This window comes from Ranitomeya imitator, chromosome 10 (genome assembly GCF_032444005.1).
Source record: "Ranitomeya imitator isolate aRanImi1 chromosome 10, aRanImi1.pri, whole genome shotgun sequence".
Classification (NCBI taxonomy): Eukaryota; Metazoa; Chordata; class Amphibia; order Anura; family Dendrobatidae; genus Ranitomeya; species Ranitomeya imitator.
Window position 1 is genome coordinate 69,272,417 of NC_091291.1, and position 144,179 is coordinate 69,416,595.

The following is a 144,179-nucleotide window of genomic DNA, read 5'->3' on the forward strand; positions in this document are numbered from 1 at the left end:
AGGAATAGGGAATCATGTATAATATTGGATAGAAATAAAACAAACTTTGCATAAATTAATCGTAAAGGTGATGACAAATAAAAAGTTTGTAATATATGTACAGGCCTACCACTAGGAATTTCATTTCCCCATACTGGCAACATTTTTGGACCCCCTTGAGACTCCACACAGGCTCCACCTCAGTTCTGCCTCCAACTGTTCAACTTTCCAAAGTCCCACCACCAACTCTTGGCAATCTCCACTTCTGCACCATGTCCTCACCAATCACACATTAACAGTTCCTGTCGATCACAATATCACATGCATAGCTAGCTGCTTTTGTTTTGGCCAACAGATTTTTTAAGCCGCCACCACAACAAGGTAGATTCTTTTGGCAGGACCCTACTCTACTCTAGAAAAAACTGAAAAACCTATATAGAAAAAGAAATACCAAAAATAAGGAATAATCTATAAAAAATCCTGCATACCAAACATATATAATTCTCATACCTAAAAGAATTTGTATTAAAAATATATATATATAACAAACAAAAAGGAAAATGGCCCGGTGCAAACGTTTGGGCACCCTGCATGCTTAGTACCTAGTAACACCCCCTTTTGAAAGTATCACAGCTTATAAACACTTTTTGTAGCCAGACAAGTCTTTCAATTCTTGTTTGAGAGATTTTCAATTTTCATCCATTCTTCCTTAAAAAATTCTTCCAGTTCTGTGAGATTCCTGGGTCATCTTGCATGTACTGCTATTTTGATGTCTAGCCACAGATTTTCAATGATGATCAGATCAATGGACTGTGAGGGGCATTGTAAAACCTTCAGCTTGTGCATTTGGAGGTAGTCTATTGTGGATTTTGACATGTGTTCAGGATCATTATCGACTTGTAGAAACCATTTTTTCAAATTCAGCTTTTTTACAGATGGTGTTATGTTTGCATCAAGAATTTGCTAAAATGTAATTGAATTCATTCTTCCATGTACCCATGAAATGTTCTCCGTGCCATTGGCTGCAACACAACTCCAAAGGATGATTGATGTACTCCCATGCTTAATGGTCCACAAGATGTTCTTTTCCTGAAATTCTGTGCCCTTTTTTCTTCACACATACTTTTGATGAGTTGTGGCCAAAGAATTCCATTTTAACCTCATCACCTCTCCACAGCACTTATTTCCAAAATGCTTCAGGTTTGTTAAGATGTTATTTTGCATACTTCTGATGCTGAATTTTATGGTGAGGATGCATAAGAGCTTTTCTTCTAAAGACTCTTCCATTAAAGCCCTATTTGTTCAGGTGTCTCTGAACAGCAGAACAATGTAACACAACTCCAGAATTTGCTAAATCTTTCTAAAGGTCTTCTGCAGTCAATGGGGGGGGGGGGGGGGGGAGTCTGATTTTCCTCTCTGGCAATCCTACGAGCAGCTCCCACTGAAATTTTGCTTGGTCTTCCAGACTTTATCTTGACCTCCACTGTTACTGCTACCTACAATTTCTTACTTACATTTTGAGCTGAGGAAATGGCAACTTGAGACAGCTTTACCATCTTCTTATGGCCTTCTCCTGATTTGTGGCCCTTCACCATTTTCATTTTCAGAGTTCTAAGCAGCTGCTTAGATGACACCATGGCTGTTATGTTTTGGTACAAGGTTAGAGGAGGCTGGGTGTAAAGCTGGGAAATTTGCATCACCCTGCCTTTCCTAATGATGATAGCGAACAAGCCATAACCCTAGCAGGTTAACTAAGGTCTTAAACCTTGATCAAAGTAATCTGAGCATATAAATCTCCAAGGTTGCCCAAACTTTTGCAACAGCCTATTTTCCTTTTTTAAATTTGAAAATGAAAAAATGACTATATATATATATATAAGTATATATATATATATACCGTATTTTTCGGTCTATAAGACGCACGTTTCCCCCCAAAAAATGTGAAGAAAATGGGGGCGTGCGTCTTGTAGCTGGAATGCAGGCTTTACCGGCAGTGGTGTGGTGGCGGAAGAGGTTCGATGGCGGCAGATGTGCAAGGATGATGAGGCGCAGTGAGCGGTATTGCATGAGTGGGGGCCCCTTCCACAGGTGAGGTGACGCAGCGGCCCGGTATCCATGGTAAGCAGCAGAGCCGGGTGAATCATGGCTTTATCGGTGGAGGTGGCCATCTTCCTGAGGCCGCGTGTGCGCAGATGGAGTGCTCTGCTTCCCGGGGCTTCAGGAAAATGGCTGCGGGAGGCCACGCGTGTGCAGATGAAGATCGCGGCGGCCATTTTCCTGAAGCCGAGATCTAAATCTGCGAACTCGGCTTCAGGAAAATGACCGCCGCGATCTCCATCTGCGCATGTGCGGCCTCCGGCGGCCATTTTCCTGAAGCCCCGGGAAGCAGAGCATTTCATCTGCGCATGCGCGGCCTCAGGAAGATGGCCACCGCCACTGATAAAGCCATGATTCACCCGGCTCTGCTGCTTACCGGGGATACAAGGCCGCTGCGTCACCTCACCTTTGGAAGGGACCCTGCTCACGGCATACCGCTCACTGCGCCTCATCATCCCTGCACCTCTGCCACCGCACTGCTGCAACCCCGCCATGGACACAGGCCGTGGCGTCGCCCACCTAAACAGGAAGGGACCCTGCTCAGGTGCACGCCATATTGCCCCCCGCATCACCGCACCTCTGCCTACACCATGCCTCCTGTGACCCTGCTGTGCCACCGCCAGCCCTCAGTTAAGATACTGTAAATTCGGACTATAAGACGGACCCCCATCTTATAAAAAATCTTTTTTTCTGCAATTTTCACCCCAAATTTGGGGTGTGTCTTATGGTCCGGTGCATCTTATAGTCCGAAAAATACGGTACATGGCGGGCCATGTATATGGATACACCTAAATAAAATGGGAAAGGTTGGTGATATCAACTTCCTGTTTGTGGCACATTAGCATATGGGAGGGGGAAAATTTTTCAAGATGGGTGGTGACCATGGCGGCCATTTTGAAGTTGGCCATTTTGGATCAAACTTTATTTTTTCCAATGGGAAGAGTGTCATGTGACACATCAAACTTATTGAGAATTTATGTGGGACTGTGAATGCTGGAATATATCATATGATGTGGACGTGTCCAAGACTGGCTGCTTTTTGGTTGGTGGTTCTGAGTCGTGTGGAAGGCGCGTATAGATGTAAGGTTCCGAGAGATCCGGGTTTACTGGGATATGTGGATGAAATTGGAGTGGATATCATCTGCAAGATAGCAATTGCTAGGCTATTATATACGGCTCGGAAAGTGATAGCACGGAACTGGATTAAGGAGGAACCGCCTGCGAGGGGAGAATTCCTTCAATATGTAAAGCACGGTCTCAAGTTGGAAAAAGGGGTTTACAAGAGATGCGGGTAAACAGAAACGTTTGATAAAATGTGGTCTCCGTGGCTTGAATTGGGATAGAGTAGGTAAAGGGAGTGGGAAGCTAAGGGCCTTTGACTGGTGAAAATTGCTGGATGAATAGGCGGTCTTAAGTGAGTTAAGTGAACTAAAGGTTCATTAATATTTTGATAGAGAAGTTCCAATGGAGATGAGCTGTCCTTTGGGGGTTGGGTGGGTTTTGTTGGGAATGTTGGGGGTTTCTAAAATTGAAAAACTTTGTATGTAACATATTGGAATATGGAGGAAAATGTAATGTTTATTCTTAATAAAAATCTACCTAAATTTAAAAAAAAAACTTATTGAGAATTTCACAAGAAAAACAATGGTGTTTTAGCGTAACTTTATTCTTTCATGAGTTATTTACAAGTTTCTCTTTGTTTACAGCCATTGACATGTCCCAGATTTTAACACATGAGGAGCGGATAGAAATTGTGTTGATGTCTGGTGAATGCTGTACCCGGGTCTTTGCAGCAGATTTCAATGCAAGACACCCTATGCAAGAAAACTGTCACCATTTCCATGTTATTTAGGTGTATCCATATAAAAGGACCACCCAAAAAAGTTTGCCTCAGAGTCATCACTGAAAATGTACTTTTCCAATTTTTGTTTTGCCCATTCTGCAAATTCAGCGTGCCGATTTGGGTCATCCTCATTGAGATGCTGCAGCAGCTGGATTTTGTAAGGGTGCCATTTGTGTGTAGCTAATATCTGCCCAAGGGATGTTCGACTGATGCCAGATCAGCACGCTGATTTTGCAGAATGGGCAAAACAAAAATTTGAACAGGACCCTCAGTTTACACAGATCATTATGTTCAGTGATGAGGCAAAGTTTTTTGGGTGGCCCATTTATATGGATACACCTAAATAACATGGGAATGGTGACAGTTTTATTGTGTAGGTGTCTTGCATTGAAATATGCTGCAATTACCCAGGTACTGGGTTCACCAGACATCAACATAATTTCTATCCGCTCCTCACGTGTTAACCTCTGGGACATATCAATGGCTGTAAACAAAGAGAAACTTGCAAATAACTCGTGAAATAATAAAGTTACATTAAAAGCAAGCATACCATTGTTTTTCTTGTAAAATTCTCAATGAGTTTGATGTGTCACATGACACTCTTCCCATTGGAAAAAATAAAGTTGGATCCAAAATGGCCAACTTCAAAATGGCCGCCATGGTCACCACCCATCTTGAAAAGTTTTCCCCCTCCCTTATACTAATATTCGACAAACAGGAAGTTGATATCACCAACCTTTCCCATTTTATTTAGGTGTATCCATATACATGGCCATCCCTGCATATATGACGTGGTGGGATGGCTTTTATGCTATTTTTGATCAAAACCAATATTACTAAAAACTCAGTGTTATTTAGATACACTTTTTGCTTTTTCCTTATTTACAGCAGGGTTTTTGCTCATTTTTTCTCTAGTAGGTTTTATATGTTTTGTGGCCATGTGAACATGTGATTATGTGCTGCATGTGTACCAATTTAAGTCAAACTCAATTTTTGTGGTTTTTTTTCTATGTATACATATATATATATATATATATATATATATATATATATACACTGCTTAAAAAATAAAGGGAACACTTAAACAACATAATATATCTCCAAGTAAATCAAACTTCTGTGAAATCAAACTGTCCACTTAGGAAGCAACACTGTTTGACAATCAATTTCACATGCTGTTGCGCAAATGGAATAGACAACAGATGGAAATTTTTAGCAATTATCAAGACACACTCAATAAAGGGGTGGTTCTGCAGGTGGGGACCACAGACCACATCTCAGTACCAATGATTTCTGGATGATGTTTTGGTCACTTTTGAATATTGGTTGTGCTTTCACACTCATGGTAGCATGAGACGAACTCTACAACCCACACAAGTGGCTCAGGTAGTGCAGCTCATCCAGGATGGCACATCAATTCGAGCTGTGGCAAGAAGGTTTGCTGTGTCTGTCAGCATAGTGTCCAGAGGCAGGAGGCGCTTCCAAGAGACATGCCAGTACACCAGGAGATGTGGAAGGGACCGTAGGAGGGCAACAACTCAGCAGCAGGACCACTACCTCAGCCTTTGTGCAAGGAGGAACAGGAGGATCACTGCCAGAGCCCTGCAAAATGACCTCCAGCAGGCCACAAATGTGCATTTGTCTGCACAAACGATTAGAAACCGACTCCATGAGGATAGTCTGAGTGCCCGACTTCCACAGAAGGGGGTTGTGCTCACAGCCCAACACCGTGCAGGATGCTTGGCATTTGCCACAGAACACCAAGATTGGCAAATTTGCCACTGGCGCCCTGTGCTCTTCACATATTATTATTATTATTTATTTATATAGCACCATTAATTCCATGGTGCTGTACATGAGAAAGCAGGTTCACACTGAGCACATGTGACAGACGTGACGAGTCTGGAGACGCCGTGGAGAGCGATCTGCTGCCTACAACATCCTTCAGCATGACCGGTTTGGCAGTGGGTCAGTAACGGTGTGGGGTGGAATTTCTTTGGAGGGCCGCACAGCCCTCCATGTGCTCACCAGAGGTAGCCTGACTGCCATTAGGTACCGAGACAAGATCCTCAGACCCCTTGTGAGACAATATGTTGGTGCCGTCCGTTGGCCCTGAGTTTCTCCTAATGCAGGACAATGCCAGAACTCATGTGGCTGGAGTGTGTCAGCAGTTCCTGCAAGATGAAGGCATTGAAGCTATGAACTGGCCTGCTCATTCCCCAGACCTGAATCCGATTGAACACATCTGGGACATCATGTCTCGCACCTTCCACCAACGTCACGTTGCACCACAGACTGTCCAGGAGTTGGCAGATGCTTTAGTCCAGGTCTGGGAGGAGATCCCTCAGGAGACCATCCACCGCCTCATCAGGAGCATGCCCAGGCATTGTAGGGAGGTCATACAGGCACATGGAGGCCACACACACTACTGAGCATCATTTAATTGTCTGGAGGCATTTCCACTGAAGTTGGATCAGCATGTAACTTCATTTTCCTCTTTGATTTTGAGCATGATTCCAACTCCAGACCTCTGTGGGATATTAGTTGTGATTTACGTTGATCATTTTTAGGTTTTATTGTTCTCAGCACATTCCACTATGTAATGAATAAAGATTTACAACTGGACTATTTCATTCAGTGATATCTAGGATGTGAGATTTTAGTGTTCCCTTTATTTTTTTGAGCAGTGTATATATTCCCTAAATTTCAAAGGCAATGTGTCATCTTTAACTTTAAGCCTTTTAGTAATCATTTCATCTTCAACTTGCTTAAGTTTTAACAATAACAATAATTTTGATTAGGGGTGCTCAAATTCCTAAAATCCCCCATGCTGGTACAATGTCCCCAACTGGTTTAATGTCCACATCCTGGTATAATATCCCCATCCTGATACTGTATAACCAAAGATACTGGAAACATTGATAGATACTAGAAAAGACAGGAATCAATTCCTGTGGTTTTTTGGTCAACGCATTTTGATGTTTCAAACTTCTTTTCAAACTCATATTGTTTCCAGTACCTTTGATTCCTTCCACGTGGATCTGCAGCAGCTTAAGTCTCTTTCAGGTGAGCATGACAGTGCATATTCTTTTCCAAATCAGCTACCTGAATAATAATATTGTGCTTTTTGTTTCCTCCAGTTTTTTTCTTTGTCACACATTCTGGTATAATGTCATCCTTCCTAGAATAATGCCCCTGTAGTGCTATTGTTGGCGCCGCTGCATGGTGTACCCTTCTCCCTCCATGCAGGGACAACAGCTTACTCACTGCCCCAGCTCCGCTGTGTGGTTCCCTGGCATGTTCCTGCTACTTCCTGGTGTGCGCATGCTCTCATTCTCTTAAAAGGGCAGCGCGTGCATATAGTAAATGCCCTCAGCTTGTTGCTGAGAGGCATTTAGTATAATGTGTCTCAGCTTGTTACTAAGAAGCATTTAGTATAATGTGTACACCTGCCAGATGGCACCCAGCTAATTGCTGGGAGTCGTCCTAGATAAAAGACTCCCTCTCCCTTAGTGAGTCGCAAAGAAATGAGTTTAGTCATTACTGTATGTAGTTGGTGTTCTAATAGTACAGTATATCCGAAGTCCCCTGGTGCCGGTGTGGCCAGGGTCCTGAACCCAAATCCCTGTTCCCAATGTGGCCAGGGACTGAACATTGTCCTCCGGTCCCTAAACAGTGTCAGTGAAGTGACAACATGTAGCCCAGTCTGTCTCTACCATCAAGAGCTCCAGTAAAGAACTGGTAGCTGCTTAGCTACGCCCCTTCCTAGGCAGGCCCAGTCATGTGGCACAGTGTGTCAACAAATCCACATGTGCCATCGTTGGGTGTAACAGTTTGCTTGGCCATGGGACCCGCTGATAACCAGTCCTCTCTGTGCTCAGAGTTGTGTCAGCACCTGCTCTACCAGCGAGAGAGCCATATATTTTTTTTTCATCTGTTGACACTAGATGCACAATTGGAAGCCCTAAGGTCAGGAAAACCTAAAGCTTGTGCTCCCAGAATTACTCCCATCCTATCTAATCCGCCTCAGTACTATGGGGATCTGAATCCCCATTCCTGGCGCAGTGCTTGCGGCACTATAATTAGTTAATTCAGCATTTTTCCTCTGATCGGGCCAAGGTGAGATTCCTGATGTGCTGACTAGCAGGAAATACCCTGGGATGGCTCATCCCACTATGAGAAAAGGGGGCTCCTATTACCTTGGAACTGTAGGCTTTCCTGGTGGCCTTCCTTATGGTCCTAGATGAGCTGAACCAGAATCTCCTGAAAAACTTCCCTTTCCAGCTTCCAGGAACAGACCAGACAGGTGACGTGTGTGAGGATACCATCATGTTCCCAAAGACCACCTGTTCCCCAGCCTGTTGAGGCAGCCACTTGTGCAGATTTTGTGAAGGTTGACCCTCTTTCACAGGCTAAGCAGAAGTGCTTAGACTGAGTAGGAACTCAGTCGTGAGATGGGATTGCGGTATCGCCGCAGTTGGGCGGAAAATCCTGAAGGTCTTTGTCCAGTAACGCCTAAAAAACTCCTAAGTCTTGGGCCCGTGGGAGAGACTACCCTTCTTGGGAGTATTCCCTGTCCACAAATGATTGTGTCTGTATCCATGGCAAGTAGAGGTTTCGGTTTGGCAAGCCATGAAGAGTCGGCATGAGCAGATTCCCATCTGACAGCTCTAGAATCCACTGAAGGTGTTGCCAAGTGATGAACAAGCCCTACTCAGAATCAGTCAAGTCATGTCTGAATAACTTGAGTTCCAGATCAGAGCGTAATATACGGAGAAGATCACCTTCAATGTGCTGTCTGGTATTCCCATCGGTCATCCAGAGCTGTGAAGTCAAGTACCTGTTCTAGTCTTGAGACCACTTGTGGTGCTTTTTTGGGGACAGTTCAGTCCCAAGAGGTGTCTGGTCCCCATATGTCTAGGTCAGTCAGCAGTGTCGCAATCTTCTCCACCAGGTCTGCTACGTGCCGATTTGCTGTGTGCTGGTGTTTCTGAAGAAAGAGAAGTGGAGGCAAGGTTCCCACAAAGTCCCAAAGATTGTACCAATGATCTGCCCCCAGAAACCCCTCCGCCTTATAAACGTGTTGTCTTAGAGACTAGATGATGTAACAAGAGCAGGTATCTTCAGTATCTAGTAGGTCTGGTGAAAAGAACGTCAATGTGGTGGCATTTTCCAATTCTCTGCTATCCACCAACCAGGTGCAAGAACTCCAGTCGGTCCTTGAATCCTGCGGGTGGTAGCTGATCTCATCTTATGGAGAGAGCACTCCCAATACTGAGTTCCTGGTACTGCACTCACTCTGTCCTATGCTGAGGATGACTTGATGAAGAGAAGCATCATAGTCATGAAGATGGTGAGACATGTCACTTTTCTTCTAGTGGACAGGAGTTGTAGGAGTATGAAGAGGTGTCGTCTTCCAACGTCTCTGCAGAGAGTCCTTGCGGGCTTGAAGAAGAGGGGGCATAGGGGAGGGTACTGTAGCGCTATGGCCAGTGCCCCTGCATGGTGTCCCCCTCTCCTTCCATGTAGGGACCATGGCTTACTCACCATGCATGTGCTCACCCCCTGCTCTTAAAGGGACAGCACATGCATATACTAAATGCCCTCAGCTTGTTACTGAAAGGCATTTAGTATAATGTGTACACCTGCCAGATGGCTCCCAGCCCGCTAAGCAACTAGTTAAGTCATTAGGAAGTTAGTGTTCTACCAGGGCAGTTGTGATGTCTCCTGCTCCCTGTGCAGCCAGTGTCCTGAATCTGAACCCCCTGTCCCTGGCCAGTGCTTGAATGTTGTCTCCTGGTCCTATGCAGCCAGTCCTGTTCCTAGAAGTCTACTGGTTCCAGTGTGGCCAGCATCTGAATGTGGTCCCCTGGTCCTGGAGTGGCCAGTCCTGAATCTGAAGTCCCCTGATCCAGGTGCTGCCAGACCTGTTTCCAAAGTCCCCTGTACCCAGTGCAGCCAGTGCCTAAACGTTGTCACCCGGTCCTGGAGTGGCCACTCCTGTATCTGAAGTCCCCTGGTTTCAGTAAGTGTGGTCAGTCCTGTTCCTGACATCACCTGGTCCCAATGAGGCCAGTGCCTGAACATTGTCCCCAGTCCATGTGCAGCCAGTCCTTGATCTAGTATCCTAAATTGTTGTGTCTGACCATAGCTCAAAATATTTTCAGCGAACCTGTCCCTTGGTGTCAGCATCTGCAGTACTGGGATCTGCCTAGGAGTGGTACCTGTCAGCTACTTGCAGCCCAGTCTGTCTCCATCAGGCGCTCCAGTGAACACCTGGTAGCTGCTTAGCTATTCCACTTCCTAGGCAGGCCTAGTCCTGAGGCACAGTAGGTCAACAAATCCATTTGCACCACCGTTGGGAGTAACAGCCCCCATTATGGTAAAATGCCACCATCCTTGTATCATGTCCCTATTCTGGTATAATGTCCCCATTCTGTTTTAATTTCCCCCATCTTGGTATTATATACCCAATTCTAGTGTAATGTTTCCCATCCTGGCATAATTTTCCCCATGCTGGTATAATGCCCTCCTGTTGTGAATTCTGCTTTTGGGCTCCCTCCGGTGGTTGTAGGTGGTAATGCAGTTGTCTCTGGGCTGCAGTCCCGGACAGGTGTATCTGCTAATTGCAATTCTGACTGGGGTATTTAGGTTTGCAGGACTCATTAGTCCTTGCCAGTTGTCAATGTTTCTTGGGAAGTGTTGGATCTCTGTCTGGCTTCTCCTGCTTAGCTGCCAATTCAGCAAAGATAAGTGTCTGTTTCTTTTTCCATGGCACACAAGCTGTGTGCTTGTTTTTTTATTATATTCCTGCTCTGAGTGTATTAGTCTCTGGAGTTGCAGATATACGTTCCACGTCTTTAGTTAGATGGAGGAATTTTTTGTATAATCTGCTGTGGATATTTTTGGAAAGGGTTTTAATACTGACCGCACAGATCTCTGTCCTATCCTTTCCTATTTTAGCTAGACTGGCCTCTTGTGCTAAATCCTGTTTTTCTGCCTGTGTGTATCTTTCCTCTCCTACTCACAGCCAATATTTGTGGGGGGCTGCCTATCCTTTGGGGTTCTGCTCTGAGGCAAGATAGGATTCCTATTTCCATCTTTAGGGGTATTTAGTCCTCCGGCTGTGACGAGGTGTCTAGGTTGTTAGGTACATCCCACGGCTACTTCTAGTTGCGGTGTTAAGATCAGGATTTGCGGTCAGTATAGTTACCACTTACTCCAGTGAAAGTTTTCATGCTGCTCCAAGGTCACCAGATCATAACAGTACAACTGGCCATTAATGAGTTAAATGCATCTCAGAAGAAGGGAAGAAAGGTGTTGAGCCATTTTTTTCTTCAGTCTGCTTTATATTCTCTTCCCTCTTTATCTCTGGGTGGCTGAGGAGCCCTGTGCTAGCATGAATGTTCAGGAAATAGCTTCTCGTGTAGACCAGCTTGCTGCTAGGGTACAGGGTATTTCTGATTATATTATTCAGACTCCTGTTTTAGAACCGAAGATTCTTACTCCTGATTTGTTTTTTGGTGACAGGTCCAAATTTTTGAGTTTTAAAAACAACTGTAAACTGTTTTTTGCTTTGAGACCTCAATCCTCCGGTGATTCCATTCAGCGGGTTAAAATCGTCATCTCCCTGCTGCGTGGCGACCCGCAGGATTGGGCGTTTTCCCTGGAATCTGGGAATCCGGCTTTGCTTAATGCAGACTCCTTTTTTCAGGCTTTAGGATTATTATATGATGAACCTAATTCTGTGGATCAAGCTGAGAAGACCTTGTTGGCCCTGTCTCAGGGTCAAGAGGCGGCAGAATTGTATTGTCAGAAATTCAGAAAATGATCTGTGTTGACTAAATGGAATAATGATGCTTTGGCGGCTATTTTCAGAAAGGGTCTTTCTGAATCCGTTAAAGATGTTATGGTGGGGTTTCCCACGCCTTCCGGTCTGAGTGATTCTATGTCTCTGGCCATTCAGATTGACCAGCGCTTGCGGGAGCTCAGAACTGTGTGCGCTGTGGCATTGTCCTCAGAGCAGATTCCTGAGCCAATGCAGTGTGATAGGATTCTGTCTAGAATGGAACGGCAAGGATTCAGACGTCAGAATAGGTTGTGTTATTATTGTGGCGACGCTTCTCATGTCATTTCAGTCTGCCCTAAGCGGACAAAGAGGATCACTAGTTCATTTACCATCAGTACTGTACAACCTAAATTTCTGTTATCTGTGTCCTTGATCTGCTCATTGTCATCATTTTCTGTCATGGCGTTTGTGGATTCAGGTGCCGCCTTGAACTTAATGGACTTTGAGTTTTCCAGGCGTTGTGGTTTTCCCTTGCAGGCTTTGCAGAACCCTATTCCTTTAAGGGGCGTTGATGCTACACCCTTGGCTAAAAATAAGCCCCAGTTTTGGACACAGGTGACCATGCGCATGGCGCCAGCCCATCAGGAAGATTGTCGATTTCTGGTGTTGCATAATTTGCATGATGCTATCGTGCTGGGTTTTCCGTGGTTGCAGGTACATAATCCTGTGTTGGATTGGAAGTCCATGTCTGTGACTAGTTGGGGTTGTCAGGGGGTTCATAATGATGTTCCTTTGATGTCAATCTCCTCTTCTTCCTCTTCTGAAATTCCAGAGTTTTTGTCTGATTTTCAGGATGTATTCGATGAGCCCAAGTCCAGTTTCCTTCCACCGCACAGGGACTGCGATTGTGCTATTGACTTGATTCCAGGCTGTAAGTTTCCTAAGGGTCGACTTTTCAACCTGTCTGTGCCTGAACATACCGCCATGCGGAGCTATATTAAGGAGTCTTTGGAGAAAGGGCATATTCGGCCATCTTCTTCACCGTTGGGAGCGGAGTTCTTTTTTGTTGCTAAAAAAGATGGTTCTTTGAGACCCTGTATTGATTATCGCCTCTTGAATAAAATCACGGTCAAGTTTCAATACCCTTTACCTTTGCTTACCGATTTGTTTGCTAGGATTAAGGGAGCTAGTTGTTTTACGAAGATTGACCTTCGGGGGGCATATAATCTTGTTCGTATTAAACAGGGTGATGAATGGAAAACTGCGTTTAACATGCCCGAAGGCCATTTTGAATACCTTGTGATGCCATTCGGGCTCACTAATGCTCCATCTGTTTTTCAGTCCTTCATGCATGATATTTTCCAGACTTATATTGATAAGTTCTTGATTGTATATTTGGACGATATTTTGATTTTTTCCGATGATTGGGAGTCTCATGTGGAACAGGTCAGGATGGTACTTCAGATCCTTCGTGACAATGCCCTGTTTGTGAATGGGTCTAAGTGTCTCTTTGGGGTGCAGAAGGTCTCTTTTTTGGGCTTTATTTTTTCTCCCTCGTCTATAGAGATGGATCCGGTTATGGTTCAGGCCATTCATGATTGGATTCAGCCCACATCCGTGAAGAGCCTTCAGAAATTTTTGGGTTTTGCAAATTTTTATCTCCGTTTCATTGCTAATTTTTCCAGCGTGGTTAAACCCTTGACCGATTTGACGAAGGAAGGCGCTGATGTGGCGAATTGGTCCTCTGCGGCTGTCTCTGCCTTTCAGGAGCTTAAACGTCGTTTTACTTCTGCTCCGGTGTTGCGCCAACCGGATGTTTCTCTTCCGTTTCAAGTTGAGGTTGACGCTTCTGAGATTGGGGCAGGGGCCGTTTTGTCTCAGGGGGATCCTGTTGGTTCCTTAATGAAACCGTGTGCCTTCTTTTCCCGTAAGTTTTCGCCTGCTGAACGCAATTATGATGTCGGCAATTGGGAGTTGTTGGCTATGAAGTGGGCGTTTGAGGAGTGGCGACATTGGCTTGAGGGAGCTAAGCACCGTATTGTGGTCTTGACCGATCATAAGAATTTGATTTACCTCGAGTCTGCCAAACGGCTGACTCCTAGACAGGCTCGATGGTCCTTGTTTTTTTCCCGTTTTGATTTCGTGGTCTCGTACCTTCCGGGTTCTAAGAACATTAAGGCTGATGCCCTCTCTAGGAGTTTTTTGCCTGATTCTCCTGAGGGCTTAGAACCGGTCGGTATTCTGAAAGAAGGGGTGGTCCTTTCTGCCATTTCCCCTGATTTACGATGGGTTCTTAAGGAATTTCAGGCGGGTAAACCTGACCGCTGTCCTGTGGGGAAACTGTTTGTTCCTGATAGATGGACTAGTAAAGTGATTTCTGAGGTTTATTGTTCTGTGTTGGCTGGCCATCCTGGAATTTTTGGTACCAGAGATTTGGTTGGTAGGTCCTTTTGGTGGCCTTCATTGTCGCGTGATGTGCGTTTTTTGTGCTGTCCTGTGGGACTTGTGCGGGGGCCAAGCCTTGTTGTTCCCGTGCTAGTGAGTTGCTTTTGCCATTGCCGGTCCCTGAGAGGCCCTGGACGCATATTTCTATGGATTTTATTTCCGATCTTCCGGTTTCCCAGAGGATGTCGGTTATCTGGGTTGTTTGTGACCGGTTCTCTAAGATGGTTCATTTGGTGCCTTTGCCTAAATTGCCTTCCTCTTCGGATTTGGTTCCGTTGTTTTTTCAGCATGTGGTCCGTTTGCATGGTATTCTGGAGAATATTGTGTCCGACAGAGGTTCCCAGTTTGTTTCTAGATTTTGGCGGGCCTTTTGTGCTAGGCTGGGCATTGATTTGTCTTTTTCTTCTGCGTTTCATCCTCAAGCAAATGGTCAGACCGAGCGAACTAATCAGACTTTGGAGACTTATTTGAGATGCTTTGTGTCTGCTGATCAGGATGATTGGGTGGCTTTCTTGCCATTGGCTGAGTTTGCCCTTAATAATCGGGCTAGTTCGGCTACTTTGGTTTCGCCTTTCTTTTGTAATTTTGGTTTTCATCCTCGTTTTTCTTCTGGGCAGGTTGAGCCTTCTGACTGTCCTGGTGTGGATTCTGTGGTTGACAGGTTGCAGCAGATTTGGGCTCATGTGGTGGACAATTTGGTGTTGTCTCAGGAGGAGGCTCAACGTTTTGCTAACCGTCGTCGGTGTGTTGGTTCCCGGCTTCGGGTTGGGGATCTGGTCTGGTTGTCTTCCCGTCATGTTCCTATGAAGGTTTCTTCTCCCAAGTTTAAGCCTCAGTTTATTGGTCCTTATAGGATTTCTGAGATTATTAATCCGGTGTCTTTTCGACTCTTTTGTTATCCATAATGTCTTCCATAGATCTTTATTGCGGAAATATGTGGAGCCCGTTGTTCCCTCTGTTGATCCTCCGGCCCCTGTGTTGGTTGATGGGGAGTTGGAATATGTTGTTGAGAAGATTTTGGATTCCCGTTTTTCGAGGCAAAAGCTTCAGTACCTTGTCACATGGAAGGGTTATGGCCAGGAGGATAATTCTTGGGTTTTTGCCTCTGATGTCCATGCCGCTGATTTGGTTCGTGCCTTTCATCTGTCTCATCCTGATCGGCCTGGGGGCTCTGGTGAGGGTTCGGTGACCCCTCCTCAAGGATGGGGGGGGACCTGTTGTGAATTCTGCTTTTGGGCTCCCTCCGGTGGTTGTAGGTGGTAATGCAGTTGTCTCTGGGCTGCAGTCCTGGACAGGTGTATCTGCTAATTGCAATTCTGACTGAGATTTTAAGGTTTGCAGGACTCATTAGTCCTTGCCAGTTGTCAATATTTCTTGGGAAGTGTTGGATCTCTGTCTGGCTTCTCCTGCTTAGCTGCCAATTCAGCAAAGATAAGTGTCTGTTTCTTTTTCCATGGCATACAAGCTGTGTGCTTGTTTTCTGATTATATTCCTGCTCTGAGTGTATTAGTCTCTGGAGTTGCAGATATACGTTCCACGTCTTTAGTTAGATGGAGGAATTTTTTGTATAATCTGCTGTGGATATTTTTGGAAGGGTTTTAATACTGACCGCACAGAACTCTGTCCTATCCTTTCCTATTTTAGCTAGAGTGGCCTCTTGTGCTAAATCCTGTTTTTCTGCCTGTGTGTGTCTTTCCTCTCCTACTCACAGCCAATATTTGTGGGGGGCTGCCTATCCTTTGGGGTTCTGCTCTGAGGCAAGATAGTATTCCTATTTCCATCTTTAGGGGTATTTAGTCCTCCTGCTGTGACGAGGTGTCTAGGTTGTTAGGTACATCCCACAGCTACTTCTAGTTGTGGTGTTAAGATCAGGATTTGCGGTCAGTATAGTTACCACTTACTCCAGTGAAAGTTTTCATGCTGCTCCAAGGTCACCGGATCATAACACCCTCCTTCCTGGTATAATGCCCCCCATTTTGGTATAAAGTCCCTTATCCTGGGCTCCTTCCATTCTTATCCAGCATATTTTAAAAATAAGCTAATGATTATTCTCGCTTTCCTCCAATCCCATGAGGAGAAGCATCCTCTTTTGCAGCTGGCACAGGAGCCGGCAGCTGACTTTGGAATGCTGGTATGAGCATCACATGATGTCACTGACATGCGCCAACGTCATTTATTGCAGTGCAGAAACCCAGCGGGTCTCTGTACCACAATACATTTCACCTGAATGTGCATCCGAGGTTGCACATAAAGATGAAATTGGCATTGGGGGCCCCCTCCCACATAGGCCCGGTCACGGTGGCACCTTCTGTGACCACTATCATTACCCCTGCTGATGTGTGTGTAACATGCATTCTGTGTGTTTAGTAACAAGTGTGTGTAACATGCAGTATGTGTAATGTAGCATTCTGTGTTTGTGTGTTTGTGTGTGTGTGTGTGTAGCCTCCACACAAGGACTGACACTGCAGATGACAATTTGTCGACAAATGACAAGTGAACTAGCAAAATAATGCTCATACATTAGTTGACTGGATAATTTACAATAGAAAAATCATTATTCTCTACAGCACATTGCCCGTGTAAATGGGAGAAGTACTGCCAAAAACATGATATGTATGTGGACAAAATGAGCTACTGGTGATTGTTCTGCCACCATCATTCTTCAAGATCAACAATTGTAAAACCACCTGAGTATTGTAAATTTGTGCTTGTTTAATAGTCTGAAATCATCTAATGGAAATGCAACCTAAATGTTTCTGAGTGATGGTACAATATGTTAGCATTTGGGGCCCCACTTTCAGTTTATGGCCATGTCCATACTTTATCTAAAACCAGTCTCTACTACTGGTTAACATCCGTTTTACCCTAGCCAGATATGTTATAATAATAATAATAATAATAATAATAATTTTTATTTATATAGCGCCAACATATTCCGCAGCGCTTTACAAATTATAGAGGGGACTTGTACAGACAATAGACATTACAGCATAACAGAAATACAGTTCAAAACAGATACCAGGAGGAATGAGGGCCCTGCTCGCAAGCTTACAAACTATGGGGAAAAGGGGAGACACGAGAGGTGGATGGTAACAATTGCTTTAGTTATTCGGACCAGCTATAGTGTAAGGCTCAGGTGTTCATGTAAAGCTGCATGAACCAGTTAACTGCCTAAGTATGTAGCAGTACAGACACAGAGGGCTAATACTGCATAAAGTGTATGAGAACATGATGCGAGGAACCTTTTTTTTTTTTATTATAAATAGGCCACACAGGGATCGTTAGGTTAATGCATTGAGGCGGTAGGCCAGTCTGAACAAATGAGTTTTTAGGGCACGCTTAAAACTGTGGGGATTGGGGATTAATCGTATTAACCTAGGTAGTGCATTCCAAAGAATCGGCGCAGCACGTGTAAAGTCTTGGAGACGGGAGTGGGAGGTCCTGATTATTGAGGATGCTAACCTGAGGTCATTAGCGGAGCGGAGGGCACGGGTAGGGTGGTAGACTGATACCAGAGAGGAGATGTAGGGTGGTGCTGAGCCATGGAGTGCTTTGTGGATGAGGGTAGTAGTTTTGTACTGGATTCTGGAGTGGATGGGTAGCCAGTGTAATGACTGGCACAGGGTAGAGGCATCGGTGTAACGGTTGGTGAGGAATATGATCCTGGCTGCAACATTCAGGACAGATTGGAGCGGGGAGAGTTTTGCAAGAGGGAGGCCGATTAGTAGAGAGTTACAATAGTCCAGACGAGAATGAATAAGTGAAACAGTCAGAGTTTTTGCAGAGTCGAAAGTAAGAAAAGGGCGAATTCTAGAAATGTTTTTGAGATGCAGGTAAGAAGAGCGAGCCAGTGATCGGATGTAGGGGGTGAATGAAAGGTCAGAATCAAGTAGGACCCCAAGGCAACGGGCATGTTGCTTTGGAGTAATGGTGGAACCGCACACGGAGATGGCAATGTCAGGCAAAGGTAGGTTAGTAGAGGGAGAGAACACGAGGAGTTCAGTTTTTGACAGGTTTAGTTTCAGATAGAGGGAGGACATGATGTTAGAGACAGCGGTAAGACAATCACTGGTGTTTTCTAAAAAGGTCGGTGTGATATCGGGAGCAGAAGTGTATAATTGGGTGTCGTCAGCATAGAGATGGTACTGGAAACCAAATCTACTGATTGTTTGTCCAATAGGGGCAGTATACAACGAGAAGAGTAGGGGGCCTAGGACTGATCCTTGAGGAACCCCAACAGTAAGGGGAAGGTGAGAGGAGGAGGAACCAGCAAAACATACAGTGAAGGATCGGTCAGAGAGATAGGAGGAGAACCAGGAGAGAACGGTGTCCTTGAGGCCGATGGAGCGGAGCATAGTGAGGAGGAGCTGATGATCCAGTGTCGAATGCTGCAGAGAGATCCAAGAGAATTAGCATGGAGTAGTGACCATTAGATTTAGCTGTTAGTAGGTCATTAGAGACTTTAGTGAGGGCAGTTTCAGTAGAGTGTAAAGAGCGGAAGCCAGATTGAAGAGGGTCGAGAAGAGAGTTATCTGAGAGATAGCGGGTAAGACGGGAGTGGACCAGGCGTTCGAGGAGTTTAGAGATGAAGGGAAGATTAGAGACAGGTCTATAATTAGCGGCACAGTTTTGATCGAGGGATGGTTTTTTAAGTAATGGATGTATGATGGCATGCTTAAATGAGGAGGGAAAAATACCGGAAGTGAGGGAAAGGTTGAATATTTTTGTTAGGTGAGAGGTGACAGCCGGGAAAAGGGACTGGAGGAGATGTGACGGAATGGGGTCACTGGTGCAAGTGGTCGGGCGAGAAGATGCAAGGAGCCTGCTTACTTCTTCTTCTGTAACTGCTTCAAAGTCAGAAAGTGAACTAGATGCAGTGGGGGAGGGAGGACAGTGCATGGTATGAAGAGATTGGGAGATGATTTCCTGTCGAATGTGGTCAATTTTTTCTTTGAAGTAATTGGCCAGATCGTCAGCACGGAGATCCGTGGTTGGGGCCTGCTCTCTTGGGTTGAGTAGGGACTGGAACGTGTCAAAGAGACGTTTAGGGTTATTGGACAGGGAGGTGATGAGGGTGTTGAAGTAGGTTTGTTTGGAGAGGTGAAGGTCATTCAGACATTTCTAAGGCTGCATTTGTTTTAAAGAGAAAGAAAGGGGGTTCAGTAATCTGCGAGACCTAGAGAACCTGGCGAATATCGAATTTCAAAGGATTTGCTCACCTCTAGTTGAGATGACACTGTATCGCATAAAATCAAAACAGCAGTTCTTGAAACGTTATAATTCATTTATTTTTTTTGTCTGTGTTTTTTCTACTTAGGCCGGGGTCACACTTGCGTGTGCAATGCGAGAAACTCGCGCATCAATACCCGGCACTGCCGCTGGCACTCGGGACCGGAGCGTTCAGCCTCAAAGAAATACATGCAGCTGAACGCTCTGGTCCCGAGTGCTTGCTGCAGTTCCGGGTATTGATGCGAGAGACTCGCATGAGTTTCTCGCATTGCACACGCAAGTGTGACCCCGGCCTTACTCATATAATTGATCTAGGTCACCATCTTAGTGACTCAATGTGTGCTTTATTTATAATGTTGCCCAGCTCTATGAATAATAATATACACAATATTTACAAACACATGGTTTCTAGCATAAAAAATTATTTGGACTTTTGGAGGCTGGAAGAGATAAGAAACCTTGTACAGCTATCTATAATCTATTGCTTCCTCTGGGCTATCAGTCAATGGATCCTTTTTTGACCATTTTAATATGGCAGTCACAGGGTCTACAAAAAGTAGCCATATCAGAAACAATATTTATTTTCCACATATGTAAATTAAACTAATATTAACTTAATGATACAACACTTTAATTTTGCAGTATATAATTTTTTATATTAGTTAGTTTGTTAGATCTAAATGAATTGAAAATAGAGACATTTTTATTCATAATTTTGTTGCTTATATTTGCAAAGAGGCTTGGTTAGCAGCATGCCTTAGAAGGAAAGAACCCTGCAAGAATAAATGAATATATTTATAACTTTGAGACATTATTATATTCATATTTCAATATATTAAATGCGAATTTTTTTCTGCTGATTCTCATAAAATAATTCTGCCAAATCCTCATTCAACTTTTTCTTTTGTCTTTTCCTATAGTAACGCCAAATACAACTAAATAAGATGGACAATATTCCCATAGACAGAATTGAGTGCCCAAGAATGGAAAGAATTAAATCATTTGTTTTGCTCGCATAGAATAAACTTGTAGTTGAAATGCCAATTAAGAGGGTAACCATTCCAAATCCCAGCAAGCAGCTATGGCAGGAGTTTTCCATCCCACCAGTTGTAGTGCTGAGCAAATGTGGGTCCTTGGTGCTCTTTTCCATTTGTTCTTTACCAGAGGTATTGAACTCGACTTGATTTTCATCTAGTTCCACCGATATCTCTTGAGGTAAAATGGTTGACACCATTGTGTCACCTGAGAAACACAAACAGATTTAATTAAAAGAAGCAAAAACAAAAACAAACTTTATATTTTTGGGGGTAAAAAAATAATTCTAAGCAGAGAAAATAATTATGATTTACTCGAAATGTTTTGTTATTCATGAAAATATTTTTCTGCATTCACAAAAATCAACATTTCATGCGGCCTCTAATTACGGTACAAGTCCAAACTATTATAAAGTTGAATTTCTAATGTCTAATACTTCTAATGAATGAACATCACAATTTACCTTGTTATGATCTGAAGGAATGAAATTAAATGATTCACATTTCAGAAAGGGATGGAGGTAATATACTATTACCATATGCTTCACCTACTCCCTCCTGGGACTGAAGAGGTTACAGTGCTGTCGTAGATCTAGAATAGATCCTTCTTTCACATGTTTTAGTAAAATAAAGGATCAATTGAAATAAAGCCATGCTAAAAAATTAATCAGCACAGAATTTTAGACCTAAAATGAGTGGTTTTATCAAAAGTATAGCAAGCAGTCCAATAAATGAAACATCACTGGGTCCCCGACTCAAAATTTTGCTTCTCTAAGATTAGGTGGCAAAAATCTGATGATAGAATTTAGTGATGAGCGAGAACCAAAATGCTCGGGTACTCGTTACTCTAGTCAACTAAATCATAATGTTCAGGTGCTCAACCCGAGTAACAAGTATAATGGAAGTTAATGGAAAACTTGAGCATTTTTCTGCCTCCCCCCCACCCAGAAGAAAGGAGGGGGGTCTAAGAAATGCTGAAAAGGATGGAAATAGCACTGAAATGGTATGGGAACAGCATGAGGAAGTCCCCTGGAAGAATCCTAGGTCGCTGCTGGGAACAATGTTGTCAGAGAATTCCACCATTTTTAAGGACTGACAATAAAACCATCGAAACCTTCAAAAAGAACCTGAAGACCCACCTCTTCAGACAAGCCTACAACCTGCAGTAAACACCGATCGACCAAACCGCTGCATGACCAGCTCTACCCTCACCTACTGTATTCTCACCCATCCCTTGTAGATTGTGAGCCTTCACGGGCAGGGTCCTCACTCCTCCTGTACCAGTTATGACTTGTATTGTTTAAGATTATTGTACTTGTTTTTATTATGTATACCCCTCCTCACATGTAAAGCGCCATGGAATAAATGGCGCTTTAACAATAAATAATAATAATAATAATAATAAAACATACAAAACTGCAGTTAAATTGGATTTTCCTGGAGAAAATTTTAAACTACCTTATCTGGCCATGTGGTGTGTAAGATATATGATCAGACACATCCTGTTTATTTTATGAAGGAGGGATTCTGAAAGTCACACAATTTTTTTAGGGCCATCAGGCAGACTTCAGTGCTTGTATTCTCCGTCAGGCAGCCCTTACTATTGAGAGAGGGCCAGCAGTGGGCCTTCACTAATGTTAGAGGGCCAGCAGGTGGCAGCCACTATTGTCAGATGGGCATCAGATAGCCCTCACTCTAATTTTAGATGGCTAACAGCCAGCCCTCACTAATAGAGATGAGCGAATATGTTTGAAAACCGATCACCAAACATAAATTCAGCACGAATATGGCACATTGGGATTCGTGATCGGAAATACAAGCAAATTTTTATAAATTGGAAAAAATGAGGGGAAGTGGTGGGAGAACCCAGAGGAGCAGTGTTAGGGGTCAAGTTCCTGCCTCTGCACAGGGGGAATCTCGGCCCATCTCCGCTGCGGTCTTCCATTCTTCTCCGGCCGCAGTGGAACCTCCCAGCGTCTCGCTCAGTCTGACTCTGTGCTAAGAGTTACTGCTGCATTTCCTGCTTCTGCCATTGAAGCCAGTGCTGGGCAGCAGCGAGCAGGCGCTTCTGGATCTAAGTCCTAATTTTCACGTTCTGAGCATGCCCAGAATAAGATCTCTCAGTGGAGATCGAGGGTCACATGATCTGATACTGCAGCTAGGTCATTGGTCCTTCTTTGAAGGTCCTTGTAGCTGCTAGGACTAAGTACTGCCTTGCACTCTGAGCATGCCCAGGGCAAGATCTCTCAGTGGAGATCTGGGGTCACATGCTCAGGTACTGCAGCAACTCCATTGGTCCATTCTCTGAAGGTCCTAAACGTGCTGCAGCTATTTAAGGCTCGCATGGCCGCACGGCCATGCGCTAGTATTGTCTTGATATAATGTGTGTGTGTAGATGGATGTATGTCGAAGGATGAAAGCTCCTAATCATTCCCATTCCTAGTGTTGTTGACTGTTCGCGAATGATGGTAGCTATCTAGCGCCCGACTAAGCCATCAGCACGAAGCACACATTACAGCGTCTAGTTGCTGTGACCGCCAGTACGGCGCCGTGCGCTTTCTCTGTGCTTTCCTGACCCAAGCCTGGGTGGTTAGTGGCGTCCGCCAGTGCGGCACCGCACGCACTTTCGTGCCTCTAAAATAATATTATTTCTGTCTCTCTGACACCCCAGTAGCGGTGTCGAGCGCATGAGGTCTTTTATGAACTCAAATCCTGAGTCTTGGGATTGAGTTCTGAGACTCCTTGCTTGCGCTCTTGGTGCGGTACCGCGGCCCTGTGACGCAACAGGGTTCGCTTCCTTCACACAGGGTGAAGTTAACCCATGTGTGTATTCATATTGTACCGCCATATCGTCCGTCTCTACTAGCAGCAGGGTTTTCACCTGCACGGTGGACCTCGGACTGCGAACGCACCTAATACCATTACATCTTATACTTGGTGCGTTCCGCCAGTCCTAACATAATACTAGCGCCAAGGTCTGGCTAGTAAATGGCGGACGATCAGCATTTGCAGCGGTACATCCAGCAGCTGGAGGGAAGGTTGGCGGCTCTAGAGCGTTCAACCTCAGCTGTGGATGTCACTGCTGTCGCTGTTCAGGCCGCTAGCGTGGCTGCAGCTACCTTGTCCACTGCCACCCCTGTACCGACTCTATCTCGCCTCCCGCTACCAGAAAAATTTTGCTCTATACATCTCGAGCTTCTGGCCTCTCGTTTCCCTACAGAGCGGGCTAAGGTGGGGTTTATCGTGTCTCTCCTGTCGGACAGGGCGTTGCATTGGGCTACGCCGCTGTGGGAGCGTGGCGATCATGTGGTGCAGAGTGCTCCGTTATTCCTGAGCACTCTGAAACAGGTCTATTTAGGACCTCGTGTTACCCATGATACGGCGCTCCAACTGTTGGCATTTACTCAGGGCTCGTCCTTGGCCAGCCATTTTGCCGTCCACTTCCGCACCCTAGCATCTGAGCTGGAGTGGTCGGATAAAGCCCTTATTCCTATATTTTGGAGGGGGCTGGCTGACCACGTTAAGGACGCCCTGGCCACTAGGGAGATTCCCGCCACACTGGAAGAATTAATAACAGTATCCACTCGTATTGACCTCCGTTTTCACGAGCGGAGGTTAGAGCGAGCCCAGTGTAGGCAGAGGTTTCGGCTGGCTCCCACCTTCGCCAAACCTTTGGAATCTCCAGTCCAGGCTCCTGAGTCCCATGAGCCTATGGTAGTGTCACGAGCGGGATCTAAGTCCCGGACCGCTCGTGCACTCCAGGTTTGTCATGTTTGCCAACAGTCAGGACATCTTGCCACCAGATGTCTCCAGCGGTCGAGGAAACGTCAGCGTCTAGTGGTAGTAGGTGGAGGTGCACTAGACACGGCGACGTTTGCCTCCAAATTGTCCTTTAAGGGGACAATAACATTAGGCTCATCCTCCCACTCGGTAGAGCTCTGCGTGGATTCGGGGGCGGAGGGCAATTTTATGTCTTCTGCCTTCGCCCAACGTCACGCAATACCCCTGGTTATGCTACCTCAACCAGTAACGGTACGAGTGGTGAATGGGTCGACACTGCCCGCTCAGATAACACATCAGACCATCACTTTTACTCTGTCCATGTCACTATCCCATCAGGAGATTACATCTCTGCTCATCATTCCTGAGGGAATTGATGAGGTCCTGTTTGGGATACCTTGGCTACGGTACCACTCTCCTCACATCGAGTGGTCCTCAGGCAGAATTCTGGGATGGGGTGAATCTTGTGGGGGTAGGTGTCACCGAGAGTGCGTTCAGGTTGCTACTACAGAGGTACCCGCAGATCTATCCTCTCTCTCCAAGCAATATTGGTCTTATGCAGACGTGTTCTCCAAAAAGGCGGCGGAGACCCTTCCGCCCCATCGCCCCTATGACTGTCCTATTGATCTCTTGCCTGGTGCTGAGACTCCCCGCGGTCGAGTCTATCCATTATCTCTCCCGGAGACGGAGGCAATGTCTCAGTACATTCAAGAGAATCTGGCAAGAGGGTTCATCAGGAAGTCAGTGTCACCTGCTGGGGCAGGGTTCTTTTTCGTGCAGAAGAAGAGTGGGGAACTACGTCCATGCATAGACTACAGGGGTCTTAACGCTATCACCATTAAGAACAAGTATCCTTTGCCCTTGATATCTGAGCTTTTCGATAGGCTTCGGGGAGCAAGGGTGTTTACTAAACTAGATCTGCGGGGTGCTTACAACCTGATTCGCATCCGTGAGGGGGACGAATGGAAAACGGCGTTTAACACCAGAGATGGGCACTATGAGTATCTGGTGATGCCCTTCGGGCTCTGCAATGCCCCAGCCGTTTTCCAAGACTTTGTCAACGACATCTTCCAGGATATGCTTTCCACTTCAGTTGTAGTCTATCTGGAGATAGATATTCTCATCTTTTCTCCAGATATTGACTCCCACCGGAGAGATGTTGGCAGAGTCTTCGACCTCCTACGGGCAAACTCTCTTTATGCAAAGTTGGAGAAGTGTATGTTTGAGCAGGAGTCTTTACCTTTCCTGGGCTATATCATCTCCGCCCAGGGATTGGCTATGGATCCTGCCAAACTACAGGCTGTGATGGACTGGCAAGAGCCCCATTCTCTTAAGGCGGTGCAGCGCTTTATGGGGTTCATTAATTATTACCACCAGTTCATTCCCCACTTCTCAACTCTGGTAGCTCCCTTGGTAGCCCTCACCAAGAAGGGAGCGAATCCCAAATTGTGGTCGGAAGAGGTCTCCAAGGCCTTCACTTCTATAAAGTCTCATTTTGCTAGCGCTCCCATCTTACATCGTCCCGATGTGGATAAACCATTCCTAATGGAGGTGGATGCCTCATCCGTTGGTGCTGGAGCAGTCCTCTATCAAAAGGATGCTCAAGGTCGGAAGCATCCATGCTTCTTCTTCTCAAAGACCTTCACACCAGCGGAGAGAAACTACTCCATCGGGGATAGGGAGTTGCTAGCAATCAAGTTGGCCTTTTCGGAGTGGAGACATCTTCTGGAAGGTGCGCGTTTTCCCTTCCAAGTCTTCACGGACCACAAAAATTTGGTCTATTTACATACAGCCCAGCGGCTGAATTCTCGTCAGGCCAGATGGTCCTTATTCTTCTCCCAGTTCCATTTCACTCTCCATTATCTCGCCGGGGAGAAGAATATTCGTGCTGACGCTCTCTCTCGCTCCCTTGTGTCAAGTGAGGAGGAGGAAGAGGAGCCTCGGCTTATTGTCCCTTCGTAGAGTCTGAGAACCGTAGCTCCAGTGTCGCTAGAGTCAGTGCCTTCAGGCAAGACTTTTGTTCCCATCAATCTGCGACCGGAGGTTCTCTCTTGGGCTCATTCCTCCAGGGTGGGTGGACACTTTGGGACAAAAAGGACATCTGAGCTGCTGGCGAGGACGTACTGGTGGCCGCATATGCTCCGAGGTGTCAGAGATTACATTCTGGCGTGTGTCTCCTGCGCCAAAAATAAGTCTCCTCGACAACGGCCAGCTGTTTTGTTATACCCTCTGCCGGTGGCAGACAGGCCCTGGGAGATGGTCGGTATGGACTTTGTGGTGGGTTTGCCCAAGTCTCGTGGCTGTACAGTCATTTGGGTAATCACCGACCATTTTTCTAAAATGGTGCATTTGGTGCCGCTTCCTCGGCTACCTTCTGCACGGGCCTTGGCAACGTTGTTTATTAGACATATCTTCCACCTTCACGGTATGCCGGACAAAATTGTCAGTGACCGGGGTCCCCAGTTTGCGTCTCGGTTCTGGAGAGAGCTTTGTCATCTTCTCAGGATTGAGTTAAATCTCTCCTCTGCCTATCATCCCGAGACGAATGGGTTGGTAGAGAGAGCCAACCAGACCTTGGTCACATATCTGCGACATTTTGTCTCTGCTAGGCAAGATGACTGGGCATCTTTGCTATCATGGGCGGAGTTTGCTCTGAACAACGCTGTAGCCGACTCCACTGGGCAGACTCCATTCCTCCTTAACTATGGTCAGCATCCGCGGGTACCTGTGCCCATGCCCGTGTCTTCCGCCGATTCCAGGGTGGCAGACTGGGCTGTGGAGGCACGGGACATTTGGGATCGCACTCAGGATGCCATTCGGGCTTCCAAGGAGAGAATGAGGTCCTCCGCCGATGCACATCGGCGCCCCGCTCCGACTTTTGCTCCTGGCGACTTGGTGTGGCTCTCCACCCGTAACATCAGGCTGCGAGTTGAGTGCACTAAGTTTGCGCCTCGCTACTTATGTCCTTACAAGGTCCTCGAACAGGTTAACCCTGTGGTCTACCGTCTGGCTCTTCCGCCACGCTTGGGTATCACTGACACCTTTCATGTGTCCCTCTTGAAACCCGTATACATGTCCCGGTTTTCTGAGTCATCTGCCGGGACATCGGGTTCGTCTACGGATGATTACGAGGTGAACGCTATTTTGGGGTACAAGTTGGTACGTGGTAAAAAATTCTATTTGGTGGATTGGAAGGGTTATGTGTTGTGAATTCTGTGGCAGAGCTCCCTCCTGTGGTCACAAGTGGTACTTCGGCTGGTTCTGTCCATGAGCTTCATCTGGTGGAGGAAAGTGGTACTGCGGCTTCTGAGTTTCCTTCCTCAGGTAATGTGGTGAAGTCGTTAGGTGCTGCTCTATTTAACTCCACCTAGTGCTTTGATCCTGGCCTCCAGTCAATGTTCTAGTGTTGGACCTGTTTCCTCCTGGATCGTTCCTGTGGCCTGCTGCTCTGCATAGCTAAGTTCCTCTTTGCTATTTGTTTGCTGTTTTTTTCTGTCCAGCTTGTCAATTTGTTTTTTTCTGCTTGCTGGAAGCTCTGGGACGCAGAGGGTGTACCTCCGTGCCGTTAGTTCGGTACGGAGGGTCTTTTTGCCCCCTTTGCGTGGTTTTTGTAGGGTTTTGTGTTGACCGCAAAGTTACCTTTCCTATCCTCGCTCTGTTCAGAAAGTTGGGCCTCACTTTGCTAAATCTATTTCATTTCTACGTTTGTCTTTTCATCTTAACTCACAGTCATTATATGTGGGGGCTGCCTTTTCCTTTGGGGTATTTCTCTGAGGCAAGGTAGGCTTATTTTCTATCTTCAGGCTAGCTAGTTTCTCAGGCCGTGCTGAGTTGCATAGGGAGCGTTAGGCGCAATCCACGGCTGCCTTTAGTGTGGTTGGAGAGGATTAGGGATTGCGGTCAACAGAGTTCCCACGTCTCAGAGCTCGTTCTTGTTTTTTGGGTTATTGCCAGGTCACTGTATGTGCGCTGACCTCTATGTCCATTGTGCTACTGAATTACCTTTCATAACAGTACTGGAGGCCTGAAGTACTAATGATCCCCAATAGAGGGAAAAAAGAAGTTCTGAGACCATTTTTTTTTCTTTGCACTGTGTTTTGCCTTTTTTTTCCCCTAGACATTTGGGTGGTTCAGGACACATTTGTAGCAATGGACATTAAAGGTCTGTCTTCATGTGTGGATCAGCTCACGGCAAGAGTACAAAGTATTCAAGACTTTGTGGTTCAGAATTCTATGTTAGAACCGAGAATTCCTATTCCTGATTTGTTTTTTGGAGATAGAACTAAATTTCTGAGTTTCAAAAATAATTGTAAACTGTTTCTGGCTTTGAAACCTCGCTCCTCTGGTGACCCAGTTCAACAAGTTAGGATCGTTATTTCTTTTTTGCGAGGCGACCCTCAGGACTGGGCATTTTCTCTTGCGTCAGGAGATCCTGCATTAAGTAATATCGATGCATTTTTCCTGGCGCTCGGATTGCTGTACGATGAGCCTAATTCTGTGGATCAGGCAGAGAAGAATTTGCTGGCTCTGTGTCAGGGTCAGGATGAAATAGAGGTATATTGTCAGAAATTTAGAAAGTGGTCCGTACTCACTCAGTGGAATGAAGGTGCGCTCACAGCTATTTTCAGAAAAGGTCTCTCTGAAGCCCTTAAGGATGTCATGGTGGGATTTCCTATGCCTGCTGGTCTGAATGAGTCTATGTCTTTGGCCATTCAGATCGGTCGACGCTTGCGCGAGCGTAAATCTGTGCACCATTTGGTGGTATTACCTGAGCTTAAACCTGAGCCTATGCAGTGCGATAGGACTTTGACCAGAGTTGAATGGCAAGAACACAGACGTCTGAATGGGCTGTGTTTCTACTGTGGTGATTCCACTCATGCTATCTCTGATTGTCCTAAGCGCATTAAGCGGTTCGCTAGGTCTGCCACCATTGGTACGGTACAGTCAAAATTTCTTCTGTCTGTTACCTTGATCTGCTCTTTGTCATCGTATTCTGTCATGGCATTTGTGGACTCAGGCGCTGCTCTGAATTTGATGGACTTGGAGTATGCTAGGCGTTGTGGGTTTTTCTTGGAGCCCTTGCAGTGTCCTATTCCATTGAGAGGAATTGATGCCGCGCCTTTGGCCAAGAATAAGCCTCAGTACTGGACCCAGCTGACCATGTGCATGGCTCCTGCACATCAGGAGGTTATTCGCTTTCTGGTGTTGCATAATCTGCATGATGTGGTCGTGTTGGGGTTGCCATGGCTACAAGTCCATAATCCAGTATTAGATTGGAAATCCATGTCTGTGTCCAGCTGGGTTGTCAGGTGGTACACGGTGATGTCCCATTTATGACTATTTCGTCATCCACCCCTTCTGAGGTTCCTGAGTTCTTGTCTGATTACCGGGATTTATTTGATGAGCCCAAGTTCGATACCCTACCTCCGCATTGGGGATTTGTGATTGTGCTATCGATTTGATTCCTGGTAGTAAATTCCCAAAAGGTCGACTGTTTAATTTATCTGTGCCTGAGCACGCCGCTATGCGGAGTTATGTGAAGGAGTCTTTGGAGAAGGGGCATATTCGCCCGTCATCGTCGCCATTAGGAGCAGGGTTCTTTTTTGTAGCCAAGAAGGATGGTTCACTGAGACCTTGTATAGATTACCGCCTTCTAAATAAGATCACGGTTAAATTTCAGTACCCTTGCCATTGTTATCTGATTTGTTTGCTCGGATTAAGGGGGCTAGTTGGTTCACCAAGATAGATCTTCGTGGTGCGTATAATCTTGTGCGTATTAAGCGAGGCGATGAGTGGAAAACTGCATTTAATACGCCCGAGGGCCATTTTGAGTATCTAGTAATGCCATTCGGACTTGCCAATGCTCCATCAGTGTTTCAGTCCTTTATGCATGACATCTTCCTAGAGTACCTGGATAAATTCCTGATTGTGTACTTAGATGACATTTTGATCTTCTCGGATGATTGGGAGTCTCATGTGAAGCAGGTCAGAACGGTGTTTCAGGTCCTGCGTGCTAATTCTTTGTTTGTGAAGGGAACAAAGTGTCTCTTTGGTGTTCAGAAGGTTTCATTTTTGGGGTTCATCTTTTCCCCTTCTACTATCGAGATGGACCCTGTCAAGGTCCAAGCCATCCATAATTGGACTCAGCCGACATCTCTGAAAAGTCTGCAAAAGTTCCTGGGCTTTGCTAATTTTTATCGTCGCTTCATCTGCAATTTTTCTAGTATTGCTAAACCATTGACCGATTTGACCAAGAAAGGTGCTGATTTGGTCAATTGGTCTTCTGCTGCGGTGGAAGCTTTTCAAGAGTTGAAGCGTCGTTTTTCTTCTGCCCCTGTGTTGTGTCAACCAGATGTTTCGCTTCCGTTCCAGGTCGAGGTTGATGCTTCTGAGATTGGAGCAGGGGCTGTTTTGTGGCAGAGAAGTTCTGATTGCTCGGTGATGAAACCATGCGCCTTCTTTTCCAGGAAGTTTTCGCCTGCTGAGCGAAATTATGATGTGGGCAATCGAGAGTTGCTGGCCATGAAGTGGGCATTCGAGGAGTGGCGTCATTGGCTTGAAGGAGCTAAGCATCGCGTGGTGGTCTTGACTGAATATAGGAACTTGACTTATCTCGAGTCCGCCAAGCGGTTAAATCTTAGACAAGCTCGTTGGTCGTTGTTTTTTGCCCGTTTTGACTTTGTGATTTCATACCTTCCGGGCTCTAAAAATGTGAAGGCGGATGCTCTGTCTAGGAGTTTTGTGTCCGACTCTCCGGGTGTATCTGAGCCGGCAGGTATCCTCAAAGAGGGAGTAATTGTTTCTGCCATCTCCCCTGATTTGCGGCGGGTGCTGCAAAAATTTCAGGCTAATAAACCTGATCGTTGCCCAGCGGAGAAACTGTTTGTCCCTGATAGGTGGACGAATAAAGTTATCTCTGAGGTTCATTGTTCGGTGTTGGCTGGTCATCCTGGAATCTTTGGTACCAGAGAGTTAGTGGCTAGATCCTTTTGGTGGCCATCTCTGTCGCGGGATGTGCGTACTTTTGTGCAGTCCTGTGGGATTTGTGCTCGGGCTAAGCCCTGCTGTTCTCGTGCCAGTGGTTTGCTTTTGCCCTTGCCGGTCCCGAAGAGGCCTTGGACACATATCTCTATGGATTTTATTTCAGATCTTCCCGTCTCTCAAAAGATGTCAGTCATTTGGGTGGTCTGTGATCGCTTCTCTAAGAAGGTCCATTTGGTACCCTTGCCTAAATTGCCTTCCTCCTCTGATTTGGTGCCATTGTTTTTCCAGCATGTGGTTCGTTTACATGGCATTCCAGAGAATATCGTTTCTGACAGAGGTTCCCAGTTTGTTTCGAGGTTTTGGCGAGCCTTTTGTGGTAGGATGGGCATTGACTTGTCTTTTTCCTCGGCTTTCCATCCTCAGACTAATGGCCAGACCGAACGAGCCAATCAGACCTTGGAAACATATCTAAGATGCTTTGTTTCTGCTGATCAGGATGACTGGGTGTCCTTTTTGCCTTTGGCTGAGTTTGCCCTTAATAATCGGGCCAGCTCGGCTACCTTGGTTTCACCGTTTTTCTGCAACTCTGGGTTCCATCCTCGTTTCTCTTCAGGGCAGGTTGAGTCTTCGGACTGTCCTGGTGTGGATACTGTGGTGGACAGGTTGCAGCAGATTTGGACTCATGTAGTGGACAATTTGACTTTGTCCCAGGAGAAGGCTCAACGTTTCGCTAATCGCAGACGCTGTATGGGTCCCCGACTTCGGGTTGGGGACTTGGTTTGGTTATCTTCTCGTCATATTCCTATGAAGGTTTCCTCTCCTAAGTTTAAACCTCGTTTTATTGGTCCGTATAGGATTTCTGAGGTTCTTAATCCTGTGTCTTTTCGTCTGACCCTTCCAGATTCTTTTTCCATACATAACGTATTCCATAGGTCATTGTTGCGGAGATACGTGGCACCTATAGTTCCATCTGTTGATCCTCCTGCCCCGGTTTTGGTGGAGTAGGAGTTGGAGTATATTGTGGAGAAGATTTTGGATTCTCGTGTTTCAAGGCGGAAACTCCAGTATCTGGTTAAGTGGAAGGGTTATGCTCAGGAAGATAATTCCTGGGTCTTTGCCTCTGATGTCCATGCTCCCGATCTTGTTCGTGCCTTTCATATGGCTCATCCTGGTCATCCTGGGAGCTCTGTTGAGGGTTCGGTGACCCCTCCTCAAGGGGGGGGTACTGTTGTGAATTCTGTGGCAGAGCTCCCTCCTGTGGTCACAAGTGGTACTTCGGCTGGTTCTCTCTGTGAGCTTCCGTTGGTGGAGGAAAGTGGTACTGCGGCTTCTGAGTTTCCTTTCTCAGGTGATGTGGTGAAGTCGTTAGGTGCTGCTCTATTTAACTCCACCTAGTGCTTTGATCCTGGCCTCCAGTCAAAATTCTAGTGTTGGACCTGTTTCCTCCTGGATCGTTCCTGTGGCCTGCTGCTCTGCATAGCTAAGTTCCTCTTTGCTATTTGTTTGCTGTTTTTTTCTGTCCAGCTTGTCAATTTGTTTTTTTCTGCTTGCTGGAAGCTCTGGGACGCAGAGGGTGTACCTCCGTGCCGTTAGTTCGGTACGGAGGGTCTTTTTGCCCCCTTTGCGTGGTTTTTGTAGGGTTTTGTGTTGACCGCAAAGTTACCTTTCCTATCCTCGCTCTGTTCAGAAAGTTGGGCCTCACTTTGCTAAATCTATTTCATCTCTACGTTTGTCTTTTCATCTTAACTCACAGTCATTATATGTGGGGGCTGCCTTTTCCTTTGGGGTATTTCTCTGAGGCAAGGTAGGCTTATTTTCTATCTTCAGGCTAGCTAGTTTCTCAGGCCGTGCCGAGTTGCATAGGGAGCGTTAGGCGCAATCCACGGCTGCCTTTAGTGTGGTTGGAGAGGATTAGGGATTGCGGTCAACAGAGTTCCCACGTCTCAGAGCTCATTCTTGTTTTTTGGGTTATTGCCAGGTCACTGTATGTGCGCTGACCTCTATGTCCATTGTGGTACTGAATTACCTTTCATAACAGTTATGGCCCTGAGGACAGGTCCTGGGAGCCTGTTGAGCACATTCGGGCTCCGCAGCTCATTGCTGCCTTCGAACGTAGCGAGGCCCAAGGAGGGGGGGGTAATGTTAGGGGTCGAGTTCCTGCCTCTGCACAGGGGGAATCTCGGCCCATCTCCGCTGCGGTCTCCCTTTCTTCTCCGGCCGCAGTGGAACCTACTCAGCGGGGACGTCGATCCCAGCGTCTCGCTCAGTCTGACTCTGTGCTAAGAGTTACTGCTGCATTTCCTGCTTCTGCCATTGAAGCCAGTGCTGGGCAGCAGCGAGCAGGCGCTTCTGGATCTAAGTCCTACTTTTCACATTCTGAGCAAGCCCAGAATAAGATCTCTCAGTGGAGATCGAGGGTCACATGATCTGATACTGCAGCTAGGTCATTGGTCCTTCTTTGAAGGTCCTTGTAGCTGCTAGGACTAAGTACTGCCTTGCACTCTGAGCATGCCCAGGGCAAGATCTCTCAGTGGAGATCTGGGGTCACATGCTCAGGTACTGCAGCAACTCCATTGGTCCATTCTCTGAAGGTCCTAAACGTGCTGCAGCTATTTAAGGCTCGCATGGCCGCACGGCCATGCGCTAGTATTGTCTTGATATAATGTGTGTGTGTGTAGATGGATGTATGTCGAAGGATGAAAGCTCCTAATCATTCCCATTCCTAGTGTTGTTGACTGTTCGCGAATGATGGTAGCTATCTAGCGCCCGACTAAGCCATCAGCACGAAACACACATTACAGCGTCTAGTTGCTGTGACCACCAGTACGGCGCCGTGCTCTTTCTCTGCGCTTTCCTGACCCAAGCCTGGGTGGTTAGTGGCGTCCACCAGTGCGGCACCGCACGCACTTTCGTGCCTCTAAAATAATATTATTTCTGTCTCTCTGACACCCCAGTAGCGGTGTCGAGCGCATGAGGTCTTTTATGAACTCAAATCCTGAGTCTTGGGATTGAGTTCTGAGACTCCTTGGTGCGGTACCGCGGCCCTGTGACGCAACAGGGTTCGCTTCCTTCACACAGGGTGAAGTTAACCCATGTGTGTATTCATATTGTACCGCCATATCGTCCGTCTCTACTAGCAGCAGGGTTTTCACCTGCACGGTGGACCTCGGACTGCGAACGCACCTAATACCAATACATCTTATACTTGGTGCGTTCCGCCAGTCCTAACAAGCAGTGTGCTTGTAAACTTTCTTTTTTTTTCTAACTTTATGTGTGCACATTGTGGCAAGGCAATCAGGACGCAGTAAACATCCAAAATGTCCCAACTAGGGTTGAACGAAACGGATCGGACAAATTCAAAAATCGCCGACTTTTGGCAAAGTCGGGTTTCATGAAACCCGACCCGATCCTAGTGTGGGATCGGCCATGAGGTCGCCGATCTGCGCGCAAAAGTCGCATTTCATATGACGCTTTCAGCGCTATTTTTCATCCAATGAAGAAGGACACAGAGTGTGGGCAGGAGGATGACATAGGTCTCAGTCCCCACCATCTTAGAGAAGGGCATGACAGTGATTGGCTTGCTTTCTGCGGCATCACAGGGGCGTGCACGCCGACCGCCATCTTACTTCTGCCGATCTTAGCATAGGGAGAGGTTGCTGCAGCTTCATCAGAAGAAGGGATATAGTTAGGGAGGGAAGATTAACCCCCAAACTGCTTGTGCTGTAGCTTTTTCCACTGTGCAACACCACCATTTGTTTGCAAGGACAGTGGAGGCTATATTTTTGTACATCAGCTCTGTAGCTTATTAGGTTGCCTTATAAGGCTCCCTGATAGCTGCATTGCTGTTTGCACGCTGCTGTTCAAACCAACTGCTTTTTTAAAATCAAAAATCCTGTTGCTCCTTTCTGCACAGTTATCTTGTTTATTTGTCCACATTTTTGTGTGCAGCAGTCCTTTTTGTTGCTGCCATACTTTTCCTGAGATCATTGTAGGGAGATTGAAATTGTACTACAGTCCTTGTATTTTTTCATATATCTTACAGCCACTTTCTGCCACTTACATTGTGTTGTTATATACAATGGGCCTGAGTTTTGGTTCAGTCTCCCCAAAAAAAGGTGAGATTCAAATTCTCACAAAGTGGATATACTTCAGTCCTGTTAGTTTGTCGTATGTCAGCCAGCCACTTTCTGCCACTTAGATTGTGTTGTTATATACACTACGCCTGAGTTTTGGTTCAGTCTCCCCCCAAAAAAGTGAGATTCAAAATCTCACAAAGTGGATATACTTCAGTCCTGTTAGTTTGTCGTATGTCAGCCAGCCACTTTCTGCCACTTAGATTGTGTTGTTATATACACTGGGCCTGCGTTTTGGTTCAGTCTCCCCCCCCAAAAAAAGGGAGATTCAAATTCTCACAAAGTGGATATACTTCAGTCCTGTTAGTTTGTCATATATCCGCCAGCCACTTTCTGCCACTTAGATTGTGTTGTTATATACACTGGGCCTGAGTTTTGGTTCAGTCTCCCAAAAAAAAGTGAGATTCAAATTCTCACAAAGTGGATATACTTCAGTCCTGTTAGTTTGTCGTACAGTATATCAGCCAGCCACTTTCTCCCAAAAAAAACTGGAGATTTAAATTCTCAACAAGTTTATATACACCTTCTACCTTGTTTTACAGTACCATATAATGGTTGTTATTTTGGTTAGATTTTCCAAAAAATGAGAAAGTCTCGTGAAAGAGCCCGTGGGCGGGGGTTGCCAGCTGGTACTGATGGTGGTGGTGGTGGTGGTGCATCTGGTGGTAGTGACAAGAGCACAATAGCACCTAAGGCTGGAGGTGTTGAGCCAGCGTCATCGTCTGGCTACACAAGGCCTCGAAGGCTCCCTTATCTGGGAGTAGGAAAACAGCTTTTAAAGCCGGAGCAGCAGGAAAAAGTGTTGGCTTTCCTTGCTGACTCAGCTGTTGTGAATTCTGTGGCAGAGTTCACTCCTGTGGTCACAAGTGGTACTTCGGCTGATTCTCTCTGGGATCTTCCGTTTGTGGAAGAAAGTGGTACTGCAGCTTCTGAGTTTCCTCCCTCAGGTGATCTGGTGAGCTCGTTAGCTTCTTCTCTACTTAACTCCACCTGATGCTTTGATCTATGCTTCCTGTCAATGTTTCAGTGTGGGACTTGTTTTTTCCCTGGATCATTCCTGTGGCCTGCTGCTCTGCAAAGCTAAGTTTTGCTTATGTTATTTTGTTGCTATTTTTCTGTCCAGCTTGCTTTATTGGTTTTTCTCGCCTGCTGGAAGCTCTGAGACGCAGAGGGACCACCTCCGTACCGTTAGTTGGTGCGGAGGGTCTTTTTGTCCCCTCTGCGTGGTTTTTTATAGTTTTTTGTGCTGACCGCAAAGTTATCTTCCCTATCCTCGTTCTGTTCAGCTAGTCGGGCCTCACTTTGCTAAATCTGTTTCATTTCTATGTTTGTGTTTTCATCTTACTCACAGTCATTATATGTGGGGGGCTGCCTTTTCCTTTGGGGAATTTCTCTGAGGCAAGGTAGGCTTATTTTTCTATCTTCAGGATTAGCTAGTTTCTCAGGCTGTGACGAGGCGCCTAGGTTCTGGTCAGGAGCGCTCCACGGCTACCTTTAGTGTGGTTTGATAGGCTTAGGGATTGCAGTCTGCAGAGTTCCCACGTCTCAGAGCTCGTTCTATTATTTTGGGTTATTGTCAGTTCACTGTATGTGCTCTGACCTCCATGTCCATTGTGATTCTGAATTGCCTTTCATAACAGTACAGGAAGCCAAAAGTGCTAATGATTCTCAATAGAGGGAAAAAAGAAGTTCTGAGACCATTTTTTTTTCTTTGCAATGTGTTTTGTCTTTTTTTTCCCCTAGACATTTGGGTGGTTCAGGACACAGTTGTAGCAATGGACATTAAAGGTCTGTCTTCATGTGTGGATCAGCTCACGGCAAGAGTTCAAAATATTCAAGATTTTGTGGTCCAGAATTCTTTGCTTGAACCGAGAATTCCTATTCCAGATTTGTTTTTTGGAGATAGAACTAAATTTCTGAGTTTCAAAAATAATTGTAAACTATTTCTGGCTTTGAAACCTCGCTCTTCTGGTGACCCAATTCAACAGGTTAGGATCGTGATTTCTTTTTTGCGCGGCGACCCTCAGGACTGGGCGTTTTCTCTTGCGTCAGGAGATCCTGCATTGAGTAATATCGATGCGTTTTTCCTGGCGCTTGGGTTGCTGTACGATGAGCCTAATTCAGTGGATCAGGCAGAAAAAAATTTGCTGGCTCTTTGTCGGGCTCAGGATGAGATAGAGGTATATTGTCAGAAATTTAGAAAGTGGTCAGTGCTCACTCAATGGAATGAATCTGCGCTGGCAGCAATATTCAGAAAGGGTCTCTCTGAAGCCCTTAAGGATGTCATGGTGGGATTTCCTATGCCTGCTGGTTTGAATGAGTCTATGTCTTTGGCCATTCAGATCGGTCGACGCTTGCGTGAGCGTAAACCTGTGCACCATTTGGCGGTATTACCTGAGCTTAAACCTGAGCCTATGCAGTGTGATAGGACCTTGACCAGAGTTGAACGGCAAGAACATAGACGTCTGAATGGTCTGTGTTTCTACTGTGGTGATTCCACTCATGCTATCTCTGATTGTCCTAAGCGCACTAAGCGGTTCGCTAGGTCTGCCACCATTGGTACTGTACAGTCAAAATTTCTTCTGTCCGTTACCTTGATCTGCTCTTTGTCATCATATTCTGTCATGGCATTTGTGGATTAAGGCACTGCCCTGAATTTGATGGACTTGGAATATGCTAAGCGTTGTGGGTTTTTCTTGGAGCCTTTGCAGTGTCCTATTCCATTGAGAGGAATTGATGCTACGCCTTTGGCCAAGAATAAGCCTCAATACTGGACCCAGCTGACCATGTGCATGGCTCCTGCACATCAGGAGGTTATTCGCTTTCTGGTGTTGCATAATCTGCATGATGTGGTCGTGTTCGGGTTGCCATGGCTACAAGCCCATAATCCAGTATTAGATTGGAAATCCATGTCGGTGTCCAGCTGGGGTTGTCAGGGGGTACATGGTGATGTTCCATTTCTGTCAATTTCGTCATCCACTCCTTCTGAGGTTCCAGAGTTCTTGTCTGATTACCGGGATGTATTTGATGAGCCCAAGTCCAATACCCTACCTCCGCATAGGGATTGTGATTGTGCTATCAATTTGATTCCTGGTAGTAAATTCCCAAAAGGTCGATTGTTTAATTTGTCCGTGCCTGAGCACACCGCTATGCGCAGTTATGTGAAGGAATCCCTGGAGAAGGGGCATATTCGCCCGTCATCGTCGCCATTAGGAGCAGGGTTCTTTTTTGTAGCCAAGAAGGATGGTTCGCTGAGACCTTGTATAGATTACCGCCTTCTTAATAAGATCACGGTTAAAATTCAGTACCCCTTGCCATTGTTATCTGATCTGTTTGCTCGGATTAAGGGGGCTAGTTGGTTCACAAAGATAGATCTTCGTGGTGCGTATAATCTGGTGCGAATTAAGCAAGGTGATGAATGGAAAACTGCATTTAATACGCCTGAGGGTCATTTTGAGTATCTCGTGATGCCGTTCGGACTTGCCAATGCTCCATCAGTGTTACAGTCCTTTATGCATGACATCTTCCGAGAGTACCTGGATAAATTCCTGATTGTGTACTTGGATGACATTTTGATCTTCTCGAATGATTGGGAGTCTCATGTGAAGCAGGTCAGAACGGTTTTTCAGGTCCTGCGTGCTAATTCTTTGTTTGTGAAGGGATCAAAGTGTCTTTTTGGTCAGAAGGTTTCATTTTTGGGGTTCATCTTTTCCCCTTCTACTATCGAGATGGATCCTGTTAAGGTCCAAGCCATCCATGATTGGACTCAGCCGACATCTCTGAAAAGTCTGCAAAAGTTCCTGGGCTTTGCTAATTTTTATCGTCGCTTCATCTGCAATTTTTCTAGTATTGCTAAACCATTGACCGATTTGACCAAGAAGGGTGCTGATGTGGTCAATTGGTCTTCTGCTGCTGTGGAAGCTTTTCAAGAGTTGAAGCGTCGTTTTTCTTCTGCCCCTGTGTTGTGTCAACCAGATGTTTCTCTTCCGTTCCAGGTCGAGGTTGATGCTTCTGAGATTGGTGCAGGGGCTGTTTTGTCGCAGAGAGGTTCTGGTTGCTCAGTGATGAAACCATGCGCTTTCTTTTCTAGGAAGTTTTCGCCTGCTGAGCGTAATTATGATGTGGGCAACCGAGAGTTGCTGGCCATGAAGTGGGCATTCGAGGAGTGGCGTCATTGGCTTGAAGGAGCTAAGCATCGCGTGGTGGTATTGACTGATCATAAGAACTTGACTTATCTCGAGTCTGCCAAGCGCTTGAATCCTAGACAAGCTCGTTGGTCGTTGTTTTTTGCCCGTTTTGACTTTGTGATTTCATACCTTCCGGGCTCTAAAAATGTGAAGGCGGATGCTCTGTCTAGGAGTTTTGTACCCGACTCTCCGGGTTTATCTGAGCCGGCGGGTATCCTCAAGGAAGGAGTAATTGTGTCTGCCATCTCCCCTGATTTGCGGCGGGTGCTGCAAAAATTTCAGGCTAATAAACCTGATCGTTGCCCAGCGGAGAAACTGTTTGTCCCTGATAGGTGGACGAATAAAGTTATCTCTGAGGTTCATTGTTCGGTGTTGGCTGGTCATCCTGGAATCTTTGGTACCAGAGAGTTAGTGGCTAGATCCTTTTGGTGGCCCTCTCTGTCGCGGGATGTGCGTGCTTTTGTGCAGTCCTATGGGATTTGTGCTCGGGCTAAGCCCTGCTGTTCTCGTGCCAGTGGGTTGCTTTCGCCCTTGCCGGTCCCGAAGAGGCCTTGGACACATATCTCTATGGATTTTATTTCTGACCTTCCCGTTTCTCAAAAGATGTCAGTCATTTGGGTGGTCTGTGATCGCTTTTCTAAGATGGTCCATCTGGTACCCTTGTCTAAATTGCCTTCCTCCTCTGATTTGGTGCCTTTGTTCTTCCAGCATGTGGTTCGTTTGCATGGCATTCCAGAGAATGTTGTTTCTGACAGAGGTTCCCAGTTTGTTTCGAGGTTTTGGCGAGCCTTTTGTGGTAGGATGGGCATTGACTTGTCTTTTTCCTCGGCTTTCCATCCTCAGACTAATGGCCAGACCGAGCGAACCAATCAGACCTTGGAAACATATCTGAGGTGCTTTGTTTCTGCTGATCAGGATGACTGGGTGTCCTTTTTGCCTTTGGCTGAGTTCGCCCTTAATAATCGGGCCAGCTCGGCTACCTTGGTTTCACCGTTTTTCTGCAATTCTGGGTTCCATCCTCATTTCTCTTCTGGACAGGTTGAGTCTTCGGACTGTCCTGGTGTGGATACTGTGGTGGACAGGTTGCAGCAGATTTGGACTCAGGTAGTGGACAATTTGACCTTGTCCCAGGAGAAGGCTCAACTTTTCGCTAATCGCAGACGCCGTGTGGGTCCCCGACTTCGTGTTGGGGATCTGGTTTGGTTATCTTCTCGTCATATTCCTATGAAGGTTTCCTCTCCTAAGTTTAAACCTCGTTTTTTTGGTCCGTATAGGATTTCTGAGGTTCTTAATCCTGTGTCTTTTCGTCTGACCCTTCCAGATTCTTTTTCCATGCATAACGTATTCCATAGGTCATTGTTGCGGAGATACGTGGCACCTATGGTTCCATCTGTTGAGCCTCCTGCCCCGGTTTTGGTGGAGGGGGAATTGGAGTATATTGTGGAGAAGATTTTGGATTCTCGTGTTTCAAGACGGAAACTCCAGTATCTGGTTAAATGGAAGGGTTATGCTCAGGAGGATAATTCCTGGGGTTTTGCCTCTGATGTCCATGCTCCCGATCTTGTTCGTGCCTTTCATGTGGCTCATCCTGGTCGGCCTGGGGGCTCTGGTGAGGGTTCGGTGACCCCTCCTCAAGGGGGGGTACTGTTGTGAATTCTGTGGCAGAGTTCACTTCTGTGGTCACAAGTGGTACTTCGGCTGATTCTCTCTGGGATCTTCCGTTTGTGGAAGAAAGTGGTACTGCAGCTTCTGAGTTTCCTCCCTCAGGTGATCTGGTGAGCTCGTTAGCTTCTTCTCTACTTAACTCCACCTGATGCTTTGATCTATGCTTCCTGTCAATGTTTCAGTGTGGGACTTGTTTTTTCCCTGGATCATTCCTGTGGCCTGCTGCTCTGCAAAGCTAAGTTTTGCTTATGTTATTTTGTTGCTATTTTTCTGTCCAGCTTGCTTTATTGGTTTTTCTCGCCTGCTGGAAGCTCTGAGACGCAGAGGGACCACCTCCGTACCGTTAGTCGGTGCGGAGGGTCTTTTTGTCCCCTCTGCGTGGTTTTTTATAGGTTTTTGTGCTGACCGCAAAGTTATCTTCCCTATCCTCGTTCTGTTCAGCTAGTCGGGCCTCACTTTGCTAAATCTGTTTCATTTCTATGTTTGTGTTTTCATCTTACTCACAGTCATTATATGTGGGGGGCTGCCTTTTCCTTTGGGGAATTTCTCTGAGGCAAGGTAGGCTTATTTTTCTATCTTCAGGATTAGCTAGTTTCTCAGGCTGTGACGAGGCGCCTAGGTTCTGGTCAGGAGCGCTCCACGGCTACCTTTAGTGTGGTTTGATAGGCTTAGGGATTGCGGTCTGCAGAGTTCCCACGTCTCAGAGCTCGTTCTATTATTTTGGGTTATTGACAGTTCACTGTATGTGCTCTGACCTCCATGTCCATTGTGATTCTGAATTGCCTTTCATAACACTCAGCTTCTAGCTCTTTTGCCTCCTCTTCAGAAAGTTCCAAATATAAAAGCAGAGAGTCGTCAATGGATGCTTCCGGTCGAGAACAAGACGTTTCCTTGCGTCCTTCACCCAAACCAAAAGTGAAGGTTGTGTCAGGTGACACTACAGGTTACTCCATGGAGCTCTTTACCCATACCGTGCCTGGGTTAGAAAGGGAAATTGTTAACTGCCCATTACAAGATGAATCGGACATGGAGAGCACTGATGCACAGCCACAGCTAGATTATTATGCTGTTCCATTGACTCAGATCACTACATTGCCCTCGCAGTGTACTGAGCCAGAATCTGACCCTGATGAGACTATGGTGCTCCGTCCCGAAAGCTATAGCACCTTACACGGTGACACAGAGGAAGGTGCACATGACATTGAAGAGGAGGTGATAGATGACCCAGTTGTTGACCCAGATTGGCAGCCATTGTGGGATGAGGGTGCCGCTGCCAGTAGCTCAGAAGCGGAGGAGGCTGATCTGCAGCAGCCATCTACATCGCAACAGCTGTCATCTGGCAGGCCCGTATCAGGCCAAAAACATTTGCCAAAAACAAAAAAAGATTTAGGACAGCGTGGCCATCCGGTGAAAGTAGCACAGCCTGCTATGCCTGAAAAGGTATTCCATAGTAGGAAGATTGCAGTTTGGCAATTTTTTAACCAAGATCCGAATGATCAGTGCAAAGTTATCTGTAAGAAATGCTCAAAGACCTTTAGCAGAGGGAAGAATCTTCAAAATTTAAATACAACGTGCATGCTTAGACATTTAACCAGCATGCACTTGCAAGCCTGGAATAACTACCAACGTCCCGTACTGTTGGTGCACCTGCTCAGCATGAAGGTAGTCAGCAACGCTACATTGCTTCCCTCACTGTAAGCCCACCGGTTAGGACACCACCAGCAGAAAATGTGGAGGTATCATCGCAAGGCCAAAGCAGTCAGGGAATCACAAGGTTCTTGGTAGGAAACACTGTATGTAGGCCAACATCAAGAAGACCTTGACACAAGGCCAACAGGGTTTTTTCTGCATGATCCACAGAATTAGGTTCGTCATACAATAATCCGAGCGCTTGAAAAAATGCATCTACATTCAATAATGCCGGATCCCCTGTTTCAAGAGAAAAAGCCCAGTCTTGAGGGTCACCACGCAGCAAGGATATGATGATTTTTACTTGCTGAATGGGATCACCAGAAGAACGGGGTTTCAAAGCAAAAAACTATTTGCAGTTATTTTTAAAGTTCAAAAACTTGGATCTGTCCCCAAAAAACAAATCAGGAGTAGGAATTCTAGGCTCTAAAGCCGGAGTCTGGACAACATAGTCCTGGATACTCTGTACTCTTGCAGCAAGTTGATCCACATGAGAAAACAAACCCTGAACATCAATGCCAGAGCATATATCCTGAACCACCCAGATATCAAGAGGAAAAAAATGACAAACCAGAGCACAGAGAATAAAAAATGGTTCAGAACTTTCTTTTCCTTCTTTTGAGATGCATTTAATTCATTTTTGGCCACTTGTACTGTTATGATACGGTGGCCTAGGAGCAACATGGAATGAGCTCTGAAGGAAGTGGTAACTGTACTGACCGCAGTCCCTAAGCTCAACACAACACTAGAAGTAGCCGTGGAATGCTCATAACTCTCCCTAGGCATCTCGTCACAGCCTAAGAGCTAACTACCCCTAAAGATAGAAGCAGGAAAACTATCTTGCCTCAGAGAAAATCCCCAAAGGATAGATTAGCCCCCCACAAATAATGACTGTGAGTGGAGAGGGAAAATACATACACAGAATGAAACCAGGATGAGCACAGGAGGCCAGTCTAGCTAAATAGATAGGACAGGATGGAATACTGTGCAGTCAGTATAAAACACTACAAAAAATCCACGCAGAGTTTACAAAAAATCTCCACACCTGACTAAAGGTGTGGAGGGTAAATCTGCTTCCCAGAGCTTCCAGCAAGACAGAATTAATTCATACTGATAAGCTGGACAAACATAGAAAGCACAGAACGGATAAGTCCACAATCTATGAACAGAAAAGAGCAAGCAAAAACTTAGCTTTGCTGAACTGGTCAGGATAACAGGGAAATCCAAAGAGATGTGAATCCAACCAGAAACCATTTACAAGTGGCACTGGCTGAAGGAAAGAGCCAGGCATAAATAGCTGAACAGAAAAGACGATCAGTGGAAGCAGCTGAAGACAGCTAAATCCAAGGAACAGCCATTCCACTAGAAACCACAAGAGGGAGCCCAAGAGCAGAACTCACAAAAGTGCCACTTACAACCACCGGAGGGAGCCCAAGAGCGATATTCACAACAGACCAGTAGGCATGGCCAGGGACGTTACATGTCCATCATGGCACACTGGGTTAATGTAGTGGATGCAGGGTCCACAGGGGACAGCCATAGTGGGACAGTTCTGCCTAGCCCACGGTCTAGGAAACAGTTGGCTGTAGGTGTTCGCCACCCCTCCTCCTCCTCCTCCAGAAGCAAAAGCTCGTCCACAGAGCGCAGTCGCACGACCACTCCATCCGCAGCTGCCTGTGTTGCACACGAGGTGTCCCATTATCAAACAGCTAGTGGTACGCATCAGCAGGCTGTGTTACAAATGAAGTGTTTGGGCAACAACAGACACACCGCGGAAGTACTGGCCGAGTACTTGCAGCAACAAACTCAGTCATGGCTGGGCAGTGTACATCTTGAGGCAGGCAAGGTAGTCAGTGATAACGGAAGGAATTTTATGGCTGCCATAGCCCTTTCAGAACTTAAACACATACCTTGCCTGGCTCACACCTTGAACCTGGTGGTGCAGTGCTTGCTCAAAAATTATCCGCCCTGCTCCTGAAGGTGCAAAGACTTTGCTCACACATCCGCCGGTCGCCCGTATACTCCAGCCTAGGGTTGAGCGAAACGGGTCGTTCATTTTCAAAAGTCGCCGACTTTTGGCAAAGTCGGGTTTCATGAAACCCGGTCCGACCCCTGTGCGGGGTCGGCCATGCGGTACGCGACTTTCGCGCCAAAGTCGCGTTTCAATGACGCGAAAAGCGCCATTTCTCAGCCAATGAAGGTAAATGCAGAGTGATGACATAGGTCCTGGTCCCCACCATCTTAGAGAAGGGCATTGCAGTGATTGGCTTGCTGTCTGCGGCGTCACAGGGGCTATAAAGGGGCGTTCCCGCCGACCGCCATGTTACTGCTGCTGATCTGAGCTTAGGAAGAGGTTGCTGCCGCTTCGTCAGAAGCAGGGATAGCGTTAGGCAGGGTCCATTAACCACCAAACCGCTTGTGCTGTAGCGATTTGCACTGTCCAACACCACCTTCGGTGTGCAGGGACAGTGGAAGCTACATTTTTTTTTTCCTCAGCGCTGTAGCTCACTGGGCTGCCCTAGAAGGCTCCCTGATAGCTGCATTGCTGTGTGTACGCCGCTGTGCAAACCAACTGCTTTTTTCAAAGCACAAATCCTCTTGTTCCTTCCTTTCTGCACAGCTATCTTGTTTGTTTGTCCACACTTTTTATTTAATTTGTGCATCAGTCCACTCCTTATTGCTGCCTGCCATACCTGGCTGAGATTACTGCAGGGAGATAGTAATTGAAGGACAGTTCCCTTTTTTTTTTTTTTTGTGGGAGATTAAGATTGGCATTTCTGCTAGAGTGCCATCCCTGTCTGTGCCATCTCTCACTCAGTGGGCCATAGAAAGCCTATTTACTTTTTTGCTTGATTTGGGTTCTAAAATCTACCTGAAAAAATCACTACATCAATCAGTGGGAGAAAAATATTGGCCTCAGGGCTTGTGTGCCACTCCTGACTCCTGTGTGTGCCATCTCTCAGTCAGTGGGCCATAGAAAGCCTATTTATTTTTTTGCTTGATTTGGGTTCCAAAATCTACCTGAAAAAATCACTACATCAATCAGTGGGAGAAAAATATTGGCCTCAGGGCTTGTGTGCCACTCCTGACTCCTGTGTGCATCATCACTCACTCAGTGGGCCATAGAAAGCCTATTTTTTTTTTTTTTTGCTTTATTTGGGTTCTAAATTCTACCTGAAAAAATCAATAAATCAATCAGTGGGAGATTAATATTGGCCTTTGGACTTGTGTGCCAGTCCTAAGCGTGCCATCTCTCTCACAAATAGTGGGCCATAGAAAGCCTATTTATTTATTTTTTTTTTGGTTTTATAAATTCTCCCTGAAAAAAAAAAGGGAGATTAATATTGGCCTTTGGGCTTGTGTGCCAGTCCTAAGCGTGCCATCTCTCTCACAAATAGTGGGCCATAGAAAGCCTATTTATTTATTTTTTTTGGTTTTATAAATTCTCCCTGAAAAAAAAGGGAGATTAATATTGGCCTTTGGGCTTGTGTGATTTTTTTTTTTTTTGGTTTTATAAATTCTCCCTGAAAAAAAAAGGGAGATTAATATTGGCCTTTGGGCTTGTGTGCCAGTCCTAAGCGTGCCATCTCTCTCACAAATAGTGGGCCATAGAAAGCCTATTTATTTATTTTTTTTGGTTTTATAAATTCTCCCTGAAAAAAAAAGGGAGATTAATATTGGCCTTTGGGCTTGTGTGCCAGTCCTAAGCGTGCCATCTCTCTCTCTCAGATAGTGGGCCATAGAAAGCCTATTTATAATTTTTTTTATTGGGTTTATAAATTTTCCCTGAAAAAAAAAAAAAAAAGTGGGAGATTAATATTTGCCTCTGGGCTTGTGTGCCACTCCTGACTCCTGTGTGTGCCATCTCTCAGTCAGTGGGCCATAGAAAGCCTATTTTTTGTTTTTTGCTTTATTTGGGTTCTAAATTCTACCTGAAAAAATCAATAAATCAATCAGTGGGAGATTAATATTGGCCTTTGGACTTGTGTGCCAGTCCTAAGCGTGCCATCTCTCTCACAAATAGTGGGCCATAGAAAGCCTATTTATTTATTTTTTTTTTGGTTTTATAAATTCTCCCTGAAAAAAAAAAGGGAGATTAATATTGGCCTTTGGGCTTGTGTGCCAGTCCTAAGCGTGCCATCTCTCTCACAAATAGTGGGCCATAGAAAGCCTATTTATTTATTTTTTTTGGTTTTATAAATTCTCCCTGAAAAAAAAAGGGAGATTAATATTGGCCTTTGGGCTTGTGTGCCAGTCCTAAGCGTGCCATCTCTCTCTCTCAGATAGTGGGCCATAGAAAGCCTATTTATAATTTTTTTTATTGGGTTTATAAATTTTCCCTGAAAAAAAAAAAGTGGGAGATTAATATTTGCCTCTGGGCTTGTGTGCCACTCCTGACTCCTGTGTGTGCCATCTCTCAGTCAGTGGGCCATAGAAAGCCTATTTTTTGTTTTATTTGTTTTCTAAATTCTCCCTGAAAAAATCATTTTATTTTATTTGGTTTCTAAATTCTTCCTGAAAAAATCATTTTTTTTATTATTTTTTTTTTCTAAAGTCTCCCTGAAAAAAAAAAAAATCAAATCAGTGGGAGATTAATATTGCCCTTTCTGCTTGTGTGCCAGTCTTGACTCCTGGGTGTGCCATCTCTCTCTCCAATTGTGGGCCATAGAAAGCCTATTATTTTTTTAGCTTGATTTGGATTCCAAAATCTACCTGAAAAAATCACTACATCAATCATTGGGAGAACAATATTGGCCTCTGGGCTTGTGTGCCACTTCTGACTTCTGTGTGCGTCATCTCTCACTCAGTGGGCCATAGAAAGCCTATTTTTTGTTTTATTTGTTTTCTAAATTCTCCCTGAAGAAATCATTTTATTTTATTTGGTTTCTAAATTATTCCTGAAAAAATCATTTTATTCTATTTTTATTTTTTTCTAAAGTCTCCCTGAAAAAAAAAAAAAAAAAATCAGTGGGAGATTAATATTGCCCTTTCTGCTTGTGTGCCAGTCTTGACTCCCGGGTGTGCCATCTCTCTCTCTCTCTCCAATTGTGGGCCATAGAAAGCCTATTATTTTTTTAGCTTGATTTGGGTTCCAAAATCTACCTGAAAAAATCACTACATCAATCATTGGAAGAACAATATTGGCCTCTGGGCTTGTGTGCCACTCCTGACTCCTGTGTGCGTCATCTCTCACTCAGTGGGCCATAGAAAGCCTATTTTTTGTTTTATTTGTTTTCTAAATTCTCCCTGAAAAAATCATTTTATTTTGTTTGGTTTCTAAATTCTTCCTGAAAAAATCATTTTATTCTATTATTTTTTTTTCTAAAGTCTCCCTGAAAAAAAAAAAAAAATCAGTGGGAGATTAATATTGCCCTTTCTGCTTGTGTGCCAGTCTTGACTCCTGGGTGTGCCATCTCTCTCTCTCTCTCCAATTGTGGGCCATAGAAAGCCTATTATTTTTTTTGCTTGATTTGGGTTCCAAAATCTACCTGAAAAAATCACTACATCAATCAGTGGGAGATAAATATTGGCCTCTGGGCTTGTGTGCCACTCCTGACTCCTGTGTGTGGCATCTCTCACTCAGTGAGGCATAGAAAGCCTTTTTTTTTATTTTTTTTATTTGGTTTCTAAATTGTCATTGGAAAAATCATTTTATGTTATTTGGTTTCTGAATTCTTCCTGAAAAAATCATTTTATTTTATTTTGTTTCTAAAGTCTCCCTGAAAAAAATAAAAAAAAATAAAAAAAAACAGTGGGAGATTAATATTAACATTTGTGCTTCAGTGACAGTCCTGCGTGTGTGGCATCTCTCTCATTTGGTGCCACCAAAAACAGAGTGTGTAACATTGTGCCTGATTTTCGTTGTGGTCTCACCCACCTGTAAAGGGGTAGCTAAATCATACTGAAGTTATAGCTCACCGTGTAATTTGTGTGACAGCAACAAATACCGTTAGTTTGGTTACGTTTTTAAAACAATGAGGAAGTCTGGTGGAAGAGGTCATGGCCGGGGGCGTTCATTGTCAGCTGGTAATGAGGGTAGTGGTAGTGGTGGAGCATCAGGTGGTCGTGGCAAAAAAAAATATTGCACCTAAGTCTGGAGCTGTGGAGCCAGGTTCGTCGTCTGGCTACACAAGGCCTTGAACGCTCCCTTTTCTGGGAGTAGGAAAACCGCTTTTAAAGCCGGAGCAGCAAGAGCAAGTTTTGGCTTATCTTGCTGACTCAGCCTCTAGCTCTTTTGCCTCCTCTCGTGAAACTGGTAAATGTAAAAGCAGCGCGTCGTTAGTGGATGTTCACGGTCAGGGACAAGTCGCTTCCTTGTCCTCTTCAGCAAAAACAACAACAGAGAAGAATGCAGCAGGCGACACAACGGGTTACTCCATGGAGCTCTTTACACATACCGTCCCTGGCTTAGAAAGTGAAGCAGTTAACAGTCCATGCCCATTACAAGTTGAATCTGACATGGAGTGCACTGATGCACAGCCACAGCCAGACTACTATGCTGGTCCTTTGACTCAGACCACAACATTGCCCTCGCAGGGTAGTGATCAAGAATCAGACCCTGATGAGACTATGTTGCCCCATCACGAACGCTATACCACCGACCGACACGGTGACACAGACGAAGTTGCACACGAGCTACAAGAAGAGGTAATAGATGACCCAGTTCTTGACCCCGATTGGCAGCCATTGGGGGAACAGGGTGCAGGCGGCAGCAGTTCTGAAGCGGAGGAGGAGGGGCCGCAGCAGGCATCAACATCGCAACAGGTTCCATCTGCCGGGCCCGTATCTTGCCCAAAACGCGTGGCAAAGCCAAAACCTGTTGGAGGACAGCGTGGCCATCCGGTTAAAGCTCAGTCTGCAATGCCTGAAAAGGTATGCGATGCTAGAAAGAGTGCAGTCTGGCATTTTTTTAAACAACATCCAATTGATCAGCGCAAAGTCATCTGTCAAAAATGTTCAACTACCTTAAGCAGAGGGCAGAATCTGAAAAGTCTCAATACAAGTTGCATGCATAGACATTTAACCACCATGCATTTGCAAGCTTGGACTAACTACCAAACGTCCCTTAAGGTTGTAGCACCCTCGGCCAATGAAGCTAGTCATCAACGCAACATCCCTTCCGGCAGTGTAGGGCCACCATTTTCCGTACCACCTGCAGTATCTGTGCAGGTTTCTTTGCCAGGCCAAAGCAGTCAGGGTCAGGGAATCACCAGTTTCGTAGTAGGAAACACTGCATCTAGGGCACCGGCGGCAACAATACCATCTCCCACCGTCTCTCAGTCTGCCATGTCCACCGGCACCCCCGCTAGTTCCACGATCTCCAGCTCTCCAGTCCAGCTCACCCTACATGAGACTATGGTTAGAAAAAGGAAGTACTTAGCCTCGCATCCGCGTACACAGGGTTTGAACGCCCACATAGCTAGACTAATCTCGTTAGAGATGATGCCCTACCGGTTAGTTGAAAGCGAAGCTTTCAAAGCCCTGATGGACTACGCTGTACCACACTACGAGCTACCCAGTCGACACTTCTTTTCCAGAAAAGCCATCCCAGCCCTCCACCAGCATGTTAAAGAGCGCATCGTCCATGCACTCAGGCAATCTGTGAGCACAAAGGTGCACCTGACAACAGATGCATGGACCAGTAGGCATGGCACACTGGGTGAATGTTGTGGATGCAGGGTCCACAGGGGACAGCAAGTTTGGGACAGTTCTGCCTAGCCCACGGTCTAGGAAACAGTTGGCTGTAGCCGTTCGCACCCCCTCCTCCTCCTCCTCGTCCTTCTGCAGAAGCGAGAGCTCGTCCACAGACCACAGTCGCACAACCACTCCATCCGCAGCTGCCACTGTTGCACACCAGGTCTCCCATTATGGGGCAGCTACTGGCAAACGTCAGCAGGCTGTATTGGCTATGAAGTGTTTGGGCGACAACAGACACACCGCGGAAGTTCTGTCCGAGTTCTTGCAGAAAGAAACGCAATCGTGGCTGGGCACAGTAGATCTTGAGGCAGGCAAGGTAGTGAGTGATAACGGAAGGAATTTCATGGCTGCCATCTCCCTTTCCCAACTGAAACACATTCCTTGCCTGGCTCACACCTTAAACCTGGTGGTGCAGTGCTTCCTGAAAAGTTATCCGGGGTTATCCGACCTGCTCCTCAAAGTCCGTGGACTTTGCTCACATATCCGCCGTTCGCCCGTACACTCCAGCCGTATGCAGACCTATCAGCGTTCTTTGAACCTTCCCCAGCATCGCCTAATCATAGACGTTGCTACAAGGTGGAACTCAACACTGCACATGCTTCAGAGACTGTGCGAACAGAGGCGGGCTGTTATGTTTTTGTGGGAGGATACACATACACGGGCAGGCAGTAGGATGGCAGACATGGAGTTGTCAGGTGTGCAGTGGTCGATGATTCAAGACATGTGTCACGTCCTTCAGTGTTTTGAGGAATGCACACGGCTGGTTAGTGCAGACAACGCCATAATAAGCATGAGCATCCCCCTAATGCGTCTGCTGATGCAAAGTTTGACGCACATAAAGGATCAGGCGTCTGCAGCTGAGGAAGAGGAAAGCCTTGATGACAGTCAGCCATTGTCTGGCCAGGGCAGTGTACAGGACGAGGTAGCGGGCGAAGAGGAGGAGGAGGACGAGGAGGATGATGGGGATGATTATATTTTTAATGAGGAAGCTTTTCCGGGGCCACTGGAAATTGTTGGCGCGGCAAGGCCGGGTTCTGGTTTTTGGAGGGACACAAGTGACGTGGATTTGCCTGAAACTGCCCCTCAACCAAGCACAACCGCAGATTTGAGAACTGGAACTTTGGCCCACATGGCGGATTATGCCTTACGGATCCTCAAAAGGGACACACGCATTACTAAAATGATGAACGATGACGATTACTGGTTGGCCTGCCTCCTTGATCCTCGCTATAAAGGCAAATTGCAAAATATAATGCCACATGACAACTTGGAAATAATATTAGCAACCAAACAATCAACTCTTGACCGTTTGCTTCTGGCATTCCCTGCACACAGCGCCCGTGATCGTTCTCACACGAGCTGCAGGGGCCAGCAGACCAGAGGTGTTAGAGGGGCAGAAATCAGAAGTGGCGTTGGCCAGAGGGGTTTTCTGACCAGGTTGTGGAGTGATTTTGCTATGACCGCAGACAGGACAGGTACTGCAGCATCAATTCAAAGTGACAGGAGACATTTGTCCAGTATGGTTACAAACTATTTTTCATCCCTTATCGACGTTCTCCCTCAACCGTCATTCCCATTTGATTACTGGGCATCCAAATTAGACACCTGGCCAGAATTGGCAGAATATGCATTGCAGGAGCTTGCTTGCCCGGCAGCTAGTGTCCTATCAGAAAGAGTATTCAGTGCTGCAGGTTCAATACTAACAGAAAAAAGGACTCATCTGGCTACCCAAAATGTAGATGATCTAACCTTCATTAAAATGAACCACAACTGGATTTCGAAATCTTTTGCCCCACCTTGCCCGGCTGACACCTAGCTTTCCTATGAAAAGGTCTTGCCTGTGGACTATTCTGAATGACTTTTCCAATCTCGTAATTTTCTGCACCTGATTGTCCAGCATACGACATGTTTACAACTCACTAAATGGCCAAACTCCCCACACGGGGCCGTGGTATCGCCACTTGGCGCCAGCACCCGTAAGAGTGCTGTTTGTCTGAAGAGGTGGGTGTGCCCGCTTTTGGTCGACGGCACTGCCACTGGGTCCCTCATAGTACAATAAAGTGTCTCTGGCGGTGGTGGTGCGCACCCAACGTCAGACACACCGTTGTAATATGAGGGGCCCTGGGCCTGTACCGCCGGCCACAAGAGAGTTCCCCCCCCAGCTCAAACAGTGCTCTACCACTTGCAAAATTTTAAATTGCCAACAGCCCTAATTTTTTATGTTAGGCCTTCGAAGCCTGTCTGCGGTCCCTCCTTCCACTAGGCCTCCACTGACCATTGTACTGCTGCCCTTGTACCACTGGAACCAATTTTAAATTGCCAACAGCCCTATTTTTTTATGTTAGGCCTTCGAAGCCTGTCTGCGGTCCCTCCTTCCACTAGGCCTCCACTGACCATTGTACTGCTGCCCTTGTACCACTGGAACCAATTTTAAATTGCCAACAGCCCTATTTTTTTATGTTAGGCCTTCGAAGCCTGTCTGCGGTCCCTCCTTCCACTAGGCCTCCACTGACCATTGTACTGCTGCCCGTGTACCCCTGGAACCAATTTTAAATTGCCAACAGCCCTATTTTTTTATGTTAGGCCTTCGAAGCCTGTCTGCGGTCCCTCCTTCCACTAGGCCTCCACTGACCACACCACTGCTGCCCGTGTACCCCTGGAACCAATTTAAAATTGCCGACAACCAGCCCAATTTTATTATGTTAGGCCTTCGAAGCCTGTCTGCGGTCCGTTCTTTCTACTACTACTACACTGACCAGGCCACTGCTGCCCGTGTTCCCCTGGAACCAATTTAAAATTGCCTACAGCCATCTGTAATTATGTTAGGCCTTCGATGCCTGTTTGCGGTCACTCCTTCCACTAGGCCTCCACTGACCACACCACTGCTGCCCGTGTACCCCTGGAACCAATTTAAAATTGCCTACAGCCAGCCCAATTTTTTTATTTTAGGCCTTCGATGCCTGTCTGCGGTCCGTTCTTTCTACTACTACTACACTGACCAGGCCACTGCTGCCCGTGTTCCCCTGGAACCAATTTAAAATTGCCTACAGCCATGTGTTATTATGTTAGGCCTTCGATGCCTGTCTGCGGTCACTCCTTCCACTAGGCCTCCACTGACCACACCACTGCTGCCTGTGTACCCCTGGAACCAATTTAAAATTGCCTACAGCCAGCCCAATTTTATTATGTTAGGCCTTCGAAGCCTGTCTGCGGTCCGTTCTTTCTACTACTACTACACTGACCAGGCCACTGCTGCCCGTGTTCCCCTGGAACCAATTTAAAATTGCCTACAGCCATGTGTTGTTATGTTAGGCCTTCGATGCCTGTCTGCGGTCACTCCTTCCACTTGGCCTCCACTGACCACACCACTGCTGCCCGTGTACCCCTGGAACCAATTTAAAATTGCCTACAACCAGACCAATTTTTTTTATGTTAGGCCTTCGAAGCCTGTCTGCGGTCCGTTCTTTCTACTACTACTACACTGACCAGGCCACTGCTGCCCGTGTTCCCCTGGAACCAATTTAAAATTGCCTACAGCCATCTGGTATTATGTTAGGCCTTCGATGCCTGTCTGCGGTCACTCCTTCCACTAGGCCTCCACTGACCACACCACTGCTGCCCGTGTACCCCTGGAACCAATTTAAAATTGCCTACAGCCATCTGTTATTATGTTAGGCCTTCGATGCCTGTCTGCGGTCACTCCTTCCATTAGGCCTCCACTGACCACACCACTGCTGCCCGTGTACCCCTGGAACCAATTTAAAATTGCCTACAGCCATCTGTTATTATGTTAGGCCTTCGAAGCCTGTCTGCGGTCCTTCCTTCCAATAGATCTCCACTGACCAGACCAATGCTGGCCGTGTACCCCTGGAACCCAGCTGAAAGTGCATGTAGCCTCCTTTTCTTCTTTGTTTTATATTTAGAAAGCCCAGATGAACTACGCTGTGCAACGGTTCAAGCTACCCAGTCGACATTTCTTTTGCGAGAAAAGCCATCCCAGCCCTCCAGCGGCATGAAAAAGTCTGCATTGTCATAGCACTCAGGCAATCAAACAGTAGAAAGGTGCACCTGACAAGAGACGCATGGACCAGTAGGCATGTCCACAAAAAGTTACGTGTCCATTACGGCGCACTGGGTTAATGTGTTGGATGCATGGTCCACAGGGGACAGCCTACAAAGTCTGTCTGCAGTCCCTAATTCCAATTTTCCTCCGCTGACCACACCACTGCTGCCCGTGTACCCCTAGGAACCAATTTTACAGTGTCTACAGCCTAATTTTGTTATGTTAGGCCTACTACGCCTGTCTGCGGTCCCTCCTTCCAATACTCGTCCACTGACCACAACACTGCTGCCCGTGGACCCCTGGAACCTATTTTTAATTGCATAGAGCATCCTTTTTTTAATAGTAGGCGTACAAAGTCTGTCTGCGGTCCACTATTGAAATTGTCCTCCACTGCCCAGAGCACTGCTGCTTGTGTACCCCTGTAACTTTTTTAAGCTGCAGTGAGCCACATTTTTGGTTTAAGTCCTATTACCTGTGTCTGTCTGCGCCACTAAATTCAGCTGTGTTCCTTTGAAAAAAGCTGAGCGTCAATAGTCTTGTTTTCAGCCTCTAGGAATTTTAAAACTGCATTGGGGGTACAACTTTGGTAGGGCCTACTAACGGTGTCTGCCTCCCCAAGGTGTGCCCCAGGTTTCCTCGCCATTGCTTCGATCTTAATGCTCTCGTTTAGTAGTTGTTGGAAACTACACTGCATTAGGCCTACAAATTGGGTATGGGGTGTAGAGAGATGGTGTGTTCCACTCCAAGGTGTTCCCCAGGTTTCCTCTCCATTGCTTCGATCTTCATGCTCTCGTTTAGTAGTTGTTGGAAACTACACTGCATTAGGCCTACAAATTGGGTATGGGGTGTAGAGAGATGGTGTGTTACACTCCAAGGTGTTCCCCAGGTTTCCTCTCCATTGCTTCGATCTTCATGCTCTCGTTTACTAGTTGTTGGAAACTACACTGCATTAGGCCTACAAATTGGGTATGGGGTGTAGAGAGATGGTGTGTTCCACTCCAAGGTGTTCCCCAGGTTTCCTCGCCAATGCTTCGATCTTCATGCTCTCGTTTAGTAGTTGTTGGAAACTACACTGCATTAGGCCTACAAATTGGGTATGGGGTGTAGAGAGATGGTGTGTTCCACTCCAAGGTGTTCCCCAGGTTTCCTCGCCAATGCTTCGATCTTCATGCTCTCGTTTAGTAGTTGTTGGAAACAACACTGCATTAGGCCTACAAATTGGGTATGGGGTGTAGAGAGATGGTGTGTTCCACTCCAAGGTGTTCTCCAGGTTGCCTTTCCTGAGCTTTGATCTTCCGGCTCTCGTTTAGTAGTTGTTGGAAACTACACTGCATTAGGCCTACAAATTGGGTATGGGGTGTAGAGAGATGGTGTGTTACACTCCAAGGTGTTCCCCAGGTTTCTTCTCCATTGCTTCGATCTTCATGCTCTCGTTTAGTAGTTGTTGGAAACTACGCTGCATTAGGCCTACAAATTGGGTATGGGGTGTAGAGAGATGGTGTGTTCCACTCCAAGGTGTTCTCCAGGTTGCCTTTCCTGAGCTTCGATCTTCCGGCTCTCGTTTAGTAGTTGTTGGAAACTACACTGCATTAGGCCTACAAATTGGGTATGGGGTGTAGAGAGATGGTGTGTTACACTCCAAGGTGTTCCCCAGGTTTCCTCTCCATTGCTTCGATCTTCATGCTCTCGTTTAGTAGTTGTTGGAAACTACGCTGCATTAGGCCTACAAATTGGGTATGGGGTGTAGAGAGATGGTGTGTTCCACTCCAAGGTGTTCTCCAGGTTGCCTTTCCTGAGCTTCGATCTTCCGGCTCTCGTTAAGTAGTTGTTGGAAACTACACTGCATTAGGCCTACAAATTGGGTATGGGGTGTAGAGAGATGGTGTGTTACACTCCAAGGTGTTCCCCAGGTTTCCTCTCCTTTGCTTCGATCTTCATGCTCTCGTTTAGTAGTTGTTGGAAACTACGCTGCATTAGGCCTACAAATTGGGTATGGGGTGTAGAGAGATGGTGTGTTACACTCCAAGGTGTTCTCCAGGTTGCCTTTCCTGAGCTTCGATCTTCTGGCTCTCGTTTAGTAGTTGTTGGAAACTACGCTGCATTAGGCCTACAAATTGGGTATGGGGTGTAGAGAGATGGTGTGTTCCACTCCAAGGTGTTCCCCAGGTTTCCTCTCCATTGCTTCGATCTTCATGCTCTCGTTTAGTAGTTGTTGGAAACTACACTGCATTAGGCCTACAAATTGGGTATGGGGTGTAGAGAGATGGTGTGTTCCACTCCAAGGTGTTCCCCAGGTTTCGTCCACATTGCTTCGGTCTTCCGACTCTCGTTTAGTAGTTGTAGAAAACTACACTGCATTAGGCCTACAAATTGGGTATGGGGTGTAGAGAGACGGTGTGTTACACTCCAAGGTGTTCCCCAAGTTTCGTCCACATTGCTTCGATCTTCCGACTCTCGTTTAGTAGTTGTTGAAAACTACACTGCATTAGGCCTACAAATTGGGTATGGGGTGTAGAGAGATGGTGTGTTACACTCCAAGGTGTTCTCCAGGTTGCCTTTCCTGAACTTCTATCTTCAGGCTCTCATTAAATTGTGGTTAAATGGAACAACTGCATTTGGCGTACTAGTTGGTTTGGGGCCTACTATCGGTGTCTGCCACTCCTTGCTGTTCTCCTGGTTTCCTGTCCTGAAATTCCATTTTCAGGCTCTCGCTAAGTAGTTGTTAATGTTAGACTGCATTTGGCCTACTAGTTGGGTTGGGGCCTACTATCGGTGTCTGCCACTCCTTGCTGTTCTCCTCCACTGAACAAAGCTGTGCCGCCTGTTTACTACGGTTGCCAATTTTGAACTGCATTTCGACTACTTACTGATTTGGGCCTACTCTCTGTGTCAGCCTCTCATTCCAGTTGTCCTCCACTGCAATGCCCCCTGGTTAGTCCTGTGTTACCAATTTTGAACTGCATTTAGCCAACTTTATTCTTTGGGCCTATATCTGTGTTTCCTCCTCATCCTGCCCATTGCCCAGCCAGTGATAGATGAGTCTGCTGGTACATTGACCCATAACGCAAAATTCCCCGTGCACGCTACACAGCAAGATTGTGACCCTGCTGAAAGTCAGGTTCCTCTTCCCGCATACCATACCACCTTACACGGGGACAAAGAGGAAGGTGCAGATGAAAGTGCAGGTTCCTTCATCAGGTGGGGGGAGGAATACTAGTTGGCGACGTCACTGGCACAGGGCCTCTCATAGTACGCAAAAGTGTTGCTGCCGGTGGGAGGCGCCCCCGCCGTGCAAACACACCGCTGTTCTTTGAGGGGCCCTGTGCCAGTGCCAATGCCAACGAGTGGGCCCCCCCTGCTTGCTCAGGATCACAGCACTTGCAAAGTTGAAATACTTACCTCTCCCTGCTCCACTGCCGTGACGTGGTCCAGATTTACTGGGCCCACTAATTACTTGAACCAGCCCTACCCCCCACAACTTTAGCCAAATGACCCCCAATTTCAAATGCCTTCCAATTATTATAAGCTAAATTGTGATTGACAAGCTTCTGTAACAAGAATGGATGTTTTTGCCATTAAAATGGGCAGTGTAGGTGTTTTCCTGGCCTCCACTCACTGCCGACTATGCTCCCCCATTGACTTGCATTGGGTTTCGTGTTTCGGGCGATACCCGACTTTTCGCCATAATCGGCCGATTCCACTCGACTCGACTTCTAAGATAGTCGGGTTTCGCGAAACACGACTTGACTCTAAAAAGGTCAAGGTCGCTCAACCCTACTCCAGCCGTAAGCTGAACCATCAGCGATCGCTGAATCTTCCCCAGCACTACACAAAAACCCAGACTCATAATGTAAGGTGGCCAGGAACAATGTCCAGGCCACTTAAAACACCTACTCCAAATGAACAGATACAAACACAGGAGAACCACAGGAGTATATAGGAAAATATAAATTTTATTGTAGGGAAAAACATTAAAAACTACACACTAAAAGACACCAATAGAAAACACCGGGAAAGCCCAGACAAAATTAACATCAATTCATATAGTATATATATGGCATTAAATATAACAGTTGTGCCTTGTTATTATAAATTGATGCAGACAAAAGGAGATCCGTGGCACCCACACCACCTCACAACAGGACAATAATGTCAGATCCACCCATATTAATAGTCCGTGTCACTGACACTAGGATAGCTATGTTGCTCCAGATCAGACTATCATGAACCATAGTGAGGCTGAGATGTGAGAGATGTCTCAGGAGAAAATAGTAGTAAATTGCCAGCCGGCATAAAAGTCTCCCTCCAGACACAGAACATACCCGGATCTTACCATGTAATAGGGGTCCCTGGATTGGGCGCAACCCCCGACGCGCGTTTTGCCGCTCCTATACTTGGCTTTATCAAGGGGAGTGCCTTGTTTCTACAGCCATGACCTTATATCATCACTTCCTGGGTCACATGATGGTCATGTGACCGCATGCTGTGTAGCGATGTGTATAGCGGCGCATGCGCCAGTGGCCCATCCCCACGCCACCCCCCCAAGCCCGGCTCACGTCAGCGGACAGGTGAGTGGGTGCATGGAAACTATAGCAACCCAGTCACCCGCCACGGACGCACACCGGCCGGAACCAGAAGGTGCAGAGGGGCGGAGCAAACCGGCGCATGCGCACCACAGCTAGTTTTGACAACAGCACGCAGCTTCTAAACACAGCATAATAGCAACGGAAGATGAAACCCAATAGGCACATGGATTAAGAACGACAGTTGTAAAAGGGGGCAATATCTAACGTCGTGGCACACAGAAAGAATAACAGCCATTATAACGTAATATATCCAATAATAGTGGTCCACGGCAATTCAATGGTGTGGCAGTATCCCAATGTTCATTTGCCCCATTCTTGGATCCAGCTCAGGAAAAGGAAGGATAATAGGTCCAATTATGATGCACACTGAATTAAAAAATACAAAGAAAATAAATTGTAAACAGAAAGAAACAAAACAACATACATAAAGGAGAACTCCACAAAAAAGGGGGGCCATGTAAAAATATTACTATCTAAAACATCTTATAGTAATGGGGCAAAGTTCAAGGCCTCATTGAGGCCATGGGGTTTAACAGTGTCCAAGGTCACAATCCACTTGAGCTCTCGCTGAGCAAGAAGCTGTTTCACATTTCCGCCTCGTATACCCATGTGAATCAGTTCGATCCCCAGGACCATAAAGCTTCTAGGATCACAATTGTGAACCTCCCTGAAATGCTTGGGGATCGTAGTTAGCTCCAATATATCCGCCACTGTCTTGGCCGCGCCAATGCCCCGCACATGCTCCCTCACTCTCACTCTTAGTTCTCTCGACGTCAGGCCCACATAAATAAGTGGGCAACCACAAGTGGCATAATATACCACATTCCTGCTACTGCAGGAGATATACTCTTTGATTTGAAATTCCCTTGTACCGTCAGCAGAGTGAAAGGAGGTGCTGCGCAGGACATTGGCGCAGGCAAGACAGTGGCCACAAGTGTGACAACCCCTACTCGGTCATGTGGAACCAAAAAGGCCTGTTGTAGGTGCCGTATAGTGACTCCTCACCAAGAGGTCTTTCAAATTTTTGGCCCTCCGTGGGGTCATGCGAGGATAGTCGGAAAGGTACGGACCCAGGGAGGGTTCTGTGCTGAGGATACGCCAGTGCTTACCAAGGATAGCTCTGATGTTGTCCCATTCATGGTTGTACTCTGATATAAACCTGATTGTTTCGTCTCCAACATCCCTCCTCCTCTTGTTATAAAGCAGATGATTACGTGGGGTTCTCCTGGCCCTATTATACCCGTACCGAACACATCGCCTACTATACCCCCTTTGATGGAACCGTTCACTGAGGTCCTCGGCCTGTTTCTCAAAAGTATGGTCAGTGGAGCATATCCGCCTCATCCGGAGGAACTGTCCGACCGGGACGGCCCTAATCGTGGCTTGGCTGTGCCCAGATGAAGCATGAACTAATAAGTTCACCGCCGTTTCTTTTCGAAACACATTTGCTTCAATAGATGAATCAAGGCCAACCTTGAGACAGATGTCCAAAAAATCAATGGTATCGTAATCATACTTATAGGTAAGCCTGATATTGAATGAATTCAAATTGAGCACAGCCATAAAATCCCTGAGTTGTTGTTCCGTGCCACGCCTAAAAAACAAAACATCATCGATATAGCGCAGCCAACACAGCACATGGTCGGCGGCCTCCGCCCCTGCGTCACCAAAAACCAACCTCTCCCAAAACCCCAGGAAGAGGTTGGCGTACGCGGGCACACGCCACGCTTTTGTTGGTAAAAAGAATCCTTAAACGTAAAAAAATTATGCGTTAGAACGAATTCCAACAACTCAAGGATAAGCTCACACAAAGGGCCGTCCAAGTCGGAAGCCCCCAGGAAGAAGCGGACCGCCCGCAAACCATCAGTGTGTTCGATACAGGTATAAAGGGCCTCTACGTCAGCCATTACGAGGAGAGTCCCACTATCCACAAAGACCCCGTCAACCCTAGTCAGGACGTCCGTTGTGTCCTTCACAAACGATGGTAACGTTTCCACCAGTGTTTTAAGATAGTAATCTATAAATTTACATGCAGGGTCACATGGGCCCTGCATATCGGACACAATCGGACGTCCCGGGGGGCTGACCGGGTCCTTGTGGACCTTAGGCAAGAGGTAAAATGTTGGTACCTTGGGATATACAACCATCAGGCCGTCCAAGACTTTTTTATTTATTATCCCCTCTTCAAAGGCTCGACACAAAATTTTCTGTAGCTGCACAGAGAAGGAGGTCACCGGGTTATGGGTAAGATTTACATACACAGTCTCATTGCGGAGCTATCTAAATGCCTCCTTTTCATATTTTTCCACCGGCCAGACCACGATGTTTCCCCCCTTGTCAGCCACCTTAAAAACCACATCTTTCCATGATTGAAGCTGGCCTATGGCCTCTCTCTCATTTCTTGTTAAATTGTCAAACTGCCTCCGTGTGGACAATTTCTTAAGATCCTCTGTTATTAATTTTGTGAAGACCTCCACCACGGGGCATAATAACAAGGGGGGAAACCTCGTGGATCTGTGGAGTATAGCCGATGGAAACTTACCTATAGATGTACTAGACTGTTCCTCCAATAGCTCCTCCAAAATCCGGAGAGTCACCTCCTCTGTGCAGCCCAAGGTGTCCGACCCATGTCCCCTTCCAGAGTGCAATTTCTTCAAAATTAATTTACTTGAAAATAAGTGGAGGCCCTTTAGGGCTGTAAAAAAATTAAAGCCGTTAGTTGGTGAAAAAGAGAGACCTCTACTCAAAACACTCAACTGACTACTGGTGAGGACATGGTCGGACAGATTGATTACCTGCAGGCCCCCCTGGGTCCGACCGTCCGACTGTTTCCCTGCTGACCCTTTCTTCACATTCTGTCTAGTGGTCATTTTCCCCCTTCCCTGCGGGCCATCATTCGATTTCTCAGAGGGACCCTTCCTCCCTCCATATAGGTCATCCACAGATGTGGTAGATTTATACGAGGTGGACCGAGATCTTGAATGTGACTCATTCCGATAATATGAACGTGAGCGTTCATTCCCACTTCTCCATCTATACATTTTATTTGCCTGTTTATCGTTTATGTCACGTTGAAATTTCTTTGATTTTATTTGTTGAATGTCCTCCACCCATTTCTGTACTTTCTTATCAATGTCGCCATTGAATTTCTTTAGGGCTTCACTAGACATCTCTCTTTTGATAGTCGACTGTAGAGCCTCTATCTCCGTCTCCATATCTTTCAAAGAGTTCGCATTCATTTCTTTGAGTATCTCCATGAATCCCACGGAACATTTGCTAGCACAGTCCTCCCACCTCTCCCTGATATACGAGGCGGAAATGTGAAACAGCTTCTTGCTCAGCGAGAGCTCAAGTGGATTGTGACCTTGGACACTGTTAAACCCCATGGCCTCAATGAGGCCTTGAACTTTGCCCCATTCCTATAAGATGTTTTAGATAGTAATATTTTTACATGGCCCCCCTTTTTTGTGGCGTTCCCCTCTATGTATGTTGTTTTGTTTCTTTCTTTTTATAATTTATTTTCTTTGTATTTTTTAATTCAGTGTGCATCATAATTTGACCTATTATCCTTCCTTTTCCTGAGGTGGATCCAAGAATGGGGCAAAAGAACATTGGGATACTGCCACACCATTGAATTGCCGTGGACCACTATTATTGAATATATTACGTTATAACGGCTGTTATTCTTTCTGTGTGCCACGACGTTAGATATTGCCCCCTTTTACAACTGTCGTTCTTAATCCATGTGCCTATTGGGTTTCATCTTCCGTTGCTATTATGCTGTGTTTAGAAGCTGCGTGCTGTTGTCAAAACTAGCTGTGGTGCGCGTGCGCCGGTTTGCTCCGCCCCTCTGCACCTTCTGGGTCCGACCGGTGTGCGTCCGCGGCGGGTGACTGGGTTGCTATAGTTTCCATGCACCCACTCACCTGTCCGCTGACGTGAGCCGGGCTTGGGGGGTGGCGTGGGGATGGACCACTGGCACATGCACCGCTATACACATCGCTACACAGCATGCGGTCACATGACCATCATGTGACCCAGGAAGTGATGATATAAGGTCCTGGCTGTAGAAACAAGGCACTCCCCTTGATAAAGCCCAGTATAGGAGCGGCAAAATGCGCGTCGGGGGTTGCGCCCAATCCAGGGACCCCTATTACATGGTAAGATCCGGGTATGTTCTGTGTCTGGAGGGAGACTTTTATGCCGGCTGGCAATTTACTACTATTTTCTCCTGAAATGAAAAAGAGAGTAGTTCCAGCTTCAATAAAATCATGAGAATTTATTCCAACTTTTTAAAATGGAGAAACAACTCCTGGGACAGCACCATGGCACATGCGAGGTAGGCAACGCGTTTCGACCGACACAGCGGTCTTTGTCACAGCTGATCTACTTACTGATTCCTCGAGTATAAAAAGAACCAGGAACCAATGAAATGGTGGTAAATACTCACATGACCCGAAGGTCCTAAATACTGACAGTAAAATTATACAAAATGCGTAAATTTGTACAAATACTGAACATTAAAATACAAATAAACATATGTAAAAATACACACATACAATATTTCTAAGACTAATGCAGAAAATACGAAAATTGCACAACATGAAAAAGATAGATATAAAAATACATGCAAACTTTTACAATGCATGAAGAGACTATCAATAATGGAACATTAATTCGTTCCTTTTATTTAGACCATTTGGAAACCTTGTACCGAGGTTGAAAATCCAAAAAGCCTCCCTGGTTAGCAACATTCTCTGAATGTCGCCTCCTCGTGAAGGTTTTTTTATTTTTTCAATCCCTGATTTACCCTCAATGATGCAGTACTGCGTGAATGGAAATCAATAAAATGTTTGGCTGCTGATGAAACAGTACGGCTGCTACTGGTAATACAGGAAATATCGTACAGATGTTCTGATATCCGTTTTTTTAGTTTTCTAGTCGTGCAGCCAATATATGATTTATCGCAGTCAACGCAATCAATCTTATATACAACAAATTTTGTGTTGCAATTAATGAAGCTTTGAATTTTGTGCAAGCTGTTGTTACCTGCGGTGCCAAATGTTTTAGTGGTCACCAGGTGCTTGCATGTGGTGCAATTAGTCACATTACATTTGTAGCTCCCTGTGCACTTGAGCCATGTACTACTGCGTTTTTGAGACAAAAAGTTATTGGGAGACAATTTATTGGCGAGAGTGGGTGCTCTTCTAGCTACAATGTTACACCCTTCACTTAGTATTTGGGAGAGAATGCGATCTTCATATAAAATGGGGATGGCTTTATTTATGATGGTTTTAATTTTATGAAATTGTGGGCTAAATTGTAAACAAACGAATGGTTTATTAGTAATATTGTTTTTATTAATTAATTTGTTGGACATTTGCTTTGGAAAATTCTTAGGGGGGTTTGTCCCTAGACACATGGGGTTACTTTGCGATCTTGTATCGTTATTTACCAGATGTAACGCTCTATTAAGCATCCAATTAGGATAACCCCGATGATGGAATTTCTTACAGGATTTTACAAGATCATTTTGGAGTTCAGCATTATTGTTGCAATTTCGTTTTAACCTAGTGAATTCACCCACAGGGATAGATTTGACAGTGTGTTGGGGATGGCTGCTCCGGGCATGTAGGATGGTATTACCCGCTGATGGTTTTATATAGGTTCTTGTGGAAATTAATTTGTTGGGAATACCTCTTAATTCCAGATCCAAAAAGGAAATCTTTGTATCAGCATGGACATATGTAAATTTCAGGTTGAAATTATTATTATTAATGTAATTCAAAAAGTCCGGTATGGCAGATACATCGCCCTGCCAGATAATGAGCGTATCATCGATGTATCTGCCATACCAGTGGATAAACGGGGAAAAAACATTAGAAGTGGAAAATAAAAATAAATGCTCCCAGTGCGCCATGACCAAATTGGCCAATGAAGGTGAGAATTTAGCCCCCATCGCTACACCGGTACATTGTAAAAAATAATCAGAATCAAATGAGAAAAAATTGTGAGTTAACAAAAAGAATGTGACCTGTAAAATAAAATTGATCTCGTCAGGACGAAGTTCCGGGCTTCTTATAATGATCGGTGAGCTGGCTTCTGCCTTTCTTTCTGCTTATATTTTCTCCTGAGACATCTCTCACATCTGAGCCTCACTATGGTTCATGATAGTCTGATTTGGAGCAACATAGCTATCCTAGTGTCAGTGACACGGACTATTAATATGGGTGGATCTGACATTATTGTCCTGTTGTGAGGTGGTGTGGGTGCCACGGATCTCCTTTTGTCTGCATCAATTTATAATAACAAGGCACAACTGTTATATTTCATTCCATATATATACTATATGAATTGATGTTAATTTTGTCTGGGCTTTCCCGGTGTTTTCTATTGGTGTCTTTTAGTGTGTAGTTTTTAATGTTTTTCCCTACAATAAAATGTATATTTTCCTATATACTCCTGTGGTTCTCCTGTGTTTGTATCTTCCCCAGCACTGCCTAATAATCGACATTGCAACAAGGTGGAACTCCACACTGCACATGGTTCAGAGGCTGTGCAAACTGAGGCGTGCTGTAAATAATTTATGGGAGGATACACATACACGGGCAGGCACTTGGATGGCAGACATGGAGTTGTCTGGTGTGTAGTGGTCGAAACTCCAAGACCTCTGTCAAGTCCTTCAGTGTTTTGAGGAATGCACACGGCTGGTAAGTGCAGATGACGCCATCATAAGCATGAGCATCCCACTAATGCATCTGCTGATGCAAAGTTTGACACACATTAAGGAGCTGGCGTCTGCAGCCGAGGAGGAGGGAAGCCTTAATGACAGTCAGCCATTGTCTGCTCAGGGAACTCTCCTGGACGAGGTGGCGGACGAAGAGGAGGAGGAGGAGGAGGATGATGGAGATGAATATTTATGGGAGGATGCTTCTCAGGAGGCAATAGAAACTGGTGGCGTTGCAAGGTCAGGTACAGGGTTTTTGCAGGACACAAGTGATGTTGATTTGCAAGAAAGTGCTCCTCAACCCAGCACAAGCAGTGAATTGACACCTGGAACATTGGCCCACATGGCTGAGTATGCCTTGCATATCCTAAAAAGGGACTCCCGCATTATCAAAATGATGAACGATGACGATTACTGGTTAGCCTGCCTCCTAGATCCACGATATAAAGGAAAATTACAAAACATCATGCCACATGAGAACCTTGAGCAAATAATATTGGCTACCAAACAAGCAACTCTTGTAGACTGTTTGGTTCAGGCATTCCCAGCACACAGCGGCGGTGATGGTTCTCACGTTCTCACACAAGCCGTAGGGCGCAACATGGCAGAGGTGTTAGAGGTGCACAAATCCGAAGTGGTGTTGGACAGAAGGGTTTTATGACCAGGTTGTGGAGTGATTTCGCAATCACTGCTGACACGACAGGTACTGCTGCATCGATTCAAAGTGACAGGAGACAGCATTTGTCCAGTATGGTTACGAACTACTTTTCCTCCCTTATCGATGTTCTCCCTCACAGGTCATTCCCCTTTGAATACTGGGCATCTAAAATAGACACCTGGCCTGAATTGGCAGAATATGCATTACAGGAGCTCGCTTGCCCTGCTTCTAGTGTGCTATCAGAAAGAGTCTTCAGTGCTGCTGGTTCAATACTGACCGAAAAAAGGACACGTCTGGCTACCCGAAATGTTGATGATCTAACCTTCATTAAAATGAACCGATCATGGATTTCAAATTGTTTTGCCCCACCTTCCCCTGCTGACACGTAGCTTGCCTGAAAAATGTCTTGCTTTTGGCCTCCTCTTACTGACTTCTCCAATTCCTCCATTTGCAGCTGCTGAATGTCCACCATAGGCCATTTTTATACCTCCCTAAATGGGCTGACACCCCCACAGGGACATGGTCACCACCTGGCGCAAGCTCCTGTGCGAGTGCCGTTTGCCTGGACAGGTGGGTGCGCCCCCTCTTGGGCGACGGCACTGGCACATGGTCCCTCATAGTACAATGAAGTGTCTCTGACGGTGGTGGTGCACAACCAACGTCAGACACACCGTCGTAATATGAGGGGCCCTGTGCCAGTACCACCGCCCACGAGAGAGTGTTCCCCTGCAGCTCTAACAGTGCTCTGCCACTTGCAATACTTACCTCTCCCTGCTCCACCACTATGTAGTCTGTGCTATTAAATCCTTCAATGGCACTGCCAATACAAATTTGTTGAAATGATAGATGATAGTTAAAATATACAGGGTTCCTGGCCTCCATTTAGACCAGTTAATACTTTTCGCCTACTACAACTGTCTGCTACTCTGCAGAGGAGCCAACCCCTGTACCTAGCTATACCACCTGTTTATTTATGAACGATTTTTTGGCAGATATTTAGCCCACTTTATCATTTGGGCCTACCAACTGTGTCTGCCACTCATTACAGTTGTCCTCCACTGAACAAAGCAATGCTGCCTGTTTAGTCCTGTTACCAATTTTTAGCTGCATTTAACCTACTTTATCATTTGGGCCTACCAACTGTGTCTGCCACTCATTACAGTTGTCCTCCACTGAACAAAGCAATGCCGCCTGTTTAGTTCTGTAACCAATTTTTAACTGCATTTAGCCCACTTTATTATTTGGGCCCACTAACTGTGTCTGCCACTCATTACAGTTGTCCTCCACTGAACAAAGCTATGCCTCCTGTTTAGTCCTGTTACCAATTTTGAACTGCATTTAGCCTACTTTATTATTTGGGCCTACTAACTGTGTTTCCTCCTCATCCTGCCCATTGCTCAGTCACTGCTAGATGAGTCTGCTGGTACATTGACCCAGACCATTACATTCCCCTTGCACTCTACACAGCCTGAATCTGACCCTGCTGAATGTCAGGTTCCCCTTCCCGCCACCTTACACGGGGACAAAGAGGAAGATGCAGATGAAAGTGCAGGTTCCTTCATCAGGTGGGGGGACATACTCGTTGGCGACGTCACTGGCACAGGGCCCCTCATAGTATGCAAAAGTGTCTCTGGCAGTGGGAGGCGCCACCTGCCGTCAAACATACTGCCGTACTATCAGGGGCCCTGTGCCAGTGCCAACTAGTGGGCCACCTGCTTGCTCAGGATCACAGCACTTGCAAAGTTGAAATATTTACCTCTCCCTGCTCTACCGCCGTGATGTATTCCGCGTTTCCTGGGCCCACGAAAATCTTGAGCCAGCCCTACCCCCCTACAACTTTAACCAAATGACACCCAGTTTTCAATGCCTATTATTAGAAAGTAAATAAAGATTGACAAGCTTAAGTAATAAGAATTGATGTTTTTGGCATTAAAATGGGCACTGTAGGTGTTTTCCTGTCCTCCACTCACTGCCGACTTTGATTCCCCATTGACTTGCATTGGGTTTCGGCCCCCGACTTTTTGCAATAATCGTCCGATTTCACCCGACCCGACTTTTGACAAAGTCAGGTTTCGCGAAACCCGACTTGATCCGAAAAAAGTAAAAGTCGCTCAACTCTAGTCCCAACATAACGGCTTGTGTCATTGGCTGCTGAATTCACTATATAAAGAGTGACCATCTTGTTTTAGTGCCATTTTGTCAATATAACAGCTCACAGAGGCTGCTCCTGACGTTGGTCCTGGGTGCTGATAGATTTTAGTTAGTTAGCTAGGCGATTGTTTCTAAAGGTACCTTCACACTCAGCGACGCTGCAGCGATACCGACAACGATGTCGATCGCTGCAGCGTCGCTGTTTGGTCACTGGAGAGCTGTCACACAGACAGCTCTCCAGAGACCAACGATCCCGAGGTCCCCGGGTAACCAGGGTAAACATCGGGTTACTAAGCGCAGGGCCGCGCTTAGTAACCCGATGTTTACCCTGGTTACCTTCGTAAAAGTAAAAAAAAAAAAACACTACATACTTACCTACCGCTGTCTGTCCCCGGCGCTCAGCTTCTCTGCACTCCTCCTGCACTGACTGTGAGCACAGCGGCCGGAAAGCAGAGCTGTGACGTCACCACTCTGCTTTCCGGCTGACCGACGCTCACAGCCAGTGCAGGAGGAGTGCAGAGAAGCAGAGCGCCGGGGACAGACAGCGGTAGGTAAGTATGTAGTGTTTGTTTTTTTTACTTTTACGCTGGTAACCAGGGTAAACATCGGGTTACTAAGCGTGGCCCTGCGCTTAGTAGCTCGATGTTTACCCTGGTTACCAGTGAAGACATCGCTGGATCGGTGTCACATACGCCGATCCAGCGATGTCTGCAGTGAGTCCAGAGACGAAATAAAGTTCTGGACTTTCCTCAGCGACCAACGATCTCCCAGCAGGGGCCTGATCGTTGGTCGCTGTCACACAGAACGATTTCCTTAACGATATCGTTGCTACGTCACAAAAAGCAACGATATCGTTAATGATATCGTTATGTGTGAAGGTACCTTAACCCCTTAATGACCGCCAATACGTCTTTTAACTGACCTGAGATATAAGAGAATAGCCTCCCCATACAGGTGACAATCCAGCATCTGTCAGTTGTACACTATAGCTGACAACTTGCTGTAACAGCCACGATCAGTATTTGCACCATCTAAATCTGTTTAACCCCTTAGATGCTGCTGTCAATAGTGACTACATCATTATTAATGGTTAACATAGTGTGGGGGCTTCTTCTTTGTCCCAATTGGTACCCTCATATCATTATTTTGTTGTCCTGATGGTTGCCATGGCAATTCATGGCCAAATAGCGACCTTAGAGTCTGACGGCTGTAGTAATCTGTTTAGAAGTTAGAGACATTTAGGTGGTAAAAATACACATTTTCATTTCTGTCATACCACTTTGCATTAATTCCTGTAAAGCACCTGAAGGGTTAATAAACTACCTGACCGCAGTTTTTGATATGTCAGGGGGTGCTGTTTTTAAAATGGTATCACGTTTGTGGGTTTCCCAATATATGGGACCCCTAAAGTCACTTCAAACATGGATAAGTCCCTAAAAAAATAAATTTTGTAAATTTCTTTGAAAAAATGAAAAATTGCTGCTACATTTTTAAACCTCCTAAACTGCTAACAAAATAAAATAATATTTTACAAATGGTCCTGATGTAAAGCAGACATGTGGGAAATGTTATTTATTAATGGTTTGGTGTGGTATGACCATCTGGACTAAAGGGATAATCATTCAAGTTTAGAAAATTGCTAATTTTTTAACATTTTTCTCAAATTTTTGATATTTTTTATAAATAAACACAAAAAATGTTGAACAAAATTTACCATTATCATAAAGTATAATGTGTCACGAAAAAACAATCTCAAAATCACTGGGATTTGTTGAAGCGTTGCAGAGTTATTACCACATAAAGTGACACTGGTCAGATTTCAAAAATTTGGCTCGGTCACTAAGGGGTTAAGTCACATAGTTTAGATAGCTAGTTTTCTGAGTGGCTGTGAAATTGACCTTCTATTTTTTTGTGCCATTACTGAAGTCCACAGACAAAGACAACATGACACATTTCATAGAAGTGTGTTATGCACTGTTTCTATTGTACTCCATGCACTTGTAGACCTTTCCAAATCTTATTTTTTCAGTTGCTAAATGTGATACAGCAAGGCATATGTCACCTTTTTCATTAAATGGTGGTGACATTGTTCTGTGATTTGAGCTATTGGCCAGTAAAAATTATTTTGCCAGATGCTACCATGATTCAGCATGCCATATCTCACCTTGCAATTTATTGGCTGTGAAATTCAGCTGTTTGCATAGCTCATGCAGATTAAAAAAAAATTTTCTGTTGCTAAACGTGATACAGCCCACCATATCCCACCTTGTCATCTTGTGGCGCTGAAATTGTTACTGTTGCACAGTAAAAAAAAAAATTGGGACAGTTGCTAATGTAATTCGGCATGCCATGTCCCACCTAGTCATTTAGTGGCAGTGAAATTAAGCTGTCTGCAGAGCTCATGCAGATAAAACAAAACAATTTTTTTCTGTTACAAATGTGATACAGCACGCCATATCATATCACCTTGTCATTTAGTGGTGGTGAAATTAAGCTATCTGCATAGCTCATGCAGAATAAGAAAACAATTTTTTACTGTCACAAACGTGGTACAGCATGCTAGATCTGAGTTTGAAATTGTTTTTTGTATGCATTGAATTATATACAGACCTCATTCAGTTACAAATATACGTTCTTCTGTTAGTAACATTATACAGCAGCCTAGATGTCAGTTTGAAATTTTTGGGTGCTGATATTGTTCTCCATACAGGGGTACACATGATAAAATCAAAATTCGCTTCCTCACTATTGTGCTACCAAAAGCAGGTTACATTTCATCTTTTCGTTCTTTGGTGCAGACATTGTTCTTGTTACAGGGGCACACATGATAAAATATAAATTTGTTCTATTACTACCGTGCTCCAAAAATGTGGCCACATCTGATGTTGTCATTCTTTTCTTTTGTGCTCAGATTCTGCTTTATCCAAGGTTCATCCACAGTAAAAAAAATCTAATTTTTTCTGTTACTACCGTGCTACATAAAGCAGGCCATATTTTATCTTTTCATTATTTTGGGCTGGTATTTATTTATTTTGCTCTGATAGCGCTATCTTATTTTGCAGCGCTTTACATACATTTTCATCACTGTCCCCAATGGGGCTCACAATCTAAATTCCCTATCAGTATGTCTTTGGAGTGTGGGAATAAAAGAGTACTGGGAGGAAATATTTGCATACACAGGAAGAACATGCAAACTCTTTGCAAATGCTGCCCTTGGTGGGGTTGGAACCCATAACTTCAGCGCTGCAAGGCTGCTAATGTTTTTTCGTTGATGACTCAACGTTCACAGGTTTGGAAGCCTATCACTGTGATGCAAACTGTGTGCGTCACTGCTGTCTTGGGGAAAACCAGTGTCAAGATTGTCTTCAAGCATGTTTTGATGCTGCAGCATGACTACATCTCTTTGCGGGGAGAAAGCAACTAGCAAAATTTTCTTTTGTATCATGGATCGAATGGACTAGCATCCCAGTAGTCAGCACTATTTCAAATCCAAACAATATGGGCAACAATCGTCTTGCAGATTGTGCTGCAAGAAGGCACTCATGGGTCGATTTATTTCATGAGGTACAAGTCTATAGTGTGTTGGCGGTGGGATAACATTTAAGCTTGCTTCCTCAATCCCCTCCTTGCAACCACAGACAACACAGAAGGAATCATTATCTTCTTCATCTCCTAACTGTTGCGTGTCCATCACCTCTTCCTTCTCATCCTCCTCCTTGTACTTCTTCAGTTGTTTCTCCCATGGCAGCCGCCTGTGAGACGACAGACCGGAACTTAGAGATATTGTTAACCCTTTTGCATCCTCCTCTTCCCCCGAGACCACCACCACCTCCTCCCGCTTACTATTCAAAGTGTTCTCCAGCATGTAGATGACAGTAATAGTGATGCTGATAACAGCGGTGTCAGCTCTAACCATTTCAGTAGCCATTTTGAAAATGTGCAGAAGGGTGAATAGGTCCTTCATCTGTGTTCACTCCATAAGGGTGAATTGCACCACGTCCGTACTGCATTGTGTCAGGCTATGCAAAATGTCATACTGCACCTGGTCTCAGCACTGCTGCCAAAGTCGCTGCAACATGTGCAGAGTTGAATTCCACAGTGTAGTCACATCGCATATTAACCAGTAGGCCAAAAGATTTCTATATCAACTTAAATAGAATGGTGGAAGTGAGCACACAACAACAGTGGTTTCTGCATCAGCACATCCAGGCTAGGACAGTGGTGGAGGAACTATCAGGTTGAGGATGCAAGCCATGCAAGGCACATGTGTGAGTTTTCTCTGATGTAGGGACGCCACCAGGTTTGCACCATTATCGCAAACGGCCTTCCCTGGTTCCTGGTTGAGTGGAGACATCCATTGCTCAAACTCTGCATGGATAACTATCCACAACTCTTGATTAGAGATGAGAGAATATTTCAATGTTTGGTTCGGATTACGATCGCGAAATTTGCAATATTCGCCGATTAATTTGTTGAATATTCACCGAACATTACCGAATGCCATTACAGTCAATGGGAGGCAAAAACAAATGCATGCACAACACCTTATAAATGCCGCAAATGCAGCCAAAATTCACCCACAGAACAAATTGCAGCATGGCACTGCATCAATCAGCCAGGCATGAGCTATCGGTGTCTGGGACAGCATTTACAGCTTTCAGTTGGATGTCACAGTAATACATTTCAAAAAACTGACCGTCACATCGAAACATAGACTAAGTGTGAACAGGTGCTGAACCTAGAGTCGCCAACTCGTATATAGTCAAGTAAAAAAGGCAGCACACTGTAGCGCTAAAACATGCAAACATGAAACATGAAAATTGAACTGCATTACTGCACTAGAAATATGAAAAATGAGAATGTTTAGCGCATAAAAATGGCCAATTTTATGTGTACTTGGTAGCCACTTTACGGCATCTCTCTTATACCAGGTCCTACACTTGCCTTTCCTCGCTGAGAATAAACGTCTCCATCTGAATGGGTACCTGTGAAACCTCTTCTTAGACTAAAATTCTCTCTCTCTGTGGAGGGGTATTGGACCTGCTGTAATTAAAACTCCTGTGGCTAGGAGGCGGAGTGCTCGATCAGAAGGCTAAAGAATACATTTCAAAAAACTGACCGTCACATCCAAACATAGACTAAGTGTGAACAGGTGCTGAACCTAGAGTCGCCAACTCGTATATAGTCAAGTAAAAAAGGCAGCACACTGTAGCGCTAAAACATGCAAACATGAAACACGAAAATTGAACTGCATTACTGCACTAGAAATAGGAAAAATGAGAGCGTTTAGTGCATAAAAATGGCCAATTTTATGTGTACCTGGTAGCCACTTTACGGCATCTCTCTTATACCAGGTCCTACACTTGCCTTTCCTCGCTGAGAATAAACGTCTCCATCTGAATGGGTACCTGTGAAACCTCTTCTTAGACTAAAATTCTCTCTCTCTGTGGAGGGGTATTGGACCTGCTGTAATTAAAAGACCTGTGGCTAGGAGGCGGAGTGCTCGATCAGAAGGCTAAAGAATACATTTCAAAAATATGACCTACACTTGCCTTTCCTCGCTGAGAATAAACGTCTCCATCTGAATGGGTACCTGTGAAACTTCTTCTTAGACTAAAATTCTCAGCGAGGAAAGGCAAGTGTAGGACCTGGTATGAGAGAGATGCCGTAAAGTGGCTACCAGGTACACATAAAATTGGCCATTTTTATGCGCTAAACGCTCTCATTTTTCATATTTCTAGTGCAGTAATGCAGTTCAATTTTCGTGTTTCATGTTTGCATGTTTTAGCACTACAGTGTGCTGCCTTTTTTACTTGGATGTCACAGTAAGACAAGGTGGGTGAGGAATAAGTGTAGGCCACTTTTGCTGGGAGTCCTGATACCACATGAAACACCTCTAGCTGCTATCATGCTGAGCCACACTCAGGTGGCACAAATATCAGTTTTGTAGACCATCATTGTCAGAAAAATTATAGTTATATAGAAAAAGGATAGTAACAAGGGTAGTTGAGACCAAGGAAGTGGAGGCCTGACGGTCTTGTAGGCCTACTGCTACAGGCAACACTCATGAAGGAGACCCAACCAGGAGTGTTCACATTTCCAAAAATTATTGGCAGACTCTATCAAAGTGGCATCAATTTCACCAAGTATAGATAGTATAATAGGGACTGACAGGTCTTCCACTACACCCAATACAGCAGATGGACACCCAACCAGGAGTGTACACATTTCCAAAAATTATTGGCAGACACCACAAAATTGGCATCAATTTCACCACAGTAGAAATAGTATAATCGGGACCGACAGGTCTTCCACTACACCCAATACAGCAGATGGACACTCAACAAGGAGAGTTCACATTTAAACAAATGAGGGCCTTACACCACAGAAGTGGCATCAATTTCATGAGAGTAGAAATAGTATAATAGGGAGCGACAGGTATTCCACTACACGCAATCCAGCAGATGGACATCCAACCAGGAGTGTTCACATTTCCAAAAATTACTGTCAGACACCAGAAAAGTGGCATTAATTTCACCACAGTAGAAATAGTATAATAGGGCCCGACAGATCTTCCACTACACCCAGTCCAGCAGATATACAGCCAACCAGGAGTGTTCACAATTAAACTAATGAGGGCCTTACACCACAGAAGTGGCACTAATTAATCGAGGGTAGAAATAGCATAATAGTGACTGATAGGTCTTCCACTTCACCCAATCCAACAGATGGACACCCAACCAGGAGTTCTAACATTTCGAAAATTTATTAGAAGGCACCACCAAAATGGCATCAATTTCACCACAATATAGATAGTATAATAGGGACTGACAGGTCTTCCAATACATCCAATACAGCAGATGGACACCCAACCAGGAGTGTTCACATTTCCAAAAATTACTGGCAGACACCACAAAAGTGTCATCAATTTTACAACAGTAGAAATAGTATAATAGGGACCAACATGTCTTTCACTACACCCAATCTAGCAGATGGACACCCAAACAGGAGTGTTCACATTTCCAAAAATTACCGGCAGACAGCACAAAAGTTGCATCAATTTCACCACAGTAGAAATAGCGTAATAGGGACCGACCGGTCTTTCACTAAATCCAATACAGCAGATGGACACCCAAACACAAGTGTTCACTAGGGTTGAGCGACTTTTACTTTTATAGGATCGGGTCGGGTTTCACGAAACCCGACTTTCTCAAAAGTCGGGTCGAGTGAAATCGGCCGATCCTATAGAAAAGTCGGGGTCGGGGTCGGCCGAAACACGAAACCCAATGCAGTGCATTGGGTTTCTAATGGTTCCCAGGGTCTGAAGGAGAGGAAACTCTCCTTCAGGCCCTGGGATCCATATTTAAGTGTAAAATAAAGAATTAAAATAAAAAATATTGCTATACTCACCCTCTGACGCGCCCTGGTACTAACCGGCAGCCTTCCTTCCTTAGAATCAGCGCTTGAAGGACCTTCGGTGACGTCGCGGCTTGTGATTGGTCGCGTGAGCGGTCACATGGGCGGTCACGTGACCAATCACAAGCTGCGACGTCATCTAAGGTCTCTCACGCGCTGATTCTAAGGAAGGAAGGCTGCCGGTTAGTACCAGGGCGCGTCAGAGGGTGAGTATAGCAATATTTTTTATTTTAATTCTTTATTTTACATTTAAATATGGATTCTGATACCGATTTCCGATATTGCAAACATATCGGAACTCGGTATCGGAATTCCGATACCAGATTTAGAAGATCGCCGACCTCATGGCCGACCCCAGACAAGGGTCGGGTTTCATGAAACCCGACTTGGCCAAAAGTCGGCGACTTCTGAAAATGGCCGACCCGTTTCGATCAACACTAGTGTTCACATTTCAAAAAATTATTGACAGGCACCACAAAAGTGGCATTAATTTCACCACAGTAGAAATAGAATAATAGGGACCGACAGGCCTTCCACAACACCCAATCCAACAGATGGACACCCAAACAGGAGTGTTCATATTTTAACAAATGAGGGCCTTACACCACTGAAGTAGCACCAATTTCACAAGAGTAGAAATAGTATAATAGGGACAGGCAGGTTTTCCACTACACCCAGTCAGGCACGTAAGCTAAGAGAACAACTGATATATGTAAATAAGTAAACTTAAAATGTAACCTTTAATAAACAACGTTAAAATATCAAATGGATAATGACGCCGCATGTGATAAAGTGCAAAAAAGTGCTCATGTAACCAGTGCTCTTTTAAAAAAATGGTTTTGTCTCACCAAATAGTCCTTTTTCTTTTTGCGGGAGCATCCAATGTTATCTCTCGGGGGGAGGGGGGAAAAATGCCTCTATACTACCCCAGTCGTGCCCCTGTGTAGCTCCCGCCCTGACAAAGGCAGTACCCAAGTCAGTCTATTGTATTGTACCCACCACGTTAATGTAACCTTCCCTACGCGTTTCCTCTCCCATAGGGGAGAATCCTCAGGGGAACTAACTGGAATATGTATGTGGGGAATTTCTTTTCAAAGAGAGGGAGTCCCTGCATCGGCAGGTAACACCCGTGTCCAGTGCTCCCAGTTATGGGCACAGACCTATGGTCCATAGGTCCCTGCGTCGGCAGGTAACACCCGTGTCCAGTGCTCCCAGTCACCGTTCTGCTTTCCGGCCGCTGTGCTCACAGTCAGTGCAGAGGAGTGCAGAGAAGCACAGTGCCGGAGGACAGACAGCGGTAGGTAAGTATGTAGTGTTTGTTTTTTTACTTTTACGCTGGTAACCAGGGTAAACATCGGGTTACTAAGCGCGGCCCTGCGCTTAGTAACCCGATGTTTACCCTGGTTACCCGGGGACCTCGGAATCGTTGGTCGCTGGAGAGCTGTCTGTGTGACAGCTCTCCAGCGACCAAACAGTGACGCTGCAGCGATCGACATCGTTGTCGGTATCGCTGCAGCGTCGCTGAGTGTGAAGGTACCTTTAAATGTAGAGGTTTGTCCTGTAAGCCTTGGGGATTTCAAGACTTGTGGAGCAGCGCATGTCCGCACAGCCACCAGAGTCACTCAGTGCCCAGTCAGCAAGATGTAACCATTTAGAAAAACAGGTACATGCATATATATGTAGGGTCACCACACAAAACAAGAATAATTTCCAAAAATATACAAATTTTATTTCAGGTGGTTTTGAGAAAGACACAGGGTGTGTCGGAACGCGTGGGTCCTTTAATCTTGCCCGGACTGTACCTTTGTACTTAGGACCATGAGGTAGTGGACCTTGAGACGGTATAGGGTGAAGTATGAATAGCACTTAAGCTAGGTATTGCATGATCAGCCTGTCACCTCTAGGACGTAGGGGAGTACATTTCTGGATGCCTGCTTCCCTGGGCATTTTATATGAGACCACACTTACGTGTATATAACGCTGGGGATTGCTATGCATATCGGGGCATTTGATATCAGCACATATATTTTTTCTGCTGTTTGAATATGTATGTCAGACTCTGAGATACGTTTTTTCAGGTCGTATTTGGGCTCTGGTTTCCCCCTCAGACCACTCTAGTCCACACCAAATGGTCTATATATATTGGTCTATATATATGTATAACTATGTGCACTGAATGATTAGAAATATACTATTGGTGTCTCCTCTGTATAATGGTATTCAACAGTCGGGCATTGCTATTATTACCATACTTATATATTTTTGTATGTGATACTTGAATTGTTTGGATCTAACAGATATTGTCCAATGTGGAACAAGTTTTAAATGTTTTTAATAGTGTGTATTGTTTGTTTTCGTTTTGGTGTGTAAAATAAAATTTGTATATTTTTGGAAATTATTCTTGTTTTGTGTGGTGATCCTACATATATATGCATGTACCTGTTTTTCTAAATGGTTACTATGAATACGTTCTACATGCATTGTGGTGATCCCAGACAAATACTATTATAATATCATGTGATGGTGCCCACTTAAACAGCTATCTTTCAGTCTGTAAGATGTAACGCTCTAAGCTATGCTTACTCATCCAAGTGTCTGTGGTGAAATGCACCCTTGCAGACAGAAATTAAGTCAAGGAATGGGTGATGTTGTCTGCGACATGCTGGTGTAGCGCAGGCACAGCTGTCTTAGAAAATGAATGGCAACTGGGCAATTGGTACTGGGGACTGCAACGGCCATCAGCTTTCGGAAACAGTCTGTATCTACCAGGAATGTCTGCTTCTGTTACAGCTGGCGGTAGACTCTCAGTCAGCATGACTGGAGCGAGAAAAGAAGCTGAGGTTCTGCGGTTGAAGACCTGCATCTCAATAGTTGGCATGGTAACAGAGGAGGAGGAAGAAGCAGCACATGCCATTGATGGGGCAGTGGATGGTTGTTGAGGTCCGCTGGTACACATCTTTGCGAAGTGTGATTCCCACAGTAAAGCATATTGATTGCACATGTGAAGGTTCATACATGTAGTAGTCAAATTATTGCACTTTTTACCTTGACTCGGTTTTTTTTTTTCAAAGTTGGCAGATTACGTGAGCTGGCTCATCCTTTCCAGTGTCAAAAAAGGCCCAGGCTAGGCATCTCTTGTCAACCCATGTTAGCTGCAGACCTGTGGAGGCTGCTGGTAACAGGCACAGTTGTGGCTGAGGATGTTTTGCTCATTGTGGCTGGATCTCTACATGTCTGCAATGTATGGTGCAACGTAACCTCCTCATCTACCTCCTCAGATGACCTACTCAGCTGTATGCCTCTATGTTCACGCCAGCTGGGATCTAACACCTCATCATAATCATCCTGTGTGTTATCACATTCCTCACTCTTGGAGTCATCCTCCTCCTCTTCCTGCCTTGACAGCACATTACAGTCTGCGTACGTCTCATCAGGATTGCCTCCACCCCCCAGGGTTAACGTCTGTTGACGAGGGTTTTGATTCTGCTTGTACCCTACTTCATCTAGCCCTGGGTCAAACTGAAAAAAATGTGGGCATTGGTGCAGATAATTTCCTCTTCTTTACACTGTGAATATTTGGAGTTCACTTCCGATGTTCATGGCAAAGAGTGTGTGAACAGATCTGCAGAATCAGCCGTCTGTGGTTCCCTTCAATCAGTAGGGCAGTTGGAGATTTGTGACACTTCATCCCAAGCCTAACCCAACTCTTCAACCTGTCACTAACAACTGGTGTTTTCCCCCATGATTCAAACATACCTCGATCACATCCATTCTCCAAATGCCCTCCCTTGACCCATCCTCTGTGTATAGCTATCACCCATCTCAATTCTCCCCTATGCCTCCAAACTACTGTAACAACAAGTCCATTTTGAACTGTCCTCCCACTTCTCCTCTTGCTCCCTCTTTGACTGCTTACAATATGGCTTCCAACTGCACCATTCCACTGAAACTGCCCAACTAAAGTCACCAACCACCTACTAATCACCAAATTAAAGCGATGCTAGTTTGACCTCCTCCTTCTACTGGACATGGCATCTGCCTTTGACACAGTGGACCATTCCCTCTTACTTCAGACTTTCTGATCTCTTGACATTGCAGACTTGGCCCTTTATTGGATCTCCTTGTATCTAACAGATAGGACATTCAGTGTTTCCCACTCACACACCACCTCATCATCTCGCCCCCTATATGTTGGTGTCTCCCAAGGTTCAGTCGTAGGCCTGGGCACTATGCGTAGGGTGTGGGCGCTACCTTCCTCTTAATGTAACCGCACACATTGCCCTAAGGTGTCTCCAGCCAATAGCTGCATGACACCTTCTATTTAAGGCTCCTCCTCCAATATGGAGGTGCCTGAGCAGTGTTGTTAGTTTGCCTTGCATGCTTGCTTGTTGCCAAGTTCTCCAGGTCCACCTGTCTGCTTGTCTACTCTGTGTCACGGGGGTATTGGGTAGACTAAAGCTGATTACCCGGGCCCCTGCGATATCCCTCAGACTTGGGAAAACCCTGTCTGACTCTCTTCCAGAATTTACACTGATGGTGTGCTTGTCTGGGCTGCCAGGCCTGACCCTGACTCCTGTTTCAGCCCAATGCTGAAACCTCCACCCGCCACCCAGTGATAAGACCACACACCAACCTACACAGAAAGTACAGACAGGGAAAACTAAAAACGCACCTCGCCGCAGACACACAGGTAAACACTATAATGTGCACAGGGCAAAAATAAACACAAATATAGGAAGGAGAAATATGACAAAGGATAATACACCACCAGATATGATATTTCAACTCCTAGACCACCACTCCAGACCGAGATCACCAGGCACAAGACAGAAGCTATAATCGGCGACGCCCAAAGTCCAGAATGACTATTTAAAGGCCATGGGCCCAGCCTCCAACCAGATTACCAGCCAAATTAACCCTGGATAGCCTGGATAAAATCTAGCCGGCACCACTGAGCGTATAGTGGACAAATGTGGAATTACCGCTGTCTGTCGGACGCCCTAGTGTGAACAGCGTCCGACATGACACTCTGTACCTGTCTGCTTGTACCTGTCTGTTCTCTTCTGCCCTTCAGCCCTCACCTTCCAACTCCCATCTGTCTAACACCCGATCCAGCCCGCAAATGCTAGTGCCCATTTGTGTAACACTCAGTCCAGTCTGCAATGGCCAGTGCTCTCCTGTTCCTCAGCCGATCCAGCCCACACCTTCCAGTGCTCATCTGTTTAACTGTCGGTCCTGATTGCACCTGCCAGTGCTTTCCTGCTCCTCAGCCGATCTAGCCCCCACCTGCCAGTGCTCTTCTGTCTAACAGTCGGTCCAGTCTCCAACGGCCAATGCTTTTCTGTTCCTCAGCCAGTCCAGCCTGCACCTGCCATTGCTCATCTGTTTAACTGTCAGTTCAGATCGCACCTACTAGTGTCCATATGTCTTACACCCAGTCCAGTCCGCACTTGCCAGTACTCTCCTGTTCCTCATCCGGTCCAACCTGCACCTGCCAGTACTCATCTATTTAACTGCTGGTCCAGATTGCACCTGCCAGTTCTTTCCTGTTCCTCAGCTGATCCAGCCTGCACCTGCCAGTGTCCATCTGTCTGTCAGTCCAGTCTGCACCTGCCAGTGCTTTTCTATATCTCAACCGGTCCAGCATGCACCTGCTAGTGCTCATCTGTTTCACTGCCAGTCCAAATCACACATGCTAGTGCCCATCTGTCTAACACACAGTCCAGTCTGCTCCTGCCAGGGCTCACATGTTCCTCAGCTGGTCCAACCCGCACCTGCCATATTTCATTTGTTTAACTCCCAGTCCAGACCACACCTGCCAGTGTCCATCTGTCTAACTCCCTGTCTAGCCCGTACCTGCCAGTGCCCATCTTTGTAGTAATGCCTGGTCCTGTCCGCATCTGCCAGTGATCTCCTGTTCCTCAGCTGGTCCAGCCCGCACCTCCCAGTGCTCATCTGTCTAACAGTCAGTCCAGTCTGCACCTGTCAGTGTATTTCTATTTCTCAACCTGTCCAGCTCACACCTGCTAGTGCTCATCTGTTTAACTGCCAGTCCAGATCACACCTGCTAGTGCACATCTAACACCTGGTCCAGTCCGTACCTGCCAGAGCTCACCTGTTCCTCAGCCAGTCCAAACTGCACCTGCCATAGCTAATCTGTTTAACTGCCATTCCAGATTGCACCTGCCAGTACCCATCCAGTTAGCACCTGCCAGTGTTCTCCTGTTCCTCAGACAGTCCAGCCCGCACCTGCCAGGGCTCATCTTTTTAACTGCTAATCCAGATCGCATCTGCTAGCACCCATCTGTCTAACACCTGTTTCAGTCCGCAGCTGCCAACGCTCTCCTGTTCCTCAGCTGGTCCTGCTTACCCCCTGACAGCACTCATCTGTTTAACTGCCGATCCAGATCACACCTGCCAGTGCGAATCTGTGTGACACATGATCCATTCAGCATCTGCCAGTGCCCATCTGTGTAGCACCCAGTCCAGCCCACACCAGCCAGTGCACATCTGTATTACACCAGTTCCGGTCCGCACCACCAGTTCTCACCTGTGTAACACCCAGTCCAGCCCACACCTACCAGTTATATTCTGTTCCCCAGCCAGTCCCATCTGTACCCATGGTTCCAGTGTCCCTACAGTGCCTGACTGCATTCTTCATCCATGCTTTAGGCTGTACTAGCCTACACGCTCTAGGGGGTCAGCTGCCATGATCTGTCAGTCAGATATGGAGTAGTACCTGGTGCCACCTCCTTGTCCCTGCTTGGGTCACAGTTTTCACCTACTACCACCTATCGTAGGTTGAATTTGCTAGGCCATCTAGTTACGCCCCTCCATGCTTTCCAATGGCTATGGCACAATGGTTCTACAACCTTTCCAGTTACAGTCTCCATCTGCTAGGTTGCCTATAGTGGAAGAGGTGTCGGTACCCATTATACTAGTTCTACTCTATTGCAATTGATGCCACTTTTGTGGTGTCTGCCACTAATTGTTTCAAATGTGAACACTCCTGGTTGGGTCTACATCTGCTGGGTTGGCTGTAGTGGAAGAGCTGTCAGTCCCGATTATACTAGTTTTACTCTATTGCAATTGATGCCACTTTGGTGGTGTATGCCGCTAATTTTGGAAATGATTTTTCTAACAATAGTAGTCTACAAAATTGATATTCCTGGCACCTGAGTGTGGCTGAGCATCAAACCAGGTTGAACTGTTGCATGGTGTATCAGGGCTTCCAGCACAGCAGGACTACACTGATCCCTCACTCACCTCATCTTAATTTGAAGTTCAATTCAAAGCTGTAAATGCTGGTCCAGATACTGATACCTCATGCCTGACTGCTTGCTGTCGTGCCATTCTAAAATTTGTACTGTGGGTGAATTGAGCCACTTTCCTGGTGTCTGCCCCTAATTTGATGTGTTTTGGCAGCTTTTGGGAACGTTTGAAGGTGTTGTGTATGCTTTTGTTTTTGCCTCCCATTGACTTCAATGGCGTTCAGCTAGGTTATAATTAGAACAGAACATTGAAATATTCGCTCATCTCACTAAGCATTTTTGGAGGGCCAACACACAGCTTTGCTTTGCATAGCCATATATTGCTACAGCTACAGCCATATAATTCATCCATCTCAGGTGGGCAAAATTTCTTTTTTGTATTAATACTGTAAAGTTTGAAAATTGGAGGGCTAGCAGGCAGCTCTCACAATTTATAGAGGGCCAGCAGGGTCTTGTGGACAGGTAAGATAAAGGTAAAGTTTTTTTTAGTAAAGTACATCATTCTATTGTTTACTGTAAATAGAATGAGGCCTACAAATAAAATAGCACAGTAGTTACAGTCAAATATGGTGGAGATGTAGTGGCCGGGTCAAAAAGCACTAGGTCATGGGTCCAGCAGGACAATGACCCCAAATCTACTTAAGGAAGCACCCAGATGGAAGCAAAGCACTCGAGAGTGGTAATTCCAGCTCCAGTAGCGTAAAGTCTCCCACCACTACCTCTTACTTCAGATGCTACAGAGAAACTGTGAATGGACACATTAACCCCTTCAGAACCAGAGGTATTTTCATTTTTGCATTTTCATTTTTTGCTCCCCTTCTTCCCAGAGCCTAAACATTTTTATTTTTGGGTCAATATGGGCTTGTTTTTTGCAGGACAAGTTGTACTTTTGAATAACACCACTGGTTTTAACATATCGTGTACTGGAAAACGGGAAAAAATTCTAAGTACGGTGAAATTGCAAAAAAAAAGTGCAATTCCACAGTTGTTTGTTTTTTTTAACCATGTTCACTAAATGCTAAAACTGACCTGCCACTATGATTCTCCAGGTCACTATGGGTTCATAGACACCAAATATATATAGGTTATTTTTTATTTAGGTGGTGAAAAAAAATCCAAAGTTTAAAAAGAAAGAAAAAGGTGGTATTTTCTGAGACCCGTAGTGTCTCCAATTTTCATGATCTGGGGCTGACTGAGGCTTATGTTTTTGTGCGCTGAGCTGACATTTTTATTGATATCATTTTGGTGTAGATACGGTCTTTTGATTGCCAGTTATTGCATTTTATTGCAATGTTGCGCCGAACAAAAAAGTAATTCTGAAGTTTTTAATTTTATTCTCGTTACGCCATTTAGCGATTGGACTAATTCTTTTTTTTTTTTATATTTACAGATTGAACGATTCTGATACCAAATATGTGTATGTTTGATTTTTTAATTGTTTCATTTGGAATGGGGCGAAAGGGGGGTGATTTGAAATGTTATATTGTTTTATTTTTTAATATTTTTTTAAAACATTTTCTTTTTACTTTTTGCAAGCTTCAATAGTCTCTATGGGAGACTAGAAGCTCCACTACTTTGATTGCCTCTGCTACACAGGCGATGATCATATCACCAGCACTTGCGGATTACTGTGATTTTTTGAAACTGAGTGTTTTTGGTTTTACTATGCTCTTTTGTGTCTTCATATCACCTGTGTGTAGCAAAAATGCTCACCTGCCTATGAGCGCTGACCAACAGGAGGCGCTCATAGCAATTGGGCTATGACAACCATAGAGGTCTGCTGGAGACCTCTGGTGGTCATGCCGACCCATCAATTACCCACGATCATGTGTTAGGGTAACTGATGGGTGGGATTAGTGACCCAATTCCGGTAAGCGCAAGTTAAATACCGCTGTCAGAAATTGACAGCGGTATTTAACTAGTTAAAAGCCACGGGTGGATCGCAATTACATACACGGCTGTTGCTGGCACATGTCAGCTGTATATATCAGCTGTCATGTGTCCGGAAAGGTGTAAACTCCGGGGGGTCCAACATCGGCATACTATTACGCCCGATGTCGGAAATGGTTAAATCAGTTAATTGTGACTGATTTGATGAATTTATGAGTACAGATAACTGTAAAAAACATGAATTGGTTGATGAGTCCATGGAGAAAAGCAGCAGCAAGGCTTTAACTTTATAAGGCAATAATTCCTGACTAGATGCTCTAGTACGCTATCCCTAGTGCCACACCTCACTGTAGACAAAGTGCAGATAAGAGCAGTATTACAACAGAATAGAGTCTATTTAACATAGCCCTGAAAAAAGCAATTAGTTTAGCTAAAAAAAAAAAGTAACACTGGATATGAGTTTATGTTCTGCTACTGTCATCAAGTAGTGCAGACAATGCTCGCCAAATCCAGTCCTTGTTCATTTTGATAAAAGTTGGCCTTTCAGCTTGTCAGACTATTGGTTATAATACCCCTGGCAGCACTAAAAAGTTGTTCTTACAAACCTCTAGCTGCAGGCATGCCAGGACCTCCAAGGCAAAAAGAGATAGTTTATGCCACGTGTCTAGCTTGGATACCTGTTGTCAGAAGGGAATGTTTTGTATAATTCTTCAGCTAGGGCCTTCTGGTACTGCAATATTTTATAAGACCTCTCCATCATGGGAAGGAGAGATGTAAAGTTCTCTTGTAGCATGGGTCTAAAAGAGTAACCAATCAGAAGTTACCGTTGGCCAAAATGCGTACAATGCAAGTGTAATGGAAAAGGCAGCAGAACATAAACTCAGCCATGCATGCCAGACTGCTAACAGCCAAGACTTCCCTGTCCCCACCAAGAGGATGACTGTCGATGTTGTCCTCCTCTTCCTCCTCCTCCTCGTCTTCAGGCCATCCATGCTGAACAGACATAATGAAGGTGGTGTGGGTAGTATGGTCTGTAGCGCATGCAACAAGCTCCTGTTCCTCCTTCTCATTATAACCCAATCCACGTTGACAACATGAGATGAGGATGGACTGTATAGCATCACGTAGTATAGTTTCTTATTCCAGTTCAACTTGCTCTGACTGCAAAGCATTCTCTGATTGTGAACAGTGAATATTTCAGTAGACAGAAAAGCGGGATGGAGACGAGTCCTCAAAGTTTTGGAGAACCGCACAGATGTCAAAAATCCATACACACTCATCAACTCTTATGTGCGGAAGCTGACAGGAATACCAATGCACATGGTGCAGCTGTTATTAAACTACTGCCCTGTGTTGCTCACAAAACATTCAGACACCAGTCGGTGAGCTTGAATTTGAAAACAATGCTGTTGCACTTCCAGGGCAGTGGCAGCTGTAGCAGACTTGTGGGAATGGACACAAACATGATGTACTTTCACAAGTAGCTCAGTCACAGCTGGGTAGGTTTTGAGAAACCGATGAACCACTATGTTGAGCACGTGGGCCTGGTATTATATGTGTACGAGGTTGCCAAGCTCCTGAGCCTCCACCAGGTTATGGTCATTGTCACACACAACCATGCCTGGTTGTAGGTTAAGGGACGAAAGCCACAGAACAGTCTGGTCTGTTACACCATTCATCAACTCCATGGCAGTGTGTTTGTCACTTAAGCAGATTAGTTGCCACTTGGCTGAAGCAGTGCTGCAGAGCTTCCAGCTTGTGACTGTTGTTGATGTTCCTGTGTTTCTGAGATGAAGGGTGAGGAAGAGGAGAAGGATGTGCAGGAACTGCTTTATAAGGTGAGGGTAACCCTGATTGAACCAGGAGCTGCAATTTTCGGTGTAGGTAACATGTGTTCCATCCCAGGGTCCAACTGGGTCCCGTCTTCCACAATGTTCACCGAGTGTGCTATCAGGGAAATGTAGCGTCCCTGGCCACAAGTACTTGTCCAGGTGTCCATGGTTAAGTGGACCTTCCCAGTAACAGCGTTGGTCAGGGCATGGCTGATGTTATGGGACACATGCTTGTGTAAGGTGGGGACCGATTTCAGGACGGGAGAAATAGTGGTGGCTGTGGACCAATTACTGAGGGACGGCCACCACGATGAGGTTGTGGAAAGCTTCCATCTCCACAAGCCTAAATGGCAACATTTGCAGGGCAAACAGTTTTGAAATGTGTCCATTTAGTATTGCGGCCTGTGGGTGGGTGGTTGCATATTTACACTAGCGTTCCAAGGACTGGAGAAGGGAGAACTGAATGCTGCACTGGGACAAGGACATGGATGTTGTTGTTGATGGTGGTTGCAAGTGTGCAATGACAGGTGCAGGGTGGGAGTCCTCTTTGCCTACATCATGAGCAGGGAATTGGCATGCACGTAGTGCAGGGGAAGAGGCATTGGTGTCACCCACAGAGACTGTTTTTGGATCCTGGCATTCGATTAAACTAATTGGGTGATTTGCTTGTATGTGCCTGAGCATGCTTGTGGTTGTCAGGCTGACAGTTGTGCTGCCCCTGCTGATACTGTCATAGCAGATGTTGTAAATGGCTTTTTTGGGTTAACAGGACTGATTTTAAAAAAGCGACAGACCCGGGAATACCTAACCCTAGGCTTGGCAACGTCACCTGTATTGGTGCTCTGGGGAACAGTAGCATGCCGTGTGTCTCTGACCACCCCACTGGCTCTTTCTGCCTATTGTGGTGGTGCAGGTTCCTCCCCCTGTGCGCTGCTGTCCTTACTCCCCATGTCACATTCTCAGGTTAGGACAGTGATGTCATCGTCTACCACCCCGTCTTCCACTCTTGCACCCTGGTCCTCCTCCTGAACTGCTGATGTAACAACACCACTTGTTGTCAATTGTGTCTCATCATCATACACCTCTTGCAACAGTAATTGCATTTTCCCACCATTGCCTTCTTGTGAGCATGGCTGTTCAAATATTTGGGCATCGCTACATGCGATATCCTCATGTCCTGGTTGGAATGGGGCGAGATGCCAGAATCTATAGATGGAATTGTGAACAGTTCTTTGGAGTGTCCAAGTGTGGGATCACTTTTGTCCAGGCACTTGGCATGCTGGGAAGAAAGAGGATCAGGGTGAGGATTAAGTGGTGCAGAATCACGGCTACTAGACTGCACCATGTGGTACATGCTGGTGGTGCTGGCAAAGTGACAGGAAGCATAATCTACTATACACCCAACTACCTTTTCACACTGGTCTGGTTTCAAGAGTGGTGTTCCGTGCGCCCCCTAAAAAAGTGGGACAGGAAGCTAAATTGACATGATGTGTGTGTTTGTTGTGCAACCATGAGAGGCACAGTTTCACATTGCTCACAGTTTCGGCCTCTGTGCTCACATCAGCATTACGTCCACTTTTCCATCCCTTATCAATCATCTTGCCCATTTTAAATTATGTATGATATATTCCTCTTGAGAAATGTTGCAGTATTACTATTGCAGGGAAATTTGCCCACCTCAGATGAACTTCTTAAACTGCAGTGTCAATATAGCAATGCTATTTCTAACCAAACCATAGAATAGAACGAAGAAACGGAGTATACAAATCCCATAGAACATAATAATCATAAAAGAATAAACTTTATTATTACAAAAATACATATCAATAGATAACAAGTATTGTAAGCCATACAGATAGGAAATATGGAGGAAACCTGAAGGTAAGCTGGTTTAGGTGAAAAGAGCTAAGTACATCCAGGGCAAGCACACTATCAACAACTGTAATGATCCAAGTGCTACCCACATATCAAGGGGTCTTTTTATACAAAAAATGGGCGCCAAAAGCAGTACCCTGCACAATGCTCCTAGTCAGTTAATCATCCATGCATGCTTACCCATGAAGTGAACAGATGGCTCTCCCATTTGCCCCAGCAGCCCCCTGACGCGCGTTTCGTGGTCAAGCTTTGACAAAAGTAACCCATATTTAATATCTGTATGGGTTACAATACCTGATATCTATTTGGATCGCCCACACGTCAGGGCAATGGGGTACTCAGAGCCGGGCCCTTCTGCTGCCCTCAGCGGGGATGTCACGGTGGCTTGACCCGGTCCGTGGCCCTTTGAGGGGCGTCCAATGAAAGGACAACAGTTTATAGTATAGTGTTCATGATGTCACCTGTGGTATTCGGTCAGGGTGACCGACGCTGCTTAGGAGTCCACTGGGGTGATGTTATGGCAGCTAGATGGTATACCTTCCCACAGGTGAAGTATGTCCCCAGGGCTTCCGAGAGTGTAGATGGTGGATGGTGGATGGTGCAAGGCGCAGTGAATAACGAGGACACAAGGTTGCAGTCTCTTTACCTTTACTGAAGGCTTCAGCATCCACAGTCCAGGGTAGGGACCACAGGGTAGGCAGAGTCCGGCCGGTCTAAAGGCAAATCCATAGTCCCCTTATCCAGGTGGAATTCAATAGCCTTTCCCTAGCGCACAGTAATACAGTAGGTCCCTACTTGCATAATCTCCAATAAGGTCCTCAATGTAGTTACTCTTCTCACTGTTCCCCGTAGTCGGATAGAACAAAACACGTATGACCGGTGGCCTGAGGCTTTTTATAGAGACCCTAGAGACGCCCCAGCCCCCACAAGTTGCCACTGAGCCTCCTATGTATGATGGGTCGGACAGCCAATGTGGAATCAACTGCCCTGCCTGTCTCTGAAGTAACGGCCTAGAGCTCTTTACTCCCTCTGTGTTTTGGCTACCGGTTCTGCGCTTCAGAAAGAGGCAGCCTGCTTCTAGCTGGTCTCCCTCTGATGTTTCACTCCTGTTGCTATGACTTCGTTGCTCACTCACTGCAACACACTTCCTTTCTTGTCCTTTCCTAGGATGCTGCCGCATGGGATGCAGGCGCAGCTCCGTGTACCCTAGTCCTCCTCAGACTGTAGTCTGGATCTCACTGGAGATCACTCCAGCCAGCTCGACCTGGAGACCTTTCTGCCTCAGTCTCCAGCCAGGAACTCTCTCACTTCCTCCCCAACCTACCAGTTTTACCCTAGTGTGAGGAGTGGCCTAGTAGATAGAACCTTTGCTCCCCCTGGTGGACTGGAGTGTAAAGTGTGTGTATGTGTTTGTGATACCTGGACAGAAGATCTCCTTCATTGCCTTCAGACGTAACATCACTCCCCCTGGTGGAAGAATATCATTACTGCAACAAACCAGGACTCTGGGGCGCTGCACATTGATATGTATTTTTGTAATAATAAAGTTTCTTATTTTATGATTATCATGTTTTATGGGATTTGTATAGTCCATTTTTTTGTTCTATTCTATGAGTATTAAAGTTGTCCTGATGACCCAGTGAGTCTGGGCATTAATTCTGGGAGAGCTCGACTTTTCTGCTTTCGGCTACAAGATAAGAGTGCGCTTCATGATTATTTGTGTGAGTTCTAACCAAACCAGTCCAGCTTTTTAGTTTTGATGCACAACTGGAGCAGTATAGATGCAGTATAATATTTGACTGCTGAAAGAACTTTTCAGTATTACTATTACAGTAAAACTAGCCCACCTCTGATGGACTTCTTATACTGCAGTATCAAAATAGCAATGCCATTTCTAACCAAACAAGTTTTTTTTCACTATTTTGATGCACTACTGAAGCACTATAAATGCCATATAATATTTCACTGCTGAATAAAATTTGCAGCATTACTATTGCAGGAAAATGTGCACACTTCAGATGGACTTGGTTACACTGCAGGAGCAATATAGCGATGCTACTGAAATCCAACCAATGCTGGCTGTATGCTTTTAATGCACAAGTGCCACAGTTAAAATGGTGTGCAATATTTCCTTGCTCAGAACAATTTGCAGGATTAAGAGCAAAAAGAATATTATTAGCCCTGAGAAGGGGTTTTGGTATGAGTTGCAGGCTGCAGCAGAAAGGACGTATTCACTCCATCCTGTCCTACATGATCCCTTCAGCACAATATCTCCCTAAGTGCTGCTAACAGCAGTATTAATATTGATTATAATTGGCCATAAGGAAGGCTGTTCCTGCAGTTGAAAGAAATATTACTGTGGTTGAATCCCTGCCTATAAGCAACTACAATTCTGTCCCTCATTCTGCAGCACCTCTCCCTCCTTTGCCTGTTTTCGGGTTACAGTGTCAAAAGCATAGTGTCATGGGTCTTATATAAACCTGATGACGCTATGCGGTAAGTAGTGTTGAGCGATACCGTCCGATACTTGAAAGTATCGGTATCGGATAGTATCGGCCGATACCCGAAAAATATCGGATATCGCCGATACCGATATCCGATACCAATACAAGTCAATGGGACATCAAGTATCGGAATGTATCCTCATGGATCCCAGGGTCTGAAGGAGAGGAAACTCTCCTTCAGGCCCTGGGATCCATATTAAAGTGTAAAATAAAGAATTAAAATAAAAAATATTGTTATATTCACCTCTCCGGCGGCCCCTGGACATCAGCGGGAGGATCCGGCGTCCGGCACGGCTTCTTTCTTCAAAATGCGCGCCTTCAGGACCTGTGGAATGACGTCCCGGCTTCTGATTGGTCGCGTGCCGCCCATGTGACCGCCACGCGACCAATCAGAAGCCGCGACGTCATTCCTCAGGTCCTAGAAGGCGCTCATTCTAGGACTTTAGCTGAGGAATGACGTCGCGGCTTCTGATTGGTCGCGTGGCGGTCACATGGGCGGCACGCGACCAATCAGAAGCCGGGACGTCATTCCACAGGTCCTGAAGGCGCGCATTTTGAAGAAAGAAGCCGTGCCGGACGCCGGATCCTCCCGCTGATGTCCAGGGGCCGCCGGAGAGGTGAATATAACAATATTTTTTATTTTAATTCTTTATTTTACACTTCCGATACCGATACCCGATATCACAAAAATATCGGATCTCGGTATCGGAATTCCGATACCGCAAGTATCGGCCGATACCCGATACTTGCGGTATCGGAATGCTCAACACTAGCGGTAAGCCAATCACAGTAATGCCACAACCAAGGGGGCTCCGGCATTACAGTGACTGGCAGGCAATCCCCACGTTTGTTAGTTGTCAACAAAGCGTCAAACATACGGGGAGGGGAGCTCCCACTCGAGCATTTAAAAAACACTTGCTGAGTATCGAGCATCTCGAGCACACTGATTCTCGAGCGAGTGACGAGCACGCTCGCTTGTCACTAATATTCAACCATAATTATAGATGTTGTAGTGGCTAATATACTGTATATAGTATAACAAATATGTTTTTGATGTTTATAATATGATGCAGTGGTGGTTATGGGAGTTTATGGTTTTGAAGAAAATGTTTAGATGTATTTTTGCATTATTTGTAATTTTATATGTAGTCATATGTAATTAAAGTTTGTGCAAAGAAAAGCTGTTATCACTTTTCTTCTTTTTTTCCTTTATTTCTAATGCTACAGATACATTTATTTATTGCCATACTGCTAAATATCTCTGTATATCATGCTAGGCATTCCCTAGCAACCAGGCAACCCCCACATGTAGTTATGCTGGCTAACAGATGTAAATCATTCAGCTGCGGCAAGAAAAACTAAATCTCCGAGCACTAAAAAATACTCTGAGGAACCCCGAGCATGCTCGAGAAATCTCGAGTAATGAGCATATTCGCTCATCACTACTTAGGATGTAAAATACACCCAATGTTCAACTATTATTGACTGCACAGTTCTTTAGGTCTTGTTAATGCATGGTGATGGTAATTAAAGCTGAATGCTTTCCACAATATTGATGTACAGAATTATATTATGCACATGATTTATGCACAAGGACAAATCATTGCACCATTAACACACATGATATTTAGAGCTTAAGAAAATTTTCCCAATTTCCTATCCTAACTTTGGATCTAAATATGACATAGTGTGTATATATATATATATATATATATATATATATATATATATATATATATATATATATATATATATATATATATATATATATATATACTCTGTATGTACACTGTGTGCAGAATTATTAGGCAAGTTATATTTTGATCACATGATACTTTTTATACATGTTGTCCTATACCAAGCTGTTCAGGCTTGAGAGCCAACTACCAATTAAGTAAATCAGGTGATGTGCATCTCTGTAATGAGGAGGGGTGTTGTCTAATGACATTAAAACCCTATATAAGGTGTGCTTAATTATTAGGCAACTTCCTTTCCTTTGGCGAAATGGGTCAGAAGAGAGATTTGACGGGCTCTGAAAAGTCCAAAATTGTGAGATGTCTTCTAGAGGGATGCAGCAGTCTTGAAACTGGCAATCTTTTGAAGTGTGATCACCGAACAATCAAGCGTTTCATGGCAAATAACCAACAGGGTCGCAAGAAGCGTCTTGGGCAAAAAAAGACGCAAAATAATTGTTGATAAAATTATTCTATCAGATGCTGTCTTGAATACTGCTTAGTATCAGATCTGTTTTTTATATTGGATGTGTAAACAATTATAGTGAAATTTTTCAGGTTTATAAAATAATTATGTCAAATGAAGTTTAGCATATTTCAAATAATTTTGTTATTTTTATATAAATTTATGACTTTAAAATCATCTACTTTGTGAATTATATTTCGTATGTCCAAAATACTTGTTTTTAACTCTTAGTTTGTATTCACTGTCATGTGTCTTCACTTTGCTTAGCAATTATGTTAATTAATTGTAGTACCGGTGTGTCCACCGGATCTTAGCATAAAAGTGTAATAACGGATATCATGATTAAGGGTGCTTGTTCACCAGAAACGCGTTGATATCGCATTTTATTCCTTGTTGTTGCTGATGTTTTATCCTCCACTGAACATGATTTGAAGTGAATAAAGTTTTTTTTTTCACTACCTCGTTGAGCTGGATTCCTCATCATTTTTTAGTTTCTTCCATGCCCTGACACAGCGGTTCCGTGCTCCGAGTTCCTAAGGATGCCGATCATGGTGAGCTTGGCTTTGTCTTATTTTGCAAAATAACTGCCTATGAATTGAGGAAAATCAAGCGTGAAGCTGCCAAGATGCCCTTTGCCACCAGTTTTGCCATATTTCAGAGCTGCAACGTTACCGGAGTAACAAAAAGTACAAGGTGTGTGATACTCAAGGACATGGCCAAGGAAAGGAAGGCTGAAAAATGACCACCTTTGAACAAGAAACATAAGATAAAACTTCAAGACTGGGCCAAGAAATATCTTAAGACTGACTTTTCAAAGGTTTTATGAACTGATGAAATGAGAGTGACTCTTGATGGGCCAGAGGCTGGATCAGTAAAGGGCAGAGAGCTCCACTCCGACTCAGACACCAGCAAGGTGGAGGTGGGGTACTGGTATGGGCTGGTATAATCAAAGATGATCTTGTGGGACCTTTTCGGGTTGAGGATGGAGTGAAGCTCAACTCCCAGACCTACTGCCAGTTTCTGGAAGACAACTTCTTCAAGCAGTGGTACAGGAAGAAGTCGGTATCGTTCAATAAAAACATGATTTTCATGCAGCACAATGCTCCATCACATGCCTCCAACTACTCCACAGCGTGGCTGGCCAGTAAAGGTCTCAAAGAAGAAAAAATAATGATATAGCCCCCTTGTTCACCTGATCTGAACATAGAGAACCTGTGGTCCCTCATAAAATGTGAGATCTACAGGGAGGGAAAACAGTTCACCTCTCGGAACAGTGTCTGGGAGGCTGTGATGGCTGCTACAATGTTGGTCGTAAACAGATCAAGCAACTGACAGAATCTATGGATGGAAAGCTGGTGAGTGTCATCATAAAGAAAGGTGGCTATATTGGTCACTAATTTTGGGGGGGGGGGGGGTTTCTTTTGCATATCAGAAATGTTTATTTCTAAATTTTGTGCAGTGATATTGGTTTACCTGGTGAAAATAAACAAGTGAGATGGGAATATATTTGGTTTTTATTACATAGTTACATAGTTATTAAGGTTGAAGGAAGACTATATGTCCATCTAGTTCAACCCATAGCCTAACCTAACATGCCCTAACATGTTGATCCAGAGGAAGGCAAAAAAAACCCATGTGCAAAGAGTAAGCTCCACATTGGGGAAAAAAATTCCTTCCCGACTCCACATACGGCAATCAGACTAGTTCCCTGGATCAACGCCCTATCAAGGAATCTAGTGTATATACCCTGTAACATTATACTTTTCCAGAAAGGTATCCAGTCCCCTCTTAAATTTAAGTAATGAATCACTCATTACAACATCACACGGCAGAGAGTTCCATAGTCTCACTGCTCTTACAGTAAAGAATCCGTGTCTGTTATTATGCTTAAACCTTTTTTCCTCCAACCGCAGAGGATGCCCCCTTGTCCCTGTTTCAGGTCTATGATTAAAAAGATCATCAGAAAGGTCTTTGTACTGTCCCCTCATATATTTATACATTAAAATGAGATCACCCCTTAGTCTTCGTTTTTCCAAACTAAATAGCCCCAAGTGTAATAACCTATCTTGGTATTGCAGACCCCCCAGGCCTCTAATAACCTTGGTCGCTCTTCTCTGCACCCGCTCCAGTTCAGCTATGTCTTTCTTATACACCGGAGACCAGAACTGTGCACAGTATTCTAAGTGTGGTCGAACTAGTGACTTGTATAGAGGTAAAATTATATTCTCCTCATGAGCATCTATGCCTCTTTTAATGCATCCCATTATTTTATTTGCCTTTGTAGCAGCTGCCTGACACTGGCCACTGAATTTAAGTTTGTCATCCACCCATACACCCAGGTCTTTTTCATTGACGGTTTTGCCCAGAGTTTTAGAATTAAGCACATAATTATACATCTTATTACTTCTACCCAAGTGCATGACCTTACATTTATCCCCATTAAAGCTCATTTGCCATTTATCAGCCCAAGCTTCTAGTTTACATAAATCATCCTGTAATATAAAATTGTCCTCCTCTGTATTGATTACCCTGCAGAGTTTAGTGTCATCTGCAAATATTGAAATTCTACTCTGAATGCCCCCTACAAGGTCATTAATAAATATGTTAAAAAGAAGAGGGCCCAATACTGACCCCTGTGGTACCCCACTGCTAACCGCTACCCAGTCCGAGTGTGCTCCATTAATAACCACCCTTTGTTTCCTATCCCTGAGCCAGCTCTCAACCCACTTGCACATATTTTCCCCTATCCCCATTATTCTCATTTTATGTATCAACCTTTTGTGTGGCACCGTATCAAAAGCTTTTGAAAAGTCCATATACACTACATCCACTGGGTTCCCTTGGTCCAATCCGGAACTTACCTCTTCATAGAAACTGATCAAATTAGTCTGACATGAACGGTCCCTAGTAAACCCGTGCTGATACTGGGTCATGAGGTTATTCCTCTTCAGATACTCCAGTATAGCGTCCCTTAGAATGCCCTCCAGGATTTTACCCACAGTAGAGGTTAAGCTTACTGGCCTATAGTTTCCGAGTTCAGTTTTTGTTCCCTTTTTGAATATTGGCACCACATTTGCTATACGCCAGTCCTGTGGCACAGACCCTGTTATTATGGAGTCTTTAAAGATTAAAAATAATGGTCTATCAATGACTGTACTTAATTCCTGCAGTACTCGAGGGTGTATCCCATCCGGGCCCGGAGATTTGTCAATTTTAGTGATTTTTAGACGCCGCCGCACTTCCTGCTGGGTTAAGCAGGTGACATTTAATTGGGAATTTTTATCACTAGACATTTTGTCTGCCATGGGGTTTTCTTGTGTAAATACTGATGAAAAAAAGTCATTTAGCATATTGGCTTTTTCCTCATCCTCATCCACCATCTCACCCAGACTATTTTTAAGGGGGCCAACACTATCATTTTTTAGTTTCTTACTATTTATGTAGTTAAAGAATATTTTAGGATTATTTTTACTCTCTCTGGCAATGAGTCTCTCTGTCTCAATCTTTGCTGCCTTGATTTGCTTTTTACAGAATTTATTTAATTTTCTGTATTTATTTAATGCCTCCTCACTACCTACTTCCTTTAATTCTCTAAATGCTTTCTTTTTGTCCCTTATTGCGCCCCTTACAGCTCTATTTAGCCATATTGGTTTCCTCCTATTTCTAATATGTTTATTCCCATACGGTATATACTGTGCACAGGTCCTATCCAGGATGCTAATAAACGTCTCCCATTTTCTCTGTGCATTTTTGTGTCTCAGGATATCGTCCCAGTTAATTGCACCAAGATCCTCTCTCATCCGTTGGAAATTTGCCCTCCTGAAGTTTAGTGTCCTTGTAACCCCTCTACTACACATCTTTTTAAAGGATACATGAAAACTTATTATTTTGTGATCGCTATTTCCCAAGTAACCCCCAACCCTTATATTTGATATGCGGTCTGGCCTGTTGGTTAATATTAGGTCTAGCAGTGCCCCCCTTCTTGTTGGGTCCTGAACCAGTTGTGAAAGGTAATTGTCTCTCATAATTGTCAAAAACCGATTACCTTTGCTGGAACTGCAGGTTTCTGTTCCCCAATCTATTTCAGGGTAGTTGAAGTCCCCCATAATAATGACTTCTCCTTGAGTCGCAGCTTCATCTATTTGCTTTACGAGGATATTCTCCATTGCTTCCATTATTTTTGGAGATTTATAACAAACCCCTATCAGTAATTTATTATTTTTTCCCCCTCCCCTTATCTCCACCCACAGGGATTCTACATTTTCATTAAATTCACCTATATTATCGCGCAGGATGGGTTTTAAGGATGATTTTACATATAGACACACCCCTCCCCCTCGCTTATCTGTACGGTCATTTCTGAACAGGCTATAGCCCTGCAAGTTAACAGCCCAGTCATGGCTCTCATCCAGCCACGTTTCAGATATCCCCACCATGTCATAATTATGCTCCAACAACATTAGTTCTAATTCGTCCATTTTGTTGGCGAGGCTTCTGGCATTAGTATACATGCACTTTATGTTCCTCTCTGTACTTCTATTTCTTAAATTATTAACTGTTCTGACCCCACCCCCCATGCCACCGCCACCCCCAACTTCCTTATTTGTGCCCAGGACTCTGTCTGCACTATCTTCCCCTCCTATAAAATGAATACCCTCCCCCCCAATTCCTAGTTTAAACACTCCTCCAACCTTCTAGCCATTCTCTCCCCCAGCACAGCTGCACCCTCCCCATTGAGGTGCAGCCCGTCCCTAGCGTAGAGCCTGTAGCCAACTGAGAAGTCGGCCCAGTTCTGCAGGAACCCAAACCCCTCTTTCCTACACCAATTCTTGAGCCACTTATTAACCTCCCTAATCTCCCGTTGCCTCTCTGGCGTGGCACGTGGTACCGGCAGTATTTCGGAAAATACCACGTTGGAGGTCCTTGCTTTCAGCTTGCAGCCTAATTCCCTGAAATCATCTTTAAGGACCTTCCACCTACCTCTAACTTTGTCATTAGTGCCTATGTGCACCATGACCGCTGGGTCCTCACCAGCCCCTCCCAATAATCTGTCCACCCGATCAGCGATGTGTCGGACTCGAGCGCCAGGTAGGCAGCACACCGTTCGACGATCCCTGTCTTTGTGACAGATTGCCCTATCTGTTCCCCTAATAATTGAGTCGCCCACTACCAGCACCTGTCTGGCCTGCCCTGCTCTCCTATTTCCCTCCTTACTGGAGCAGTCACTCCTCCGGCTTTCAGAGGACATGCCTGGCTGCAGCAGTGCTACCCCTGTACTGGCACCCCCCTCATCTGCCAACTTAGCAAACTTATTGGGGTGTTCCAGATCAGGACTAGCCTCCCTGGCACTCTTCCCTCTACCCCGCTTCCTAACTGTCACCCAGCTTGCTACTTCATCGTCCTGCAGCTCCATCCCACCATCCCCCCCCTCATCTGTCCCATTGAGCGTCTGCTCCGTGAGCAGAAGACTCCTCTCCATGTTGTCTATGGATCTCAGTGTTGCCAGCTGCACATTTAGAGTCAGAATCTGGGTTTCCAAATGCACAACGTGCTCACATCTCGCACAGCAGTATGCACCCTCGATCGGCTGCTCAAGGACTGCATACATGTGGCAAGATGTGCACTGGATGGCATTAACAATCGTGGAGCACATTTCCTAATGGGGATTGCACCAGACAGAACAGTTCAATAAAAAAAAATAAATAAATACAAAGTATTAATAAAAATCAGACAGCAATTCAGTAATTCCTCCCCTAAAAACTCCCTGACTCCAAAGTCACTGAATCACAAGTCACACTTACCGCCGTCCACACTTACACTCAGGCCACACTCAGCTCGCTCACACTCGCTCTGCTGAAGATTTATAGAGATTTTTTTTTTTTTTTCCCTAGTTCCCCTCAACAGCAATCAACCTTGCTGTTCAAATGCACTTCCAAAAAGGACTTGAGCCCCAAACAGCTGCCCCTTATAAACCCTTAACTATGAGCCCCCACCCTAAGTTAACCCTTATGAATATAGCTACCCCCAATTCAGCAACTCACACCAATTCACACAGGTATTTGTTAAAGGCTTTCCAAATACCTCTTCACTGAATCACAAGTCACACTTACCGCCGTCCACACTTACGCTCTGGTCACACTCAGCTCGCTCACACTCGCTCTGCTGAAGATTTATAGAGATTTTTTTTTTTTTTTTCCTAGTTCCCCCTAATAATTATGCACAGTAATAGTTACCTGCACAAACAGATATCCTCCTAAGATAGCCGAATCTAAATAAAAAAACACTCCAACTTCCAAAAATATTAGGCTTTGATATTTATGAGTCTTTTGGGTTGATTGAGAATATAGTTGCTGATCAATAATAAAAATAATCCTCTAAAATACAACTTGCCTACACACTGCACACAGTATATATATATATATATATATATATATATATATATATATATATATATATATATATCTTAGTATAAAGTAGATTATAATGGGTGATCAAATTAAAACATAAAACAATCATTGTTCTGATGAAATTTGAGCAAATTATAATTTTAGACTACCAATGGCAGACAGTCATAGTTTGGAAAACACTAGACCTCATGATCATTTGTTCAATCATCCAACTATCCACTTATTTCTATCTAATATGAAGCCACTTATTTTGTGGTATACAAATTGAACAGGCAGTTCTGCTCATGAAGGTAGTGATTATCTTCATCTGGACTTGTATATTTGGAGAAACGCTATGAGGAGGATGCAATAATCCACTGTAAGCTATCAGATGTCAATAAATACTCTTTAAAATGCATGATATTAAAGCAGGAAAAATGCTTATTTCCTTACCTTTCTTTTGTCTTAGAACTTAATTTTTCTTCTGAGTATTTAATCCAAAATCTTCTATTTCTATGTTTGTTTTTCAGTAAGCTGCAGCGAGATGAATGTTCCAGGAGCTGTAGTCAGATTTCAATGTCGGGTATAGTTGTCCTTGATTTCTCATTTGTAAACTACCTTACTTTTTTATTTTGGCTGCTTGCAGTATATTTGGTTCAGGGATTGTCTGTTGCTGTTGCAGAATGTGGTCTCCCTGTATATTTTCTCTCAGCTTTAAAAGTTTCACAAAGTTTTGTTTTTTTTATATGGATATCACTCACTACCAGTTCCCTCCCATTTCAATTAGAGTGCAGACTTTAAGATTGAAATGATAATGAACAATTTAGCCAGTTCCTCAAGCTGCTTCCAGACAGCTATTTGTCTTGCTCCAGCTTTCCTTACCAACAAAAGCTGACAAAAACAGCAATCATCGAGGAAAGAATCAAAATAAATAGTGCAGTAACAAGAAGTAAGAGAGTGGCCCATACAAAGCATGTGAAAGCTATTAACTACAAGGTAGTAGTGTGTGTCAGTGCTATTTCTGCTAAAGTTGCACACTACATGATTAGTTGCATATTGATCAGTAGTGATTGATAATGTAGTTTTTAGTAGACATGAGTGAATATGTTCAGAAAACGAAAATAAATTTGGCATGAATATGGCACATTCGGCTTTGTGATTGAAAACTCAAGCATTTTTTCTTAACCCCTTCATGACCCAGCCTATTTTGACCTTAAAGACCTTGCCGTTTTTTGCAATTCTGACCAGTGTCCCTTTATGAGGTAATAACTCAGGAACGCTTCAACGGATCCTAGCGGTTCTGAGATTGTTTTTTCGTGACATATTGGGCTTCATGTTAGTGGTAAATTTAGGTCAATAAATTCTGCGTTTATTTGTGATAAAAATGGAAATTTGGCGAAAATTTTGAAAATTTCGCAATTTTCACATTTTGAATTTTTATTCTGTTAAACCAGAGAGTTATGTGACACAAAATAGTTAATAAATAACATTTCCCACATGTATACTTTACATCAGCACAATTTTGGAAACAAAATTTTTTTTTGCTAGGAAGTTATAAGGGTTAAAATTTGACCAGCGATTTGTCATTTTTACAACGAAATTTACAAAACCATTTTTTTTAGGGACCACCTCACATTTGAAGTCAGTTTGAGGGGTCTATATGGCTGAAAATACCCAAAAGTGACACCATTCTAAAAACTGCACTCCTCAAGGTACTCAAAACCACATTCAAGAAGTTTATTAACCCTTCAGGTACTTCACAGCAGCAGAAGCAACATGGAAGGAAAAAATGAACATTTAACTTTTTAGTCACAAAAATTATCTTTTAGCAACAATTTTTTTATTTTCCCAATGGTAAAAGGAGAAACTGAACCACGAAAGTTGTTGTCCAATTTGTCCTGAGTACGCTGATACCTCGTATGTGGGGGTAAACCACTGTTTGGGCGCACGGCAGGGCTTGGAAGGGAAGGAGCGCCATTTGACTTTTTGAATGAAAAATTGGCTCCACTCTTTAGCGGACACCATGTCAGGTTTGGAGAGCCCCCGTGTGCCTAAAAATTGGAGCTCCCCCACAAGTGACCCCAGACTTTGATGGAATGCTCTGCGGGCGTCACGTTGCGTTTGCAGAGCCCCTGATGTGGCTAAACAGTAGAAACCCCCCACAAGTGACCCCATTTTGGAAACTAGACCCCGAGAGGAACTTATGTAGATGCATAGTGAGCACTTTGAACCCCCCAGGTGCTTCACAAATTGATCCGTAAAAATGAAAAAGTACTTTTTTTTCACAAAAAAATTCTTTTAGCCTCAATTTTTTCATTTTTACATGGGCAACAGGATAAAATGGATCCTAAAATTTGTTGGGCAATTTCTCCTGAGTACACCAATATCTCACATGTGGGGGTAAACCACTGTTTGGGCACATGGTAAGGCTCGGAAGGGAAGGAGCGCCATTTGACTTTTTGAATGAAAAATTATCTCCATCGTTAGCGGACACCATGTCGCGTTTGGAGAGCCCATGTGTGCCTAAACATTGGCGCTCCCCCACAAGTGACCCCATTTTGAAAACTAGACCCCCCAAGGAACTTATCTAGATGCCTAGTGAGCACTTTAAACCCTCAGGTGCTTCACAAATTGATCTGTAAAAATGAAAAAGTACTTTTTTTTCACAAAAAAATTCTTTTCGCCTCAATTTTTTCATTTTCACATGGGCAATAGGATAAAATGGATCATAAAATTTGTTGGGCAATTTCTCCTGAGTACGCCGATACCTCATATGTGGGGGTAAACCACTGTTTGGGCACACGGCAGGGCTCGGAAGGGAAGGCGCGCCATTTGACTTTTTGAATGGAAAATTAGCTCCAATTGTTAGCGGACACCATGTCGCGTTTGGAGAGTCCCTGTGTGCCTAAACATTGGAGCTCCCCCACAAGTGACCCCATTTTGGAAACTAGACCCCCCAAGGAACTTATCTAGATGCATACTGAGCACTTTAAACCCCTAGGTGCTTCACAGAAGTTTATAACGCAGAGCCATGAAAATAAAAAATAATTTTTCTTTCCTCAAAAATGATTTTTTAGCCTGGAATTTCCTATTTTGCCAAGGGTAATAGGAGAAATTGGACCCCAAATGTTGTTGTCCAGTTTGTCCTGAGTATGCTGATACCCCATATGTGGGGGTAAACCACTGTTTGGGCGCACGGCAGGGCTCGGAAGGGAAGGCATGCCATTTGGCTTTTTAAATGGAAAATTAGCTCCAATCATTAGCGGACACCATGTCACGTTTGGAGAGCCCCTGTGTGCCTAAACATTGGAGATCCCCCAGAAATGACCCCATTTTGGAAACTAGACCCCCAAAGGAACTAATCTAGATGTGTGGTGAGGACTTTGAACCCCCAAGTGCTTCACAGAAGTTTATAACGCAGAGCCATGAAAAAAAAAAAAAAATTATTTTCTCAAAAATGATCTTTTAGCCTGCAATGTATTATTTTCCCAAGGGTAACAGGAGAAATTTGACCCCAAAAGTTGTTGTCCAGTTTCTCCTGAGTACGCTGATACCCCATATGTGGGGGTAAACTACTGTTTGGGCACATGCCGGGGCTCGGAAGTGAAGTAGTGACGTTTTGAAATGCAGACTTTGATGGAAGGCTCTGTGGGCGTCACGTTGCGTTTGCAGAGCCCCTGATGTGGCTAAACAGTAGAAACCCCCCACAAGTGACCCCATTTTGGAAACTAGACCCCGAAAGGAACTTATCTAGATGTGTGGTGAGCACTTTGAACCCCCAAGTGCTTCACAGAAGTTTATAATGCAGAGCCGTGAAAATAATAAATACGTTTTCTTTCCTCAAAAATAATTATTTAGCCCAGAATTTTTTAATTTTCCCAAGGGTAACAGGAGAAATGTGACCCCAATATTTGTTGTCCAGTTTCTCCTGAGTACGGTGATACCCCATATGTGGGGGTAAACTACTGTTTGGGCACATGCCGGGGCTCGGAAGTGAAGTAGTGACGTTTTGAAATGCAGACTTTGATGGAATGCTCTGCGGGCGTCACGTTGCGTTTGCAGAGCCCCTGATGTGGCTAAACAGTAGAAACCCCCCACAAGTGACCCCATTTTGGAAACTAGACCCCGAAAGGAACTTATCTAGATGTGTAGTGAGCACTTTGAACCCCCAAGTGCTTCACAGAAGTTTATAATGCAGAGCCGTGAAAATAATAAATACGTTTTCTTTCCTCAAAAATAATTATTTAGCCCAGAATTTTTTAATTTTCCCAAGGGTAACAGGAGAAATTTGACCCCAATATTTGTTGTCCAGTTTCTCCTGAGTACGGTGATACTCCATATGTGGGGGTAAACTACTGTTTGGGCACATGCCGGGGCTCGGAATTGAAGTAGTGACGTTTTGAAATGCAGACTTTGATGGAATGCTCTGCGGGCGTCACGTTGCGTTTGCAGAGCCCCTGATGTGGCTAAACAGTAGAAACCCCCCACAAGTGACCCCATTTTGGAAACTAGACCCCGAAAGGAACTTATCTAGGTGTGTGGTGAGCACTTTGAACCCCCAAGTGCTTCACAGAAGTTTATAATGCAGAGCCGTGAAAATAATAAATACGTTTTCTTTCCTCAAAAATAATTATTTAGCCCAGAATTTTTTAATTTTCCCAAGGGTAACAGGAGAAATGTGACCCCAATATTTGTTGTCCAGTTTCTCCTGAGTACGGTGATACCCCATATGTGGGGGTAAACTACTGTTTGGGCACATGCCGGGGCTCGGAATTGAAGTAGTGACGTTTTGAAATGCAGACTTTGATGGAATGCTCTGCGGGCGTCACGTTGCGTTTGCAGAGCCCCTGATGTGGCTAAACAGTAGAAACCCCCCACAAGTGACCCCATTTTGGAAACTAGACCCCGAAAGGAACTTATCTAGATGTGTGGTGAGCACTTTGAACCTCCAAGTGCTTCACAGAAGTTTATAATGCAGAGCCGTGAAAATAATAAATACGTTTTCTTTCCTCAAAAATAATTATTTAGCCCAGAATTTTTTAATTTTCCCAAGGGTAACAGGAGAAATTTGACCCCAATATTTGTTGTCCAGTTTCTCCTGAGTACGGTGATACTCCATATGTGGGGGTAAACTACTGTTTGGGCACATGCCGGGGCTCGGAATTGAAGTAGTGACGTTTTGAAATGCAGACTTTGATGGAATGCTCTGCGGGCGTCACGTTGCGTTTGCAGAGCCCCTGATGTGGCTAAACAGTAGAAACCCCCCACAAGTGACCCCATTTTGGAAACTAGACCCCGAAAGGAACTTATCTAGGTGTGTGGTGAGCACTTTGAACCCCCAAGTGCTTCACAGAAGTTTATAATGCAGAGCCGTGAAAATAATAAATACGTTTTCTTTCCTCAAAAATAATTATTTAGCCCAGAATTTTTTAATTTTCCCAAGGGTAACAGGAGAAATGTGACCCCAATATTTGTTGTCCAGTTTCTCCTGAGTACGGTGATACCCCATATGTGGGGGTAAACTACTGTTTGGGCACATGCCGGGGCTCGGAATTGAAGTAGTGACGTTTTGAAATGCAGACTTTGATGGAATGCTCTGCGGGCAGGGCCGTATTTGCCACTAGGCACTTGAGGGCACGTGCCTAGGGCGGCGGGATGCGGGGGGGCGCCCTTGAGCTAGGTTTTTTCCTTTTTTTTTTTTTTTTTATTTTATAAAACTCCGGGGTCAAGTTTCCGCCCCCCCTCCTCCCTCCCCCCTTCCCGCCCCCCCCTCCTCCCTCCTTGCCGCCCCCTTCCCTCCCTCCCTGAAGACGTAATACTCACCTTCCTCCAGCGGTGGCTGCAACTGCGTCTCAGCGCCGTCCTGTCTTCAGCGGTCACATGGTACCGATCATTAAGGGTGATGAATATGCGCATATTCATCACCCTTAATTAGCGCTACCATGTGACCGCTGAAGACAGGAAGGAAGACGCTGAGATGCCAGGAAGTTCTGTGCTGCGCGCCGGTGAGAGGTAAGTATGACAGGAAAAAAAGTGGGGTGCCGTGCACACAGGGGAGGAGGATGGGGAGCCATGCATACAGGGGAGAAGGATGGGGAGCCATGCATACAGGGGAGAAGGATGGGGAGTCGTGCATACAGGGGAGAAGGATGGGGAGCCGTGCACACAGGGGAGAAGGATGGGGAGCCGTGCATACAGGGGAGAAGGATGGGGAGCCGTGCATACAGGGGAGAAGGATGGGGAGTCGTGCATACAGGGGAGAAGGATGGGGAGCCGTGCACACAGGGGAGAAGGATGGGGAGCCATGTACACAGGGGAGAAGGATGGGGAGCCATGTACACAGGGGAGAAGGATGGGGAGCCGTGCACACAGGGGAGAAGGATGGGGAGCCGTGCACACAGGGGAGAAGGATGGGGAGCCGTGCACACAGGGGAGAAGGATGGGGAGCCGTGCACACAGGGGAGAAGGATGGGGAGCCATGTACACAGGGGAGAAGGATGGGGAGCCGTGCATACAGGGGAGAAGGATGGGGAGCCGTGCACACAGGGGAGAAGGATGGGGAGCCGTGCACACAGGGGAGAAGGATGGGGAGCCGTGCACACAGGGGAGAAGGATGGGGAGCCATGTACACAGGGGAGAAGGATGGGGAGCCGTGCACACAGGGGAGAAGGATGGGGAGCCGTGCACACAGGGGAGAAGGATGGGGAGCCGTGCATACAGGGGAGAAGGATGGGGAGCCATGAACGCAGGGGAGAAGGATGGGGAGCCATGAACGCAGAGTGGGAGGATGGGGGAGCCATGAACGCAGAGTGGGAGGATGGGGGAGCCATGAACGCAGAGTGGGAGGATGGGGGAGCCATGAACGCAGGGGAGAAGGATGGGGGAGCCATGAACGCAGGGGAGAAGGATGGGGAGCCATGAACGCAGAGTGGGAGGATGGGGGAGCCATGCTTGCAGGGGAGAAGGATGGGGGAGCCATGAACGCAGGGTGGGAGGATGGGGGAGGCATGAACGCAGTGTGGGAGGATGGAGTATAAATATGGAGTATAAATACTGGGCCCTATAAGGGGGACACAGTGTGAGAGGACAGTGTGAAGAGGGGACTGGTAGTGGAAGTCTGCAGAGACGGCTGTGGATGAGAAAACTCATCATGGGATCTGGACAAGATGAAGAAAAGGAGAACGGCTCCAGAGGCGACGTCATCTATCAGGTACCTGGATGTAAATGTTATTTGTGATGCTAACTCTCATGTTTTATATATGTTAGGAGATTTAAAGGGACACTGTCACCTGAATTTGGAGGGAACAATTTTCAGCCATAGGGGTGGGGTTTTCGGGTGTTTGATTCACCCTTTCCTTACCCGCTGGCTGCATGCTGGCTGCAATATTGGATTGAAGCTCATTCTCTGTCCTCCGTAGTACATACTGTACCTGCACAATCTGCAATCTTGCCTTGCGCAGGCGTGTACTATGGAGGACAGAGAATGAGCTTCAATCCAATATTGCAGCCAGCATGCAGCCAGCGGGTAAGGAAAGGGTGAATCAAACACCCGAAAACCCCACCCCTATGGCTGAAAATTGTTCCCTCCAAATTCAGGTGACAGAGTCCCTTTTAAAGGGGATGTCCAGGCTTGTGATGAGTCTGCAGTCATTCTTTGTGACTGCAGACTTCTGAATTCTCACAGTGCACACTGCACGCTGTCAGGATTCTCTCATGCTGGGGATTTACATTAATGCGATCACGTGCTGACTAGACATGCGTGACCTCCGTCAATGAAAATGAACTGAGCGAGGCCGGGCACATCTAGTCAGAATGTGGTCAGAAGTCTACAAATCACATACTTGTGCTGACATGACTGTCCACCGGCAAGGGAGAATCCTAAAAGTGCAGTGCATGCGTTGTGAGAATTCAGAAGCTGCGATGTCAGGATTCAGCTCTGCAAGTTCCAGCAGTCGTCACATGGACACGTCACTCATATGCGATTTTTCAGACTTAGGGTGTGTGTCCACGTTCAGGATTGCATCAGGATTTGGTCAGTATTTTACATCAGTATTTGTAGCCAAAACCAGGAGTGGGTGATAAATACAGAAGTGGAGCATATGGTTCTATTATAGTTTTCCTCTAATTGTTCCACTCCTGGTTTTGGCTACAAATACTGATGAAAAATCATGACCAAATCCTGATGCAATCCTGAACGTGGACACATACTCTTATGGTCCTGCGACATCGAGCTTCTCTTCTGCTTCTCTTAGTTTTTCACTGAACATTGAGAGCATTAGGGAGAGGAGCTCGTGGGCACATGACTGAGTGTGCAAATCACATATGTCCTTGGCGGAGGGGGGGCACCAAAATGAATTCTTTCCCCGGGTGCCAGAAACCCTAGATACACCTCTGCTGGTATGCTACTGCGAGCGGTGATTACCGGGTGCGGTGGAGGGTGGTCTGTGCACAGGCAGTGAGGCAGGGACTGAGGGTGTGCACAGAGAGGATGGAGACCCGGAGACTGCCCGTCCCAGTCTACGCCGTAGCCTAGAGCCCTCATTATCATAGGAATATGGCAGTTAATAAATTGCTTTTCTGAAGCTTTATAGTGTAGTTTTAGGTCAGGGAGGGTTGGATAGGGATGAGCTAGCAAGGTGCAGGGACAGGTAATGATGGCTACTTGCGAACATGTGCGGCAATTGCGGTTTTGCACTTACGATGATACATAAAACACTGCTAGTAGTGTTTTTTCTCATTGCTGCAAGTACCGCATTTGCCGGATGGCGGCAAAACCGCAAGAGCCGCACATGTCTGTAAGTCCCATAGGGAATGAATGAGGCCGAACGCAGTGTTGCCCTAAGTGATCCATTACGCGGCAGATGCGGAAAAACTGTCGGATCTGCTGCAAAAGGCGACTTTCACATCAGCGATTTTTGCCAAAGTCACTGCCGATAGTGTCATACTCACCAAAGGGGGAGGCAGCACTAAAAGTGCCTAGGGCAGCAGAAACTCTAAATACGGCCCTGTCTGCGGGCGTCACGTTGTGTTTGCAGAGCCCCTGATGTGGCTAAACAGTAGAAACCCCCCACAAGTGACCCCATTTTGGAAACTAGACCCCGAAAGGAACTTATCTAGATGTGTGGTGAGCACTTTGAACCCCCAAGTGCTTCATAGAAGTTTATAATGCAGAGCCGTGAAAATAATAAATACGTTTTCTTTCCTCAAAAATAATTATTTAGCCCAGAATTTTTTATTTTCCCAAGGGTTACAGGAGAAATTGGACCACAAAAGTTGTTGTCCAGTTTCTCCTGAGTATGCTGATACCCCATGTGTGGAGGTAAACCACTGTTTGGGCACACGTCGGGGCTCAGAAGGGAAGTAGTGACTTTTGAAATGCAGACTTTGATGGAATGGTCTGCGGGCGTCACGTTGTGTTTGCAGAGCCCCTGGTGTGCCTAAACAGTAGAAACCCCCCACAAGTGACCCCATTTTAGAAACTAGACCCCCCCAAGGAACTTATCTAGATATGTCGTGAGCACTTTGAACCCCCAAGTGCTTCACAGACGTTTACAACACAGAGCCGTGAAAATAAAAAATCATTTTTCTTTCCTCAAAAATGATGTTTTAGCAAGCATTTTTTTATTTTCACAAGGGTAACAGGAGAAATTGGACCCCAGTAATTGTTGCACAGTTTATCCTGAGTATGCTGGTACCCCATATGTGGGGGTAAACCACTGTTTGGGCACACGTCGGGGCTCGGAATTGAGGGAGCACCATTTGACTTTTTGAATACGAGATTGGCTGGAATCAATGGTGGCGCCATGTTGCATTTGGAGACCCCTGATGTGCCTAAACAGTGGTAACCCCTCAATTCTACCTCCAACACTAACCCCAACACACCCCTAACTCTAATCCCAACTGTAGCCACAACCCTAATCACAACCCTAACCACAACCCTAATTCCAACCCTAACCCTAAGGCTATGTGCCCACGTTGCCGATTCGTGTGAGATTTTTCAGCATCATTTTTGAAAAATCCGTGGGTAAAAGGCACTGCGTTTTACCTGCGGATTTTCCGCGGATTTCCAGTGGTTTTTTTTTGCGGATTTCACCTGCGGATTCCTATTGAGGAACAGGTGTAAAACGCTGCAGAATCCGCACAAAGAATTGACATGCTGCGGAAAATACAACGCAGCGTTTCCGCGCTGTATTTTCCACACCATGGGCACAGCGGATTTGGTTTTCCATAGGTTTACATGGAACTGTAAACGTGATGGAACACTGCTGCGAATCCGCAGCGGCCAATCCGCACCGTGTGCACATAGCCTAATTCTAAAGGTATGTGCACACGCTGCGGAAAATGTTGTGGATCCGCAGCAGTTTCCCATGAGTTTACAGTTCAATGTAAACCTATGGGAAACAAAAATCGCTGTACACATGCTGCAGAAAAACTGCACGGAAACGCAGCGGTTTACATTCCGCAGCATGTCACTTGTTTCTGCGGATTCCGCAGCGGTTTTACAACTGCTCAAATAGAAAATCGCAGTTGTGAAATGCGCAGAAAAACCGCGGTAAATCTGCCATAAATCCGCAGCAGTTTAGCACTGCGGATTTATCAAATCCACAGCGGAAAAATCTGCAGAGGACCAGAATACGTGTGCACATACCGAAACCCTAACCCTAACCCTAGCCCTAACCCTACCCCTAACCCTAGCCCTAACCCTACCCCTAACCCTAACCCTAACCCTACCCCTAACCCTAGCCCTAACCCTACCCCTAACCCTAGCCCTAGCCCTAACCCTAACCCTACCCCTAACCCTAGCCCTAGCCCTAACCCTAACCCTAGCCCTAACCCTAACCCTAGTCTAACATTAGTGGGAAAAAAAAATTCTTTATTTTTTTATTGTCCCTACCTATGGGGGTGACAAAGGGGGGGGGGGGGGTCATTTATTGTTTTTTTATTTTGATCACTGTGATAGATTATATCTCAGTGATCAAAATGCACTTTGGAACGAATCTGCCGGCCGGCAGATTCGGCGGGCGCACTGCGCATGCGCCCGCCATTTTGGAAGATGGCGGCGCACAGGGAGAAGACGGACGGACCCCGGCAGGATCGGTAAGTATGATGGGGTGGGGGGGAGCACGGGGGGGGATCGGAGCATGGGGGGGTGGAACGGAGCACGGGGGGGGTGGAACGGAGCACGGGGGGGTGGAACGGAGCACGGGGGGGTGGATCGGAGTGCAGGGGGGGGTGATTGGAGCACGGGGGGTGATTGGAGCACGGGGGGAGCGGACAAGAGCACGGGGGGAGCGAAGCACATGACGGAGGGGAGCCGGAGCAGTGTACCGGACAGATCGGTGGCTTGGGGGGGCGATCGGTGGGGTGGGGTCACATAAGTGTTTCCAGCCATGGCCGATGATATTGCAGCATCGGCCATGGCTGGATTGTAATATTTCACCAGTTTTTTAGGTGAAATATTACAAAATCGCTCTGATTGGCAGTTTCACTTTCAACAGCCAATCAGAGCGATCGTAGCCATGGGGGGGTGAAGCCACCCCCCTGGGCTAGAGTACAACTCCCCCTGTCCCTGCAGGCCGGGTGAAATTACAGTTAACCCTTTCACCCGGCCTGCAGTAACGCGATTCCGCCATGACGCATACGCTGCGTCATGGGTCGGAATGGCACCGACTTTCATGACGCAGCGTATGCGTCAAAGGTCAGGAAGGGGTTAAAATTGGAAAAAATCGGTACCATTTAGTAGAAAGAGCAGGAAAATAATTGTGTTGAGTATTTTTAACACTTTGGTTAGAATAGTGGTGATGTATGATTATTATTTATTTATTATTATACATTTTTATAGCGCCATTTATTCCATGGCGCTTTACATGTGAATACGGGGCAAATATAGACAAATACATTAAACATGAGCAGATAACAAGACACATGAGTACATAAGGAGGGAGGACCCTGCCCGCGAGGGCTCACAGTCTGCAGGGGGTGGGTGAGGATACACTAGGAGAGGGAAGAGCTGGCTGTGCGGCTTTTCAGTAGGTTGAGGATCACTGCAGGCTGCAGGCTTGTCGGAAGAGGTGGGTCTTCAGGTTCTTTTTGAAGGTTTCTATGGTAGGCGAGAGTCTGATGTGTTGGGGTAGAGAGTTCCAGAGTAGGGGGGAAGCACTGGAGAAGTCTTGGATGCGGTTATGGGAAGAAGAGATGAGTGGGGAGTAGAGAAGGAGGTAGAGGGGGGTATGTGTTTGATGAGTGGTGGGGGTGGAGAGAGCTCAGAGGAACGACGTACTTGTAATTTTTTTATAGCTTTATGTATGCAAACTGCAGCTAGCCAATCAGGGTACAAGAACCATCCACAATCTCCAGACAGAAGGGCTTGTGACATTGGCTGCAGGGGTCAGCGGGTGCCTTAGTCCACTGGCCGAAACTGCATGGACCAGGGATCATCCCACTGAAAGCCCACTCTCCTTTAACTATAGTCATAATACTACTCAGACAACACAGAGTAAAGGTAAAACAGTGTTGCAATACTTTATTGAACCACAAAACAGACAAATAACACGTAGAGCTGCCCCAGCAAAATACCCAAGATGGTGCAAATTGCAGAGTCTCACCTTTCCGCTGACTTGCCAGGATAAGAGCGGCTGTGACTTCAGATCTTATAGGGCCAACTACCCCACTTGAGGCAAACACAGGGAGGAGGTAACGACAAGCTTAGAAAGCTGACAGTGCATTATGGTACAAGGCAAGTTGACTGGAGGGTCACAACCTGCCTTTTCTGAACGTCTCCATGGAGCCAGATGACCGGTAGGTCCCATTCCTGGCTTTCCCAAATGATTCATGGGGTTCAGGTAACCAGTGGGTCCAAATCCTGATGTACCCCAAACATATTCATGGTTAAGTGATGGTCAATGGAGCAGATCTGTATTCTTTCAGCCGGGGCTGTCATCCCCTTAGCTGACTTCCTGCAGAATGTCAAATCTGTGGCCCTCATGATGGAGCCATGATGTATTGGCTGCTGTCTGGCAAAGAGTATCTGGTTCTTTGGATTTCTGGATGTCTAGGGTGTCTGTATGACTCGAGTATATACGGTATACAGTATATATAGATTCGAGTATAAGCCGAGATTTTCAGCCCACTTTTTTGTGTTAAAAGTCCCCTGTTATGACCTGGTGGTCAGGACAATAATGGACCTGGTGGTTAAGAGCACACGGAATGACCTGATAGTAACTGATAATAAAGGACGAGCTCTGGGACGTGGGAACTCTGCTGACCGCAATCCCTAATCCTATCAGACACACTAGAAATAGCCGTGGATTGCGCCTAACGCTCCCTATGCAACTCGGCACAGCCTAAGAAACTAGCTAGCCCTAAAGAAGGAAAATAAAGCCTACCTTGCCTCAGAGAAATTCCCCAAAGGAAAAGGCAGCCCCCCACATATAATGACTGTGAGTAAAGATGAAAATACAAACACAGAGATGAAATAGATTAAGCAAAGTGAGACCCGACTTACTGAACAGACCGAGGATAGGAAAGGTTACTTTGCGGTCAGCACAAAAACCTACAAAAAGACCATGCAGAGGGTGCAAAAAGACCCTCCGCACCGACTCACGGTGCGGAGGCGCTCCCTCTGCGTCCCAGAGCTTCCAGCAAGCAAGACAACAATAATAATAGCAAGCTGGACAGAAAAATAGCAACCCAAAGAAATACAAGCTGGAACTTAGCTTTTGCTGGGAAGACAGGTCACAAGAACGATCCAGGAGTGAACTAGACCAATACTGGAACATTGACAGGTGACATGGAGCAAAGATCTAAGTGGAGTTAAATAGAGCAGCCAGCTAACGAATTAACCTCGTCACCTGTGGAAGGAAACTCAGAAACACCCACCAGAGGAAGCCCATGGACAGAACCAGCCGAAGTACCATTCATGAACACAGGAGGGAGCCCGACAACAGAATTCACAACAGTACCCCCCCTTGAGGAGGGGTCACCGAACCTTCACCAGAGCCCCCAGGCCGACCAGGATGAGCCAAATGAAAGGCACGAACCAAATCGGCAGCATGAACATCAGAGGCAAAAACCCAGGAATTATCTTCCTGACCATAACCCTTCCACTTGACCAGGTACTGGAGTTTCCGTCTCGAAACACGAGAATCCAAAATCTTCTCCACCACATACTCCAACTCCCCCCCAACCAACACCGGGGCAGGAGGATCAACGGATGGAACCACAGGCGCCATGTATCTCTGTAATAACGACCTATGGAACACATTATGGATGGCAAAAGAAGCAGGAAGGGCCAAACGAAATGACACAGGATTGATAACCTCAGAAATCTTATACGGACCAATGAAACGAGGCTTAAACTTAGGAGAGGAAACCTTCATAGGAACAAAACGAGATGACAACCAAACCAAATCCACAACACGAAGTCGGGGACCCACACAGCGCCGGCGGTTAGTGAAACGTTGAGCCTTCTCCTGGGACAATGTCAAATTGTCCACCACATGAGTCCAAATCTGCTGCAACCTATCCACCACAGTATCTACACCAGGACAGTCCGAAGACTCAACCTGCCCTGAAGAGAAACGAGGATGGAAACCAGAATTGCAGAAAAACGGCAAAACCAAAGTAGCCGAGCTGGCCCAATTATTAAGGGAGAACTCAGCCAATGGCAAAAAGGACACCCAATCATCCTGATCAGCAGAAACAAAGCATCTCAGATATGTTTCCAAAGTTTGATTAGTTCGTTCGGTTTGGCCATTTGTCTGAGGATGGAAAGCCGAGGAAAAAGACAAATCAATGCCCATCCTAGCACAAGAGGATCGCCAAAACCTCGAAACAAACTGGGAACCTCTGTCAGAAACGATGTTCTCCGGGATACCATGTAAACGAACCACATGCTGGAAAAACAATGGCACCAAATCAGAGGAGGAAGGCAATTTAGACAAAGGTACCAAATGGACCATCTTAGAAAAGCGATCACAAACCACCTAAATGACCGACATCTTTTGAGAGACGGGGAGATCCGAAATAAAATCCATAGAAATATGCGTCCAGGGCCTCTTCGGGATCGGCAAGGGCAAAAGCAACCCAATGGCACGAGAACAGCAGGGCTTAGCCCGAGCACAAGTCCCACAGGACTGCACAAAAGAACGCACATCCCGTGACAAAGACGGCCACCAAAAGGATCTAGCCACCAAATCTCTGGTACCCAGTGGCGTAGGAAGGGGGGTGCGGGGGGGGCGGTCCGCCCCGGGCGGCACAATGCGGGGGGCGGCCGGCGCTGCAGGAGAAAGGAAAAAAAAAAAAAAAGACGACCCTTTAAATCTTCGGGCGGCGCCGTCCGCCGCCACGACCAGGCTCCCCCCGCCCCTGGGCCCCCGCCCCCCGCTCTATACTCACCTCTCCTGGTTCCTGCGGCGCCGGCAGCTACAGCGTCCTCTGACTCTGCGATGACGTCACTACTGTGCGCGCCGCTCTGCCTCTCTGTCCTGAGCGTCGCAGAGCCGGAGAGACGCTGACTGCACCGGACCTGCGCTAGGAACGGGAGAGGTGAGGATTTTACTTTTTTTTTTTTCTTTATGTCTGACTCTGGGGGCAATGCTGGAGACCATTGGGCAGATTGCTGGACACACCGGGGCAATACTGGAGACCATGGGGCAGATTGCTGGACACACTGAGGCAATACTGGAGACCATGGGGCAGATTGCTGGACACACTGGGGCAATACTGGAGACCATGGGGCAGATTGCTGGACACACTGGGGCAATACTGGAGACCATGGGGCAGATTGCTGGACACACTGGGGCAATACTGGAGACCATGGGGCAGAATGCTGGACACACTGGGGCAATACTGGAGACCATGGGGCAGAATGCTGGACACACCGGGGCAATACTGGAGACCATGGGGCAGATTGCTGGACACACTGGGGCAATACTGGAGACCATGGGGCAGAATGCTGGACACACCGGGGCAATACTGGAGACCATGGGGCAGATTGCTGGACACACTGGGGCAATACTGAAGACCATGGGGCAGAATGCTGGACACACTGGGGCAATACTGGAGACCATGGGGCAGAATGCTGGACACACTGGGGCAATACAGGAGACCATGGGGCAGATTGCTGGACACACTGGGGCAGATTGCTGGACACACTGGGGGTAATATGCTGGACACACTGGGGCAGATTGCTGGACACAATGGGGGTAATATGCTGGACACACTGGGGCAGATTGCTGGACAACATGGGGGTAATATGCTGGACACACTGGGGCAGATTGCTGGACACACTGGGGGCAGGACTTGGGGCATGATTGGAGACATGGGGCATGATTGGAGACACGGGGCAGGATTGGATCATGGGGCAGGACGGATACGATGGAGGCTGGTGGGGCAGGATGGGGAGATCATATGGGGCAGGATGGGGAGATCATATGGTGTAGAATGGATAGTCATGAGGGCAGGATACGAGAACATATGGCTGGAGCCAGAAATGAGATAAACGGGGCCAAGGTGGGGAATAGTGTTACCATAGGGGCTAATTAAGGGATATTATTACTGCAGTGATGTATTTATTTTATTTTTTGAGTATACTGTTTTAAATGGGGGGGGGCGGTACTGTTATTGTGCAGAGTGACACTATATCGCCTTTTTGTCTTCATGTGGTGTAATGTAGAAGTTGTGAAAAATTAAGTAATGTGTTCTGCAAGCGGAGCTCGAGATAACTGTGTTATTTCCTGCAGAAACGAGTCCTGGCTGGAAGGAATGATGGCTGTCTGTGCTGGATGAAAGATGAAGGACTTCACCTAGAGACGTCACTGGTGAGTCAGTGTTACCTATACACTGACACTATACACTGTATACTATATACAGAGGTCCTGTGTACAATGTCACCAGTGATCTCTGTATTACCTCTACACAGACACTGCATACTAAGTACAGATCTCCTGTGAATACTGGCACTTATGGTGATAGTATTGTGTTTTTTTTTTTTTATTACTGATAAGTATTGTAGTATTCAGTCACTATGTGGTGGTAATATGTGGTCTGGAAATGGTGTTGTGGTATTTGTCCCTTGTATGTAGTATTATTCGGTCACTATGTGGTCTGGTCATGGTGTGGGGGTATTAAGTCACAGGTTTGGCATGTGGGGGTGACACCATTAGGCCCAGTTTAAGTTCTACAAATCAGGAAAACCATTTTTGGTAACCTTTGTGTGTATTGAGCCGGGGGAGGGGGGGGGGGGGGCGCCAAACTCGGGAACAGCCCCGGGCGGCAAAAGCTCTAGCTACGCCTCTGCTGGTACCAAAGATTCCAGGATGCCCAGCCAACACTGAACAATGAATCTCAGAGATAACTCTACTAGTCCATCTATCAGGGACAAACAGTTTCTCCGCTGGGCAACGGTCAGGTCTATCAGCCTGAAATTTTTGCAGCACCCGCCGCAAATCAGGGGAGATGGCAGACAAAATTACCCCCTCTTTTAGAATACCCGCCGGCTCAGGAACACCCGGAGAGTCAGGCACAAAACTCCTTGACAGGGCATCAGCCTTCACATTCTTAGAGCCCGGAAGGTACGAAACCACAAAATCAAAACGGGAGAAAAATAACGACCATCGAGCCTGTCTCGGATTCAACCGTTTGGCAGACTCAAGATAAGTCAAATTCTTGTGATCTGTCAAGACCATCACGCGATGCTTGGCTCCTTCAAGCCAATGACGCCACTCCTCGAATGCCCACTTCATGGCCAACAACTCACGATTACCAACATCATAATTACGCTCAGCAGGCGAAAACTTTCTAGAAAAGAAAGCACATGGCTTCATCACCGAGCCATCAGAACTTCTTTGCGACAAAACAGCCCCTGCTCCAATCTCAGAAGCATCAACCTCAACCTGAAACGGGAGCGAAACATCTGGCTGGCACAACACAGGGGCAGACGAAAAACGACGCTTCAACTCCTGAAAAGCCTCTACAGCTGCAGGAGACCAATTGACCACATCAGCACCTTTCTTGGTCAAATAAGTCAACGGTTTAGCAACAGTAGAAAAATTAGCGATGAAGCGCCGATAAAAATTAGCAAAGCCCAGGAACTTTTGCAGGCTCTTCACAGATGTCGGCTGAGTCCAATCGTAAATTGCCTGGACTTTAACAGGGTCCATCTCGATAGTAGAAGGTGAAAAAATGAACCCCAAAAATGAAACCTTCTGAACTCCAAAGAGACACTTTGACCCCTTCACAAACAAGGAATTCGCACGAAGGACCTGGAACACCATTCTGACCTGCTTCACATGAGACTCCCAATTATCCGAATAGACCAAAATATCATCCAAATACACAATCAGGAATTTATCCAGGTACTCTCGGAAGATGTCATGCATAAAGGACTGAAATACTGATGGAGCATTGGAAAGCCCGAATGGCATAACCAGGTACTCAAAATGGCCCTCGGGCGTATTAAATGCTGTTTTCCATTCATCGCCTTGTTTAATACGCACAAGATTATACGCCCCTCGAAGATCTATCTTGGTGAACCAACTAGCCCCTTTAATACGAGCAAACAAATCAGACAGCAACGGCAAAGGATACTGAAATTTGACTGTAATTTTATTAAGAAGGCGGTAATCAATACAAGGTCTCAAAGAACCATCCTTCTTGGCCACAAAAAAGAACCCTGCTCCTAACGGTGATGACGACGGGCGAATATGGCCTTTCTCCAAGGATTCCTTTATATAACTCCGCATAGCGGCGTGTTCTGGCACAGATAAATTGAACAATCGGCCCTTAGGAAACTTACTACCAGGAATCAAATTAATTGCACAATCGCAATCCCTATGAGGAGGTAGGGCACTGGCTTTGGGCTCATCAAATACATCCCGATAATCCGACAAAAACTCTGGAACTTCAGAAGGAGTGGAAGACGAAATAGACAAAAATGGAACATCACCATGTACCCCCTGGCAACCCCAGCTGGACACAGACATAGATTTCCAGTCCAATACTGGATAATGAACCTGTAGCCATGGCAACCCCAAAACGACCACATCATGCAGATTATGCAATACCAGAACGCGGATATCCTCCTGATGTGCAGGAGCCATGCACATGGTCAACTGGGTCCAGTACTGAGGCTTATTCTTGGCCAAAGGCGTAGCATCAATTCCTCTCAAAGGAATAGGATACTGCAAGGGCTCCAAGAAAAAACCACAGCGCCTAGCATACTCCAAGTCCATCAAATTCAGGGCAGCGCCTGAATCCACAAATGCCATAACAGAATAGGATGACAAAGAGCAAATCAGAGTAACGGACAATAGAAATTTAGACTGTACCGTACCAATGGTGGCAGACCTAGCGAACCGCTTAGTGCGCTTAGGACAATCGGAGATAGCATGAGTGGAATCACCACAGTAAAAACATAGCCCATTCCGACGTCTGTGTTCTTGCCGTTCAGCTCTGGTCAAAGTCCTATCACATTGCATAGGCTCAGGCCCATGCTCAGATAGTACCGCCAAATGGTGCACAGCTTTACGCTCACGCAAGCGTCGATCGATCTGAATGGCCAAGGACATAGACTCATTCAGACCAGCAGGCATGGGAAATCCCACCATGACATCCTTAAGGGCTTCAGAGAGACCCTTTCTGAAGATTGCTGCCAGGGCACATTTATTCCACTGAGTGAGCACAGACCACTTTCTAAACTTCTGACAATATATCTCCGCTTCATCCTGACCCTGACATAGAGCCAGCAAGATTTTCTCTGCCTGATCCACTGAATTAGGTTCGTCATAAAGCAATCCAAGCGCCAGGAAAAACGCATCAACATCACGCAATGCCGGATCCCCTGATGCAAGGGAAAATGCCCAGTCTTGAGGGTCACCACGTAACAAAGAAATAATGATCTTTACTTGTTGAACAGGGTCACCTGAGGAGCGAAGTTTCAAGGCAAGAAACAATTTACAATTATTTTTGAAATTCAAGAACTAAGATCTATCACCAAAAAACAAATCAGGAATTGGAATCCTAGGCTCTGATATCGGATTCTGAACCACAAAATCTTGAATGCTCTGTACCCTTGTAGTGAGATTATCCATCCAAGAGGACAGACCTTGAATGTCCATGTTTACACCTGTGTCCTGAAGCACCCAGAGGTAAAGGGGAAAAGAGAAACAAAACACACTGCAAAGAAAAAAAAATGGTCTCAGAACTTCTCTTATCCCTCTATTGAGATGCATTAGTACTTTGGGCCACCTGTACTGTTATGACCTGGTTGTCAGGACAATAATGGACCTGGTGGTTAAGAGCACATGGAATGACCTGATAGTAACTGATAATAAAGGACGAGCTCTGTGACGTGGGAACTCTGCTGACCGCAATCCCTAATCCTATCAGACACACTAGAAATAGCCGTGGATTGCGCCTAACGCTCCCTATGCAACTCGGCACAGCCTAAGAAACTAGCTTGCCCTAAAGAAGGAAAATAAAGCCTACCTTGCCTCAGAGAAATTCCCCAAAGGAAAAGGCAGACCCCCACATATAATGACCGTGAGTAAAGATGAAAATACAAACACAGAGATGAAATAGATTAAGCAAAGTGAGGCCCGACTTACTGAACAGACCGAGGATAGGAAAGGTTACTTTGCGGTCAGCACAAAAACCTACAAAAAGACCACGCAGAGGGCGCAAAAAGACCCTACGCACCGACTCACGGTGCGGAGGCGCTCCCTCTGCGTCCCAGAGCTTCCAGCAAGCAAGACAACAATAATAATAGCAAGCTGGACAGAAAAATAGCAACCCAAAGAAATACAAGCTGGAACTTAGCTTTTGCTGGGAAGACAGGTCACAAGAACGATCCAGGAGTGAACTAGACCAATACTGGAACATTGACAGGTGGCATGGAGCAAAGATCTAAGTGGAGTTAAATAGAGCAGCCAGCTAACGAATTAACCTCGTCACCTGTGGAAGGAAACTCAGAAACACCCACCAGAGGAAGTCCATGGACAGAACTAGCCGAAGTACCATTCATGACCACAGGAGGGAGCCCGACAACAGAATTCACAACAGTCCCCCTCTCGGCTTATACTCGAGTCATACCCAGGGGTCGGCAGGGGAGGGGGAGTGGGGGCTGTCTAATTATACTCACCTGGTCCTGGCACGGTCCCTGCAGGTCCCTGCTTCCCCGGCGCTGCAGCTTCTTCCTGTAGTGAGCGGTCACATGGTACCGCTCATTACAGTAATGAATATGCGGCTCCACCATAGAGGTGGAGCCGCATATTCATTACTGTAATGAGCAGTACCATGTGACCGCTCATTACAGGAAGAAGCTGCAGCGCCGGGGAACTGGCGCCAGGACCAGGTGAGTATGACGGGGGGCAGAGCGCGATATTCACCTGCTCCTCATTCCACCGTTGGCACCGCTTTGTCTTCCACAGTGATGCTCAGGTCAGAGGGTGTGGTGACGCGATTGGTGCGCGCCACGCTCTTCCTGAACGTCGGTGCAGAGGACGGGAAGACACAGCGGCGGTCAGCGGTGGAACGGGGAACAGGTGACTATAGCAAGTGCCGGGGCCGGAGAGGTGAGTATGTATTTTTTTTATTTTTTTAATCGCAGCAACAGCATATGGGGCAAATATCTGAATGTAGCATCTGTATGGGGCCGTGTGCAGCATGATATGGGGGCAAATATCTGAATGGGGCATCTGTATGGGGCCATGTGCAGCATGATATGGGGGCAAATACCTGTATGGAGCATCTGTATGGGGCCATGTGCAGCATGATAAGGGGGCAAATATCTGTATGGGGCATCTGTACGTGGCCATGTGCAGCATGATATGGGGGCAAATATCTGTATGGAGCATCTTATGGGGCCATGTGCAGCATGATATGGGGGCAAATAACTGTATGGAGCATCTGTATGGGGTCATGTGCAGCATGATATGGGGGCAAATATCTGTATGGGGCATCTGTATGTGGCCATGTGCAGCATTATATGGGGCAAATATCTGTATGGAGCATCTTATGGGGCCATAATCCACATTTGTGGAGCATTACACGGGGCAAATGTCTGTATGGAGCATCTTATGGGGTCATAACCAACATTTGTGGGGCACTATACAGGGCAAATATCTGTATGGAGCATCTGTATGGGGCCATGTGGAACATGATATGGGGGCAAATATCTGTATGGGACATCTATATGGGGCCATGTGCAGCATTATATGGGGCCAAGTGCAGCATGATATGGGGGGAAATATCTATATGGAGCATCTTATGGGGCCATAATCCACATTTGTGGGGCATTATACGGGGCAAATATCTGTATGGAGCATCATATGTTGCCATGTGCAGTATTATATGGGATAAATATCTGTATGGAGCATCTTATGGGGTCATAATCAACATTCGTGGAGCATTATACGGGGCAAATATCTGTATGGAGTGTTATGATGAGGTAATTCAGTACCACAATGGACATAGAAGTCAGAGCACATACAGTGATCTGACAATAACCCAAAAACATAGAACGAGCTCTGAGACGTGGGAACTCTGCTGACCGCAATCCCTAATCCTCTCCAACCACACTAGAGGCAGCCGTGGATTGCGCCTAACGCTCCCTATGCAACTCGGCACAGCCTGAGAAACTAGCTAGCCTGAAGATAGAAAATAAGCCTACCTTGCCTCAGATAAATACCCCAAAGGAAAAGGCAGCCCCCACATATAATGACTGTGAGTTAAGATGAAAAGACAAACGTAGAGATGAAATAGATTTAGCAAAGTGAGGCCCGACTTACTAAACAGAGCGAGGATAGGAAAGGTAACTTTGCGGTCAACACAAAACCCTACAAACAACCATGCAAAGGGGGCAAAAAGACCCTCCGTACCGAACTAACGGCACGGAGGTACACCATCTGCGTCCCAGAGCTACCAGCAAGCAGGAAAAAACAAATAGACAAGCTGGACAGAAAAAAACAGCAAACAAAATAGCAAAGCAGAACTTAGCTATGCAGAGCAGCAGGCCACAGGAACGATCCAGGAGGAAACAGGTCCAATACTAGAACATTGACTGGAGGCCAGGATCAAAGCACTAGGTGGAGTTAAATAGAGCAGCACCTAACGACTTCACCACATCACCTGAGGAAGGAAACTCAGAAGCCGCAGTACCACTCTCCTCCACCAACGGAAGCTCACAGAGAAAATCAGCCGAAGTACCACTTGTGACCACAGGAGGGAGCTCTGCCACAGAATTCACAACAGTACCCCCCCCTTGAGGAGGGGTCACCGAACCCTCACCAGAGCCCCCAGGACGACCAGGATGAGCCATATGAAAGGCACGAACAAGATCGGGAGCATGGACATAAGAGGCAAAGACCCAGGAATTATCTTCCTGAGCATAACCCTTCCACTTAACTGGTTACTGGAGTTTCCGTCTTGAAACACGAGAATCCAAAATCTTCTCCACAATATACTCCAACTCCCCCTCCACCAAAACCGGGGCAGGAGGATCAACAGATGGAACCATAGGTGCCACGTATCTCCGCAACAATGACCTATGGAATACGTTATGTATGGAAAAAGAATCTGGAAGGGTCAGACGAAGAGACACAGGATTAAGAACCTCAGAAATCCTATACGGACCAATGAAACGAGGTTTAAACTTAGGAGAGGAAACCTTCATAGGAATATGACGAGAAGATAACCAAACCAAATCCCCAACACGAAGTCGGGGACCCACACAGCGTCTGCGATTAGCGAAACGTTGAGCCTTCTCCTGGGACAAGGTCAAATTGTCCACTACATGAGTCCAAATCTGCTGCAACCTGTCCACCACAGTATCCACACCAGGACAGTCCGAAGACTCAACCTGCCCTGAAGAGAAACGAGGATGGAACCCAGAGTTGCAGAAAAACGGCGAAACCAAGATAGCCGAGCTGGCCCGATTATTAAGGGCGAACTCAGCCAAAGGCAAAAAGGACACCCAGTCATCCTGATCAGCAGAAACAAAGCATCTCAGATATGTTTCCAAGGTCTGATTGGTTCGTTCGGTCTGGCCATTAGTCTGAGGATGGAAAGCCGAGGAAAAAGACAAGTCAATGCCCATCCTACCACAAAAGGCTCGCCAAAACCTCGAAACAAACTGGGAACCTCTGTCAGAAATGATATTCTCTGGAATGCCATGTAAACGAACCACATGCTGGAAGAACAATGGCACCAAATCAGAGGAGGAAGGTAATTTAGACAAGGGTACCAAATGGACCATCTTAGAGAAGCGATCACAGACCACCCAAATGACTGACATCTTTTGAGAGATGGGAAGATCTGAAATAAAATCCATAGAGATATGTGTCCAAGGCCTCTTCGGGACCGGCAAGGGCAAAAGCAACCCACTGGCACGAGAACAGCAGGGCTTAGCCCGAGCACAAATCCCACAGGACTGCACAAAAGAACGCACATCCCGCAACAGAGATGGCCACCAAAAGGATCTAGCCACCAACTCTCTGGTACCAAAGATTCCAGGATGACCAGCCAACACCGAACAATGAACCTCAGAGATAACTTTATTCGTCCACCTATCAGGGACAAATAGTTTCTCCGCTGGGCAACGATCAGGTTTATTAGCCTGAAATTTTTGCAGCACCCGCCGCAAATCAGGGGAGATGGCAGACACAATTACTCCCTCTTTGAGGATACCCGCCGGCTCAGATAAACCCGGAGAGTCGGGCACAAAACTCCTAGACAGAGCATCCGCCTTCACATTTTTAGAGCCCGGAAGGTATGAAATCACAAAGTCAAAACGGGCAAAAAACAGCGACCAACGAGCCTGTCTAGGATTCCACCGCTTGGCAGACTCGAGATAAGTCAAGTTCTTATGATCAGTCAAGACCACCACGCGATGCTTAGCTCCTTCAAGCCAATGACGCCACTCCTCGAATGCCCACTTCATGGCCAGCAACTCTCGATTGCCCACATCATAATTTCGCTCAGCAGGCGAAAACTTCCTGGAAAAGAAGGCGCATGGTTTCATCACCGAGCAATCAGAACTTCTCTGCGACAAAACAGCCCCTGCTCCTATCTCAGAAGCATCAACCTCGACCTGGAATGGAAGCGAAACATCTGGTTGACACAACACAGGGGCAGAAGAAAAACGACGCTTCAACTCTTGAAAAGCTTCCACAGCAGCAGAAGACCAATTGACCACATCAGCACCCTTCTTGGTCAAATCGGTCAATGGTTTAGCAATACTAGAAAAATTGCAGATGAAGCGACGATAAAAATTAGCAAAGCCCAGGAACTTTTGCAGACTTTTCAGAGATGTCGGCTGAGTCCAATCATGGATGGCTTGGACCTTAACAGGGTCCATCTCGATAGTAGAAGGGGAAAAGATGAACCCCAAAAATGAAACCTTCTGAACACCAAAGAGACACTTTGATCCCGTCACAAACAAAGAATTAGCACGCAGGACCTGAAACACCGTTCTGACCTGCTCCACATGAGACTCCCAATCATCCGAGAAGATCAAAATGTCATCCAAGTACACAATCAGGAATTTATCCAGGTACTCTCGGAAGATGTCATGCATAAAGGACTGAAACACTGATGGAGCATTGGCAAGTCCGAATGGCATTACTAGATACTCAAAATGGCCCTCGGGCGTATTAAATGCAGTTTTCCATTCATCGCCTCGCTTAATACGCACAAGATTATACGCACCACGAAGATCTATCTTGGTGAACCAACTGGCCCCCTTAATCCGAGCAAACAAATCAGATAACAACGGCAAGGGGTACTGAAATTTAACCGTGATCTTATTTAGAAGGCGGTAATCTATACAAGGTCTCAGCGAACCATCCTTCTTGGCTACAAAAAAGAACCCTGCTCCTAATGGCGACGATGATGGGCGAATATGCCCCTTCTCCAAGGACTCCTTCACATAACTCCGCATAGCGGCGTGCTCAGGCACAGATAAATTAAACAGTCGACCTTTTGGGAATTTACTACCAGGAATCAAATCGATAGCACAATCACAATCCCTATGCGGAGGTAGGGTATCGGACTTGGGCTCATCAAATACATCCCGGTAATCAGACAAGAACTCTGGAACCTCAGAAGGGGTGGATGACGAAATAGTCAGAAATGGGACATCACCATGTACCTCCTGACAACCCCAGCTGGAAACCGACATGGATTTCCAATCTAATACTGGATTATGGACTTGTAGCCATGGCAACCCCAACACGACCACATCATGCAGATTATGCAACACCAGAAAGCGAATAATCTCCTGATGTGCAGGAGCCATGCACATGGTCAGCTGGGTCCAGTACTGAGGCTTATTCTTGGCCAAAGGCGTAGCATCAATTCCTCTCAATGGAATAGGACACTGCAAGGGCTCCAAGAAAAACCCACAACGCCTAGCATACTCCAAGTCCATCAAATTCAGGGCAGCGCCTGAATCCACAAATGCCATGACAGAAAACGATGACAAAGAGCAGATCAAGGTAACGGACAAAAGAAATTTTGACTGTACCGTACCAATGGTGGCAGACCTAGCGAACCGCTTAGTGCGCTTAGGACAATCAGAGATAGCATGAGTGGAATCACCACAGTAGAAGCACAGCCCATTCAGACGTCTGTGTTCTTGCCATTCAACTCTGGTCAAAGTCCTATCGCACTGCATAGGCTCAGGTTTAAGCTCAGGTAATACCGCCAAATGGTGCACAGATTTACGCTCACACAAGCGTCGACCGATCTGAATAGCCAAAGACATAGACTCATTCAAACCAGCAGGCATAGGAAATCCCACCATGACATCCTTAAGGGCTTCAGAGAGACCCTTTCTGAAAATAGCTGCGAGCGCACCTTCATTCCATTGAGTGAGTACGGACCACTTTCTAAATTTCTGACAATATACCTCTATATCATCCTGAGCCTGACACAGAGCCAGCAAATTCTTCTCTGCCTGATCCACTGAATTAGGTTCATCGTACAGCAATCCGAGCACCAGGAAAAACGCATCGATATTACTTAATGCAGGATCTCCTGGCGCAAGAGAAAATGCCCAGTCCTGAGGGTCGCCACGTAAAAAAGAAATAATGATCAAAACTTGTTGAACTGGGTCACCAGAGGAGCGAGGTTTCAATGCCAGAAATAGTTTACAATTATTTTTGAAACTCAGAAATTTAGTTCTATCTCCAAAAAACAAATCAGGAATAGGAATTCTTGGTTCTAACATAGATTTCTGATCAATAGTGTCTTGAATCTTTTGTACTCTTGCCGAGAGCTGATCCACACATGAAGACAGACCTTTAATGTCCATCGCTACACCTGTGTACTGAACCACCCAAATGTCTAGGGGAAAAAAAAGGCAAAACACAGTGCAGAGAAAAAAAAATGGTCTCAGAACTTCTTTTTTCCCTCTATTGAGAATCATTAGTACTTTTGGCCTCCAGTACTGTTATGATGAGGTAATTCAGTACCACAATGGACATAGAAGTCAGAGCACATACAGTGATCTGACAATAACCCAAAAACATAGAACGAGCTCTGAGACGTGGGAACTCTGCTGACTGTAATCCCTAATCCTCTCCAACCACACTAGAGGCAGCCGTGGATTGCGCCTAACGCTCCCTATGCAACTCGGCACAGCCTGAGAAACTAGCTAGCCTGAAGATAGAAAATAAGCCTACCTTGCCTCAGAGAAATACCCCAAAGGAAAAGGCAGCCCCCACATATAATGACTGTGAGTTAAGATGAAAAGACAAACGTAGAGATGAAATAGATTTAGCAAAGTGAGGCCCGACTTACTAAACAGAGCGAGGATAGGAAAGGTAACTTTGCGGTCAACACAAAACCCTACAAACAACCACACAAAGGGGGCAAAAAGACCCTCCGTACCGAACTAACGGCACGGAGGTACACCCTCTGCGTCCCAGAGCTACCAGCAAGCAAGAAAAAACAAATAGACAAGCTGGACAGAAAAAAACAGCAAACAAAATAGCAAAGCAGAACTTAGCTATGCAGAGCAGCAGGCCACAGGAACGATCCAGGAGGAAACAGGTCCAATACTAGAACATTGACTGGAGGCCAGGATCAAAGCACTAGGTGGAGTTAAATAGAGCAGCACCTAACGACTTCACCACATCACCTGAGGAAGGAAACTCAGAAGCCGCAGTACCACTTTCCTCCACCAACGGAAGCTCACAGAGAGAATCAGCCGAAGTACCACTTGTGACCACAGGAGGGAGCTCTGCCACAGAATTCACAACAGTACCCCCCCCCCCCCCCTTGTGGAGGATAGGACTTTGACCAGAGTTGAATGGCAAGAACACAGACGTCTGAATGGGCTGTGTTTCTACTGTGGTGATTCCACTCATGCTATCTCTGATTGTCCTAAGCGCACTAAACGGTTCGCTAGGTCTGCCACCATTGGTATGGTACAGTCAAAATTTCTTCTGTCCGTTACCTTGATGTGCTCTTTGTCATCATATTCTGTCATGGCATTTGTGGATTCAGGCGCTGCCCTGAATTTGATGGACTTGGAGTATGCTAGGCGTTGTGGGTTTTTCTTGGAGCCCTTGCAGTGTCCTATTCCATTGAGAGGAATTGATGCTACGCCTTTGGCCAAGAATAAGCCTCAGTACTGGACCCAGCTGACCATGTGCATGGCTCCTGCACATCAGGAGGTTATTCGCTTTCTGGTGTTGCATAATCTGCATGATGTGGTCGTGTTGGGGTTGCCATGGCTACAAGTCCATAATCCAGTATTAGATTGGAAATCCATGTCTGTGTCCAGCTGGGGTTGTCAGGGGGTACATGGTGATGTCCCATTTCTGACTATTTCGTCATCCACCCCTTCTGAGGTTCCAGAGTTCTTAATTCACATATTCCTTTGTAGAGAGAGGTATCTTCCAAAGGAAAAACGAAGTGAAAATGAGGAAGGTAATTTAAAAGTATAATGTTTATTAACAATAATTAAAAAGCAAAACAATCAAAAACACAAAATGTGGATAAAATACAGGGGATATTTCAACACCAGACAAAATCTGGGGAGACGAACCTGCCTCGTATGGTCACAGGAGATAATGAAAGCCCAGAGTATCACAAATGATAGTATTGGTGGTGACACTAGTATATGTAAGGCTAATTAGCAAGACACTGCATGAAACTAGTACCCAGTTGTGGTATATGGCCACTGTGCAGAGTATTCCCCTCTTAAGCTGGCAGGAAGGAACCTAAAGTATATCCAGTGGTGCAAACAAGTATGCTAACCACCTGGAAAAAGGATTCCTATAAAGTTGCCACAATAGGAGGGGTACCTAATAATGAAAGGCAAAGGTACACATATCGGTGATCTCAGGGTTAATTACCTTGATGTAGCTGGAGGTGCAGAGAGATGCTAGTGACCAGTGGCAGGAGGCAGGAGCGGATCCCCGGCGCCCAACTCAGCCGACATCTCTGAAAAGTCTGCAAAAGTTCCTGGGCTTTGCTAATTTTTATCGTCGCTTCATCTGCAATTTTTCTAGTATTGCTAAACCATTGACCGATTTGACCGAGAAGGGTGCTGATGTGGTCAATTGGTCTTCTGCTGCTGTGGAAGCTTTTCAAGAGTTGAAGCGTCGTTTTTCTTCTGCCCCTGTGTTGTGTCAACCAGATGTTTCGCTTCAGTTCCAGGTCGAGGTTGATGCTTCTGAGATTGGAGCAGGGGCTGTTTTGTCGCAGAGAAGTTCTGATTGCTCGGTGATGAAACCATGCGCCTTCTTTTCCAGGAAGTTTTCGCCTGCTGAGCGAAATTATGATGTGGGCAATCGAGAGTTGCTGGCCATGAAGTGGGCATTCGAGGAGTGGCGTCATTGGCTTGAAGGAGCTAAGCATCGCGTGGTGGTCTTGACTGATCATAAGAACTTGACTTATCTCGAGTCTGCCAAGCGGTTGAATCCTAGACAGGCTCGTTGGTCGCTGTTTTTTGCCCGTTTTGACTTTGTGATTTCGTACCTTCCGGGCTCTAAAAATGTGAAGGCGGATGCTCTGTCTAGGAGTTTTGTGCCCGACTCTCCGGGTTTATCTGAGCCGGCGGGTATCCTCAAAGAGGGAGTAATTGTGTCTGCCATCTCCCCTGATTTGCGGCGGGTGCTGCAAAAATTTCAGGCTAATAAACCTGATCGTTGCCCAGCAGAGAAACTGTTTGTCCCTGATAGGTGGACGAATAAAGTTATCTCTGAGGTTCATTGTTCGGTGTTGGCTGGTCATCCTGGAATCTTTGGTACCAGAGAGTTAGTGGCTAGATCCTTTTGGTGGCCATCTCTGTCGCGGGATGTGCGTACTTTTGTGCAGTCCTGTGGGATTTGTGCTCGGGCTAAGCCCTGCTGTTCTCGTGCCAGTGGGTTGCTTTTGCCCTTGCCGGTCCCGAAGAGTCCTTGGACACATATCTCTATGGATTTTATTTCAGATCTTCCCGTCTCTCAAAAGATGTCAGTCATTTGGGTGGTCTGTGATCGCTTCTCTAAGATGGTCCATTTGGTACCCTTATCTAAATTACCTTCCTCCTCTGATTTGGTGCCATTGTTCTTCCAGCATGTGGTTCGTTTACATGGCATTCCAGAGAATATCGTGTCTGACAGAGGTTCCCAGTTTGTTTCGAGGTTTTGGCGAGCCTTTTGTGGTAGGATGGGCATTGACTTGTCTTTTTCCTCGGCTTTCCATCCTCAGACTAATGGCCAGACCGAACGAACCAATCAGACCTTGGAAACATATCTGAGATGCTTTGTTTCTGCTGATCAGGATGACTGGGTGTCCTTTTTGCCTTTGGCTGAGTTCGCCCTTAATAATCGGGCCAGCTCGGCTACCTTAGTTTCACCGTTTTTCTGCAACTCTGGGTTCCATCCTCGTTTCTCTTCAGGGCAGGTTGAGTCTTCGGACTGTCCTGGTGTGGATACTGTGGTGGACAGGTTGCAGCAGATTTGGACTCATGTAGTGGACAATTTGACCTTGTCCCAGGAGAAGGCTCAACGTTTCGCTAATCGCAGACGCTGTGTGGGTCCCCGACTTCGTGTTGGGGATTTGGTTTGGTTATCTTCTCGTCATATTCCTATGAAGGTTTCCTCTCCTAAGTTTAAACCTCGTTTCATTGGTCCGTATAGGATTTCTGAGGTTCTTAATCCTGTGTCTTTTCGTCTGACTCTTCCAGATTCTTTTTCCATACATAACGTATTCCATAGGTCATTGTTGCGGAGATACGTGGCACCTATGGTTCCATCTGTTGATCCTCCTGCCCCGGTTTTGGTGGAGGGGGAGTTGGAGTATATTGTGGAGAAGATTTTGGATTCTCGTGTTTCAAGACGGAAACTCCAGTATCTGGTTAAGTGGAAGGGTTATGCTCAGGAAGATAATTCCTGGGTCTTTGCCTCTGATGTCCATGCTCCCGATCTTGTTCGTGCCTTTCATATGGCTCATCCTGGTCGTCCTGGGGGCTCTGGTGAGGGTTCGGTGACCCCTCCTCAAGGGGGGGGTACTTTTGTGAATTCTGTGGCAGAGCTCCCTCCTGTGGTCACAAGTGGTACTTCGGCTGATTCTCTCTGTGAGCTTCCGTTGGTGGAGGAAAGTGGTACTGCGGCTTCTGAGTTTCCTTCCTCAGGTGATGTGGTGAAGTCGTTAGGTGCTGCTCTATTTGACTCCGCCTGGTGCTTTGATCCTGGCCTCCAGTCAATGTTCTAGTATTGGACCTGTTTCCTCCTGGATCGTTCCTGTGGCCTGCTGCTCTGCATAGCTAAGTTCCGCTTTGCTATTTTGTTTGCTGTTTTTTTTCTGTCCAGCTTGTCTATTTGTTTTTTCCTGCTTGCTGGAAACTCTGGGACGCAGATGGTGTACCTCCATGCCGTTAATTCGGTACGGAGGGTCTTTTTGCCCTCTTTGCGTGGTTTTTGTAGGGTTTTGTGTTGACCGCAAAGTTACCTTTTCTATCCTCGCTCTGTTCAGAAAGTCGGGCCTCACTTTGCTAAATCTATTTCATCTCTACGTTTGTCTTTTCATCTTAACTCACAGTCATTATATGTGGGGGCTGCCTTTTCCTTTGGGGTATTTCTCTGAGGCAAGGTAGCCTTATTTTCTATCTTCAGGCTAGCTAGTTTCTCAGGCTGTGCTGAGTTGCATAGGTAGCGTTAGGCGCAATCCACGGCTGCCTCTAGTGTGGTTGGAGAGGATTAGGGATTGCGGTCAGCAGAGTTCCCACGTCTCAGAGCTCGTTCTATGTTTTTGGGTTATTGTCAGGTCACTGTATGTGCTCTGACCTCTATGTCCATTGTGGTACTGAATTACCTTTCATAACAGGAGCCCATCATAAACTGTATGGAGCATTATATGGGACTCCTGTTTCTATATGGATGTTCAAAAACACTTAAACTACTGATGTCTCAATTAATTTTACTTTTATTGGTATCTATTTTTGTTTTTGAAATTTACCAGTAGCTGCTGCATTTTCCACCCTAGGCTTATACTCAAGTCATTAAATTTTACCAGTTTTTTGTGCAAAATTAGGGGGGTCAGTTTATACTCGGGTCGGCTTATACTCGAGTATATACGGTAATTAGAACCGCTTCTCTAAATGTGCCACCAGAATGAAGTTACAAATAGAACAGAAGGAACCTTAAAGCACTTAAGATGATTTGAAGCTATTGTTTAACTTTATTGTAATATACACACTAGTGTTGAGCCACCTCCCTAGTGTTCAAGTTCGGTTCGGTTTGTCGAACTGGGACATGTTCGACGAATGTTCATCGAACGTTCGATGAACACCATCGAACCCCATTGAAACCAATGTGCGGGCTGTCGGGGCTCTGTGCGGGCCTTTTGGGGCTCTGTGCGGGCCTTTCGGGGCTCTGTGCGGCCTGCCTGGGCTCTGTGGGGGTTGCCAGGGCTCTGTGCAGGCTGCCGGGGCTCTGTGCGGGCTGCCGGGGCTCTGTGCAGCCTGTCGGGGCTCTGTACGGGCCTGCCGGGGCTCTGTACGGGCCTGCCAGGGCTCTGTGCGGCCTGCCGGGGCTCTGTGCGGGCTGCCGGGGCTCTGTACGGGCCTGCCGGGGCTCTGTGCGGGCTGCCGGGGCTCTGTGCGGGCCTGCTGGGGCTCTGTACGGGCCTGCCGGGGCTCTGTGCGGCCTGCCAGGGCTCTGTGCGGGCTGCCGGGGCCCTGTGCGGACTGCCGGAGCTCTGTATGGGCCTGCCGGGGCTCTGTGCGGGCTGCCGGGGCTCTGTGCGGGCTGCCAGTGCTCTGTGCGGCCTGCAGTGGCTCTGTGCGCGCTGCCGGTGCTCTGTGCAGGCTGCCGGGGCTCTGTGCAGGCTGCCGGGGCTCTGTACGGGCCTGCCGGGGCTCTGTGCGGCCTGCCGGGGCTATGTGCGGGCTGCCGGGGCTCTGTGCGGGCCTGCTGGGGCTCTGTACGGGCCTGCCGGGGCTCTGTGCGGCCTGGTGGGGCTCTGTGCGGGCTGCCGGGGCTCTGTTCGGGCCTGCTGGGGCTCTGTACGGGCCTGCCGGGGCTCTGTGCGGCCTGCTTGGGCTCTGTGTGGGCTGCTGGGGCCCTGTGCGGGCTGCCGGGGCTCTGTATGGGCCTGCCGGGGCTCTGTGCGGGCTGCTGGGGCTCTGTGCGGGCTGCCGGGGCTGTGTGCGGCCTGCCGGGGCTCTGTGCGGGCTGCTGGGGCTCTGTGTGTTTGTGCAAGCATTGTACGATGGGACTACAAGTCCCATCGGACGATGCCTGCTACAGTAACAGTGATTAAGTTTTACCAGTTTTTTGTGCAAAATTAGGGGGGTCAGCTTATACTCGGGTCGGCTTATACTCGAGTATATACGGTAATTAGAACCGCTTCTCTAGATGTGCCACCAGAATGAAGTTACAAATAGTACAGAAGGAACCTTAAAGCACTTAAGATGATTTGAAGCTATTGTTTAACTTTATTGTAATATACACACTAGTGTTGAGCCACCTCCCTAGTGTTCAAGTTCGGTTCGTCGAACTGGGACATGTTCGACGAATGTTCATCGAACGTTCGATGAACACCGTCGAACCCCATTGAAACCAATGTGCGAGCTGTCGGGGCTCTGTGCGGGCCTTCCGGGGCTCTGTACGGGCCTGCCGGGGCTCTGTGCGGCCTGCCTGGGCTCTGTGGGGGTTGCCAGGGCTCTGTGCAGGCTGCCGGGGCTCTGTGCGGGCTGCCGGGGCTCTGGGCAGCCTGTCGGGGCTCTGTACGGGTGCCGGAGCTCTGTATGGGCCTGCCGGGGCTCTGTGCGGGCTGCCAGGGCTTTGTATGGGCCTGCCGGGGCTCTGTGCGGGCTGCTGTGGCTATGTGCGGGCTGCCAGGGCTCCGTGCGGCCTGCCGGGGCTCTGTGCGGGCTGCTGGGGCTCTGTGTGTTTGTGCAAGCATTGTACGATGGGACTACAAGTCCCATCGGACGATGCCTGCTACAGTAACAGTGATTAACACAATATCCAATGATGGGACAGTAGTAGTCCCATCATCCGGCTAATGTGTTGAATGAAAAAGAAAAATAGAAAACATACATACTACATACATACTACATACAGTAGATTCATACATCACATACAATACATACATATAGACATACAGTACATTCATTATAGAGTACAAACTCACCATTACTTGCCACTTTGTTCCCCGAAGCCAGTGTCATCTGTAAAAAAGATTAAAATAACAAACAACCAATATACTCCCTGTCCGCAGAAATCCACGAATGTCCCACGACGATCTCCTGTGGAGAACGGCAGCATCAGCTGATGCGACCGCTCTCCAGGGTCCAGGAACACAATGACAGGAGGAAGGTATCCTTCCGCACTGTATTCCTCTGCCGCTGTAAATAGAAATAGTCCCTAGTCTCACTTTTGGCATTGCTGTGTGAGAAAATTTCCCATGCAGCAATTGCCATAAAGTGAGACTTTGTCCTAAGGTAACCTCTCAGTGATGCACTGCAGGAGCCATTGTCTCCTGTCAGTGTGTAACTGAGGTGTTGTGAATTCTGTTGTCAATCTCCCTCCTGCGGACATGAATGGTACTTCGGCTGGTTCTGTCCATGGGCTTCCTCTGGTGGTTGTGAGTGGGGCTGCGGCTTCTGAGGTTCCTTCCACAGGTGACGAGGTTAATTCGTTAGCTGGCTGCTCTATTTAACTCCACTTAGATCTTTGCTCCATGCCACCTGTCAATGTTCCAGTATTGGTCTAGTTCACTCCTGGATCGTTCCTGTGACCTGTCTTCCCAGCAGAAGCTAAGTTACTGCTTGTTTTTCTCTGGTTTGCTATTTTTCTGTCCAGTTGGCTATTTTGATTGTTGTCTTGCTTGCTGGAAGCTCTGGGACGCAGAGGGAGCGCCTCCGCACCGTGAGTCGGTGCGGAGGGTCTTTTTGCGCCCTCTGCGTGGTCTTTTTGTAGTTTTTTGTGCTGACCGCAAAGCTGCCTTTCCTATCCTCTGTCTGTTCAGTAAGTCGGGCCTCACTTTGCTAAATCTATTTCATCTCTGTGTTTGTAATTTTTCATCTTTACTCACAGTCATTATATGTGGGGGGCTGCCTGTTCCTTTGGGGAATTTCTCTGAGGCAAGGTAGGCTTTATTTTTCTATCTTCAGGGCTAGCTAGTTCCTTAGGCTGTGACGAGGCGCCTAGGGAGCGTCAGGAGCGCTCCACGGCTATTTCTAGTGTGTGTGATAGGATTAGGGATTGCGGTCAGCAGAGTTCCCACGTCTCAGAGCTCGTCCTATATTATTAGTAACTATCAGGTCATTCTGTGTGCTCTTAACCACCAGGTCCATTATTGTCCTGACCACCAGGTCATAACAGTACAGGTGGCCCAAAGTACTAATGCATCTCAATAGAGGGATAAGAGAAGTTCTGAGACCATTTTTTTTTCTTTGCAGTGTGTTTTGTCTCTCTTTCCCCCTTTACCTCTGGGTGGTTCAGGATACAGGTGTAGATATGGACATTCAAGGTCTGTCCTCTTGTATGGATAATCTCACTGCAAGGGTACAAAACATTCAAGATTTTGTGGTTCAGAATCCAATGTTAGAGCCTAGGATTCCTATTCCTGATTTGTTTTTTGGGTATAGATCTAAGTTTCTGAATTTCAAATATAATTGTAAATTGTTTCTTGCTTTGAAACCTAGCTCCTCAGGTGACCCTGTTCAACAAGTGAAAATCATTATTTCTTTGTTACGTGGCGACCCTCAAGACTGGGCATTTTCCCTTGCGCCAGGAGATAGGGCATTGCATGATGTTGATGCGTTTTTTCTGGCGCTCGGATTGCTTTATGATGAACCAAATTCAGTGGATCAGGCAGAGAAAATCTTGCTGGCTCTGTGTCAGGGTCAGGATGAGGTAGAGATATATTGTCAGAAGTTTAGGAAGTGGTCTGTACTCACTCAGTGGAATGAATGTGCCCTGGCAGCAATTTTCAGAAAGGGTCTCTCTGAAGCCCTTAAGGATATCATGGTGGGATTTCCCATGCCTGCTGGTCTGAATGAGTCTATGTCTTTGGCCATTCAGATCGATCGACGCTTACGTGAGCGTAAAGCTGTGCACCATTTGGCGGTATTATCTGAGCATAGACCTGAGCCTATGCAATGTGATAGGACTTTGACCAGAGCTGAACGGCAAGAACACAGACGTCGGAATGGGCTGTGTTTTTACTGTGGTGATTCCACTCATGCTATCTCCGATTGTCCTAAGCGCACTAAGCGTTTCGCTAGGTCTGCCACCATTGGTACGGTACAGTTGAAATTTCTTTTGTCCGTTACTCTGATTTGCAGTTTGTCAACCTATTCTGTTATGGCATTTGTGGATTCAGGCGCTGCCCTGAATTTGATGGACTTGGAGTTTGCTAGGCGCTGTGGTTTTTTCTTGGAGCCCTTGCAGTATCCTATTCCATTAAGAGGAATTGACGCTACGCCTTTGGCCAAGAATAAGCCTCAGTACTGGACTCAATTGACCATGTGCATGGCTTCTGCACATCAGGAGGATATTCGCTTTTTGGTGTTGCATAATCTGCATGATATGGTCGTTTTGGGGTTGCCATGGCTACAGGTCCATAATCCAGTGTTGGATTGGAAATCTATGTCTGTGTCTAGCTGGAGTTGTCAGGGAGTACATGGTGATGTTCCATTTTTGTCTATTTCGTCATCCACCCCTTCTGAAGTCCCGGAGTTTTTGTCGGATTACCGGGATGTATTTGATGAGCCCAAATCCAGTGCCCTACCTCCTCATAGGGATTGCGATTGTGCTATCGATTTGATTCCTGGTAGTAAGTTTCCTAAGGGCCGACTGTTCAATTTATCCGTGCCAGAGCACGCCGCTATGCGGAGTTATGTAAAGGAATCCTTGGAGAAGGGTCATATTCGCCCGGCGTCGTCACCATTGGGAGCAGGGTTCTTTTTTGTGGCCAAGAAGGATGGTTCTTTGAGACCTTGTATTCATTACCGCCTTCTTAATAAGATCACAGTCAAATTTCAGTACCCTTTGCCGCTGCTGTCTGATTTATTTGCTCGGATTAAGGGGGCTAGTTGGTTCACAAAGATAGATCTTCGTGGTGCGTATAATCTTGTGCGTATTAAACAGGGCGATGAATGGAAAACAGCATTTAATACGCCCGAGGGCCATTTTGAGTACCTGGTTATGCCATTCGGGCTTTCCAATGCTCCATCAGTATTTCAGTCCTTTATGCATGACATCTTCCGAGAGTACCTGGATAAATTCCTGATTGTATATTTGGATGATATTTTGGTCTTCTCGGATGATTGGGAGTCTCACGTGAAGCAGGTCAGAATGGTGTTCCAGGTCCTTCGTGCAAATTCTTTGTTTGTGAAGGGGTCAAAGGTTTCATTTTTTCCCCTTCTACTATCGAGATGGACCCTGTTAAAGTCCAGGCCATTTATGATTGGACTCAGCCGACATCTGTGAAGAGTCTGCAAAAGTTCCTGGGCTTTGCTAATTTTTGCCTTCGCTTCATCGCTAATTTTTCTAGTGTGGCTAAACCGTTGACTGATTTGACCAAGAAAGGTGCTGATGTGGTCAATTGGTCCTCTGCGGCTGTAGAGGCTTTTCAGGAGTTGAAGCGTCGTTTTTCTTCTGCCCCTGTGTTGTGCCAGCCAGATGTTTCGCTTCCGTTTCAGGTCGAGGTTGATGCTTCTGAGATTGGAGCAGGGGCTGTTTTGTCGCAAAGAAGTTCTGATGGCTCGGTGATGAAACCATGTGCCTTCTTTTCTAGAAAGTTTTCGCCTGCTGAGCGCAATTATGATGTTGGCAATCGAGAGTTGTTGGCCATGAAGTGGGCATTCGAGGAGTTGCGTCATTGGCTTGAAGGAGCCAAGCATTGCGTGGTGGTCTTGACGGATCACAAGAATTTGACTTATCTCGAGTCTGCCAAACGGTTGAATCCTAGACAGGCTCGTTGGTCGCTATTTTTCTCCCGTTTTGATTTTGTGGTTTCGTACCTTCCAGGCTGATGTGAAAGCTGATGCCCTGTCAAGGAGTTTTGTGCCCGACTCTCCGGGTGTTCCTGAGCCGGCGGGTATTCTCAAAGAGGGGGTAATTTTGTCTGCCATCTCCCCTGATTTGCGGCGGGTGCTGCAAAAATTTCAGGCTGATAGACCTGACCGTTGCCCAGCAGAGAAACTGTTTGTCCCTGATAAGTGGACTAGTAGAGTTATCTCTGAGGTTCATTTTTCAGTGTTGGCTGGTCATCCGGGAATCTTTGGTACCAGAGATTTGGTGGCTAGATCCTTTTGGTGGCCGTCTTTGTCGCGGGATGTGCGTTCTTTTGTGCAGTCCTGTGGGACTTGTGCTCGGGCTAAGCCCTGCTGTTCTCATGCCAGTGGGTTGCTTTTGCCCTTGCCGGTCCCGAAGAGGCCCTGGACGCATATCTCTATGGATTTTATTTCGGATTTCCCTGTCTCTCAAAAGATGTCGGTCATTTGGGTGGTTTGTGATCGCTTCTCTAAGATGGTCCATTTGGTACCCTTGTCTAAATTGCATTCCTCCTCTGATTTGGTGCCATTGTTTTTCCAGCATGTGGTTCGTTTACATGGCATTCCGGAGAACATCGTTTCGGACAGAGGTTCCCAGTTTGTTTCGAGGTTTTGGCGAGCCTTTTGTGCTAGGATGGGCATTGATTTGTCTTTTTCCTCGGCTTTCCATCCTCAGACAAATGGCCAAACCGAACGAGCTAATCAGACTTTGGAAACATATCTGAGATGCTTTGTTTCTGCTGATCAGGATGATTGGGTGTCCTTTTTGCTTTTGGCTGAGTTCGCCCTTAATAATCGGGCCAGCTCGGCTACTTTGGTTTCGCCGTTTTTCTGCAATTCTGGTTTCCATCCTCGTTTCTCTTCAGGGCAGGTTGAGTCTTCGGACTGTCCTGGTGTAGATACTGTGGTGGATAGTTTGCAGCAGATTTGAACTCATGTGGTAGACAATTTGACATTGTCCCAGGAGAAGGCTCAACGTTTCGCTAACCACCGGCGCTGTGTGGGTCCCCGACTTCGTGTTGGGGATTTGGTTTGGTTGTCGTCTCGTTATGTTCCTATGAAGGTTTCCTCTCCTAAGTTTAAGCCTCGTTTCATTGGTCCGTACAAGATTTCTGAGGTTCTCAATCCTGTGTCGTTTCGTTTGACCATTCCAGATTCTTGGAGTTGGAGTATGTGGTGGAGAAGATTTTGGATTCTCGTATTTCGAGACGGAAGCTCCAGTACCTGGTCAAGTGGAAGGGTTATGGTCAAGAAGATAATTCCTGGGTTTTTGCCTCCGATGTTCATGCTGCCGATCTGGTTCGTGCCTTTCATTTGGCTCGTCCTGGTCGGCCTGGGGGCTCTGGTGAGGGTTCGGTGACCCCTCCTCAAGGGGGGGTACTGTTGTGAATTCTGTTGTCAAGCTCCCTCCTGTGGTCATGAATGGTACTTCGGCTGGTTCTGTCCATGGGCTTCCTCTGGTGGTTGTGAGTGGGGCTGCGGCTTCTGAGGTTCCTTCCACAGGTGACGAGGTTAATTCATTAGCTGGCTGCTCTATTTAATTCCACTTAGATCTTTGCTCCATGCCACCTGTCAATGTTCCAGTATTCGTCTAGTTCACTCCTGGATCGTTCCTGTGACCTGTCTTCCCAGCAGAAGCTAAGTTACTGCTTGTTTTTCTCTGGTTTGCTATTTTTCTGTCCAGCTGGCTATTTTGATTGTTGTCTTGCTTGCTGGAAGCTCTGGGACGCAGAGGGAGCGCCTCCGCACAGTGAGTCGGTGCGGAGGGTCTTTTTGCGCCCTCTGCGTGGTCTTTTTGTAGTTTTTTGTGCTGACCGCAAAGCTGCCTTTCCTATCCTCTGTCTGTTCAGTAAGTCGGGCCTCACTTTGCTAAATCTATTTCATCTCTGTGTTTGTAATTTTTCATCTTTACTCACAGTCATTATATGTGGGGGGCTGCCTGTTCCTTTGGGGAATTTCTCTGAGGCAAGGTAGGCTTTATTTTTCTATCTTTAGGGCTAGCTAGTTCCTTAGGCTGTGACGAGGCGCCTAGGGAGCGTCAGGAGCGCTCCTTGGCTATTTCTAGTGTGTGTGATAGGATTAGGGATTGCGGTCAGCAGAGTTCCCACGTCTCAGAGCTCGTCCTATATTATTAGTAACTATCAGGTCATTCTGTGTGCTCTTAACCACCAGGTCCATTATTGTCCTGACCACCAGGTCATAACACTGAGGGTCCTATAGAGCAGTGACATCACCCAATGTCACTGTTCTATAGGGGAGGTAATCGTGGGACATGCGTTATTAATTGGACTATGGCGGACAGGTAGTATACGGTTTAATATTTTACGCTTTTTGCATGCGCTGAAGTATGGTAAGTATGGTTAAATGAAGAATATTAAAATACTTTTTTCCTAATTTGTGCGTGTTTTATTAACCCTTTATTACTATTGGATTAATAATGGATAGGCGTCTTATTGATGCCTCTCCGTTTTTAACCCAGCTTAATGTCACCTTACAATAGCAAGCTGACATTAACCCCTTATTACCACATATCCCACCGCTACATGGAGTGGGAAGAGAGGGGCTAAGTGCCGGAATTAGCGCATCTCACAGATGCGCCATTTCTGGGGCGGCTGCGGACTGGTATTTGTAGCCGGGGGGGGGGGGCAATATCCATGGCCCCTCTCTAGGCTATGAATATCAGTCCGAAGCTGTCTGCGTAGCCTTTCTGGGTATAAGATATAGGGGGACCCCACGTCATCTTTTTTTGGGGGTCCCCCTATTTTAATAGCCAGTAAAGGCTACGCAGAGCTGATATTCATAGCAGGCTACAAATATTGGCCCCCGGCCGTCGGCTTTCCCCCTCTGGTGCAGAAAATTGCGCGGGAGCCCATGCTGTTTTTTTCCCCTTTTTTTTTTTTAGATTCAACTCTCATTAAGGCCTCTTTCACACTTGCGTCGGTACGGGTCTGTCGCTATGCGTCGGGCCAACGTACCGACGCACGTTGTGAAATTTGTGCACGACATGGGCAGCGGATGCACTTTTTCAACGCATCCGCTGCCCATTCTGTAGTCCGGGGAGGATGGGGCAGAGTTTTGACCAGCTCGAACAGCCGAATTTTAAGCAAATTGTTCGAGTTTGACGAACGACTCGAACACCGCCCAAAACAGCTCGAATTTGAAATTGGCGAACAGTTCGACTCGAACAACGCTCATCTCTAATACACACATGGCATAAGACACAAAAATAATGTTTTGGCCTGCTTCAGCCTTGTTCACGGTTATCTAAATAAAGCACAAAAATACTCTAGATATGATAGCGAAGATGTTCAAAGGGACAATAAGTAATAGGAAAACACAATGCAATAAAAATATGCAATGGAGGACATCAAATGTACAAGTAGTTCACAAAAATAAGTCTTGTGCTTAAGATCCCAAGATCACGTGTGTAAAATATATCTTAGGTTATACATATACATTGAGATTTAAGAAAGGGTTATATACAAATCTTATAATTATTTTGACACAAATTTCACTTCTGAAATTACAACTCATATTCATTTAGCAAGTGGATATTTGTTAAGCCTCTTCTGCACTTGCTATCCTATCAGTCACTATGAGCTGACCTGATTTCTATAGGTATAAGCCCTTGGAAGACCTTTGTCTAAGCATCTGTTACTTCATTTTCAGCCTACACTAATGGAACTCACGTCTACTATAAATCCAAGTAAAGCTCCTTTGAATAACTTAGAACAGACTGTCAAAGAGAACTAACATGATAAACTGACACAAAGGATATAGAAGTCAAGCTAATTAGGCAATAAGATAAGACACAGAAATGGAAAATGCAGTCAGTCATTGCCATGCCATCAGCAGAGGAAGAAAGATTACATGCTGATTATTGATTATGTGCTATTAAACATTCTTGGTTTAAAACATATACAGTACTACTTAACATTGCAACTCCAAGAAGGAAAAGTAGTGGAATTATGAAAATCACAGGATTGATAGACATATTAATAATTTGCAAATGATGATGGAATTGAAACAAAGTTTTGAAATAATCTTGGTTAATTCATGAGTTTCCCAGGAGCCATTTTTCAATATGACAACATGTCTCATGTTGTTTGTGCTACTGTGAGCAGCCTACATGGCCTAAAAGTGCTACTATGGCCTGTAGACTCTATGGACTTTTCTCCCATCAGTTTTGTCTGAAAAGTCATTAGCTGGCAATTGCAAATGGAGCTGCCAGCATCGGATCTTGATGATTTGCCCAAGTGAGTTTTATAATATTCCAACAACCATTAATACAACCATTAATAACTTCATTAATAGCAGCCAAGGCTGTGAGTGCAGGGATATAATACTGAATAAATTGAGATAATTTAAAATAAATTTCTACTTTGTCATCATTTGCATATCAATAATATGTCTGTTGTGATTTGCATAATTCCACAACTTTCCCTTCTTGGTTTTGCAATTTCAATGTTGAGAAGTGTAAATATATTATTTAAATTTCTGAGTATCTTACAAAATGAAACTACTTTTATTTAGCATTATTTAGTTCAATATTTTTAATCGCTATGACAAGCCAAAATAAGACAAGGGAAAATAACATGTGCAAAAGGTTTAACTTTATGAATTCTAATTAAAATACTGCTTTGTGAAAGTGGTCCGAATGGTGGCCTTTTTCAAGTCAAGTATAATAAGATCTGTGCATTATATTTGGCTTGAAAAAGGCCCTATGTGGCCGAAACGGCGCTTGTATTTTTTACATTCTTTATGCAATAACCTATAAAGAGATCTCCTAAAGGAGAATGTCTGGTGCCTTAGATCTTCTTTTTTTGTTTTATTTCAGGCAGCAGTGTGGGGAGTTGCAACAAAGCTGCATGGACCACGGGGTGGTGCAAGGGAGATGACATTTTTTTCAAAAACCATCTTGTTCTTTCTGACCAGTGAATATACTAATAGTTTAACACCCACCAATTAAGGATTTATCACTCATATCATGAGTAGGACAGATCCCTCCAAAGATGCTGTTAGCAAACAAACAATTTGATGAAAATTCAATTAGGCAAATTAAAAAAAGGTTGAATTTAGAGTTCATGCTGCCATTGGCAGTGTTATGGATCACTTGCTAAAGAGTCAGGCTAAGTTCACAAAACTCTACAATCACATTAAACATCCCAGGCTTGTCTCACTTCCTCTCTTGTCACCAAATTCAAAGCACCGTTACGGGCAACATATGCCCCCCATCTTACCAGATCTTACACTCAAATCTTAGACTCCTCAATGTAAATCCATCTCTCTCGGGTGGTAACATATGCCCCTTCTATCAATTGAAAAGCTGTCCAGACTATACCGTATGCTGTGTTTCAGATCCAAAGATTGATCCAAAGACTATCCATCAATAACATTTGCTTTTCAGTGGACCATTCTGCAGGGCTTGCTAAATTATTAAATCACAGTCCAAGGAAAAGTTTGTCTCGAACCCTCAGTTAATATCCAAGTTTTTATTTGAGCAGCATTTAATATTAGATAAAATCATGACATGCTTTTTGTGTGCCATCATGCACCTAGTCATAGCATG

At 45.9% G+C, this 144,179-nt stretch overlaps 1 long non-coding RNA gene across 1 annotated transcript; it reads right to left on the reverse strand.

The window, feature by feature from the left end:
* Positions 1–19,947: 19,947 nt before the first annotated feature.
* Positions 19,948–100,811, reverse strand: LOC138652314 (uncharacterized). Its single transcript, XR_011315593.1, has 2 exons — positions 100,564–100,811; positions 19,948–20,624 (listed from the first exon to the last, which is right to left on the reverse strand). It is a non-coding gene; the product is annotated as an uncharacterized lncRNA (long non-coding RNA).
* Between the last annotated feature and the right edge of the window lie 43,368 nt (positions 100,812–144,179).